At 39.6% G+C, this 144,179-nt stretch overlaps 1 long non-coding RNA gene across 1 annotated transcript; it reads left to right on the forward strand.

Moving 5' to 3' along the window:
- Positions 1-50,476: 50,476 nt before the first annotated feature.
- On the forward strand, positions 50,477-102,547 carry LOC128085884 (uncharacterized). The gene is made up of 3 exons (XR_008209141.1): positions 50,477-50,726; positions 100,948-101,094; positions 101,530-102,547. It is a non-coding gene; the product is annotated as an uncharacterized LOC128085884 (long non-coding RNA).
- Positions 102,548-144,179: the final 41,632 nt, after the last annotated feature.

Raw genomic sequence — 144,179 nt, forward strand, 5'->3', positions numbered from 1 at the left:
GTCATGTGGAGGGTGAAGGTCTACAGAGATCAGCTCCTGGTAGGACAGCAACTTCTTCCTGCAGTGCTGTGAAGGTCACCTTTGAATCTCTGGTTTGTAGTGCAGCAAAGTTTGAGGACAGCTTCCTTGACCTCAGTATAAGGCAGCTTTTCTACCATATGGAGAAAGAATGGCAGCACCTCTGACTTTGTTCTTCACAGTTGCTCCCTTCCCTTCCAATAAGAAAGAAGGGGACAGACTCTTTCTTTAGCAGGATCTGTTGTGATAGGACAAGTGAAAATGGTTTCAAACTAAAAGAGGGGGAGACTTAGACTGGATAGAAGGAAATAGTTGTTTAATGATAAGGGCGGTAAGGCAGTGACACAGGTTGCACAGAGAAATGGTAAATGCCCCATCCCCACCCATGGTCAGGCTGGCTGGGTCTCTGAGCACGTGATGGAGCTGTAGGTGTCCCTGCTTCTTGCTAGGGGGCTGGACCAGATGGCCTTTAAGGGTTCCTTCCAACTCAAATAATTCTTTGATTTTATGATTCCTGCACCAAGCTCCTCTCTGGAAGTGATGGCTCCTGGTTCTGCTCCTTGTCAGCGTATTGCTGCCTGTCTCTGCTTTTGGTTTAGCTAGAGCTTTGCTTATTATTCAATCAAAACTCAGCAGGAGTTTTTGCTGAATTATTGTAAACTCACTGGGGTAAAAGCTGTGCCTTCTTACTCAGCAGTGGGAGACCACGCACATTGATTGTTGCTGGGAGAAAATAAAAATGAATATGTTCTCATTGATTACATGTGTTCTTACTATGAGACTCATTGCACAGCCCCGGTGTATGTCTGTTTTCTCTTTATTACTATTAGCAATAAATCAACTACTTTTTTTTTTTTTTCCTCCTCTTTTCTTTTTCCTTTCCCTTTAAGTAATCTAATGTTCTGCAAAATGAATTTGAATAAGGAGAGTTGACTGTAAAATAACTTGTGGGAACGTATGATAAGCTGCCTTAACTTCCCAGTCATGCTAAAAATCCCCCCTTGACGTCTGAAACCCAGACAGTTCCTCCCAGATGCAATTCAGATGGTCTGGACCCAACAGACACAAGTTTTGTGCAAGTTTTATACACTTCATCTAATGAATATGCAATTTTTTTCCAATGCAATTGTGACAAATGGTACAGCTGGGGACCAGACATTGAGAGCAGTGCTTTTCTTCCAGCCTAGGAAACTACAGATATTTGCTTTGTTCCAGGTATATATTGGACATTTCTGAATTTTAAGCACTAAACCATTACTTATTATTTTATCTTGTGATCCTCTGTTTCATGTCACATATCTGCTACAGACAATGGCATTGAAAAGCTTAAACACACTGTTCTGACTTAAATTCCTGTTCTCTGGAGAGCAAGTTGTTGGTTTATGAGCAGGAATTGAGCAATCCAAGAGCATGATGCTTGTATTGCCATATTAAATTGAAAGCAAAGAGCTGTAACTAGGGCTGACATTTCTGTCTGTCAGCCACACACAACAGATATGAACTGAGAGCAAGCTGGAGGGAGGCAGAAAAGGGTGAAAAGGGCACTCTCCCAAAGCAGAAGGGAGCCAGATGGAGTGACACCACAGATATGGATTCAGTGTTTGGGACTGTGCAATGGCTCTGTAGAAGGAAACAGAAAACGGAAGGATCTGAATATCAATGGAAATGAAAAGAAAAAAAAACATAATGAAGAGTAATGGACAAGACAAAAAGAAAGATTATGCCTGATACTGTGGAAGAGATACCCTGCTGTTGACATCTGCTCGGCTCAGGAGGAGTCTCCCTCAGAAAGATGTTGAAATACTCTCGTTCAACACATTTAAAAATAGACTAAACAAACCTCAGTGAGCCAGACTCTCCTCCTCATACTCACACAGGGCCATAACTCATGCCTGCATGTCCTTTGAAGCCTGGGAACCCTTGTAGAATGAGAAGGGCTGAGCTGGATGCAAGGCAGAAATCTGGTCCTAGGTCCTGCATTGTCACAGACATGGATCAGATGAATGATTGTCTCTTTTCAGGTCAGAAATGCCACACTGGCACATGGCTTCCTGCAAAGACATGAACTCAAGGAAGAGACTTAAAGCAAAGCATGTGTCAAAGGGCTTTGCAGAAGCTGCAAAGCTTCTGGGCTCTGCACAGCAAAACACAGGAGCACCCACTTACATCCAATCTCGGCAGAGCCCTGATAAATGCATAAATGAACTTTTTTCCTTCTTACACAGTTCTGTGTGATGACAGTATCTCTACAATCTTCAAGAGGAAGTAATCATCTGCTGATAAACATCTCCTCTCCAAATGTACATAGTAAAAAGACACATTCTTTTGTATATATTTAATTACAGGAGAACAGATTTTGTCCAAATAATTAGGTAATTTAAACTATGCAGTCTTTCCCAAAGAACTATATTTAACCTTCATTTGAATTTAATTTCCACATCACAGTGCCCCTTAAGCAGTTCTGTAAGTCAAAACAGTGATCAAATAATTTTTAAATGTCAAATGTTGCTTAATTGTGGATAGCGCTGAATTTGTTTTAAGAGATAACAGCTTTTGATCTGCTGCTATTTTTCGTCTGTCCCATTGTCATGTTTCTCTTCATCAAAAGTTTCTGTCAACTGTTTAATCCATACAACACCCGACTTTCCAGACAGCTGAAGATTTCAAAGAAGAAATGTGAGGAACCCTTCAAAAGTTTGATGAAGTATTAAACAGGATGTGGATTAGTGTCTTGCTACTACAGACCCCAGCACTTGCAAGAGGAAGAAAAAATAATTTTTTTAAATTCAATTATTATTAAGGGATTATAATGTTTTTGCCTGAATTAAAGGATAGTGCTGTAAAGAAAAAAATTACAGCATTAATATAAATCAGCATAACTTTATTGGCTTTAATACACCTATTCTGATCTGCACCACTCAGGATCTGGATCCTTACATCTAAATGTATCTTTCGCTGCATGGAAGTAGATCATTTTTCTCCTGCTCTTCCCTATTGTTTTGCCCCAGTAAATTATATATATTAGGTTCATAAGCAGTGCAGTGAAAGTAAACAGGAAGAGAGTCTCACAGTTTGAATGAATTATAACAAAAACTACAGTAGGTCTGACCTACATTAAACTAGTTCAGTAGAACAATCTATACACAAAGTGGCTTGTATTTCAAGGTTGGCTCTAAGGTTGGTTCTCAACTTAGAAAAAAAGGAATGAGTCCAAAGAATCACAATAGTCTCATCGGTCTCTTTGAAACAAACAAAAGCCAATGTACACTCCACAGCTCAGTCATAAAAACAATAGAACAGGAAGACTTTCCTGTAACAGCATCTCCCACTGGGCGATAGCAGTTGAAAGTACTTACCATGATTATGATTAATTTCATTAGTGCTCGGTTCACTTTAATACTTTTCTCCCTCTATCTCTGAATGCAGATAATTTTTCCCTGCAAGTAAATCCAGGGTGACAGTTTAATAGGCTCAGACATGCTTAGATCCGAAATGAGACTGTAATATTAATATACTATTGACCAGTTATAGATTAAGCAAACTGAGGGCACACTTAAGTAAATGACTTCAGAGGGACAAGTTAATGTGCTAAGTGGTTCACAGGCAATGATTAAAAATATTCTTCATTTACTTGGAAATTAATAGGTTTCTTTAATTAATCTAATAAAGCCACCCTGTGGTACATTACATATTTGGTGCATGTTTTAAAATATGATGCTGAGTTGCTGGATCTGGAAATCCCTGTGCTGCTTACTGAAAAAAGGAAACAGTCATATACAAAAGCAGTCTTGCATATGGCTAGAGTTTCCAACAAGCCATCTTCTTTACCACAAGCAGGATTACTTTGCATGAAGGGTGTTAGGAATCTCAACGTTAAGCAATCAACAGCACCAGCAATTCCATGTGTGAATTGCAGAATCATCCAAGTATCTTTGGGGATTATTAATGTATTTCACAACTGCATCCAGTCAAATGAGCATTTTTCTCCAACAGTCTTTCAAATCCAGCCGATCAACCAACTGAAAGAAAACAACTTCAACAGAATCTTTGTAACAAAAGCAACTTATATGCTGAAAAGTGCTAAAGCCTTGCAATGCTAAAGCCTTGCTAAGGATTAAGGGGTAAGGAAATGATGAAATCATCTGCAAGCATTGCGTGAGTTTTATTTAATCAGAAGGTGTGTAGATAGTATGGTTATCTGAAATATAAATAGCCCATTGCCACCGACTTTATAATGGAGAGATTAGTTTAAAAGATAGTGTCTCATTAATAGTCTTTCTGTGGTTTGTTTTGCAAGGGCACTGAGAGGCCTTGCCTCCTGACCATTGTACATGTGTCAGGATGGGATGATACTGGCTCCCAGATCCAGAGATGAGAAGAAATGTTTACCTCGCCCAACTGGAGTTTCTCTAGTGGACAGTGGCACAATTTGCAGAGTAAAGATATGTCTACTCATCCAAGACACTTCATCAAATCTTACTCTGATTATTTCTTCAGCAAATCAAAACAGAGGCCTTGGTTATTGTTTTATCTCTTGACAAGCATCCTATCATGGGATCACTCCCAGTCTAATGATGATCTGAGAGGTCTGCTATTGTGCTATTCTGAAAATCACTTTGATATGACTACTTCAAGGTCCAAAGAAACTACAAAATGGAGACTAAAGTTTCCATCTTCTCCACCTCCCCATTTTCTTTCCTCTTGTCCTAATTACTGCAAATCGGATCCTTTCTCTTTGGTTTTATCAGAAGTTTTCTCATCTGTACAGTCAAACAGGAGACACTACTCTTGCTTCTCTTACCTATTCCTCAGCAAACCACATGAACTAGACAAAGTGACTGTTTTCCCAGAACTCACTGGAGGGAAATCATTAACAAAAATGTCAGACTATCACATTTCTACTTTCCTGGCATAAACTACTCTGTACTTAGTGACCTGGCAGCCATGAGGAGTGTCTGATGGAGTACAGTACACAGTAGCTGTTAAGAGTCAATGAAAAGGAGGAGAAAAGGATGTTTGACTTGGGACTCCATGTTAAAAGCTCTTGCAGAACCAATCCTTAACTGTTGTTTACAGCTGACTGTCTTGCCTCAGGAACATTTGCATTGAAAACCTTTCAAAGTTTTCTTCCCAAGTAAGCTGAGAAAAAACCTTTTTGGATTCATTCCATTTACCATGTATGTGGATGTATGTATGAATGTTTTCATGGTAGGTGGGAAAGGGAGGAGATGGCAATCCTTTCAACTTGCAGACAGATTCTCCAGTGGATGGAAGCGGTGTTTGAAATCTGTGGAGCCAGGTTGGGTTACAACTGCCAAGAGCCTGGCCCAGGCAGCTATAATGTTGTGCAGAGCTGTGGTTTGAAGAAACCTGAACATGGCCATACAGACGGAAAAGATGAAAGAGATATTTGGTAGCCAGTCCTGTTTCTTTCATGTGTGAAGGACAGCTGTGCAGCTGCAAGGAGTGATGCTGGCAAACTCATCGGATATGTACCTTTTCTCTCTCTTTTGTGGGTTGGATCATAACAATTAACTTCTCTGAATGTTTGTGGTGAGTCTAATCTCAGGCATGTCTGCTCCTTTGGATTTGCAGCTGAGGGTGGCAAATAAAGTGGCTAAGTATTGCTGTGGGCTATTTTGTCACCAAGCCTGGAATGAAGCATCATGCGAGATGCCTAGAAAAAACATGCTTCTGAAGTAGACCACAGGTAGATAGGGCTTGCTGCAGGCAAGCTTTGTGAGTTTGTCTTCCCTCTTGGAGAAAGAAAAAGAAAAAAGAGAAAAACAGTGTATGATTTCCTTCATGTCTGAAATAAGCTGAAATGGGGGAACCTTGCATTCCTGTGTTTACAAATGTAGTGGTGAGAGAAGATTTCATTAATGTCAGCTTCATGGTAGTGATTCTTGAAGTCTTTTACCTCAAATGGTCACCTCTTAGATGCGGAGAGACATGGAAGTCCATAAATCAATGACATGCAAAGATACCTGAAGGGGAGAAAAATCTGAATACAAATTCTCTGAAATGGAGCAATTCTGTGTTAGAGTCTTAACAGCAAATTAAAGCTAATATTTAGGGGGTGAGGAAAAAAAATGTTAATGTGAAAACTGCATTGAATACTATCTCTTATTCTTTGTCATTTCATTCACCTCTCTGAAAAGCGATGGTGGTATTGTAGGAAAGAGGTGATGCTTTGGGTTTTATTTGGAGGTTTACTATTAACCTATGCATGGACTTCAACAAATCTCTTTGCCTAGCAGCATATTTCTATAGAGTTATTAGTATCTCTGTGAGGTGGAGACCTCCCTTTTCATTTAGAAATTAATCTTGCATAATTTCAATTATAACTACTCTTAGTTACACTGCACATCTTAGAATAAATATTCTTCTTTAGAGTTATCACACCAGTTGTGATTGTCTTAAAAATGAAGTATGCAGACAGTGAAAGAATTTTCTGCAATTTATTTCAGGTGCTGATTTGGCCCAGACCATAAAAACCATAATTTGGCCAGAAGGATAAGATGTTGCTTCTCTGCTTCCATCTGACACGGGAGGTGACTCAGTTCCTCACTAGCTTGGGAATCCAGGCTTTACTAATGCCTGGGATTTGATTATGCTCACATGGCTAGTTTCTGAGAGGAGCCGGTAAACTTCGTTTTGCTTCAGTTATTAGTTTTTAAGGCTATGAAAGGTCAAGATAAACCATCCATAAATGCGGCAGCGATTAAAACCTCACTTAGCTTATTGCACAGTATGTAATTGTTCATCCTATGTCAAATAATAAGATCTGATGGAGATAACTGCCTGGCATTTCCTTTCATTTAAAGGTACAGGCATGCACTACATGTACTGTTACCACTGTTACCTACATGCACATCAGTGATGTTTCTGTTTAGATGTAGCTATGTATTAAAGAAGGGAATATTCGAACACAAATGCTGTAGTGGGCTAAAACTAACTTTTAAGTTTTAACTGCTAACTTTTCCCATAGAAAAAAAAAAAAAGGTATTCCTCACAAGGAGGAAATAGAAGGATGAATGTAATATCAGTCTGTCTGAGAGTAATGTCCTTATAAGATGGCTGATGCCTTTGTGGCTTATGGGTTCTCCTATTTGTGCCTGAAGTTGAGAAATGTCATCCAAGCATTTAGAGCTCCCATTTTCCTAAGAGCTCAGCTTTCAATTACTGCCAAAAAGTAGAAGCCAATTTTCCAAAAAGCTCCATATACTGAGTGCTTCTGACATAATGTTGGCTTGAAAATGTGCCTATGATAATCATGTTAGGAGCTATGCTGCATGGCTTCAGAAAAGCTCTGTGTGCCCTGAGCATCTCGAGCTGTTAAAAGTCTGTCCCTGCCTTATTCCTGTGATTTTCCCTCCGCAGTAGTGTCACTTCTTTATGGCTCATTGTCTTACTTATAGCTCTTTGTACTTGCAGTATGCTGCACTGTATCTGCTATCCAAATGCCCTCTGGCATTGCCATTGCTGCCCCAGTTGAACAGGAATCTGGCTTCCCCAGGCCTTGTATCACTGTACAGATTATCACAGTCATAATCTCTCTCTGCCTTTTGTGTGTTTTAGCAAGATCGTCTGCAAATGCAGAATCTAAACTGCAGAAAGAAATCTGCCTCTTTTTGTTCCCCAGACTCCTGACTTAGTCTGCCACTCTGCCAAAGCTAGTTACTAGTGTGGCAGCTGATAAATAAAGAACCGGCTGCCTCTCTCTCCACACTGCAAGTACCCTATAGCTGTTAATGTATCCCTTGCTGCTCTCTTTTAATAAGCTGTCTGAATAGCCAGCTGCTAATATGGCTGTGGCAAGGTGCACACCTTTTAGAAGTTCATTCCTACCTCTTGCTTCAAAGCAGCTACTTCTGCTGACAGAAAAACACAGGGCAGGGAAACAGGGAAAGAAGTCGAGAGAGAAACTGCTGCATTTCCAAAGGGGCTCTTGGCTAGAGGACAAACTTCTCATCTTGTTGAGGGCTGGGGCAGAGCAGCGAATGTCAAACCCCACTACATGATCGTAGGAAGACTTGCAGGGCATGGCAGATTTAGGACTAATAAGTGAACTGGTTTGCTTTAAACAAGTATCCTTCTTCCAGGAGGAAGAGTCTTTCCAGAGCCTCTTTCAAATCTAGCAAACCAGAAGATCTCTACCTAAGCAGCTTGGAAACTTACATACCCTAAAAGAGTGTGAATGTCCTTGCAAAATCTTTTATAGTAAATGTGTTTTATAGATGCCTTTACTTCTGCTATACTCCAGGTTAATAGTACTGCTATCCGGGCAGGAGAGGAGAGTATCTACCTCCTACGTGTATGTGTTTGGATTTACAAAAATAGGGACTTCTCAGTTCCAAAATTCCCTTGCCCTGCGGGCCTTAGTTCACTAAATATAATCAAAACACATCTACTACTGCTGGGGAGAGATGACTGTGTTCACAAACACTTTTTGCTCAATATGCTGATATTAAGAGACTTTGCAGCCAAGTAGAAAACAGATAGTTATGGGATTACCTATAGAGCAATGAAAAGCGCACAACTCTGATCAAGTGATGAAGGCTCTTGTTTAGGATGGGAAAGATTTTGCGTTGGTCTTTTTCCTTTACATGAGAAAATCATTGGACATTTATAGACGAGGAGGGTTTACATCACAGAGACATCCCAGCCTCAGCTCTGGGCTAGTGCCTTGCTCACCCCTCTGGGGATCTTGTTAATGCACAGAGTTTATGTGAATCCCTTTAGTTTTTCCAGCTCCCTGTGAGCCAAATACCTAAATTATATGGCTTTAAGTTGTGCCAGGGGAGGTTCAGATTGGATATTCGGAAAAACTGATTCTCAGAAGGAGTAGTGAGGTATTGGAACAGGCTGCCCAGGGAGGTGGTGGAGTCACTGTCGCTGGAGATGTTCAAGAACTGTGTAGATGTGTCACAGAGGAACATGGTCAGTGGGCAATGTTGGTGATAGGTAGACAGTTGAAGTAGATGATCTTTGTGTCCTTTCCCAACCTTAATGATTGTATACAGAAGGAAAGACAGACATGGAGGAAAAATGAAACTTGCAGAAGAGGAAGCACCAAAGAAGCAGAACATGCAAGATCTAACTATCAGTTATCAGGAAGGAGCCTTGGCACACTTGGTCAATTGCAGTGGTAGGATTTAATTTCATACACCACAAAAAACAATGAAGAAAGCAGATGAGAGAGCCTAATGTTCTGGCAGCACCTGCTGTCTTCTGAAGAGGTAGATGCTGTCAGAACGCCAGCCTCTCATCCTCTTTCCTCTGTTCCTTTTGTCTTTCTGATAGACTGAATTAAATTCAGGGCTTAGCATAGGATGCCTGTGCCAGGCTTCTCTGTTGACTATTTCTTGCATCTTGGGTTGATGATTGCATTTTTTACCAAACTCCCTATTGCTTAGTGTGGTGAATGTGATTTTCCTTCCACAGTGGAGCTGATGGAAGTACACAAACAACACTGCTAGGGATAAAGTTCAAAAGAGTGTTGAGGTTCATTCTAGTTTTGGCTGAGGCTCTCCTTCTGTTTCCCTGACTTTAAGATGAAATCTTTAGAACTGCACAGGTGTGCCATGAAGATTTCTAGCTGTGCCTAATGGGAAATGCAAGCATCCCATGGATGAGGGGAAAATGCTACAAAAGTACAGTCTTAGCACTGACCAGTGAATTTATGTAGCAGGGAAAATACCGTCTTACATACCCCTGCAGCTCAGGCTGGCAAATTGTAATTCTCTTTTGCAGTTGCTTCCTATGTAATTTTCTCTCCAAGACTAGACAAACTTCTTGTTTCTAAAACATAGATGACCTGAAATGACCAGACAGATTTGTGACAGAAAAACTTGGAAGCCACCTAATTCCCAGATGGGAAAAGCATCATCATCCCAGAAACCAGGGCTCACCTGAGGTCTCTGTGCCAGTGGGAGTACACATGATCCTCTTTATTTATGGCTGTGGTCTTACATGACTGCCCTAAGGCCACACGGATCCAGGTCAGGGCTGATATTGGACGGAGGTTCCTGAGATCCCCTGAGCTGAACTCATTCTGCTGTGCTTGCTTCCCAGGCTCAAATGGATGCCAAACACATACCAAAGAGTTTTTTTTTCAAGCTAATGTCATTGCTGAAAGCTTAAGTTAGAAATTTCTCAAATCCAAATCTATAAACATTTTATATCGTGTTGCATTTCTATGATGTAGAGCAGAAGAAATTCTTTTTGTTTCTCTTCTGGATGGAGGCGGCTGCACATCTGGAATAGGTGAGCAGACTGTGGTGCAATATGCAACTTAAAATACTTCTTCATGTACAGCTGGGTCAAGCCAGATGACTTTTCACACAATTCAGAAATTTCTTCAACTTTGGATTTTCCCTGAAAGATTCAAGGGGTAAAAATATGTCTGTGTGATTTTTTTTTTTCCTATTGTTCTGCAAACAATAAGAAATTCCTTGTCCTTTTTAGGTACAAAATAAATTCCACAGACTTAGTCTGAGGCACTGAGATATCGTTTGGAACAGTGGACACCAGAACAGATGTAATATTTGCACTAGACTGTGAAATAAATAGGCATTTGAAACTGTGTTAGGATGTGAATTTCCATAGTGCCTTGAGGGACGTAATTTTTGCATTATGTGAACAGTCTGGATGAGAAGACCACGCAGTGAAGCTGAACAGCTGTATCCTGACCACACATTGTGAAGCGAGGGAGAGGCTGGGAGCCCGAGGGAATCCTTGTAAGACACCGTATCCCTGAAGTTTTTCAACAAAGAAGTTGTGCAAAGATGTGCAGTCTAGAAGCAGAGCTGGGCAGACTGCCCCCCTCCCTGCACCACGCAGCATAGCATAAACATCAACTTCTGTCTATCTGCATTTGTTTATTTGTTTTGAATTAAAACACTGCCTGTTGCTTTGAAGTCCTGGGAGTGATGGATTCTGTGCCTGTTTTGTATCCAGCTCTCATTTTATTGCTAAGGGCGTAGCACCAGGGCAGGAGGCAGCAACAGGTTCATGAATCTGTGTGGTGGCACCAGGCTAGGTTCCCTCCTAGAACAAGTTCCCTTCTGAAGCTGGTTGGTCTTTGAGGTCCCTTCCATACCAAGCCATTCTGCCTTGATTCTGTCCTTCCCATTTCTCCCTATGTGCCCTGAGCAGAGTGATGTGCACTCAGCACCTTGAGCCCTGCTCCGTTAAGTCAATGTCTTTGTACTTTCCTCCTGGACTGTGAAGGAAATCTCATGAAAAGTGAGGTAAATTTTTAGTAACCTTGGCACCTCCTAGGGCTAGGGATAGATTGGTCACCCCGTGCATCTAGTGGCTGATTTAAGAATCTGAGTGGGTTATAACACACTCCCTGTGTGATTAATTGTGTAATTGGAGGAGCGTTATTAAACTAGGTGATAGATAACACTTCCTGCCATTCATGAGGGCCATTCTCTGTGAAAGAAACTGCTGCAACAGCCACAACAACAACAAAAGACAAGTTTCTCTGAATTATTTAGAGTTGCCAAAGGTGTTGAGATAGAAGCTAATTAAAAAAAAGCTATCTGCAATGCAACGCTATAAAAGAATAATAAAATTCAAATCTCATTTGTTCCACTTCAGGTTCCTCGTATGCATAAAGCTCTATAAAAGGCAGCATCTGTGTTCACATTGTATGCTGAAGAGATATCACGCAACCGCTAATTCAATTGACATTTTAAACTGTTCATTGTACCATATATTTCCATTTACTAGATTTTTTAAAGTCCCTTTAAGTGCATCATGTATAGAACAGGATAAAATAAGATAAAGCCCTTTACTTCCATAATGAGATTGGCAGCGGTAACTGATGGAGCATTGAGCTGTCAATTTGAACGCCAGCCATACTTGCAGGATTTAAAATAGTATTTTAAGCTTTTATACCAGCCATGATTGTATTTATATTGTGCTAGTTATGTGGATTTGTGTGGCAAGGGAGTGGCATCATGGAGTATTATCTCATTTGAACCAACGATTTAGAGATCACTCATCTGTTATGATTTGAGATGAGATATATTATAACATCAGCAATGCCCACAACCTGTTGTTAAATAATAACATTATTCAGCTTCGGTGACAAAACTGAGGCTTTCTTTTAGTTTTCAGTAGGAGGTAATTTTAAGATGCCAAGATGATTATTTAGAGCACGGGAGAGTTATTGGCTCCTTTTTTCATGGGTTGTGGGGTGTTTGTTTTTTTTGTTTTGCTTTTTGTGCGTAGAGTTACAATTCAACGTTTTCTTCTAAATTCACAGTGAAATTAATAGGAACGATTTGCTTGTAGTTCCATAGCAAGATTGTCTCCAAGCATACAAATGGAGAACAGTCACCTGAGCTCGCTTACAGGGGCGAGACGCAGATGCAGAAGGCTCAGAAGTGGCCTCGCTGTCTCCTTTGCTCTTTTCATGTTGCCCCAAGGCAAAAGCAGGAAAAGCAGAGGCCTGCAGCACTTGCTGCATGGCTGGGGCAGGGGGCACAGACAGGTGCCAGACCTGAACATCGGCTTTTCAAAGCAACCCTTAATATCTCTGGGGAAATGAGGGGGCTGTGTAGTAAATGAAAGATTTGCTGTGGGAAAAAAATGGTGAAACACCATTTGTGATGAAAATAAAAGTTATTTTTTGTTTGTTTGCTTATTTACTTTTTGCCATTGATAAACCAGGGCAAATTTTCCAGCCTCTTCTTTTTTGAAAGACTTTTTTCTCTTCTACCAAAGCAGGGGCAGGTTTATGAAACAAACAAACAGCTCCAAAAGTAAATCTGAAAATAGTACACAGTGCTCCATTTAAACTCAAGGTGAACAGTTTAAGCTTGGTGTGGAAATAAAAATATCCCCAAGGGAGGTGCCAGAGCCCAGGGGAGGGAAGAACTGATGTTTTATCTGTAGCTCCATCTGTGCAGAGGGTAGCAGTGGAGGCAGCTTCCTACACAGATGCCTTTTGAAGAGCTGAACAGGATCCGTGCTTAAGCATGGAGCCACAGGTTGTGGCCAGACCACCCACCACTGCAATCCAACTTGGTTATCTCATGGCTGTGTTTATAGGAACTGTGGGAGAGGCAGCCCGGCTGCTCTACAGCCCCTCACAGCTGCTGGAGGGGTCAACAGGGAGGAAAAATGGCAAGGTCTGCATGGGGCAGTGATTGTGAAGCACTCTGCTTAGTGGTAACTGATCTGGTTGGATATTAGGGAAAACGTCTTTGAAAGAGTGGTTGAACATTGGAACCGACTGCCCAGAGAGGTGGTGGAGTAATTGTCTTTGGAGGTATTTAAGAAACATGGAGATATTGCACTGAGTGGCATGGTTAGTGGTGATAGCTGGACAGTTGGACTAGATGGTTTTAGAGGCTTTTCCAACCTTTCTGATTCCATAAAAACCACATGGGCTGGAGCTGGGTGGAGGAGAAGGGACTCTTACGTGCTGAAAGAGAGATGAGGTTTGAGGAGGTGCTGTGCATCCTTAGCAAAACCTGCCTTTTATTTCCAAGGGGTAAGACAGTCCTGCAGACCTTGCTGCTTTGGGGAAGCTGCTGGAGCTGATAAGATAACTCCATGACTCCAGACGTGCCTGGCGGAACAGGGCTCTGGAACTATTTCTGAATCTGAATTATATTAAACCTAATAGAGGTGATCCTAATAGCCTCTTCTGGCCCTGGAACCCATGAAATATATTAATCTCTGCTAGATAGAATACTTTCTGGAATAATATTATGATGATTATTTCTTTAAATATTTTAATACCTAAAATCGGCAGTCACTGACATTTTTATTCCATTATATCTTTCCCAGAATAAAAGAATATATACCCAGTATACATGGAAAACCACTTCTCTGACTTTTCATCTCTTCTCTCTTTTTCTCCTCCTTGCTGGGGCTTACCAGTTCAGCTGGCCATGCTTTTTGATAGCATTTGATATGCTGGCCTTCACTTCTTTTTTGTGCATAAACTTCTCAGCCAGTGACTTAGCTTTCCATGGTTATTTTGGGAAAAGGTGAATCACTTCTTTCCAAAGCAGCAGCTGTTGGCTAAAGCATACTGTATTAAATTTACTTAGCACAAAGTCATTATTACTGTCCTTGGCAAGGCTCCTTCCTTCTAAATCAATTGGATTTTGTATTGCACGGTGAAACTCTTGAGGAATGAGCATGCACATTTACAGTTCCCACTACAAGTGAAACCACTGCAAGGTAAACACACACAAGTGTACACAAATACACACACATACACAAGTGCTCCATGTGTGTATGCTCCCTTCCAAACAAGGGAATCTGGCTCTGAGTTGAATATAAAATCAGATTCAGAACAGTTTTTGCTTCATTAATTCTCTCCTCTTGCTTATTTGGATTGCTTGAGTTTCTAGCAGACCTGGATTGAAGTTCTAAAGCCACAGGAGAGCCTGAACTCTTTTTTTATACAGTCCAGCAAGAATCTGGAAGTATGGAAATCTTTCTCACATTATTGTGTGAGAACTTGTTTTGTTGTGGTCCCTGCTTAATTTTAGCAATGAGAGCAAACAGATTTTTTGGGCTGTTTTCTGATCTCTCCCACTGTCATAAGTGATGTAGTTTGGCATCCCAGTTTGGAGTGATCAGAGGGCAACCAGCAATTTGTGAGGTTTTAAAACCTGATTTTGTTCTATATTAGAGCAAAGTGAAAACAAGTAGATTGAGTTGGAGGATGGCTTTGAATATAAAGTTGGAGTAACCTGCGGGGGTCAGTTGAAGGAAGGGAATACAGGTGGGAGGGAAGGGAACAGCACCTGGAGCCTATGTCCATATCCTGCCTTGCCAGTTTGGTGGCCAGAGATGTAGGCCTGAAGCAAGGACTCACCCCATGCATGCTGATATCTGTTCTGACTAGCAGACAGTCCCCCGTGACTTGACCATTTTCCGAGGCATGCTTTGGTGACAGCATTTCACCAAATGTGGTTACAATTCATGCAGTGCATGTGATGAATGAGACTATAAAACATTGATAGCTCGCTACTTTTCTTTTTTCTTTCTCCTTGTATATGCCACCCTTCTACAGTCCTGAGTGATACACTGTCATGCAGAGCTCAGCAGTGATTTTTTTTTCAGGAGCCATTACCATGACACACTACTCACTGGAGGATGACAAGCACTTTCATCTCTCTCTTGTTCTTGGAAACATATGTAGACTTTTTTTTTCTTTAAGTCACTCACATAGCTCTGTAGTGCTGTACTCAACTGGAATGGATGCCAGTTCATCTCTTCGTTGCTGCAGCTGCTAACAGTTAACACGCACAGTTATGCATTGTTTATATATGTAATGAATGTTTTTATGTTCCATGAAGAATTGAATTGCTTCAGTTGGGGTGATAAAAAGAATTCTTCCTCCCTTCTTAGAATTCCCCCCGTGGGAATTTTAAGCATGGTGGCCCGTCTGTAACTGGATGCTGCTAGTACTGGTACCTTCAAACACAGAAAGGTTTGAACTCATCTCCTGTGCCCTGTGTTAGCAGAGGGTTTAGCCCATGAGTTGGAGAGCAAGAGGAGAGGAGCATGGGGCTTCTCCTTCTCCGCTAAAAGAATAACCTGGTTGTGTTTGGGAAGTGAGGGACCTACATGCAGGAAGAGTTGAGGCTTAGACATGCACAAATGCAAACCTTCCATTCAGCTCCAAGCAAAAATCCCTCCAAAAGGGTCTTCTTTTTCTGTTCCTGTCCTAGAAATTTACTTCTGGTCCACACAGATGAATCTCTTCCACCCACTGTAGCATGTTGCCTTTTGTAGCCCCTGCTTTGGTGTCTGATTCTCCATGTCCATTTTGTGAAGTGGGTATATGACTGAATGCTTAAACTATGCTTATTTCATAGAATCATTAAGGCTGGAAAAGAACTGATAAGATCATCTAGTCCAATCATCAAGCCCATTTGTCAAGTGTGTTGTCCTTCTCCTGGACTGGGGAGGAGAGGGAGACAAGGGGTCTTTCCCTTTGCCTGGGGCAGCTGCGCTTACCCTTCTTGGGAACTGAAGCCAAGCCAAACAGTTCTACAGGGTTCTGATTGGCATGTCCCTAATTATATCCTGTAAGCAGAACACTCGGGCTGACTGAACTTAAATTAGTTAGAGTACAGTTACACGTCTGCCACCTATCTAGAAGACTGAAGAAGATATTATTTACAACCAGATACAGCAGCGAGCAGATTATCTTTTGACAAACAATGATTTCATGCTATGCTGAAGCAAAAGAGAAGAAGAAAGTGGAAGTGAGAGGGGAAAGAGTAAAAAAATGCTGAGTTAAGATTGAGGAAATGCTATGAATTAACAAAATATTGATCCAAAGCTTTAGTTACTGCCAGACTTGAGGAAGCTAGCACCACTTGTAGGCTATAAAACAATGTTTCAGAGAGCTTCATGTCAGATAAGCTTTTCTGAATGTCAGGGAGTTCCCATGCTTTGTGTGTGCTCCAGGCCCAAGGTGAGGGAAGTGCAGAAACAAATACAGAGCCACAGACTCCCCAGGTGTTAGGTAGGCTACTGATGGGTTTCCTGGAGCTGCCCCATGATCTGGTGTGAGCCTCACATCCCAGGAGGGAAAGGCTCCAGCATCAGCCTGGTGACAGTGTCTTGCAAACCAAGCTTGAATTGGCTCAAAGGACCACAAAGGCTCAAAACATGGCTGAAAGGACCACACCTTGGCACTGACCTTGGGGGAGTTTGGGTCTATCAGCTCACCATGGGCGCTGTTTGTGGAGAAAAACCTAGCCAAAGCCAAAGCTTGGTGGTGAAACTGCTGCTATTCCTGTCTGACTCATGGTTTATGACTGTCTCAGTGTCCACAAAGCCCATTGCAGTCCCACTCAAAATAGCACAGGCAAGTCTACTAATAGTTTTGATAACAGCAATTTTCAAAGCCTCAGCCACAATACAGTGTGAGGTCCTAATCCAGAGATAACTGAAGTGTTTTCTTACTGACAGCACAGCCAATGCCCTGTTGTTATGGGGGGAGATGCAGTCTCACAGCTGTGTCCTTTTTCTGTCAGAGATGACACCAGTGGTGGCTTTGTGCCCCTGTTGCAGTGATGGGATTGAGCAGAAACCCCATGTAAATGGGACTGCCTCCTTCACTTACCTGTGTGCTTAATGGGTTTCTCCCTACCATCAGAAACAATACAACAGAGAACAAATGTTGGGGTTTGTTCATAGGTTATCTCTTTGTTTTTCCTGTCAGGCTTGCAAAGTTGATTAATTTTGGATGGACTAAGGTTGATTCAATGCTGGCAGAAATCTGTAATAAGTCACTAAAATTAATATAAAATTCCATGTACAACAGTGACAAAATGTCCTTTAAGATCTGTAGGTGGGCCCACATCCCACTTTGAGTACGTGGATTAATAAGGAAACAAATTCATTAGCAAATAGAAAATACATTAGAGAGGGTAAAAACTCACCATAGAGATTTTGTAACAATAGAAGGCAGGTGTCATTGTTTTCTGTGTTTTATTTCTACTCCTTACACAGGATATCATCTTGCTTACTTGGCACAAGAAACAATCCCAGAGCATTTTACGACCTGGGGAGTTAAGTTTGCATCTCATCAGCCTGGAAGCACCGAATTCAGCACGCCACAGACGGTATTCAGTGCAGCTGTTATATCTCTGCAGCTGTAATGTGAGGTTGAAACGATCTCTGCCCTGATATGAAATGACTTTTGCAGTACTGAAGATGCACGGCTTGTGAGCAGAATGGTGTGTGTGTACTGGAGGACACCTTTCTCCCATTTGCACTTTACTCAGCAGGTGATGAGTCACATTACATAATTACATAGATAGAAAGTTATTTGATGTTTAATTTCGCCTAGACAAATGTTAGTTGCTTCCTAAGCAATATTTTCTGCCTATCAGTATCTTCCTAATAGCTGTGCATTTTTAATTACTGATAATTAGTATTTACATAGAGCCTTTAGCAAACAATTCCTGAAGCACTTGTAGTAATTACATATGTAAATTGTTATGAAAGAAAAATGTTTGCAGTTTAACAAAAGCGAAGCTGTTGAAGTAGGAGTAAGCAGAGGTCGAGTTTTAACATTTATAAATGAGACAGAGGTAGGACAAAGTCCCATGTTTTTCTGCACTGAAACAGAAACTGAACAATTAGCAATTTCTGTGTCACATATTTTTGCAACAATGGCAGAAGTTTTGTTGGTTCTGATTTATTGATAGTGGCAGACATAGTTGAAAAATATTTATTAGATGCCTTTTCTCAGTTGGGCTTAGCAGTCAAACCAAAGGGCTGGAGGAAATGTCTTGTGGAGACTGGACTCTGTGTGATGCTGTCATGGTGTAGAGGGATTTATGAAACAATATGCAGATGGAACAACTGAAGATTTTCTGCAGATCCTCTTGGTTAAGAGTCCCTGCACAATACTGAGCTTCCAGAGTCCTTTCTCAGATTTAGGACAGAACTGATCATCAGAAATATCCATCATAAACAATTCAGATGGGTAAAGAGAGATAACAGCCTTACAGCATGTGTGGAAAGAAGTACAACACTCTCTATGTACAGACTGGATAATTTCTATTACATCCAACTCTTGTACCAGCTGTGTGTGTGAGAATCAGACCTACAAGAGTGTGTGTGATCCCAAACCCCTGCACACCTCTTGAGGCTGAGATTGTGGCTGATGCTGACCTCCTCTATGCTTACACAAGAAAGTGATTTATTTTATTTTTTTTTTAATGTTGGAAGGGGAAATTAGGATTCACAATTTACTCTGGAGATTAAAGCTTTAGTTTTTTTCCTTGTGCATGTTTTAGACGCCTGCTGAGCTGATCAGCTCTGCCATCTGATGAGTGCTCTGCAGTGACAGGAGGAGCAGATGAATTAGAGGCTTTGTCTGCTGCTTGTTTGATTGTTCTTACTCTTTTCAACATCCTGCAACTCCACCAGGGACAAGCAAATGTGAGTCCAGCTCAGGTATCCCCAGCCACTTCTGCCTTATCAACAATTGCCCAGGAGCAAGCCATACGAGCCACTCTAGACCATGTATTCCATTAGTATAAATTATTAAAATGAAATATTTTACAAGTGGCTACGGACCTATTCTAAATTAATCTTTTTCTTCCATCATGAGGCAATAAACCTTTACATTTCTGAAAGCTCTTGTCAGCCTTGCTGCTTCCCTTGGGAATAAATACATTCAGGGTTGGAAGACTCTTCTTCTGTCCCCCTGCCTTCATGCTAATCAGGATCATCAGCCTGTGAAGAGGTAGACACCAATCAGATTCATCTTCCTGGATAAATTCAGTTTATAACCACAAAGACAGCACAGATTGATTAGGCTCAAGCCCTGATCTTCTCCAAGAAGGCTGGTCCTGAGCTGAACTGCTGCGTAACTTCACAGAAAATAATCTGCAGTTGCCTGATTGGCGACTGTTAGGTCCATACTGAGAACTGGATAAACCAAAAGCCATCCCAAGCTGCGATCAGAGGCAAGCTAATCTCGCTCTGCAAAAGCACAGCAGAGACGAAGGGCTGAGATAATTCTGTCCCTCATGCTTCCTGATGTCACAGAATTATTTTCTTCCTTTGTAAGACTCTGATGACTGGTACTGCTTGCTGCTGGAAAGGGCCAGGAAAGTTACAAACCAGCAGTATTGCATTTTTTACCTATAGTTGAAATGTTTTTTTTCAAACATTTCATGCAAATATTCTTACTTGCTCTTGACACACAAAGAAATAGCATAGAAAATAGAATTACACAAGCAAGATCTTCTGAGAGTTGAAAACTGGAAGAGATGGTTTTAAAAAAACGGAGTCAAGGGATTCTAGATTGAGGCTTTTAAAATACAGGTTTTCTATGAAATCTGCTGTAACTGTGTGTGTGTTTGTCCATTTCAAGTCCTCTTTCTGAGGACCGTTTCTGTCAGTCTGGATATCAAGGGAGGACACAAAGAGTTTGACTGTGGGCTTCTCATTTCAACACACACCTTCGCCTCACATCTGGACAAGGCACCTGAACCTGTTCATCCCACTTTTGGCAAAACAGCACTTTCCTCCTTGCAGTTAATTAGCTCCCATAATGCAAATAGAAGCAGCCTATGCTGGAGGCAAAGGATCAAACCTCCACTGACAATACATGGCAGGCAGTGGATAAAGAAACCAAGGGAACCATCACAAGAATCAAACAAATATGCCTATTTCTAGAAAAGAAGTTTTTTAGCTGCGAGATCAAAGGCTTACACATTTAAGTGAAGATATATCTATCATCCAGTTGTCTGTGCAGCTTTAACCTTATGATCATTGTTGGCCTTTTTTAGACCATACACATTTTCAATAGCACTTTTTTTATTCAGAAGAAAGAAACGTGGATGAGCAGAAGTCTGACATTTCCTCATATTTGAGTATCATCTAAATTACATTACTTTTGTGCTGGATATAAACCACTTTCTGAGTGCATTCCAACTTCTTTAAGCAATCAGAGACTATCACTGCTAACAGTGCGAATACAGTGACATGGATTACATTCTGGATGAGTCTCTTTTTCTCTGTCAAGAATATGGGAATACTGCTGGGCTTAGCTGGGTGTACTCAGATCCTTATTACTTCTGGCAGAACTCTCAATATCTCCTTTTCCTGGACTTTGGCTCCTGTGAAGAGAATAAAAATTATGTATTTCTTTTTTCTCAGCCCATGAAAGGCTGGAATTCCAGAGCTCACTGTTCATCTCTGCTGTGGGGCAGCTCGTCACATTCAGCCCAAATCATTGGCTCGTCTTCTTCCACTGTTTTTCGTTGTTGTTGGTTTTTTTTTGTTTGTTGTTACCATTACCACTACAATGTAGTTTTATCATGCTGCACCAGGGGTCAGTGCCTTGAGCCAAGATTTCCAAAGCTAACTTAGGACAATGAGTGCCATAACCTAAGTGTACAGAAGCTGTAAAGAGGAACTTGTTTCAGATAATGCTTGAGTGGAAGGGTTACACTTAGGAGAAGTGAGAAGCACCATGAATACATCATCAGTGTGCATCATGGCCATTCTGATGTATAATAAATGATTTTATTGATCAAATGGAAAGGATCTATTGGTTTTTTTCACCTTTGTCCCTGCACTTCACCAGCTGCTGGCAAAATAAAAGCATATAAAAATATATAATACTAAATGGCTTCCTGCCAGCTTGCCACCCTAGAATGGCTGCTCATCTCACCTCACTTTACCTTGCAGGGGTTTAAAAGGAAATATTCTTGGACCTTAAACCTTAATCAAACAGTACATTCAAAGCTGCAGAACAAGTTCATTATTCCTACAAGGCATGCCTTGGACTGCCTTAGACTCCCACTGACCTAATATTTAGGTTTGTAATCAAATAGTCATCCAGAATGGAAAAGACCTTCAAGCTCATCAAGTCCAAACAATGTAATGTAGCACATGATGTCAAAAGAGAGTATGTAAAAAGTTGCTTCATTAACCAACACTTAATGCTCTTCCCTTTCAGCAGAGCCCTGCCCTTGGTGCTCTCTTCATCATAAATTTTCTCTATGCAGTATACTCAGCTTCCAAGCAGCAACTCAATTTCTTTTCTCCCGATTAAAGTATTGATAATCAAATCAGCATTTAGATAATAAAGCTCTTAATGTTCTGAGCAGTTTTAGACAGCTGAGGCAAATTTTGCAGTCATGAGCTATGATTCTTTCTGTAGCAAAAAAATTACATCTGGATTTGAATTAAAATCAATCTTTGGTGTGGGGAGGTAATGTTTATGGATGTAGGCAGCTAGCTAATTGAAATCTCTTCCTATGGAAAGAAAGCAAGGTATTCTTTCCCAGAGAGGATGTCATAAAAAAGCAAGAGTGAAAAACTCTTTATGAGAGGATGTAGGTGGTACATTCAGTCATGTTTCATGAATAGCTAGTATCTTGTCATATTTACAGACAAGTGAAACTGAAATACATGTCAGCTATTGAAAAGCAATCAATTGAGTAGTGCAGCGCCCTTTATACTAAGTGCTATAAATCTTATTCTGTTCCATTATTGGTGTAAATGGAACAGATGTATTGATTATTTGCACCTTTGTTCTGACTGGGATATTTACAGCAGTCAGCTGGCTGCTAGTAAAAAAATGTATGTGATAAATTAAAGTTATGGGATTATTCTATCCAGCAGTGATTGTTTCTGTGGAAAACAGAAATAACCATCATAGCTGTAAACAGATTATTATGGATGAGTCAAAATTGCATTTAATTCATTTTTATTATTCTGACAATAAAAGACTTCTTGGATAAGAATTATTCCCAAGTCAGGCTGTTTAATTCCTGATAAGGCAGACTTTTCCAATTAGTTTAGTGAGATATTTTTCCTCCTTAAAAATAAAGCAACCAAAGAAGTTCTGAAGAGGTTTGAAAAAGAGTTAAGGTGTAGGGCACGAGAGGAGCTTAAATAAAACATGCTGAAGTAAATTTACAGTGATTAATTTTGCTAGTCGAAACACAGTGTGGGTATCTATATGTATGTGTGTGAATGAGAAATGAATGTTTTATTCTTTTCACATATGTATAAGCATATCAATTTTCAGGGGGCTCCTTATTTGGTAAACTATTTACATGATAAGTTAGAAGCAGGCTGAGCATGCAGCAGGAGACATCATCTCTTCCCATAAGGGGGAAAATGGGGAAGATAAAGAGTTGGAGTGATGGAGGGTTATGAAGTACCTCTAATGTTGTTAATCTAAGGATATTGATGTTTCTTGTGGGTGCTGAAGGAGCACGGAGAGGAACTGGTGGCGATTACTTCTTGTCTCTTATAGTAGTGGCTGCCCTGTGCAGTTAGGGGCTACTTGTCCCCATGGCTGCTTTGCCACATCTGACATCGAGCTGTCCCCATCCATCTCACCTGGCCTCTTGCTACAGCCAGTCCAGGTGCAGGAAACTGGTTCTCATGCAGGCTGAACATTTAAAACAAATCTACAGTTGCATACATTCTCCTTTTCACAACTCCTCATAAATCTTTAATTTATCTGAAATATTCTGAGTCATACCATAAGGCCTTCCAGGATCAGGGTGAGCAGGTTCCTACTAGAATAACAGAAACTGCTTGTACTTGTGGCCTTGAAAGGATGCAGATATAAAGTGGTCACGGTGAGAACGTCTGGTGTCGTGTGCAAAGAAAGTCTGGCTGTACAGCAGACAAACAGGAGAAGTACCAGATAAACTTCACTAAACAAATGCAGTGGAATAAAAATTACATTCCTGAATGAAGCCATACACTTGCAGTTCATGGGAAGGGAGAGGAAGAGGGGACAGATATTCTTCGTTCCACAAAAGAGAACTGGAGGAGCTCACACAGGAATAAGCAACTGCTTTCTCTGGTTGGATAATGATACTGTAGAAGTGCTAGTGGAACTGAGGAAGGTATCAGTTGCATGTTCATGTGGGAGCTTTGAATAAAATTAACATGGTGAGAAACCACCAAGATAAGGACCTGGCTCCTAGAGAGATGCAACAGATAGGTTTACAATAGAAATATTAGGCTATAGAGAGGTCATTATCAGCGTTCCTCAAGGATAAGTTCTGGCATTGATTCTTCCTATTTTCATTAATGAGCTTGGCAGAACTATTAGGAAATTAACTAATATAAAATGCAATTTACTGATGACAGACTGCTGGGAGGTGCTGTTGATGGAGAGGTCTGGACTTGCACTCAAAGTCCTGTCTGACCTGAGAAGATAAATCAAAGTTGTGCATATGTGAGTAACAGTTCTGCTATGCATTAGAGCTCGTCATTTAGAAAGGAATGGGGGGAAAAAAAGATTTACCTGATCTTGGAATCATTGCAGAATATTGCTATAATGAAATTGTAGAATGATCAGATCTACTCCCAAGATGTAAGGGCAGAAGTGTTTCCAGCAGAGAAATAGAAATGCAAGCAGAGCTGTACAAAGCTCTTGTACTTCGTCCAAATATGCTGTACAGTTCTGGTCACCTGCAGGTTAGATGATTTCTATCTACAATGGGCACAGAGAAGGTTTTCCAGCAGCCCTGGGAAAGCATGGCCCATTTTAGAAAAGGAGACAAAAACACTTTGATTATTTAGCTTAGTGACAGAGGAGCGGAAATGTCTGCTATGTATATGCTCAGCATTAGGAGGGAAAATAGCTTTTTAAACAGAATGACCTTCTTGGTATAAATCATACGAGAACGCAACTTAGGATCAGAATGCAGCATCTCATTAACTCAGCAAACAGATTCTGAAAGAACCTCCTGATTGTAGATGGGAGAGAGAGAAAACCTAAGGTTTTTAAACATTGGTATGGCTTTGAAATGGAGTGCACAATGTGGCACTGATGGGGGATGGGTCACAGTTTGGTGATCCTGTGTTTTCTGTGCTCTGCTCTAGTATAAAAATAAAGTTTTGATTTCCAGGACTTAGCCTTCAGGAATATCATAAACCAAGAAAACTCTTGCCTTGAAAATTATTTTATGCCAAGGGCTGAATTTGCTTTCAAGTTAAACCTTGTACACAGGAAGGATGGTCTCAAAAGACCAATCCCTTCAAGATACATCTCGAAGAGAGCTAAGACAAACCTATGTCAGATGAATGGTTCTTGTTCTCCAAGCCCATCTTCAGATTGTTAGGAGAAGCAATGAAGCTAAATCTTTTCCTTCTTCTCTGTTAATGGAGAAGAATAGACTATAAGCTAAAGCAGCCTTGAAACTCTTTTAACTTCCCTGACTGCTGAGTTAGAGGAAATATCATGCAATACTTAATCTTTCATTGTGGAAAGGTATTGAAATGGGTTCCATGAACTGCAAGAATTATTAGGTTTTGGGGATGTTTGTTTGCAGTTGCAAAAGCGTCAGAAGTCAAATTAAAAGGATTCTATTCACCTCCTCTGTAACTGTAAGCTCTCCTAATTTTGGCACCTTTTTGGTTGTTTCAGAGCAGCAGCTATAGCTCTTAAAAGTATCTCTCTTTGGACATACACCTGATGGGTTAACTTGGCTCAAGAAAAGGTAAAGGGCATATGCCAGATTGTATTTTCTTGGTGTACTGTCCAGGAATAAAAACAGAACAGTGCCAGCCAAGTAAAAAATGCCAGGATGCTGCTAATACTACTTGTCCAAAGGAAACCAACAGCTAAGAACTGAGATAAAACCAAGCAAAAGGAACAGAAATGTTATCTGTTCCTTACCAGCCAGAAATCCCAATGTGCATGAGCTAACAATGTGAAAAATGTAAACCATGTTATCAGTCACATTTAGAAATTATTATGATCCTCTTTCCGTTAGCTGTGTGGGGAGCCAAGTTCTGACAGCTCATCATAATTATACATTACTTACTCAGTAAACAAAGAAGTATGTTATAGGCGAGGCTGGTAGCACTGTCCATTAATGTTGCTTGGCATTTCCTCTTGTTAGATCCTTTTTTTTAGATAATCCCAACTTTGCCAACGTTTAATCTTTTCAGTTTAATTTTCCCAGGCTAGAAGTTTAGCATGCAGGCAGTGTGAATAGAGGAGCAGCATGTGGATGGCAGCCTGCAGAAGTGTGCACAGGAGTGTGACCTGATTGAGCTGTAGGTGTTCCTGTTCTTTTTAGGGTGTAGCTAGCTGGCCTTTAAGGGTCTCTTCCAACTCAAGCTATTCCATTCCATTCCATTCCATTCCATTCCATTCCATTCCATTCCATTGCATTCCATTCTACTCTATTCCATTCCATTCCATTCCATTCCATTCCATTCCATTCCATTCCATTCCATCCCATTCCATTCCATTCTACTCTATTCTATTCCATTCCATTCCATTCCATTCTACTCTATTCCATTCCATTCCATCCCATTCCATTCCATTCCATTCCACTCCATTCCATTCCATTCCATTCCATTCCACTCTATTCCATTCCATTCCATTCCATTCCATTCCATTCCATTCCATTCCATTCTACTCCATTCCATTCCATTCCATTCATTTCTATTCTACATTATTCCCATTTACACTGGAACTCTGAAGGAGGCAGTAGGAGTGGCTAGGTGTTCAGGAATGGCTCTGAGATGCTGAAGTGCAGGACAATTTAGGGAAGTAAGAGAAAACTTGGGGCACTGGGAAAGGTGTGCACATCCTTAGGGGTCTTGGCCAATAGATGTGACAATGAAGAGCTGAGCAAATGAGTGAAAACTTACTGAGACCTGCAGGCAGCTTAAAGTATTCTTTGCAGTCAGTGCTTTCTTCTCCCTTTTATTTATTTATTTTTTTGATCTTGAGCATTGCTGTTCTACAATGATAAATGTTTGAATGATACTATAAATATTGATCTGGAAGGAAGCTGATAAAAATGAAGCATTGTTATGAGGAAGTCACAAGGGTTTCAGAGTGAATGTATTGACTGATGTGCTTCATAGATTCAAATTACTGATATTTGCTGGTTAGTTTTCAGGGATTTGTAATCATATCTTTGAAGCATAACAAATCAATTTGATACATAACAGGCTTCTAAGGGAAAAATCACAAGGATGCATTGGAACGAAATACACAAACCCATGTAACATTTTTCAGATTCTGAGTTACATTTAGGGTGAACAGCAATACAATTTGTCTATTGCTGAGACTACCACTGCCTGTGTGATGGAAAATATCTGTGTTTTAACTTTTTCTGATCAGGTCCTCACAGAGATAACCTCTGGCCAGGGTAAAAAGTGTCTTAGACAGAAAGCAAATAAATAAATTAAAAAAAAAAAAAAAAAGAGAAGCAAGAGCATAAAAAAAATCTGAAAGAAAATAGCAACAGTGATATTGTAATGATGGGAAAGATGAAAATAAGTAAGAGTGGCCAGACCCAAACTCCTAGAGCTCTTTGAGGAATATTTATGGAATCCACACTGAAAGAAAATAATTTTGTCCACTTGTCTTAATCATTTGTGCCTAGAAGCAAGCAGGCATTAATTCACTTTTTCTGTTGCTATCAGATTTCATGCAAAGTATATGAAGATGAAAAATCATGGCTGTAGAAAGCAAGACTGCCCAGCTGAAAAACTCGAACCTTTATGACTTTGCAAAAATGAATTCCTTTTAGTAGGCTTTGTTGCATCTCTTGGTTTAGGAAAATATGTATAGTGCCCAATTTTAATGTACATAACCCTCATTAAGCAAATTCACTTCTCAGACTTCTTGCAGAATGATCTCTGTGTCTTCGGGAAGATGTGAGTCACTGTCAGTCCTTTAGGGTGGTGTGAATAGGAGTAGTGTGAATGGATTACTCAGTCTCCTTCAATCTTGAGGTCTCTGCAGTTATCTTTACTGGAAGAGACTTAGTGATTTCCTTGAAGCTGAGTTTATAGCAGCTTCACTGCTGAATAAAAATACTGTTTTCTAAAGGGGAGAGGCCTCCTGGGCTTCCTGCTTACACCACAACTCTGATAAAACATGAGTACAGCGAAGGCGCAGGATTTTTATTTCGGGTAGATGATGGATGCAGTATGTATTTGTGTTTGTCATTATCCTTTAGCTGTCCAGGGACTCCTGGCTGGGTCAGTATATAAATATAGTAGATCTAAGCTGTATGCGAAGAAGGGCATAAAAGTTTAACAAATAAAATAAATGGGCATAATGTCAGAATTGCCAAATGAGGATAATGTAGGCAGAGATCATTCGGTGGGTTTTACTGCATTATTGTGTTTTGATTCCCATTGCAACAACATCTGGATATGTCTCTTAACTATATTTCTGCACAGCAAAGCTGGCTAGCTGTCCATTAGGTCCTGCAAGCCTTGATTTCTAGCAGCTAACTGTTCTACTAGTTTAAAAGTAAAATTTGTGTTGCTAACACAAGTGGTTGTGGAACCCTCCAGCAGCTGCATGCACTGTGCAACTTTCTCCTCTCTGTGCCTTTCTGTTCCCTGCTGTATTTATTATCAAAACAGCAAAGTTTACCTATCTTTTTCACTTCATGCTAGGATTAAGGAGTCCTTTGTAGGTGAACCCCTGTCCCAGTTTAGAAGCTGATACTTTGCTAGGAATCTTGCCCTATCCTCTGCTCTGCTGTTCTGTCAGTAGGGCACAAAAACAGCTTATAAAGAAGCTGTTTTTATTTTTAAAATATATATTTTTGCATGCTTATTATTATTTTTTAAATTAAATTTTACCTAAGAGTTATAACATTTTCCTCAGAATTATGGGGAGAAGATTGAGGAAGATCTATTCCTATTATTGGAAAGACTCAGTTTTTCCTTCCAGCATTCTTTCCTTTACAGTATTATCTGAAAAGAGAATGCCATTTTACTAATCTGGGGGTGCATATGACTTAGAAAATATGTTGTCAGCATGGGCATAGCTTTATTTTATCCAGGCTTCTCCATAGCAGGTCAGTATAGATCAGTTTGCTACAGAAGCCTAGGGAGATTCAAGTTAATTGGGTCATTCATGCAATTGGTTATTCTCTCTTGACAAAGCTGTCTGCAAATATGTTAATGGCATTCATTGAGAGAAAGCTAAAGAATCTATGAGGTGTGACATATGTTGAGAGATATCTCAGAAATCTCCTATGCAGGCATATGAAAGCATGTTTTCATCCAGCACAGTGTTTGTATTTCACACAGCTTGAAAATATTTATCTTGCATATTTATAATAATAATTGCTTATACTTTTTCCAACAGCAGCAAAAACAAAAAATGGTGAAAAGAAGAAGAGTTTGTGAATATTTTTTGTGAAAGAAATCAGAATAAATTGACAACATTATGAAAGCCACATTATTTATGATTCTTAAAGCTAGATTAACTTAAAAACATAGGAACTATTCCTAGAGGAAACAATTCTGCCCTTGTAGAGGGACGAACTAGTTGACCACAGGATACTTTGAGCTCTACCTTTCATAGTTTTAGAAGAATAGCATGTCAACTCATTCATATGTTTTATATGTTTTTTTAAAATATGTTTTATGTTCATGATGAGTGTATCTGCAGTCACAGGAAGCCCAAATCATCTGGTTTTCCAAACTGTGTAAGTAATTATCATGGAATTTGGAGGCAAACCAACATTAGCAGATATGAAAGCTAGAAACTGTGGTAGGGAGAAGAGGAAGATTAGCTATTTTAAGGACAATAGAGAACGACAAAGAGGGATGCTGACAGGACTAAGACTTGATTAAGATGAAGCTTTTCATTAATTTTCATAGAGCAACTCTAATTGTTACAAAAACTATATTCAGCAGTTTTCCATCATTTTAATTCCATTTCAAGTGAGTTTAATTTAATTTATCCAGTGACTAATTTTTGGCCTTGAACAAATTAATGAGGAGTCCATTTTTTCCAAAGTGAAAAGTGGCTTTAGCCCCTGAGACTTGGACTGACATTCACTGGTATATTTGAAAGCCTCTGCATGTATGTTCCACGTTTAACTTCATGTTTTTCTATACATTTATTTGTGAAAACTCTGGCCGCCTCTTTCTGTCAAGGCTATTGGAAAACATTATATTGACAATTTTGTGTTACAGCTTCCCTTTAGTGTTCATCATCTCCCTAACTGAGCCTTGCAGAAATAACAAAAACCACTAGATTTTCTGCTGTGCTTGAGTAAATCTTCCAGATAATGTCACGTTCCTAAATTCCTTCATGAAGAGCCAATAGAAATCCTGTTATTAAAACCAGAGCAGCTAAGTTAAATTTGTACGTATTCTCTATTTGTAAGTGTTCAGAGTTAATCTGAAAGTAGTAAAACTTTGTGGGAAAGTCTGTCAGAGGGCTAACGGACATTTGTTTCAGTGCTGAAGGCTCCTGAGACTGGTCTCTAATCCAAACCTTATTCCAACAGACAATAGAGGACAACCTCCACAGATTACACTAAGCATCTGAACTTCTGCAGAGGAAGAAGCAGTCTTTCTTACTGCACTATCCTCCCCAAAAGGTATAAATTTAGAGAAAGAAAAAAAAAAAGGTGATTTACACTTTGCAGAAAGCTTACGTTGCTTAGCTGACAAAATGGTTTTCTGATTTCTGACTTCTTTTGCTAACCTGCCCCATCGGCACAGCTGAATGTGAGCAGCTGAAGGAAGTGGAAAACCCTTTCCTCACCACAGCAGTGGGAAACTTCTGAATTTACTCCATGGTCTGCAGAATATCATAGTAAAGTTATTCTAGAAATTGGACCATATTTCTCCAGTGCTTCCTATGAAAAAGACAGTATTAGGAACTCAATATACAATGTATTTGTACCATTGTAGTACCAGTGCATGTGGATTGTCTAATTTCTGCTCACAGTGAAGAAAGTTTCTGCAGTTTTATATCATAAGGTAACGTGAATGTCATGTAAGGAAGTCTGCTAGAAAAAGAAACACGCTGTATATTTTCTGTGAGAAAATGAAAACACCCATAACTTTTTAGTATATTGTTTTACAAGTTTTCTTTTGCAAAGTATTGATTTAAAAATTGGTTGTTGCAAATGTCTGGTAATGAGAGTTTGAACTGTTTGTTCTGATGGGTCACATAATATGTGCTGTATTGATTCAGTTTCTGGATTGGCAGAGCATGTGCAAGGAAAACAACTTTAATGAGCCAATGCTCTGAATCTCCAAGGAAAGAGAGGAAGTGTGGCGGAGCTCGGGAATAGCTGATTTTCACTATTTTTTTGTTTTGGATTTGGATAAGAGGAAATGAAAATTAGGTGATACAAAGAGTTACGGGTTGACTATCATTTACATGGAATTTGATTCCCTTTTATTTGTTCTTGCAGCAAGTAACCACACGTGTGCAGATATGGATATGTATGAGCTTATCTTTGTAAAGATCTGAAGTAGCCTGGGAACATTATTGTGAGCAGATGACAGCCATCGTAGCCCCCTCCACAATATATATATATATTTATATATATCATGAGATAATCACTGCATGCAGTGGGCTGCAGCTGAGACAGATTACTTGCCTCTGTACTGGCTTCATTGTGAGGGAGTCCACTCAACCCTTGTCTGTCTCCTTTCCTCACTCCATTCAGGATAGGAGTAATGTTACAGAACAGTAAATAGAATATAAAAGGGCTGCAAGAAAGGAGCACCTTTGTGTGTATTTTGAAGATCAAATCATCTATGGTAACTCAGGAGTCATTAACAGTAGGCTGGTGTCTCCCACTTCTGAGCCTTCCCAAACTCTTCCTGCTTATGAAAAGAATGGATGAGATTGCTTATGATAAAGAGCAGCTTGCCTAGAGAAGTTGTGGATGCCCCATACCTGGAGGCATGCAAGGCCAGGTTGGATGGGACCCTTTGCAGCGGGGGCTGGAGGGTGGCAACCAGCCCATGGCAATGAGGTTGAGAGACTGTATGATTTAGGACCCTTCCATCCCAAGCCATTCTGTGACTCTATGATTCTAGGATTCTGTGATTCTATGATAAGGACAGTTGAACCATTTGCAAATCTCTCAGGGTTTGCAGCATTTGGATCTGACATCAGAAGCAGCCTGGCATCTTCTGGGTAATATTTCTCATTTGCCACGTTGACTCTTTGTGAGGTTGCCTGCAGGAACAGGGCTTTTGCAATGGCATGTCTACAGAAAGCAACTGAGACAAAGAAAATGTCTATTAAAAGTCAAGCAAATCCACAGTCAAACAGTATGGGCTTGTTTCTAGGGTAATTTCCAGGTGGTTCTTTTCCTTTCTTGGAAATTTTAAAACAGTCCTTTAGGTCAGGAAAAGACTAGAGAAAATAAACAGGTAACACATTTTGCAGTTCTCATCTGGGAAGAGAATAAGCTTTCCATTTTTGGCTGCTCTTTTCTTCACCCTCTTAAAGCTGCAAATTACACTTCATTTTACAGTCTCTGCTGTGATGTGAAAGAGATATTAGACATTGTGCTCAGAAGAGTCTGGGGTTAAAGTGGCCTCTGCATGCACCTCTCTGCCTACAGCATTTTAAGGAGTCTCAGGGCAAACCACGGTAGGTATTATCTAGTCTCATTTTCTCAAGGCCGCTTAAACATTTTGGAGGGGGATGGGGAAAGAAAAATTCATTTTAAGATATCCATTAGCATCCTGGCTTGTTTGCAGCCAGCAATGCCTTATTCCCTGAAAGCTCAGGCATGCTGGGTGTCCCAAGCACCATGCAGTTCCCACCTTGTCTGCTTAGGTACACCCCAAAATGTCCACTGAGCTCTGGGATCTCAGCAGCACATCACAATGCAGAAGGGACAGGATACCTTTTAGAAATTGTAATAAATGGAGGCTCTCAGGCATCAGCAATTTGCATGGTGTGGGTGGGGTGTGGAAAGAGCACCTAGGTGAGTGTGATGCTGATGCATGGTCAGCTGCCTGTTTTTAATATTTTCTGCCATGCTGAAATCACTTTTTCCTAGAAGGGTACTTCCATGAATTGATTTACTTGTATGGAACAAAGCATAATTATGTACTGTGCATAATGTGCACTCAGATAGATAAAACAAGCAATATAACCCAATGGATGTCTTAATGTGATGTCCAAGTCATGCATTTGGACATTCAAATTGGCACTTAGGTGAATAAAATTGACATTTACATGTCTAAGTGGCAATTTGGAGCATCCAGATTGGAGATGGAGTTTCCCATGATTGAAAACTGAAACCTTGTCTTGTAACCCTGTTCATTGTTATCTGCTGGCTACAGAGCTCTGGTAAACACAGCAGAATATTTGGGGATTAAATGAATGAGCACACACAAAGTTGTTCATTATTGCACCAATTGATACAATTCTTGTTTGTGGCCTTGATTGGCTGGATGAGGAAAATACACACATGCTTGTTTTAATGAGATTATTATAAGCACCTCAAATGCAACCTAAATATAGCTAACTGGGGAATGTTATTGCTAAACTAGAAGTGGGAAAAAAATTGTATTTGTGTGGGTGTGTCTCCCTGTGCTGCCTATATTCAACAAGCTAAGAAGCTGCTTCTCTGTTCGAGTAAAGCAATAGGGATACAGCCCCATTCACAGCATGTGTTGCAGCAGTAGTGATACAGCTCCATTCACAGCACCAAAGAATGTGTTTCTTCTGGGGAAGCAAAGGACACTTTCTTTCCATTATGGAGCTGATATGTATATGTTCAGCATTGTTAAACCTTCCTTATTGTACCCAAACAGTAATTTCTCACTTTTCTGGCTGTCATATGAAGATCAGACTCCACATCACCACATGACTCTCCACCACCAGTGTCATCAGCATCAGACCAGGGGGTTATTTACACTGTTTGCATGTAAGCACAAGAAAGCATGATTAAGATTAGGAATACATTTGATAAGCACGAGAAAGCAAGTGAGAGAGTGGCAGGCAGAGGCTCACCCATGGATTAACACCCTTAAATTAAATGATAAAATATGCCTGGAATAAATAGAATTCTCACTGGGAACCTCTCCAAGCTCAAGCCCATATGTTGCTGGCTAATCATTTCACACCTTCATCTGCCGGGGTAATTAGACAAAAGTGAAGCAGAACTCTGCTTATTTTTCTTGCTACTGTTTCATAATACTAGCAAAGAAATGATGTGTTATTTTAAGATCACCTCAAATGTAGGGGTCCACTGGGAATAGCTCTTAGGTACTCCAGCAGTTGGTTTTACTTACTAGGTACAGAACACATTACTTTTTGTTAGGGGTGCTTTGTTTGATCTTCAACCAGAGAGAAAATTTATACAAATATGTACCTGTGATTGAATTCCTTCTGGAAATGGAACAATTGATTTTTGCCTTGCCACACAGGCTCCATGTCAGTGTAAATCCACTGATGGTAAATCGGTGTAAAATTGGAGCAGAAGTGTTTATTGGCAATTGAATAGAAAATGTCATTTACACTCTTGTCGTGAGCACTGCTTTTAACCAGTATGTTTTTACTTATGTTGGATATAGGCATAGATCTAACCAGTCACTACACTCCTATTGCCACCTGAGGTTTCTCAGCAAATCAGAGAAAAAGCAAGCCTGTCATGGACTGGCCTCTTTCAGAGACTGGATAGAACTTAAATTTTCACTCCCAACCAAACAAATCCTTTTCCCTTTAAAAATATATATATATATGAAATAAAGCTGTTTCTAACTTGTATTAGGAATAAAAATGAAGTCCTTGAGAAGTTTGGAAAGAGTGTGAAGGATTTACTCTGGTCAACCCTTAATGGAATTAGAACTTAATGGAATGGGAAAGGAGAAAGCTTTGGGCAAGTTGCCTGATAAATAACTAATGGCAGGTATTCCACTGTAACTGGACAGTGGTCTTCATTCCACTGATGATTTTAAGAAACAATAAACAAATGATCTGATCCAGGTTCTACTTGTTTTCACAGCACCCACTCTGGAAGCCTAAGATGGACTTATATTTCTTACTGGATCCATTTCAGGCTGAATCCTGGGCTCCATCTCACAACAATTAGGGGGTTCACTCACCTTGCAGAGGCCGTTTATAAAATGAATTTCAATGCTTATCACCCTGGACCTCATTTCAGCCCTAAAAGGTTACGGTTAAATAGGTAGCTTCTCTCCCTTAAGACTGTTTCAAGCATAGACATCACATAAACCCAGTCTGCTTTGGGTGCCACTGTTTGACTACTATAGAAACTTCTATACCTCCCTTCTCTTCTTTCTTTTGCCTATATTTACTACCAGCTTCCCTTATCAAGCACCAACATCTGAGTGGATGCATGACAGCTAGTAAGGACATCTGGTGAACCAAAAGACACAGCATTCCAGACAACTTCTCTGGAGAAGGCCAGGAACTTCCCTCCTCAGTATGGGAAGGAGAATGCTCCATAGATGTCAATGGCACACATGGCTTTATCATTGAAGAAGTTAACACTTTGGGCTGAATGTGTGAATGCAAAAAGCAGTTAGCACAGCTGCACCCTCATGGGAATATAAAGGTAGAAAATAAGGAAAAAAGATGAACTGTGAATGAGACATAATAAAGAAGCTCTGGATTGGGAGATTTTGTAGCATAGAGCTGACATAGTTCTCCGGTGATGTCACATGAGGAAGGGTTATGGTGTCTGTGCATATGAACCCATCAAACCATTTGTATTTTAATTGCATACGGGATGAAAAAAAGAAAAGATGTAAAATCTGCCATGTGCTGCATGCTTAATTTGCATTATCTGGAAACCTTAAAAGGACAAATGAACCACTCCCCTGGAAAATGCTGACCATCTGATATTGAATGCTGGGAAGCTCCAATTAACAGAAGCCCACAGCTTCGTGTCTACACTTAAGTGCTTTTCTTGTTTTAGCAAAGTTGGTGCTTTAGATATTAGTCTTATGCTTGGAAGCAAGAGGAGTCTGAGCAAGGTGAATATGTGTCAGTTCTGAATCCTGGAAAGTGTCTTCTAGAATATTGAAACAGAGTGTCTGTTTGTTAACAGAGAATTATTTACAGGAACAATAACAATAATGAAAAACTATAACTTACTGGAAAAAAAAATGCAAAACAAAACATTTTCTGATTATCTCATTTGCAAACAATAAAGGCCAGCAGCATCCTAGACCCTTGTCAAAGGTTCCCTAGAGAATGCAAATGTAGCCTTTATCTTCCTCTGCCCTTTATTAAAACAACTGTATAGACTTTGCTGATAAACAAGACAATTAAATGTAAATGATGTCATCTTTTGGCATTCATTCACTTTAATGAGTCTAGCCAATCACCCAGTGTACATGGTAATAGCTAGAAAACAGTGATATTAAAAATCATATTAGCAGGCAACAAAGAGGACAGTGACCTTTGTTTTTAACTAATAGCACAGCACACTATATAGCAATCCAGTCAACTGTCCTTGTCATTTTAAAAAAAATTCTGATTAAATGTAAGCATTCAGTGTTTATTGCACAAGCGTTAATGATCTGTTTGTAATGGTAGGAGATGGGTTTAGAGGTGAACTAGTATCTGGCTCAGAATGAAGCAACCCAGGAAGTTCTTCCCACTCAGTCAGGTCCCCTCATTTCTGCTCCTATTCACTCTGATGGATTTGATTTCTCGCAGCTGCCATAAAAGGATGCATTCAATCCTGGGCCATTTTCTGCTAAGTAGCTAGTAACTACTTCTGCTGAGTAGTTTGTACCCCTCTTTTTATCCCAGAGATCTCTCTCCTCTTCAAGGCATTGTTACCTCCTTAACACATTTTTTTAAATATGGAAATAAGATACTGACTTCTCACTCTGCTTTTCCTGCGAATGACTTTACTCTATTGAGCAACCTGTTCAAAGTATTCTCAGTATTTCATTTTTATTCTTCATTATCTCAGAAAACAATCTTTACTGTCTAACAGGAATCAGACTTGCATTTTGCCCTACACTTACAAAATGGAAGTAAAAAGAAATGAGACGAATTAAGTGTTACCTTTTAAAAATACATACATTTTTCTCCAAATGTTTAGTCTATGTTCCTCAGTTTGTCCCATATCTGGGGCAGAGCATCTTTCAAAGCAAATATCTGCTAGCTCTATATGATGTTCCATTCAAAATCATTTACAGCTTTTAAGAAACCAGTTCTTCTAGCAAGGACACAGAAAATATATGTCCCTTTGAAGCAATTGCTTTAGAGGATAACACAACAGGAAACAATGGAACAAGAAGGGAAGCATCTTTAATAAATGCTTAACTAAAATGGATGTTCAACATCATCACAGATAAAAATCACAGATCTGGTAAAAACAACAAAGTTAAACTTTGTTGATCTTCTGTCTTTTTGGCCATGGAAAATTTTGATAGAAATCTGCATGGTTCTGCCAAATTTTAACCACATAATGGTGGCACTGAAGATTACTTGGGAATTTAAAGGCAATTTATTCTCACACGCACAGGCACACCAATCCTTGTCACATGTTAGCTGACAGCCCATGACATTAAAGTGCCTTTTCTTAAGATCAGAACTGGGGGATGATTGGGCCAGTTATTTTTAAGGTGACGCATATTCCACTCTATGCTGTGTTCCAGATTTTCAGTGTGGCCATAGACACACTAATTTATCCTTTTTTGTTATTTCTCCCTTTTGTTTTTGTGTGATGATATTAGCATTCATGGTTAGTATCTAGGTAATGGACTGGTACCACAGATACATAGTTACCAGATAGCTTCTATACTTGTCACTTTCCTCTGTGGGAAAAGGGGACCCACACATAAGAGGAGCAGTGATGGAAAGGAATCTATGTGGCTGTGGCTCCTTCAGTACTTAAGAGCAATTTAGGCCCCTCGAGTCAGGCATATGAGTGTCAGGGTGAAGGTGGGGACATTAGGTTATGGCATACGGACTAACAATTAGGAAACACTTTCTTGCTGTTAGATTTTTTGATTTGATTTCTTTTTTGTGCTCACTCCATGTAAGGCAGGTCCTTCACTTAGTTATCCATGCTCAGGGGAGAAAAAGGGGAGTGATTCCTATCACCACTGTCTGCAACTGCTGGAGTTGTCTCCTTCACAGTTCTTACAGTCACCTGATTTAAACATATCACTTTCATACATTATATATGCATATATACATATATAGGTATGCAGATACGTAAATGTAGATGCATTCACGTAAATGAAATGCATATAATATGTACATGTGATTGTAGATTTGCATCTAAAAAATTCTCAGTCTGCATCTCCCATCTTTTCTGCTGTTGCTGCAGACACTTGCCATTGTCAAACACATCCTGGTCTTGTCCCATTTGTGTCACGACTCACAAGCTGATCCATATCCCTGAGGCAGCAACGGATGTTGGTGTGTGCAAGGCTCCATCAGCCTTACTGAGCACACAGTGAGGACCAGGTTTAAGTCTTTCTGAAAGTAAATAGTGAATAAATGTGAAGCCTGGAGCTGTCATTTAAGCCTTTTCATCTCTAGAACCAGGACTCTGGGCTGAGTTTGTAATTATTTCCTTGTAGCTGTCGATCAGTTTCGCTATTTTACAGCAAGTAAATTTTCTTCTCAGTGGGTGACCTGCATGACAAACCATAGGCAAACTTCTGAAAAACTGCAAACACTTACACTTTACTGCAAATGTAACCATAACAATTCAAAGTACTAATTTTCTACCTCATATAATATGTGTAAGTATGCCTTTGCAACACTCATGGGAAACATAATTTACCAGTGCCTCTATCTTCCATACCTCAAGATGGGAAATTTCTGTCACATATTTAACAGAAGGCCGGCTGTCTGAGCTTTCCATGTGCTTATCTGCACTGAGTATTAAGGAACATCTTGAGGGGGTGTTTGCTTTTTTTAACCCTTCACTAGCTGTGTGGCAGCATTGATCTACTGATGAAAATATGATATCTTGGCTCCCAGTCTCTCCCTGGGTAAAAAAGAAAGCAAAGTGTGAGAAAATACAAGCAGGAAGCTGCACAAGCTGCACAGGAGAAAATCTGAAATAGAAGTCTTCGTCTTTAGGAGAGAATAGTTAACTGCTGGGCAGCATATCCTATGTCAGAAACTGCTCAGCACACCACGAAGAATCAGCAGCTGAGTCTATTATTCTTATTTGCATTGTGCCTAGTGCCAGGCTCCCACAAATAGGAGCATATGCAGTCTACTCTGAAGAATGCTCTGCTCAGCTCTCCTCTTTCTTACCTGCCATGATGTTTTAGTTGTCTTTATTAGACAATAGGAAATGAAGAAGAAAGGGATCTGTCTGAAATCCAAAATTTCTTTGGGATTTAGTTGCCTACATCTAGGTGGGAGTGAATTCAATACCTATGAAATGCTGGGTTATCTAATTCAGTCCCATATTCATTTAGGTGCCAAGCTGGTTGCTTTGGGCAATTGGCTGACTCTTCTTTGAAAGGCAGTCAGTGAAAGATGCGGTGATATTTACCACTTTGTTATATCCTGTTGCTATGGGAATTGCCAGAAAGCCCTACTCTAGCCATCTCTCTCGGTGACTCAGAGGCAGGATACAGACCTGGGTGGCCAGCTTTTGTGGTAGCGAGTGGCCGCCAGCTTTCCACAGCTGCAGAGATGTCATATCTGTGATCAGAGCGGGATGTCAAGACATGAAACTTCCTAGCTCTAATCATTTAGCATGTGGGCCATTGGAGTAATATTGCAAACATCACTAGGAAAGGTTTCACAATGCATAAACTAATATATGAAATTCTGTCCCTCATTAATTGTACTTGTAATTCCACCTAACATTCCTCAGTGCATGGCTGCCTGGAACATGGTTTGTCTTCCACATCTCTGCTGCCACTGCTGAAATGTACCACCCACCGCCTCACTGTACTCACATCCACTTTTTGGACTCCATAAACATTCAGCAAGTGTCAATGAATGTCAATGGGTACCATTTTTTCTGCCTGGAAGAATTCACACAGAATCACAGAATCTCAGAATTGTAGGGGTTGGAAGGGACCTCCAGAGATCATCGAGACCAACCTCCCTGCCAAAGCAGGTTCCCTACACCAGGTCGCACAGGTAGGCATCCAGGCGAGACTTGAACATCTCCAGAGGAGACTCCACAACCCCCCGGGCAGCTTGTTCCAGTGCTCCGTCACCCTCATTGTAAAGAAGTTCTTACGCACATTCGTGCAAAAATTCCTATGCTGCAGCTTATGTCCATTTCCCCTTGTCCTGTCTCCACGTACCACTGAAAAGAGACTGGCCTCACCACTATGGCCCCCACACCTCAGATATTTATAAACCTGGATTAGATCCCCACTCAGTTGTCTTTTCTCAAGGCTAAATAGACCCAGTTCACTCAGCCTTTTTTCATAGGGAAGATGCTTCAGGCCCTTCACCATTTTTGTGGCCCTCCGCTGGACTCTTCCCAAGAGATCCCTGTCTTTTTTGTACTGGGGAGACCAGAACTGGACGCAGTACTCCAGATGAGGTCTTACCAGGGCAGAGTAGAGGGAGATCACCTCCCTCGACCTGCTGGCCACGCTCTTTTTAATGCACCCCAGAATGTCATTGGCCTTTTTGACCACAAGGGCACACTGCTGGCTCATGGCCAACCTGTCATCCACCAGGACACCCAGGTCCCTCTCTGCAGAGCTCCTCTCCATCAGCTCTTCCCCCAACCTGTACCGGTGCATGCAATTATTCCTCCTCAAATGTAAGACTCTACACTTGCTTTTGTTGAACCTCATCCGGTTTCTTACTGCCCAGCTCTCCAGCCTGTCCAGGTCTTGCTGAATAGCAGCACGGCCTTCAAGCGTGTCAGCCAATCCTCCCAACTTCGTATCATCAGCAAACTTGCTGAGGGTGGCCACTATCCCCTCATTAAGGTCATTGATGAAGATGTTGAACAAGACTGACCCAGCACAGAACCCTGGGGGACACCACTGGTTGCAGGTCTCCAGCCAGACTCTGCACCGCCAACGATGACCCTCTGCACTCTGCCAGTCAGCCAGTTTTCAACCCACCTCACTGTCCACTCGTCTATCCCACATTTCCTCAGCTTTGTTATAAGGATGTTGTGGGAGACAGTATCAAATGCCTTTCTAAAATCAAGGTAGACTACATCTACTGCTCTTCCCCCACCCACCTAGCATGTGAAAACATCATAGAAGGCCACCAGGTTGGTTGAGCACGACCTCGCCTTGGTGAACCTATGCTGACTACTCCTGATAACCTCCTTTTCTCCCAGTTGTCTGGAGATGACATCCAGCACAAGCTGTTCCATCACCTTTCCAGGGACAGAGGTGAGGCTGACAGGCCTATAATTACCCGGGTCTTCCTTCTTGCCCTTTCTGAAGACCGGAGTGACATTCAATTCCACACCTTTGCTTTATATGCACTTCCATGTGAGATGCCATTTTGTCAGACTGCCCCTCTGCTGCCATCTATCAACAAAATGGAACGGAGTATTGGTGGGAAGGTTCAACCTCTACTGCCAATACACCAACATCCGCCTCTGATGTTGTGGGCCAACATAATAAAACAGTAGGCTTTACTTCTGGAGCAGCTCTTGTATTTAACTTGAAATTGTGCCCTCATTCATGTGAATGGCCTAGATGTGATTCGTCAAAACATTTCATGTGAATGGCTTTGAGATGCCAAACCTGAATTTCTAAGTGATCTTTTCAACAGTGAGAATTTTAAAGAAAATGGAGCCTTTGTCTTCCCAATTCCTAATGGGCAATTTCTTTCCCTCTTCTCCTCATCCCCCATGATTCTCTCTACTCCGGTAATTAGAAACAGAAATTTCATCATAATGTTCCCATTTTAAAATATTATCTGTCCTGAGTGGTCGAGTTGGATGATGTTTTTTGCTGTGTCTGCTGCTGCCCTCAAGGAAATGTATTTGCTCAGACATTCAGTTGGAGCCAAGAACATTTCTGACACCCACAAGGAGCCTGCCAAGTGACTGCGAGCATTGTGTATTAGTGTCACTCCAGCCATAGGAAAACCTAAACCACATAAGTGACTTGAAGCACAATTTTCTCCTAAGGAAAAAAAAAAAAATCATGTGTATATCATAGCATTTCAGTTTCACCTGAGCTGTCTATAAAATACCAAAAGTCAGGAAGATGAGGAAAGGAGCTTATTCATTTCTGAGCAATGTTAAGTGAATATTCTCTGCAACATCTGATGCATGATAAGCTTTAAACCTCTTGTGCCTTAGTGAACCTGAGGAACCGTTCATTTGAATGAGACACAACTCAGGCATTAGTCAGACAGGAGATGAGATGCAGTCCTATAAAATAACCACATTAGTATGAAGAATGAGACATAAACCAAACTGTCCCCATATGTTGCTATCCATATCTCAGAAAGATTTTTCTTGAAGTTTTACTGTATAATGATCATCAGGGGAATTTATATGCCCTGGTCTGGAATTGATATTAAACTAAAGGGGAGGAAAGGGAGACAAACACAGACAAAGAGATATCCAGAAATATGGACAGATGGGAGATAGCTGAAACAAAAAGTTTTGGCAAGGGAGACAGGGAATGCTCTACCCTGAACTGCATTTGGGTTCTGAGTGTGGTGTTCTCGTAAACACAGGGACAACTGCTCAGGGTTCTGCCACCAAACCCTGCTTACACACTACGCAGTTGTCTGTCCCACTGCATTACTTATTACTTACAACTGCTTTTTAATGTAGTTTGGGGGATACAGTATATGCATCATTTCTTTATTACAGCCTTTCAATCATCATTGTGATACAAAGGAAAAACATTTTTTGGAGCAGATGCACTCTTTTATTTGCTAGTATGTTCTTGGTTGACACTAATTTGCCACAGCAAAATGCAGCATCCGTCTTCAAAATGCTGCTCACTAATGCCATTCCAAAAACCAATGGGTATGCAATAAACTGCATCAAATAACCCATAATAAAGCAGTTTTACTACAGATGTTCATTATGCACATGAGTCTCCGTAGCAGCCTGTGCATTTTGGAGAAATGTTCAAAATTAGTTTGTAAAAGCAGTAATTAAAATTAAAGTAATTTTTCTTATAAAATTCAGTCAGATCAGAACCACAGACATGTCACAGCGCTTAGTTACCATGAGTGACTTCTTCCTTATCCCCTGGCCTTCAAAGCCCATTTGTTAATTTTACTGTAGACATATCCAAAGCTTCTCTGGATTCCAGCAGACATTACATTCATTAAGAGCAACTATTTGAACTTTGGAAATTTGATGATTTTCTTATTACTACTTCTGAACATGCTCCTGATTGATGTTTTCCTTAAGAACTTCTTGGGTACATGTAGTGAATGTACCAAATGCTGGATTCATTGTCCTGAGAGCTTCAGGCTTGCCTTTTGTCCCCCAGTTTCCTTACAGTGCTATGGAAAGCATTTGTCATACTCTGGTTCTTCCCATTGTATTAAGGGAAAATCAAAATGATCGGTCAGATATTGTTTTTCAAGATTTTTTCTTTAATTTTAGGTTAAACCTTATGTTAGATAAACTAGTTGTTTCTTTGCTTTTTCTCCCCAGTATTCACGTGAAAATGGTAAAAGTTTTGCACAAGCTCCACTCCAGCAGTATGTCTGGTGGTTTAACACACGTGGCCTTTTGTTCTTCGTTGGTCTTTGTTGAATGCTCTGCAGACAAAGCAAGCAGAGCATTAATCACCTCCTGTGGTATGTGGAGCCCAACAGGCTCTTAGGCACCCTGAGCAAAGAGAGTGAAAAATTTCTGAGGAAAAATTTCTTAGCCAACTCTGCTGAATTTGGTGATGATTTAGATCTTAAATATCTATATAGTTATTTATTTACTTACTTACTGGCTTGGACCCAACTTTGAAGGAATTCAAAAGAAAAAGTGAGAATCCCCAACTTTTAGCAAGAGCAGCATGTCAGGGATCAGTTCCTTCCCAGGGCATAGGGGGCTACAGAAGGAAGCAGTGAGAATATGTTATCAATCAGACTTGAAGGTAACCAGCAAATAGCCGTGGAGCAAGTTCCTGACATTGCCTATGAGCTTTACATGCAGATGTGGCCTTTGTCAATTCCTAGTGACATCAGTCTGTGTGTTGCAATATCAGGACATGAGGCATGACTGGTTAATTTGCAGCTTTGACTCAATTTCGTGACCTACTAATTCCCTGCTCTCTGCTATTAAATAAGAAGGCTCAAATAAAAGAAAGAAAAAAAAAGGAAAAATGAGATCCTCTTACTTCATTTTTTGAATAGAACATAAATGAGCTCCCTATCGAATAAGTCAGAGATTTGCTGAAAAGTGCTAACTATATTTGAGAGTATAGTGTGAATTTATTTCTGTGAGAAAAGACCTCTGAGTCATTAATATGTGGCAAGAGACACATTAAGTACAATTAAAGAACATGTTAAAAGGTGGTTTTGGAGCTTCTCTGTCCTCTCACGGAGCAGCCTGGCTTCTGAAATGAGTGTTTCTGAAACCTGTGTCTGCACCCTCAACCTCACCCTCAATAAATGCAACTTAATAAACCTTCCAGACCTGAAATGAACGTTTTGATGACACTGTGAATACAGTATATGCTAAAGATCTTCTATTCCATTTTCTATAACCATAAACAGATATGCTTTAATGGTCTGTTGCCTTTACCTTAAAAATTCCAATTTAGCTCCCTAGAGCTATAATAATAAAAACTGCTGACATTCTGTTTTTATTTTTCAGAATAAGAAGAACCTGTCTTATAAAGCCTTTTCTGTATTTGTGGATGGCTGAGATCAAGCTTGGTCTTAGAATCAGGCGTCTTTCTTAAGAAGAAAGGGATGTGACACAGACTTTTAAGTTTGACACAAGTGACAGCAAGTCTTTCAACACATGAAGCCCATTCATTTTTGTCTTGAAAACAGCTTTGTAAATGTCAGAGTTCAAAACTCATTTGACTCATCTTCGCCTTTTTTTTCAGCAGCACTTATCTCACCCCAAGTTTGAAGGGATATCTATCCATTTCTGCCAGAAAAATCATTCAGTCAACAGCGACTTCTCTTTTACCAGACCTGCTGTGCCTGCTTCTGGCCATGTTGGGTTATAGGAGCTCAGACTGGTGTTTGAAAACCTCTACATGGCAAGCAGAGAGAATGAGGCTTTAAAATTTACTGTTTTCTTTGACTTTTGGGCAACTGGTTGTATTCTATCTAAAGGCAAAAATACTTCATGCTGTAAAACTATGTCCCTCTCCTGTGGTATGTCATAAGATGTCTTACATATTTTAACTCAAATATGAAATGGCAATACAAATCTACACGTGGATGCAGCATTTTGCTGCCTATTACTTTAAGTGTTGACATTCTATTGAAAGAACAGCTGCACCGTAGAAAAAGCATTTCTTATATTGATCTGACAGAATTCAATCTTTAGGTATCTCAGGGAAACCAGCATGAGGTTGTTCAGTATATGCACAAACCATATTCTAGTAGTTTTCACCACGAATGATCATGGCACTCTTTCATAGTCCTGCATTTTTCTATTTTTGCTGATTCTTCTTTTTTTTCTTAAGTATTTCCTTAAGAATCTGTGTTCAAACTACATTCAGAAAGCTTCTGCAGATTTCAGTCTCTTACAGAAGATACAATCACATTCTTTTTTTTTTATTATTTTTTCCTCTTTAGCTTACCACAGACACTTCTATCCTACTGACATTGCAGTTTCCTTTTTTTTCCCCATGTACAGAGGTTTTGTGGACAACTCAGCTCGATAATCTGTCTTTCACAACAGCCAAAAGCAGCACCGATCAGTGACTTATGGCTTGTCCTGAATATTAGTGACAGCAGTTACGAGGTCAAAGCACTGGAAATAATTGCATTGTGCTGATGATCTCCAGGGCCAGAGGTTTATACAGCCAAGGCAAAGGGAAAGAGAGCAGAAGGAACCAGCAAACCTCTGAAGTCCAGGAGCTATAATGAAGATGGTCATGGGAGCACAGGTTCAATCTTTGAGGTCGCTGCATCTTGCTGCCTAGCACTAGAGGCAGCCACATATTGCAGCTCCTGCACAAAGTGATGCGAATGTCAAGTAGCCAGGGCTAGGTTCATAAGGACAGGTATTATCTCGCTGGGAAAAAAAAGAACACAAGCAGTCTTTCAAGCACATGCACCTTATTTTGAGTCTGAAGGGAATGAAGCAGAGGCTGAGAATTTTATATTCTTGGACCATCAGGATTACAACATTACCACCGTTGCAGTTCTGTCAGTTAATTAATTTTTACCACTAAGAGCCCCTAAGGAATATGCCAATTTAAATTATAAAGCACCAAGAGGAGATTCATAAAAATGAATGTCTGTGTATAAACCTTGATTTCATGCAAAGTCCTAGGAAAAATTCTTAACCCAAACCAGTTATTTTTGCTTCCTAAATCAAAGTAAACTTCAGCATACAGTATTGGAGTGGAAGTTAGAGTTAGGAAGTCTGAAGGAAAACTCTGCTTATGCTTTTGATCTCAGAGTTCAAAACATTCCTGGTCAACAAGTTTCTAAGACCTGGTAAACATCAGAACTACACTGGCATCCTAAAGAGAGACAGCTCTCAAGATGCTTATTCTCATTCTGCAGAAATTTGTGCTGATGGGCTGAGGCCTTCATCTGATAAAATCTCTGCCAGCTGAGTGGCTGTTCTGTAGTTCCTTGTTAATACTGTCCTTTAAAGCAATCAATCTTCCCCTCCAGAACTACAGTGGGCTCTCAGCTCTGGGCAAAGGAAGCATTTTTCCCTAGTTCTTTTTCTCGTGCTCCTGGCCTTCCCAGAAGTTCTGAATATTTATTTTTTCAGAAAAAAAGGTGTAACAGAGGAGAAACCACTTCCCCTTGGATTAAACATTGCTGCTCTGGCACACAACTCCATGGCTGCTGTACTGAAAGGTCAGACACTGTAGACCAGGGAATAAAACCCATTATGGAATGTGGAAATAGGAAAGCTGACGGTTCTGCAGATAGGGAAGTGAGACTGAGCTGGAAGTTAGAGACAAATTAAAGGGGATGAGCATGGACTGAATGTTACATCTCCAACCCTAGGCTTGGACCTTGTCCAAGATGAAATTCACGGTCATTTTAAAGTGAATATCATGCTTTGCTCATTTAATAAACTTGCCTGCTGGGAAGGACTGCTAGATGTGGATTTCTCTGTACATCTGTTGAGTTAACATTATAGAAGATTGATATTTAAGTGATGGAGAGGCTTTACAATGCTGATTAGGTAAATATTTGCTTTTAAATATTTGTATGCCAATACTTAGATTTATGAATGTGAATTCCCAAGATCACTGTTTTTATGATCCCATTTCAACAAGGGCAATTACTTCCTTTCTGCTAATCAGGAAAAGACACAACCTATATTAAGAGACCATGGGAATTGTGTAGGATCAAAGGTGCAGATTATCAACTGGAACGTATTTCTTTCTCATGTTCATTACTCAATGCTATTTGCATTAATTATCTTTTTTTTTTTTTAAATTTGAGAACATTTTCTTGCTGCTGATTCTCTCTTGGCTTCTTATGATATCACAGCCGATTGCTAGAGAAAATATTATCACGTGATCAGAGGTGATTCTGGTGAGGGAATGAGTAGCTCTTAAGGAGAAATTCCTGTTTTCGTGTTCATATCTCATGGATTAAAATATTAACGCTGGATGGAAACAATCCTTTTCATGCAGTACTTTTCCATCACTTGACAACAGTTTACTAGGTGATTGGCATTATAGAGACAGTCACCACTATATGTCCTTCATGATGCTCTTAGGGCAGCGCTGTGAGGTTCACGAGAAGAGATCTGATAACTAAACCAAAAATAAAGTCCAGTAATACAAGACTTCATCTGGATTTCCCTGCATATGACATCTCTGTGCTTTTCTATATACATTTGAAGTCAAGGAACGCTTGGATACTAATGTACCATATTTTTGGTGTCAAATAAATACTAAATGCCTGTGCACAACAGTGGCTTTTTAAAAAAATGGCTGTTTACAAGTAAAATATCCTCTGGAACATATTTCATTGTCTTGTATGACTTGTTATCCACCTGTATCAGCATCTTGTCAGCCACCTGACAACAGAAAACTGATGCTATGCAGCTAATGAATTCTGCTCCATTGCTTAACAGGTAAATGCAAATGTGGTCTATATGCAAAATATATCTAATAAAAGATTAGTCCAAGTTGAACTGAAGGAAAACTTTGAAACTGTTTTATCCAGATTAGGATTTGTGTCTGAGTTTGATCCTCTTTCTACAGTGTGAGAACTGATGTCTGCTTCCAAATCGCTGCCCACACGTATGTGAACTTTGTAGCTGGTATCTTCTATTCATAGCATATGGGGTAAAACAATCTAGAGATGGATGTTCAATTGCTTATATGATTTATTCAACTTTACTTTTTATAACTGAAATAATACTGTTCTTTTTGCTTCAAATAATAAGGACAACAGAAGTGGCCTCTACAATGACTGCTTTCAGCCAGTCTTTTGATTTATATTTTACCCTGGAACTGGCAGTTCTTTACCCCACTCTTTTCTTTGCAGAGGGATGAACACTTATGTAAGACGTAGGACTGGAAATCAGAGGGTGCTCACGCCTTCGTAGCAGCAATGAAGTTCAATGAATTAGTTATTCATTTTCTTTTTGTCATCTGGGAATTCCTCATAACAGAGTGATTCTTTTCTGCCATATGCTACGGCTCCATAAAACAAATAATTTATTCACAAATTACAAAGATCACAAAGAAGCGGGAGAACAGAAGAATTGTAACATCAGCTTCATGCACAATCAGCACAAAGGAGGAAACAAATCCTCTGTGGAAACACCTTTATTTGAAGTCCCTGCAGGATTCATGTTTCTGATGGCACAGGTTAGCCTTGCTGCTGGAGAAAGGGGATTCCTCTGAACTGTGGAAATGCTGCAGGATGTGAGGCTGATGGGTCGCTGACTCTGGCCTGGTTATGGCTCCAGTTCAGCACTTACGTCTCATTGACTCTGCAGTGAAACATGTCTGTGTTATGCAGAGTCCCTGTTGCTGAATTGCACCTGGAACTGAATACAATTGTAGTTTTGATCTTTCAGGGGATGTTGTCTGTTTTAAACATATATTAAAAAACAAAACAGGCCCATAACATTGGGTTTATTTGCCAGTGATATAGATAATGAGTTATTCAGTTGCAAGCCAGATGTACTTTCCATTTCCATTATTTTCCATTCGCTCTGCCAGATTACCACTGTTTTGGAAATGAAAATAGATTAGTCTATCTCACTTCTGTTTACATCCTGATCCTAAAAAAAAATCACAGAATCATGGAATGGCCTAGGTTGGATGGGACCTCAAAGATCATCTAGTTCCACTCCTACTGCCATGGGCAGGGTTGCCAGCCAGTAAATCAGACATCACATCAGACTGCCCAGGGCTCCACCCAACCTGGCCTTGAATACCTCCAAGGATGAGGTATTCACATTTCACAATGTTCCACAGCAAAGAAACAATGATAAGGATTATTGTCATTGGGAGTTAAATAAATTAATAGATTGGTTATTTTAATACTGAATTTTTGGTTGTTAGGGAAAGAAAAAAAAAAAAAAAAAAAAACCTTTGGTCAAGCCTGACCTTCAATTATTTAAAAAGATACTGTACTAACATTTAGCAAGATTCACAATTCTGTCCTCTGAATCTGTTTACTTTAAAGCTGCCTTCAGTGCATTCCTTGCTTATAGAACCTTCAGCTATTGCAACTGGGCAGACGCCTGGGGCTGGATTGCAGAGGGGTGAGCAAACACATGAGAAGGCCCAATCTAATCTGGCACAATGCTTAGAGCAGAAATGGAAGATGCTCTGTGACTAATTACGGTTCATTTTTCCATCTATGAAGAAAATACACCTTTTTTGCTTACTCTATCAGGAAGCATAAGCTGGTTTCCTTTCAGACCTGTGTTACTGTATTTCAGTGTATTAGTTCATTCTTCTATTGCTGACAAAAATCTGCAATATAGGTTGCATTTATAGCTATAGCATATAATCCCTTTTATCCACTGCACATGCCAGATTCCGTTTTGAAATAGGCAACACTCTCATTGTATCACTGACATTATCATTTTAATAAAGCCTTTTCACAGAATAGTTCTTACTCATCTGTGCAGAAATTGGATATTTCTTAATTTGCCATCTAAGGAACTATAGGACTGCCTGTCTTCATCTTCTTTAACTCTTCTCTGACAGAAATTAGGCTTACATTTCCATTTTTCTATTTGCAAAATAAATAAATAAAAATAAAAATAAAATACTCTTGAAAAACTAAATATCCACAGCCACAAATAATTTAACTGCTTTGAAATTTTAGCTGTCTTCTAGCATGACATTTATCAATTATTTGGTAATCTATTTGTGTCTCCCATAATGCATTGCTTTTCTTCCTTCAGAGAATAAACCTGGATATATCATAAGCTGTCTCGTCCAAAAATAAAGAAGGACAGTGGAGGAAAACATCCATATGAGATAGCCACGTCAGTCTGGTGCTCTTATCTAGATCACATCTGTTTCTGTACAACTTCATTGCCTCCTTTCTCCTAGAGACTGTGCCATATGAAATATAGGGAAAGTCACACTTAAACAAAAAGGCTGGAGCAAATGATAGGGGACCAGTTTTCCAGAAGGACAAATGTTCAGTGCTTGCATTAAAGTCTGAGGTTGGGGGATAAGTTACGGGAGAAAGATTTTGGAATTTCTTCAAAACCCCATTTTTTAACCAGCTTTAAACCATGTTTATAAATTGAACCTTAATGCTAGGTATTGACATACTTCTCCAACAGGACATTGATCCAGCAGAAGTCATAGATTTACAACTAAATTACTTAGTACAGTTAGAACAGACAGGCTGTCTCAGAAACAGGGCAGGAACACAGCCCAGGCACTTCAATTGCCACCTGATGTTCTGTGCACTCCTTGATCAAGAGCTACGGGGTTTGGTTTCCTGTATGCCTAAGGCACAAGTGTCAAAATGTTGCTGGTAAATCATCTCAGGTGGACTTTAATCTGCAGATAGACACCACAGGTGGAACAGGGCAGCTCCTGCCTCTAGAGCAGGAAGCCCTTCTGTTGTTCGTGTAATGCAGCTGTGAGCTCTAATAAGCTCAGAGTAAAACCTGCCTCCCCAGGTTCAGGTTTATCAGTGGTGGAAGTGGCTTCCTAGCTGCTTCCTATCTCTTTGCAGTTCTGTGTAGTAGAGCTGAACTGGAGCTGCCCAGGCTGTTATGGAATCCATAGGCATTTGAGGCAAAGTGGAATCCTTGTGGCTTAGGCACATCATTTTCTATAATTAAGTCACAATGGACTTTTGGAGAGCTCTGCTGAACGACTGAGAGCCTGTGCACAGCTGGGCCTGCTAACAAACTCTGTGCTACTCTAAGGTAAGGGTTGAATTCAATATTCTAACTTTGTTGTGAAGGATTTTAACTCTTCTGTTTCCATGCTCCTGCACTAGCTTTCTCAGTGTTAAAACTGCATCCAAGCCTTGCCTAGTAGTAGGGCAACAGCATAGGGTCCATCTGGTGTATCCTCATTTCTCTGCTGGAGTGGCATCCTTGCGATCAAAGCTATGCTGTTCCAGCCAGTGCCCCTGAGCTGCTGCAGGATAAGCACATCCAGAGACCCATCAGCTAACATTGTGCTTCATTCCCTATCCAGTGGACTCTGGCACTTCTATAATGTTTATGCCCTCAAATTCTCACAGTGTTGCCTTTTTTTTTTTTCCTCCACTTCCTCCACCACCCTCTGTTTTCCTCCCATGTCTCTCCCTGCCCACACCCTTACCAAATGCATGTCAAGCTGTGCTTATTTGAATGGCAGAAAGCGTTTCAACAAAATCTCTTCAACACAAGGGTTGTATGAGGTCTGTGGGAGGAGAGGCCTGTGGATAAGGGGCTGGGCAGGAAATCTGCTGTTTGGCTTTTGTACTGACCTGCTGTCTGATTCGAGCCCTGCTTAAACTGCTGGCTCCCAGTGACATCTGTGGGGATGATACAGGAAGTGAGTGCTTAGTGCCTACCTATGAAGCAGTGTTGGGCAGAGGCAGCAAAGACAGTGCCTGGCTGCCAGCAGCATCCAGGCTGGGCTGGTGCTGCTCTGCTAGAGGCTGCTTTTCCCCTTTTTTTTCTTGGGTTTATTCAGCCCAGGGGAGAGGGAGCGGAGGGGTTGGCTTGTGGTGGCCTACAGCTCCTCATAGGGAGCAGAGGGGCAGTGCTGAGCCCTGATTACCCATCAGTTGCAAGACGTGTGGATAGAGAGAAATGCGGAACAAGCCCTGGATCATCTCTGAGTTTGCCAAATCTCTGTGAGCATGTAGAGCAATTAAAAATAAAATGCTCACCCGTGTTACTGATGAGTAGCACTTTACAGTTACTAGAACTGAAAGGACTTTAAGTGGCTGATTTGTTTTCCATTAGCTGGGTTCCTTTGTATTCTTTGCAGTTCTGCCAGCCTGGGCTGTAGAAATAAAGCAGTCAGGTTCAGTTTTCCTCAGAGCTGTTTGCTAGTCAGGTTTCTTTGGGCTCAAACCAGTGACTGAAGGAACTGGGGTTGTTTAGTCTGCAGAAAAGGAGGCTGAGGGGAGACCTTATTGCTCTCTTCCAATATTTGAAAGGTGCTTACAGTGAGAGAAGGGCTGGTCTCTTCTCACTGATGACAGGATGAGAGAAAATTGCCTTAAGTTGTGCAGGGGTAAGTTTAGGTTGGATTTCAGGAAGAACTTCTTTACTGAATGGGTTGTTAAGCACTGCAATAGGCTCCTCAGGGAGGTGGTTGGGTCATCATCTCTGTCTGTGTTTAAAAACAGTTTATATGTGGTGCTCAGGGACATGGTTTAGTAGAGGGTTATTAATTAGGTTAGGATAGTTAGGTTGTGGTTGGACTCGATGATCGTTAAGATCTTTTCCTACCTGAGTGATTCTATGAAGGAAAAAACAGAGTGGGGATGTCAGAAGTTCCCTAATTATTCCTGTTTCTCTTGTTTTCCAAAGGCTTGCTAGTAACCAGATTTTGGACAAAATTGGTTTCTAGAGGCGCAGTTTTATTTCCTTTTTTTTCCACGTGGCAGAGGAAAATCAAAGATGTCAGACTTGGCACTGGTAAACTGTTGATGGTGACAGAACTGTTTCTCCTCAGGCAAGCTGATATGCAATCAAGTATGTTAAGAGCTTGGCAGATGTACTCTTCCACTGTACAAAACAAAAAAAGTTGTGATCTCCTGCACCTCCCTTTTTGTCTAACATGAGAAAAACTTTGGTCCCGGAGTCCTGGCCTTAAAGATTCTCCGACTAATGTAAGATTGGTAACTGTGCAGTTAGAAGTGGTATTTACCTGATCGGGTATACTGGAGGCTTCTTCTACATTTTAAGGAAATATTTTGAGAGTTTTGCATCAGGCTGGCAGTTACTGTGCTCCCTGGTTTCTGAGGCAAAACGAAGAGGAATGCTCTGAAACCTTTTGTCACACACTTATCTGCGTTCCTGGAGAATGTCAGTGTCTGGTGTGTGACTCATTCATGGCCTCTGCAAAGCTCTGTGAGTCCGTTACAGCCTATGCTCATTCTGCTTTATTTCTCAAAATTAGAGCTTCAGTTTTTAGAGCGAGACGTGTTATAAATATGAGGATGGCATATTGTGGAGCAGATATGTTCACGTTCTCCTCATCAGTATGTAATTTCTAAAGGGAAATCTAAGCCTACTACCAAAAAAATGAAACTTAAATAGGGAAGAAGTTGTTATTTGATAGAAACTGTGAGATTTTCTATGTTCTATGGCTAGAGAGATGCTCTGAAAGTACGTGGGTACATGTTGTGCTCACATCAAGCAGTAATTCAGAAGAAGTAAAATACAAATCCTATCTTGTCTGCTAAGATCCCTCTGATTAGAGAGTCAAAGTAATGTTGTTCATATGAAACAGTTTAACTGGTGAGGAGAAGTCTGAGAGGGGATTTTATCAACACCTTAGGAATATCTAGAGGATAAGTGCTATGAGGATGGGCCCAGGCTGTCTTTGGTGGTGCCCAGCGGCAGGACAAGGAGCACAAACTGGAACACAGGAAGTTCCATGTGCACTTTACTGTGAAGGTGACAGAGCACTGGAATGGGCTGCTCAGAAAAGTTGTCGAGTCTCCTTCTCTGGAGATATTCAAAACTCGCCTGAGCACTTTAATCTGCAGCCTCCTGTAGAAATTGTGCTTTAGCAGAGCATTGGACTGGATGTTCTCCAAAGGTCCTTCCAACCCCTACAGTTCTGTGATTCTGTATTCTGAAGAAGATAAATATTCACCAGGCTTATTTCTATGCTATTTCTTTCTTACACATCAAATTGTGAGATAAGGACTGCAATATATGAGTGTGCACAACATAGATAGGAAATGGGTTGTCTGTGTAAGAGAACTGAAGGGTAAAACCAAAACAGCTTAAGGTAGTAGCTAGGTCTGTGTATGTATAGCAAAGAATGAGCATATTTGCTGATAAGTACATTTAGTGGCTTTGCTTGTGTTTTGTCTGAGCTTTCACTGCTTTGTGATTTCAGAATGATTTTGAAAATGATTTTGAAGCTCTGGTGCACATAGGTGGGTGAACCTCAAAAGAAATTTTAGTTTTAGTTAAGTTGTACTAATAATCACCTGGTCCCTACCAGCATGGCTGGACTAGTAATCGAAAGAAATTTGTCCTGGGACTTGCTTGTACTGGCAACCTTTTGGCTATTTCCCCCCCCCTTCCCCCCCCTCCCCCATTTGGCAAATTTCCTCTGCTTGTTATACCATAATGAGCAACTTTCTATCTTGGTACACTATAACTCAAAACGGTTTATATGAAACTCAAGAACAAATTCTTGTACCTGGTTATGCAAAGGTAAGTCTTTGTGACTTCAGTGCTTCACTGAAGCAAAGCTTGTTCAGAAAAACAAGACTCACATAGCAAGCAAAGCTAAATTGGAGAATTTTACAACTAACACACACTGATTCCTTTCTCTTAAACTAATGTATTGGTCTTTAAACTAATAAATTGATCCCTATCGGTAAACCAGCACATATAAGTATCCTCTAGGGATACCAGAAGATCACACTTGAGAGTATTAATTTTCTCTTTCATTTAGGTACTACGGAACCAACTGACAGCACAGAGAGAAGTTCAGTGCAGTTTGAGATACAAAAGAAATGTCCACTTCATGCTTGCTTTACACATCTCTGTTGATTGCAATTGGGTGTTAAACATAGAGTAACGACCATTGGATCAAGTGTAACCAGTTTTGTGAGATAATGAGCAATGAAGGACATTAAACAAAACTAAGACAATAATGCTAGTTTTCAGTAACAGCTATAATGGGCCAGATGAAAATGTGATGTATCTAGTAAATACTTCAAAGGAGATATTTGTGAAAAAGGAGTGCATGGGGTCAGGAAAAGGTAATTCATGGTAAAGATAGCAGAATCTGAGACAGTTTTTCATTGTAGGGAGCACTGTGGATATAAGGGAAATGTTCAAACTGCATAGGAGCAGAGACTGATAAGACTTGAACTGCAGAGATTAAGGTATCTGTTTCCAGGCAAGGGGATCTGGGGATTGGATCATTACTGTGCTATTAGCTGTTGGTTGGAGATAAACAAAATGATTGTTTATTCCCAGGAGAAAGAGCTCTTAGAGGTTAACTGACATTGCTAATTTGAAATTCCCTTGAGCAAGATGGCAGTCTCTCACTGGAGCCAGGATCTTCACAAGCTAATTTGAAAAACCAAGGGAAGTATTTCTTTTGCAATGCACAATATGTGGTGAGTGTTTCTTATCTTCTGCAGAGTTATTTTCTGTATTAACTACCTTGAATTGCTGAGTCCAAAAGATATTTATATACAATGTTCCTCAGTATTTAAGGAAAACTTGTGTGAGAGTGTAAACTTGCAGCCCTGGTTGATGTCGGCACAAGTTCTTGTCCTGTCTCCAGTGCCAACTGAATATATATACTATATACATATTTTTTCCCCCAGATGTCTGTCTGTCACCTTTCACGAAGGTTATCTTTGGAAAGCAACAAGAAAAAAGAAACAAACAGGAAGTAGGAACAGTGTAATAGCATGTGTCATTTCTCATTCAGACTGCAGAATTTGTGTTAGGAGAGAACATCTGAACTTCAGAGCTTTGTGCTGGTCTCTGTTAGGTGGCAGGGCAATACTAGGGGATATTCTAGCAATGAGAAACTGTTTTGTTTTATCTTTTTGCATCAGGAAGATGTTTGAATGTAGGATACTGATAGATGATCTCTGACATTATAGATGTTTCCTCAGGACTGTTCTACCACTTGTCTCCCATGAGGAGGAGTCAGATTGCACAGTGAGACACTGGTAGAACTGAGCAAGCTAGGATTAGGCAATCACTTCTAGGAAATTAAACATGAATAATAGTAAAAAATATATATATTTTAAACTCCTTTATTTGGAATGGATAATGCCATGATTCACATATCAGATTGCATGTGGACTCTAAGCACAAGACATGAAAGGCTTTCCACGTAGGTTTTCTCCTGCTCTGTCTTACTAGTGTGTATGGTGCCCTGAGGACATAACAGGCAGAACTGTAGAGTGTCTTATGAGCAGTTCAGAATGTGTAGCTATAGGTTTGCTCTAGACCAATGGCAAATGAGAGAGGCTGTTGTTTCAAACAGGAGCAATTCTCAGGAGAACTGCAGCCCTTATTTTAGGATATCCTTAAATAACGCAACCCAACCAAAAGTACAGCAGTGGAAATAATCACAGAGGCAACAGTGACTTTTTTTTAATTGTTTCCAAAATTCTTCCTGGAATGTATGATGTTTTAGGCTGACTCTGCATGCACTCTGAGTGTGAATTCAGTGAGGTTCTTGCACTAGCAAGCTCAGAGCTTTCCAGATCGAAATATTGAAGTGCTTTGGCAGTATTATCAGTTTAGCAGCTTTCCTATGCATTCAAAGCATAGCAAACCCCTCACACAGGGTTGAGCCTGTGCCTATATTCTCTCTTTATTTAAAATTTACTTTTCTGATCATTTCCAGTGTTCTGGTTTTGCTTTTTGTGTGTGTGTGCTTATTCATACCATCTTTACTAGACACTAAAAGAAATTCAACCTTGCTGCATTTGTGGCAGTGGCATTTTGCCTTCTACCTTTTATTGTACCTATTTGTCTCTAGCAGCAGTCAGCATGTGGGTGGTTTGGAGAAAGATTTACACGCTGATATTGTAAGCGAGGTTCCTTTTTATTCTGTAATTTAACTGGGAAGATTGAAACGTTTTACATTATTTTGCCTGTGGTAAAATAGACTTATTTCAGCTTCTGTTTTTCCTTTCTTCTACTTGTTCATTAATATTCAGAGTTTATCTTATCTTTTCCCCTCTTCATTTGGTTTGTAAATGATTCCTTTGCTTGCTCCTTTATTTTTAAGCCTGTTTTCAACTTTTGTTTAATCTTCTTGTTGTCTTTTTTTTTTCTTGTTTGTTATTAAATTTTGAGTTAGCTATTTAAGTTTATCCCTTTTCATATTCCTTAAAATGCCAGCTGCTCTTTTTCTCTGTCTTCTATTCAGCTTGTGTGAGTACGCAGAGATGGAGTTACTCCTTCAGCACACCCCAGATTGCCAATTTTCTTCTAGTTTGCTGAGGTGCCAGAGGCTGGGAGAACTTTAGCCTGCCATTCTCCCCACCACAGCAATACTAATGTACACATTCAAGTGCATGGGTGCATCTGAGCTTTGTCCTTGTTATCTATACCATGCAATACCACATATAGCAAAGGAGCTCCAAAAATAATATGTAATAATCATGTGATAGATGAGTGGGACACAATGGAATTGACATTTAAAGGAAAATAGGAAAAACTTGACACAGGAATATTATGTTATTTAGCAGTGGAAGACATGAATGCCAGGACAGATATATACAATTCTTCTGAAATGTCATGCAAATCTGTTGGGAGCAATGACAATATTGGTATCTTTCAGGGGCATTTGTCATTGTCAGAGGCAGATCAGTAGACTATTTGGAGCCAATTGTGACTATTATGACAATTAACTAATTCCTTAAGGATGAAAGCACTCTTCAGGTTGCTCTGTATACAATTAGACCAGTACATGTGTAAGTTCTATATAGAAGATCTGCTAAAAAATGAAGGGTATTTTTTGTATTGGTAATTTGCTTTAACTCTTCGTATTGCTACTTTGCTGTCCTGATTTTAAATTGTTTGAAAGGTTGTATGCTGATAGATGCAGGACATCAAGTGTGACTAAAAAAAACTAATGCATAATTTTAATTCTTTATTTCCTCTCACTAACGTGACTTTTTTGGGGGGTGGTGGGGAGCAGTTTGGTTCATGTAATTAGGATTTAAGACTGCAAAATGGAAAATTGGCTTATCCTAATAGCGGCGCTCAGGACCCTTCCCAGATATCTTCTTTAAGAGTATCTTAATCCATCAGATTCCATCATGATACAGTCTATATTATTTATGTGAGTTAGCTTGAAGGCAAGAAAATGGAGCTTGCACAAGTACGGATGCAGAGTTGATGCTTCCATTTTGATATTGCTTCTGGCAGCCTTGGTTGTGTTTCTCAAACCTGAGTTTAGATGCTATTTCTGAGATACAACCTTATCTAATGGCGAAAGAGAGAGGTAAAGAGTTGCTTTCACTTATTGCCCTGGTTTCTGAGTGATCACAGTTGCTATAGACAGCTGTAATTGAAGTGTTTAGTGTTTGTTAAATATGGTTATTACCTGAGGGTTCTTGAAATACTGTTTGCATTTTTTTATGGTCATTGGATTCTCCTGATTACCAGATGTAATAGACTTTTTATGCTACAATGCAACTGTTGAACATTTTAATTGGAATGCCATGTCAAATTTTTAAATTAAAAATCAAATACTCAAAGCACCAGTGCTTTTTTGATTGCTAAAATTAAAACCTAATTGAATTCTCCCACCAAAAAATATCCTGTGGAAATTTAATTAGAAAAGTGTAAGAGCTGATTTTTAAAACGTATTAATTTTTAATTAGGAGAAATCAGGCAAATTAATAAGTTTTAAATTTTCCAAAATACAAATATGGAGATGCCATGTAGTACAGTAAAGCAAAGACCCAAATCCAGTTTCCCAAATGACTATATACACAGGGCTTGAGTCTTACCTGACTAAAACAAGGAGTGATGGATACCTGTTTCTTTGAATTGTCTTTAAAACCACCCACATCTGTCATATCAGCACATGGAAGGAGTACAGTGAAAAGTTAAACTAGCTTTGAATGAATATTTGGAGCAGAATGCAAAAAGAGGAAAGCTAACTGGTTATTTTGCACTGGTGTATGAAGTACACCCTTGTATTCAGTGTTCACCTGTTGACTGGGAAAGCTGTCAATGTGTGGGTTGATGTAGGTTCTATTTGCAAGCCCTTAGCTCCTCTGACATGTTGCAAGGTATGTTACTCCAGGGCTCTGCTCCAGTGGCTAGGCAGTTTGAGTTGGATGTTGCATTGCTCTGTATTGCTCTGCCTATGTTTCGTTTACCACTCCGTATCCAGGAGGAGTCGCAGAGCATAAATAAGTGTGGAAAAAATCACCGACAACCTGGGTTGGCTCAATTTGGCCTTGTCAGGACGTTTCCATTTCCTATAGATTTTATTGGTCTGTAGTTGCATATGAAGTGTCAGTCAGTGAATTAGAATAGAGGCAATGGCCCTTGGGAAAGGACGATGCCATCATGAGGCAGCCAGACTGGCAGTAATCACAACTGTACTTATTACTAATTTTTCTCTCTTAAAGATGTGCATCTCACAAAGTAGTTCTGTATTTTGTGGTGCTGTGTAACTTAATGATATTGCAGTTAGGAAACAATGGAAAGAAAGAAAAATAAAAAGATTAACTCCAGCTCTCTGGAGACCCATTGCTTAATGATATGCGCTTAAATGCAGATGGAATAACAAAACGAAGAATGATGCCTGTAGGGTACGTTCAGAACTGTGGTATCTCAATCTCTCACTGCTGGAACCAGGGCAGCGTGGAGCGTTTGCTCACAACCTGCACTTGGAGGGCCAGGGGGGACCTACCATGGAGTTCAGGCTCTGAATCATTTTCCTGGTGCATGTCTTAAAGTGTGGCACCAATCCCTTCAGATGTTCAACTATCATTATTTTGAAGAGCCTTTTCTTGCTTAAAGAACAAAGAAAAAGGAGCCTGATCGTGGAAAGGGAAATTGAAATGTGAACCCCAAACCTTTCTCTACTTTTTTTCTTAAGCACTAAAGTACTGCTGGACGCTTTCCCTATTGTTCAACTTGACTTGGAAAAATTGCACTTTTGCCAATGACAAGTCTGGTACCAGTGGTATTTTTTTCTGGGAAGTTGAGATGGAAGGGTTGAAACCTTACATCTACCACATCCTGGACCATAATGCTAGTATGAAAAGATTATACACTTGCTCTTTTCCTGCGAATTTGAAAGGAGCTAAGGCAGGTATATCTATGGGCTTCTCTGAGAAAGTTATTGTGTTTCTGCCTGGTGTACCTCACTCCTTCGGGAGACAAGGTGCTGATAAGACAGGCAATTCATCTGACCCCTTCATTGCAAATCTTGTGTTACCAGCCCTGAATGCATGTGAATGTTAATACAGAAAAAAGAAAGGAGAAAAAAACCCAAAAATATACATTAAAAAAAGAAGTTTGGAAAAGTGTCTGTAAACTATGCACAAGGAAAAATTCTACTGTAAGAAAGAAGATTAAATGACATGTGAAGCACGAAGGGAAGTATGTGAACCTGAAAGCTGCCTGAATGTGACAGGCTTTTGGCAGTCTTGATCCCAGACATTCAGAGTCCCATACTCATACTCTGTCCTAATGTGTACTATCCTGATCTTCCTCTCCCCTACAGCACTGTCATCGGGCATCTGCCAATGCCAGATTAACTTTTATGCCATCCTCATCCCTCCCTGTGTGGTGGGAGCTAGCTTGCAGATGATTGCTTTGAAATAAAATGAGTAGATAATCTGAGTTTGGTAGAAGGCTTATGTTTGTGTACAATGGAGCAATTTGAGATCTTTGCAAAGGTTTGGGAATTTAAACTAGAGATAGCTAAGCAGGCTGGTTTCTTTCACATTAGTTTAATTACTTGTTCTTGTAACGAAGCCTTATTTGTAGCAGAGTAATAGAAAGACAGCATTGTGAATAAAAATTTCCAGCTGAAATAGAGCAAGGTAATTACAGCTTGTCCACTGGGTTGATGCAATAATCTTTCATTTCAGAACAGCTGAGTTCTTTAACCCAAATGTAACCCTCTAGCAGATGTTTCTGTCAGTGATGAGGGGCATGTTTCAGTCTACCTTGAACAGAAACGCTGGGAAAACAGAGGGTTTATGCACAAAAGAAATAGTCTTCTCAGAGAAAATAAATTTCCCAAAATAGGGTAAACCAGGAATTGTTTTCTTCCTGCTTGCTGCATCTAAGCATAAAATTCCCTGGCTACCTTCTCTACTGTCAGGAACCAAATGTTTGAATTTATTTAGAAAAGAAGAAACCAAAGAAACTAACTCTAAAACTTCCCAAAATTGGGATATATGCTCAACTTTGTGCTGTAGGGTATCTGAATTCTATTAATGTTAGCTGGCTACTTCTGTCTATACAGAGTTAAATCTATGATAGCTTTGGATAAACCTCAGCTTGGAGCATGTGGGTCTGCTGACATTTTAAAAGCTTAGAATATCCAGAAGTGCCTGGCTACACTGGAAAATGGAAGAGGCAAAAGATAAGCAATCCCTGATCTAGACCTGAAATCTTGAAATATATATACCTCAGTGAATGCTGAAAAAGTATACAACTTAAGTATCTTATAATAAATAAACTGAGACTCAAGCACTGAGGAGCAGTGAACTTTAAGGAGTTACAACACTGTAGTTTGCAACTTGATACTCCTATTAAGTGTATTATTTGTTCCATAAATTAAACTGCTCTTTTTCAAGTCTCAGCTATTTCAGAGGGTGCATTCTGGTTGTTTAGTATTGGTCCATTGGGTACTTTCATCACTTTAATATTAGAAATGCAAAGCATTTTATTTTTAAATAGATTGTAATGAATTTTGTAATTAAAAGGTTTTTAGTTTATTTTAGTCACAGGAATTACTTCATGCTTGATAGCAAGAGGCCATGGCACACATTTAATGTTTATTTACCGAAGTGGCAAATCACTGACAATTTATGCTGGGTCTAGCTTTACACAATGGGGTTACTGTGGCTGTTACAAACTTTAATTACACAGGGCTAAGTTAGAGGTCCAGACTGTGTTGTGGTATCATAGAATGGCTTATGTTGGAAGGGAGCTAACCAGTGATTCATTGTACTCCTGTCAGTTCCCATGTTGTGTGGTTGCTTAATACTGAATGCAGAGGGCTGAGTGGATCTCGTGACTAATCAAAGACAGAAGTTAGGTCTGGTGCCAGCAGGGTCATGTTGTAACTTTCCACACTGTTTCTACAGCAGAACTTTAAACATTTTCCCTTAAGAAATGGTAGAGATGAAATCTTCTGTGCTCTGCCCTGGGCTGCAACCCGTGTTGTCGTGCTTGGTAGCTACTTGTGACTGCAGTGAAGTCACACTAAAGGGCTAGAGCAACCTGATCTGGTGAAAGATCTCCCATCACCATGGTAGGGGAATTGGAACTAGATGGCCTTTAAAAGTTTCTTCCTACCCATTTTATGAATTCATGATTGATACTTGGCAACTACATGACAAATAGGGATTGTGGATACTGGGCCAGATTCTGTGGCATTAAGTGGGTAAAATAGGATAATGATGGAAGATGATGAATCACTGACACAGCTGTAGGCTGTGTGGGTAGGAAGGCCAGATTCTAGCTTGTGATGAATGAAATAATAGTTAAGTGCCTTTATGGGGGAGGGGCAGAAAATGGGGGACAAGGGGGTTTGTACCAGTTTTGAAGCTTATACTGTGGATTCAGTGAGTTTATTTTCTAAAGTGACTTGCACTACTGTGCATGGACTACCGCAAAACTCCTGACATGCAACTACTGAAGTTGCGTCTGAAAGCGGGAGTAAGGCTCATGGGGAGTTTTACAGATGAGTACTGAAGAAGATAAGCCCAGTCTGCCCATTTCCAGTACAGAAACTGTGTTGCTGCATCAATTTGGTTCTCAGTTCTAGTATAGCCTGCCTGTGGGAAGGATGTATCTAATGCAATCTGGGTCTGGGTCTGTGTCCTCAAATACCAGCCTGCATGAAAATGTGGCATGGAATAGTAGGAACTGAAATTAAAAAAACTGTTAAGTGTATTGCCTGGATGAATGGCTACTATAATAATGCTGACATATAGCACTAGAAAAAGAGGAAGACAGCTAGGTAAGTGCTTCAAGCTGTGCTCATCACAGTGTGACTGTATTTAACAGCATAGCTCCTAGACACAAAGTGCCAACTCCACAAACTTTGAAAGCTGACTTTTCACACACAGCTCACACTTGTTTCTAGTTCCACAAGAAGCCCTGTCAAGTTGCTATTCATGCAGATATATGCATGAAATGGTTTGTTGCATTTGCTACCCAGGGGGTTTTCAGATTTGGTCCTGACATCGAGCCCTATAATGATCTTGCTATCTTGTAAGGGATCTTGCTATTGCCTCCTGTGGACTGGATCAGGTGTTCAACATGTTGGCCTCAGAGAGAGTTCGTGGTGGAAACTGAAAGGGCAAAAGTCAGCCCTTCACCTTTGGCTGTACTCAGTTAGTAAGTGCAATTCTACCCAGCTGCTGAGTGTGGTTATAAGCTGAAGGCTCAGCTCTATGCAGCCCTGATCTCTCATTGCCCTGCCAGACTATGTTTGCAGCAGCTTTCACGAGGCGTTCAGCTTCAGCTTGCTTCCTCCTTCTCCCTCCCAAGTGCCAAAAATGTGCCAGTTACAGAACAAAGGAAATATCACAGAGTCAGTTTGGTGGGAGAGCTACAGAGACCAGCAATTACCTGCTGTTATCACTGTGGCTGTGCTTTCTGTCATGTTATATTTCACATTTGCATAGCTCTGTGTATTTGCTCTTTCATCGCTGTTGTATGCAAGCTGTAATCAGTTCATTTTATGGCTGTCTTCAGCTAAATTCTTTGTTGATTTTAACATGACAGAAGTTGAAAAGATTACATATTATAAATAGATAATTAATATATCAGCACAGCTTGTTGCTCTCTGTCTCTCCATCTCTTTATGAGAATCAGTTTTAATGTTTCCTTTCCCTTTCTCTCCTCAATGTAGACAGCCTGAGAATTAAAATGAAGCCTGACAGCTTGATTAAAATTTCACCTGATATGTTTCTGTTTTAAAGGAGGATTCCTCTGTCTTGAATAAATGGATCATTTGTAAAGAATGAAATCACAGGTCTGTTCCAGGTAGGGTAATTTTTTTTAAATTTCGACCACAGCTTAGGATATGTTTATATACTAGGATTTTCATTAAATGAATAAATGTTGTAACACTGGTGGAATTGGCTTCAGAGCATCAAGAGTTGTATAATTTTTATTTTTGAATGGCAAGATGAAACACTAAGTTGCACCAGTTGCAGATAAGGTTAGAATTAAACTCATGCATCCTGAAAACTTCTGTTGTCACCTGAACATCTTTTTACTCAAATCACAAGTAATATCCATAATTCATGAGCTAGAAAGTGTCAATTTTACTTCAGTTTGTAGAAATATAAGAATTTTTCAGTTGATACAAGAATTTCTGCAGATTTAAGCCCCTTAAGTCTGCTGTTCTTAGCTATCTTCCATAAATCCTTTAAGAGTATTTTATGGATCCAGAGGTCTTGTGGCTCTGCTACGGAAAACCAATGCAGCACAAGCTCATTTCTGGGGCTTATGAAGACCTTCCTTTAGCTTTAAATAGAAAGCTTAATGCCAACATCTGAGAAGGATAGTGGATAATAGGACAGATATCTCTATGATCTCTTTAAAATTCACAAGTCCGGTCCCTTTGCAAATAGTAAGCTTACTGAAAGGAAACTTTTGTTCTTTTCCCATCTCTCATGACACCATCCTCAACCTTCCCCACTGGGCAACGCTGTAAAGTACCAAACTTTGTTGCACAGGGTTCAGGAAAGCCTGACAAGAACTCAAATGCTGTGCTTACTTTGATCCCTGGCTAGCTTTTCCTCCTGATACAAACCTTGCTAAAGCCAGCTGAGGTACAGCTGAAATAGGGCTGTTTCCATCAGTGTGTATATATGCATATCTGCTTGCAGAATACAGCATGTCAATAGTCAAAGGTAGAAAAAATATCTAATAAGGACCTCAAGAGAAGGACATAATGCAGAGTTACACAAAAAAGAGATTTAAACACGGGGAAGATTTAATATCTGAAGAAATGCAGCAGAGGAACTAGAAGCCCCTGGATCCCCAAACCAAAGCTCACACCACCTTGAGCAGAGTTTATATAGATTAACATCTTTTAAATGGTCAGAATTTAGTTTCAATTGATTAGTCTTTTCCTTCTGGGAGACAAATTCTGTCCATAATTACAACCTGTCTACATTTTTTTTCATTTCAATTATGTAGTAGAATTGATGAAGATACACTGACATAAGAGACAGGCATTGCTGCATACTTTGAATATAATGCAATTAATATTAGTGCTCGACCTCAGTGACTTCAGCATTTCTAACAGTCCAGACTGGGAGTTCACAACAGTTGAGATAAGTACAAATGTGATTTACCTCTGCTGATATATCTGCCATATATTGAATTTAAAAAATCGTCTGTAGTGTAGAATTGTGATGAGGTATTATAGATTTTAATGATAATTCACAATTTTTCAAGGATTCCTCTCTAATGAGAAATCTTCGAGAATCCAAATGCAACAGTTCAGAGGATAAAAGTGTATTGTATGAATTTTTTGTTTTGAAAAATCCTGAAATGCTGCTGCTTGAAGTCACTCAAAAAACACTTTAGAGACTTTCCTTTCTCTTTAATGAATAAAGCATTTCAAAAGAATCTCCTGAAAGGAGCTTGCATTTGTTACTAATCCTTTTGACCTCTGTTAACTATTCTGCAAATCTCTGATGTGCTGTAGTTCAGTAACTGGGCAGCCTTCTCAGTGTTGTGTTTTGATTCTTCTGCCTTTTAATGTAAGATAAAACAGCATGCTGGTAGGAAATGATTTCCTGAAGATTCCTAGAAAAATGGAGAAAATTTGAATGCACAGCAGTCATATTAAAATGTTGGCATGAAGGCCTTTTGGTGGTACCCAAATATGTGTAAAATATGCTTTGAAAAAAGAAACAAATTGTCTGGATGGATTTCAAAAGTTCAGAAATGTCCTTGTTACACCTTGAATAACAATGATGATGCAAGCAAAACAGTGCGGTGTTTTTCTTTAAAGTTCCATTCAAAATCTCAGTGCCATTTACCCCTTGTATACTTAAAATGGAGCTGAGGTTAGTCTAATTAATAGAGCTGGTCAAAATTTGGAATAATTTCTGCAGGTGAAATAGCAATATCTTGACAGTTTGTCCAGGATTATGTGGCAGAGTCTAGAGTATTAAAATGAAGCTGTCTTTATCTCCTTCCATGCATAGCTGAATCTGAAAAAAATAGTTAGATCTTACTGTGGTAAGACTGGTAGCTGGTAAATAAAGTGGTAACTGTACATTAGTACCCATGGCAGTGATGAGCAACAGCAGCCAGAACCATGAGGTTACATGCAGAGAACTCCAAACTCAGCAGGAGCAGAGCTCTGTACTCACTAATGCAGTCTTGGTAGCAGGCAACCATCAAGCTGATAGTGCGTTATGTAAGAGATAATTTAGCCTTGTAATTAAGGGAATATTAAGTGCATAATCACATTTATTCATTTAATTAAGTTTGGCAAGTTTGTCCTATGACGTTAGATATCAATTGCTAAAGATACCCATTTACATTTAATAAGTGTAATTTGTGACTTGCCTTATTTTGTTATTTGCCAAGTGAACACCTAGAGAGCCCTTTTAAATGGATTAAGCAGGAATACAAGCTTAATGCATTGCAAGAGCATAATTGTACTTTTATTGCTCATTAAATTTTGAGTTAATTATGTAGCAACCAGGTTTATGTTTTATTATATCAAACCTTAATCTGAGGGCAGTTAGAACTAATCTGAGGGAAGGAAAACAACTTCCAAATGTACTGTACGAATCCTATTTCAAGAATGTTTGTTCAAGTTCTGTTTTTTTAAGAGAAGGCAGTTATCCACTGCTGTGGTCATCTATCCAGATGTGAGCAGCAGCACTCAAATGAAGGCTCCTGTTCATGACATTTAAGAACCCCCTCGAGTGATACATGGGTATCTTATTGCAGATTCTCCTCTCTTAGAGAGGTGGCCATGTTTTCTCCCCTTTCCATCCAAGTTTTGTCGTGTTTTGATTCAGTGTTTTGCTCTCATTTACTGTCAGCTAAAATAGTCTATTTTCTTTCCTTTGGCGAATAGTCTATCCTGGGTAAATTCCTGTTGTCTAAATAGATGTTGGGAAGTTTAGTGTTTAGTGCAAAGAAGTTATCAAAAATCCCTGAAAAGAGATGTATACATCCAGAAAGGTGTTTTTTTTTTTTTTTGTTTTTTGTTTTTTTTTTAATTTCCTTGATGTTCTCTGGCATGTCTCAGTGTAGTATCTCCTTCTCTATTTTTATAAAGACAACACAGCAGACGAGTTGAGGTACTCTTGTTTATGTGAAGACATTTGAAGTCAATGGAGAACAATCTCATTTGCAGAGTGTTGGCAGTGAGATACGAGGGTGGAAGAGAGGTGGAGAGAAATTCTCACCACAGTGATCTCAAGGAAAATAGAATCAGATCTGAAAATCTACCCAGGAGCTCCTTGATTATTATTATTTTTTTCCCATTGATTTCAGACTGGTTTAGGTCAGACCATTGCAAACCTGTTTCACTTGCTCTGGTTTGCCCCAAACCATGTGTCCTGGCTATGGACTATGGACTATGTAACAGTTTCTGTCCTGTGTTCTTAATGACTGTGGGCTTGGAAATGCTGTAAGGTGCATGAGAGAACTGAGTGGCTCTAGAAGTTTACAGAACTAACAGCTGTGGTAATACGCAAGGAATATTTTCAGAGAAAAAGCAGGCTTCTGATTTCCACAGATAAACATTAGTGGCTTTTTTTGCACAGCTGGAAAAGAAAGTAACCACTTTTAGAAATTTCTTTCCATGTGAGTAATCAAAGCAAATATTCAGATGTGAACAATTCTATGACATTTCATAGGGACTTACTTATGGGATGAGTACCTGAAATTATTTGTTTTTTCCAGTTTAGAGGGCTAAACATACATGATTTACATAAATTAGTTTTGTGGTACTTAGTGAATCCAGATGTGACCTACTGTCCTTCTGAAACCTACTCATTTTACACAGGCGTCTTTTTGGTGGATCTCTTTGATTTTGGTAATAACCACAGTGACCTGAACTTCAGCGTTTCAAAAAGCACTTTGCCAGATGCTGTATGTACCTGGCATTCCTGAGGGAGACTATTAAAAAAGATTGTGGAACCTCTACACATAAGCTTTTGTTGGATAGACCTCCAATCCAGAATTTAATGTTATCTGTGTAGGTGTGAACAGAGTTGTCAATGAAGCAGAAAACAGGACACAGCTGATAGAACAGTGAAGTTAAATAAAGATAAGGCAACTTTGTTGCAAAGCCAAAAAAATTCCATGTGAATGATTCCAGTATAGTAATTTTAATCCTGCTAAAATTAATCTTTTGGAAGTGTAACCAGGATGAATTTGCTTCCAACTAATGTGGGTTTTGTTTTGTAGAACATGTAGGATTTTATTAGGTTCCACGGAAATAATCTGTTTAAAGTGATTTAAACTGCATATTTGTGCCTAGAATTTGTAGAGTTTGGTATTCAAAATGTTGGTTGCAAATCGGTGTATTAAAGGCAGTTGCTTAGATCTCAATCCTGTCAAGAACTTTCATCAAAGCCAGCACTAAGCTTTGCCTCAGATTCCAGGATCACACTTAAGTACTACTCCACAAATGCAACTTAAATAACCTTTTGTTATGTTTGATTTTGATGGAGTCACAGATTCATTTGCAAACAGCTCTATAAAAGATTTGTGCTATCAAATACATGGGAACCCTGGGGCAAGGTCATGGCTGATATAAATTTCTGCAGCAGCATATATTATGTCAATTTGTATCAACTGAGCTCTTTCCTTAGAAAGACAAGTTTATGCCTTCCAGTATAGAAAAGAGATTGCATAAGTACTTTGTTTGTTGTATTTGGGTTTTTTTTTTTTTTTTTTTTTTTTTTTTTTTTTTTTTTTTTTTTTTTTTTTTTTTGAGTTAGCTCCATCCTGCACCTGATGATGTAAAATTGAAAGCTACGTGGCACTGGCTTGGCAATTGGACTTCTACCTAAGGAAGTTCCCAGAATCTCCTGCGATTGTATGTGTCTGTGTGCTTTCACTCTTGGCAGAGGTGAATTAGGCTAGTAAATTCCCATCTCTTTTAATGCCTAAAGCTTTGATATTTTTCTCGTGGAGAAAGCAGAAATGAATGAGTTTTTTTTCTTTTTTTTGAGTCATCCTTTGTGAAACCCTCAGGATTGGTCTAATAGTTGTTACTGCTATCAATGCCCAGTGCCCAGAGAAGCTGGGAAAGTAAAGAATATTTCAGTCTGTAATCTCTTCAACTATACTTGAGCATCCATATTTAGCAGGTCTTGCAAGGGAAGTATAAGGGCTTCAGGTGGATGGCTGGAGAGTGACTGAACTGAAACTCAACTAACTGAATAGGATGTGGAAAACTACTGGACGTGACATGAGAAATTACTGATTGTCAGCTTCTGATGTCGTCACCTATCACAAAAAATACAGCCATCTCTGTGGGGTGACTGTATTGCATGGGTGTTTGAGGAGAAGCTATGGGAGAAAGGTGAACCTCATAAAAAATTGAAGAGGAGTGCCAGAGATTTCAGGGACAGTCAAATCTTGTCAGTCCACCGGTATCAGAAAAAACATATTGGTAACAGCATGTAAGAGGTACCAAATTCGGGTATGATTATAGCAAAACCAGGTCCAATGCACAGCAAACACTCACAGATGGATTATTTATTTGGTATGTAACTGATGTGGATAAGACATGTTTTTGGTGTTCCAAACCTTGTGATTAGCTACTGGAAGAAAACACAAAAAAGCTCAAAATCTTAATTTGAGGTTTAACAGTAATGCTAGAACAGTATCACAACTCTTAATCAGGCTGTACTCTGTGAAAGCAGTTTAAACATTTCTGGCGTGCTTCAGGAACTGAATTACAGGTTGGGTGAGCATACTGCAACTTGATTTGAAATAGGACTCCTGAAAGGAAAAGGAATGGTGAGTAAGAGAACAAAAGGAAGTATGAACATGTGAGATTGTAGAAATAAACTCCGTGAGAGGAAATGAGGCTAAGCTAGAGATTTTAATTTAAGTACCTCGTTTAATTGTACAGGACAAAGTCCAGGAAAATATTCAAGCAATTTCAGTAACACAAAGTCATACTTTCAATAATCTCCTAGCAATCTTGCTTTCAGTTTCTTCCAGCTTCTGTAAGAAAAAGGTTCAGCCCAAATGTCAGATCTCCCCTTCTGAGTGTTTTATTTTTCTGGACAGATTCTGAAGTTGCAGATTGCATGTGGTCAAACACACCTTTCCAAAATACAGATTACCAGAGTAAAAGTTATGTTAAAGGACAGGAAGTAAAGTGTTGTTAAGATGACCTGTAGCTTGTCATGAATTTTCTTTTTAGGAAACTATAAAAGCTTAATTGCAGAGGTAAAATGTCACAACATAACACTGCTTTTGATGAAAATGAAAAATGTCTTTTTTGTGTGTTCAGGCAACTCATGAGCAAAAAAAATATGTAAGAAATTTTTATTTCTATTAAAACAAGCAGTAAGGACAGTTGAATATATTAGATTAATGGTCAGATTCCATCTTACTATAAGGAGCAGCTCCTTTACATTAAGCTCTCATCATGTCATATTTAGTAACTTAAAACTCAGGATCCATAAGACTTCTAAATTGCTAGGAGAAATAATAAAGCTAATTCAGTAGGCATTACTCTTTTTCCCTTAAAAGTAAAATTAGCCATTCTCTCTATCATGGTGCTAACTTCTTTGACTTTTTGGGATTGCCATCAGCAAAGATGAAAAATTCAAGTCTCAGCAACTGGTGTTCACAAAGCATTAAACTGTACTTTTCATGAGCATAATGATAGAAATTCTCTATGCATTGCATATTGAATGATTACTGCCTATTTGACTGCCTTACGCTTTCCATTAGGTGAGTTAGTCCTCTTCTGATGCAAAGCTTTCAGGCGAAGTTGCGGTGTGCTGTTAAGCAATCATGTTCCTCTAAGTGGTGCATGAAATGATCCCTGTTCTTGCTTTATTAAGTGTTGCACACAGCTGAGGTAGCACTGCGATTAGTGCCTTTGGTTCTGTGTTCATCTTTGTCATGGTTCAAAGCTGGTAGCTGTACTGTGCAGGCAGCAGGGCCAATTGGTGCTGCTGCTGTTTCACTGCTGCTCAGGAGGCGAAGCACATGAAGCAAAGCATATCATGAGTATGACATGAAGTGCTGCGTTTCCTACTACTGAAGTGCTGACACATCAAAAACTATCTGCTTGTGCTATATCTCTGCGTAGGCTCTAAGAGTAGAATAGTTGATCTAACTAGTAATTGTATGAATTGACAAGTAAAACAAACATGCTCACCTGGGAAAAAGCTATGCCTTGATTTGAACTCTTTCAAGTCATCTTTTATTCAGATACTATGGTCTAAACTTCTGCCTTTTCATATTGTCTGGAATCACCTATTTGTACTTCTTTGTTAAAGCATGTCTGCATGGGTTGATCATTACCTCTTCTATTTGTTTACAGTCTCTTTATACATTTGAATGTAATGACTCGTTTGTACTACAAAAAGCAAAGCAGATTCTTGTGATTTATCAATCTATGTTTCATTAAATAAGTGGCACGCAAATATCTGAGGCAACTCCATTTCTTATCCATATATTGAGACCTTTTGCCTGCAGTATTTCATCGACAGGATCTAGTTATGGTGAGAATTTGTCTTGGCTGCTCACGTGGTATGAGAGCTGAGTACAGAAAAGCCACTTTGGTTATTAAGTACAAGGAAACCAGATTTCAGTCTTACTTTATTACTAACATAGCCTTCTCCAAAGCTACCACACTGTAGACAGCTGTTTGAAAGGCCGCATGCAATATTGCTGATAAAATAATGACACTAGGTGATAAGTGGGGGAAAAAATAATGTTGCCCAGACATGATTAAACATCCATGACAGGTAACACAGCACTATCTCATTTATGTTTCAGTTGTTTCCCATTGTTGTGTGACTCTGAAGAGCTAATAATTAAAGAATGAGTCTTGCCATCTGTTTTGCCTTATCCAAGTGATTATTGCCTTCTTTATTTTATCAGAGATGGCCAAATTCTCCCTCAGGTTCTCTTTCATTCAGTATGCAGATTGTCTTCTGGAACGTATTTGCAAATAATTGTGTAGGTTCAACTCTTTCTATGTAAGGTTGGGTGATGTAGTGTAAGCTGCAATAGTTACATTTGTGGTCTTATTCATTTTGCGCTTTAATATATTCACCGTGCTTCTGTATGTTAAACTGAAGGGCACCTTGCCTTAGAAACAACCTTCCTACTTTCAGATGAAAACTATCCAAGTAAACATAAAGCTGAAGAGACAGCATCAGACTTTGCAGCTTCAAGAGCTTTTAAATAAAGGAAGGACTGAAACAACCATGTTGCTATAAACCCCAGATCATCTGCTAATTGCTATTCATCCTTTGGACTTCCACAATGCCCACCAAGAGGTCTTTCTCCTGTAAGCCTTGTCATGTTTGTTCACTCAATAGTTCTTTTCATTTTGCTGAAGGACCGTTTACAGAAACAATAGATTTACCTGACTCCTTCAGCAGAGTTCAGCAAAACATAGGCAGTAATCAAAGTGCTTCCGTGTCTTGAAGGATTCTGCACTAGAAGCAGTGCAGCTGATGACAGAATTTACTTCGTCACTAGAAATATTACCAGTTTTCCCATTAATATGTTGGAAAATAACGCGTCATAGAATAGACTGATTTAACAAATAAACGTATCTTGATTTATTTGTGGACTTCTACAGACATTGCATATCCAAGTGACTTGCATGAAAACAGCTAGGGGAAAAAACTTCATTTGTACAGTGATCATTTCTTCTATAGTAGTAGATAACTTGAATGCCTCTCTTTCGTTAAAGAGAAACTGTAAAACCAGTGGACGTCCAGGAAAGCCATTCTGTGCACAGCTCTCTTTTCCCTCCTGAAGCTGATGGGGTACATGATGCTACCCAGGTACCTCCCCAGCAGATGATGTGGCAGTGCACAACAAAAACTTCACACCACTGTGTGGAAATGGGACTCTTGCAATATGATCTGAAATATGCAATATGATCTGAAAATCCATATATGGAAAAGTCCTGGCCAGGCTGAATGGGGCTCTGAGCACCTTGTTGTAGCTGTAGGTGTCTGCATTCATTGCAGGGGACTTGAACTAAATAGTCTTCTAAGATCTCTTCTAACTCAAACGATTCTATGAATAGAAGTGAGATTTGGCCCTAATTTTCAAAGGTCGCATTCCTATCTTGCATTGTAAAGAACAATTCCACGTTGTCCCTTACTACCTGAAGTCTTCAACGAGAAATTCTATAATGCATATTTTAAAATTAATCTCCTGGCCATCCTTCAGATTGACATCTTTATATTTGTGTTGTAGGATGGTTTGAAATAGAGTTATTTCCTTTTGCACTCTGGAATCAATTAAGGGAAGAAAAAAAAAAAAAAAAAAACATACACACAAAACAAAACTGATTAATATTCCAGGCCATCCATTCTTACAGTTTCAAAAATCCTCTGCTCACAAATTCATGCTTGGTGTGTCCCAGGAAGCATTTTGTTCAGCTTGCTGGAGGCCTTATATGTGGATCATATTTCTCTCCCAAAGCAAAGTATGATTTTATTTTTCTTAGACAATGTTAAGGAGTATTTATTGTTCTCCTGGAGAAAAGGGAGAATTTAAAGAGAATATTCTGGAAAAAACTCTATCGTTAAACTAAAGCTGTTGTGCATTACAATGAAATGCTGTACCTGTGAAAGTATGTGACATTCAATACCCAGCAAATTCATTGTTATTACTGTACATTGAATGTCAAATGAATTCGTAATGGTGGTATATTGAAGGTAAGATATTATCCCAGATTCAAACAATGTGGTTCTACTGACAACTCACACTAGCCTTCAGGGCATTGGATGGCACTTTCAGAGCTCTTCTGACAGGATTTTTTAGCGCTCCTGTTACCTCACTTATTAAAACAAATGGCTTAGGAATGGAAGGGTGATCCAAAGCCGCATGAGGTCAGTGTGGGTTTTTCCTTTGACATCAATGGGCTGAGGATCGAGTCTGCAGGGTGGAGAGGGGAGGAAGGAAGGAAACAATGTTGAAAGAGAAATCAGTGAAGAAAAACTCTCCGTTACACTTCCCTTGGGTATTTTTTCGTAACAGCTTTCCGGCTGGATTTAGCACTCTGCCGAGTGGAGAGAAAAACACAACAGCAGCTTGCTACTGCAGGAAAAGGGCAGAATGAAGTTAAAAACAATTCCTTAGCACTATTAGATGGGTTTAATGCAATCTCTGTTTCCTTTAATTTGCTTATGCCCGTGAAGATGGAAATGGTCTTGGGAAGGCCACTGGAAAGGGGATAATATGTGGTGGTGTGTATGGGCTGGAGCAGCTACACCCATGGGAAGGACCATATCTGCAGCACCTCCACAGTGACAAGAAAGGAATGTAGTATGTACAGAGTACATAGCAGGGGCTGTACGAGGCATTAGCTCTGAGAATGAAGCAGTTTAGAATAAAGTCTATTTCTTTTTTTCACTGAAAAGTGAGTCTGGTAGGTTATTCTGGATGATTTAGAGCTTTTTGCTCTTAGTGCATTATATCATCAACTGGAGTGGGAAATTATCTAGATTGCAGTGGAATGATTTTCTTTTTTGCTTAAGAATATAGATTGCCTCATATACTTGCTATTGAAAAAAAAATGTTCAGCGAGCTAAATAGGCCTAAATAGAGTTTTCCTTTCTTTTGATTTTCTTTCATCGCTCTCTTTATTTGCTTTTGAGGGCTTTTTCTCACCCTTTTCAGCTCTCTCTACTTTTCTAGCGCCGTTTCCCTTTTTTTACACTTTTCCTAGAGCAAGCATGGATGCAGACTTCTTGTTTTCTCCCTCCTTTCCACCCATGGTTTTAAACTACCCTCAATTTGTGTCCTCTGCTGGCATCCTTTATGGTCTTTTATTGTGGTTGTTGTCTACCAGCACTTCTTAGTATCAGTAAGAAATCAGGTCACAAATAGGGGAGGTCTTAGCTAGTCTGTTCAGGCTGAAGCCTTTTGATTTAGGAGGGAGCTACTTAGCATCACATCATTGATTCACTTTATATAATTCTCACACAGTTTCCCTCTATTTGCTGTATCAGTAGGAGGCCAAGCGTTTAAAAACGAATAGGTCCAGTTTTCTGTTCAGTGATGAACATACTCTCAACAGCCTCAGTTGTCTCAACTGTAGGACCAGAATGCGCTCTCTGGGACATGCCAGTACACTACCAAGTGGTAACTTTCTCTTTGATTTAGTCAGTGCATGCTAGGGATTAAGGATATTTTACCTTTGGAGTATAGGACTAACTTGAATCTAGCAAACTGAGGCTTGCTCACTGAAAGTAGAAAGCTCCTTCAGCACTTTAAGAGACTTGTGAACTAATAAATATTCCTGGAATATCTGTGGTGAGGAAATTCTTCGTACATTTGCTCCAGGTTGAAGAGTACCTATTACTCTACTGATGCTTTTATTTTTATCACAGGCATGTTATTCATGTCCCGTTCAAGAAGAGTCATAACATACACTCTGCTGAAATAACAAAGAGAGATCCAGAAAGATCAGGTGACAAAATGTTGGTATGAGAATGGAAAAATCATTTCATTGTTCATGAAAATACAAAAGCTTTCAGATTTCTGGCTGTTCCAGGGTGAAGGCAAGTAGAACATGAAAGAGAACTCTTCCAATTACTGTAAACTGTAAACCAAGACATTTAGCAATCCACACAGCCTGAAATGTTGAGTTTATAACAGCATTTCTTGAGATATGTCATAGAAACAAAGCACCACAAGCTATATTTTTGTCAAGCAGTGAGTAAGGTCGGAATGCAGTTGGATTCTAAACCCTCAAGGGAAATCCAGTTTCTGTAGGAAAGGCTTGACTCTTTCACTCTAGTGGAAGAACATGCACTGTAAATCACTGTTCTGACAAAATGAGCAAATACAAGCTTTGGGGTCAGTTTCTGAATAACATTGTAAGCTACTGCTGAACAGTAACAGTGTGTTGCTGCAAACTGTACTACAGGAAGACCAGAAACTACTACTAACTTCTTGTCTAAGTCTCTGTCTTACTGAGGTTCTTTGTTAGCTGTTTTCAAGTGATATTTTTATGTCACATATGTATATGAAAAGGACAGTCATCTAATTGCGTAAATTGCAAAATCAAAATGTGAGAAAGTACAGGGATTTACCAAGGGAGATCTTGAGAAGAACCTTAAATCTTCTGAGCTCCACTTGAATGTCCTTGTAACTGGAACAGACATCTACTTTTCGCTGCAATGTTTGTGTACTGTTACAAAGTGGTTAGAAAGCATTGCTCTAATGACCCAGATTATGGTCTCACCCCATGATCATTTGCATCTGGACAACCTGAAACGACAATAAACAGAAGTTTTCTGTATTTCATAAGAGAAATTCAATTCAAAAACCAAGAATGTTCTATACTGGCTCAGAGATTTCAAGGATGCTTCATCAAAAACGTGTATGATACTCCAAATCCAAAATTTTGATATGGAGCCAATTTTCAATGAGTGTACTTAAGTTTTGGATTCCCCCCATGTAGTACGTTTAAATTAGATTGAAGGAGACTCTGTCCTTGGCAGACTTTCCAGAGTCTGAGCTGATGTAATAGTAGCTCTCTGGCAAGTAAATTCATGTGAGAATGGCCAACCATTTACTATTATATTCTTTGCCAGCCTTCTAAAACATCAGATACACAATCTCAAATTCCCTGTCAGCATTGTAGAGTGCTGGTAGAGATCTCCAACACAATCACAGGGGGCCTAAGGTGGTCTACATTGGAGCAACAGGAAGTCTTGCTAAAGTCTGTGATATGCTTTTCACTTCTGAATTGGGCTTGTTCTGGGTATGATTTGTAACCTAGCATTTCTGGCCTTCTGGGTGCCTTTGTCGTGTTATAAATGCATGTTGCAGTTGCTAGTTATGTTTGCTGAATTTGCTGCCAAACACTGGTATTGTAGATGGCACACACATGGGAATGGTGTAGAAACTTTAGTTAGAATTTCCTGGCACCAAACCATGCCTTATTCTTTTTACTTTCTTTGGCTTTGTAAAATTATTTTTCATTTCAGTAGTAAGAACCAGTATTCTGAATGTTGCATGGTTGTTTTCCTTTAATGTTATGTTTTGACTGTTTTAAGATTTACCTCTGTAACCCCCCCCAACCATGTGTATACATACTACATTATCCTGCAGGGAGGAGAGAGGTTTTGAATGTTGAGGACCAGCTGCTGTAGACAGACTTCCCTAAAGATCTGAAGTGAGTCTCAGACTTTCCCTTTGACTTATTAATGATGCTAGTGGGAAATCAGCCATTCCTAACATACCAGCTTTTCTCTCATTTGTATATCACTTCACTTATCAACAAGAATACAAGAAAGGCTACAGAAAGTCAACTAAAGCTCCACTGAGCCCAGCATCTGGACAGTGTCCACCACCTCCCTGGACATGTTCAAGGATGGAGGGAGATATTAAGGTCACTCTGATATGTGTCTCCAGCTGGCTTCCTTTCTTTCAGATTTGTGACCATAAATCTTTTCTCACTTCTTTTTTCTCTCCCCTCTCCTGACATCATTTGGCTTCTTTCTGTTTCCCCATGCTAGCTCTTGCTTTTCTAGAGAGGCCTGATATTTTTTTCTTAGGGCTTAGTGTCAACCTGATAATATATGTAATAATGGGAGGAGATGTTATTTAGGGAGAATATGAGAAGCAGTCTGCTGTTTGTAGCACTCACATCTGTGCAATAGCAGAGGGGAAGGTTTGGGTCAGATCCTTATTTTCATTTAATAACCCCATATGAATTTTCCCACCAATGACTGATTGTTATGTAGCACTGCTTATCCAGCCTCTAAGACCCAAATGTGGTCAGGCAGATTGTTCAAGAAACTCACAGCCCATCTGAAATAACACAAAGTTAAGTTACTGAGATATCTGAACACTCCAGATCTCCTTGTTTGCCTCCGGCTGTTGAAAACTTGCTGAACTGCAGTAGGTCCAGGATGTCTTAAAACAGCTTTACCACAAACGCTGTGTCTTATTTGCAGTCATCCTTCACCTTCCTGGAATTCAATGCAGTACTGAAGCTGGGAGTAACTTTGGTGAAAAAACTCCAATCAGTCCAATGTGGGTCTGCCAGTCTTCATACAGATCCAGATAGAGCATGGGCTTCACTTCATCCTCCACTAACCCAATTCCCAATTTCCAGATACTAACACAAACCTCAGAAACATTCCTTGATTGTAGTCTAAACCTCGTGAATGACTTTTCTGTTATTATGCTCAGCTGGGAAAACTGAAGACACTGAGACACTGAAAAACATTTTCTCCCGGCATCAGCATTAGACTAGGTTTCAAGTTGATCAACATCATTTATGTGCTTTATAGTACTGCTCAAAAAACAAACAAAACAAAACAACCCACAGCAAGAAGAATGCCAAACTGAACATGCAGGGTGGCAGGGGAATGTAAAAATCTGTTTCATCACCTTTGGTGCTAGGGATGATAGAGGATGAAGGAGACTATTACTCTGTATGCTTTTGTGTATACATGTCAACAATGTGTTGTTCCTGTTAAAAGCAGTTCCTAACCCTTGTTGCATTTCTATTTTAGCTGTGATTCAAATGTGGCTTGTTTACCAGATAGTCCTTCCTTATCAATACAGGCCTGTTTAGAAAGCCCTGTGGCTCACCATTATAAATGAGATCACTCCAGTAGTCCAGGCTGTATTACAAGGAGACAACACCGAAACAACTATTCCTGATTAGGAATAGTGCAGTGTATTTGCAAGGATAGAAATATCATCTCTGCTCTGAGATGTAGTATGCTAAAGGACACTTAGGAATAAAGGACTAATTTGAAAATAAAGCTCTACTGTACGCTTTATATTAACCCATGCTGGTGGAAGTGTGTTCCTGCCAATTCTCTTTCTGAAATGCAAACTGCAGGAGGGTCTTTAGTGTTAATGCATTCTCCCCTTTCTGATAGCCTCCGAGGATGGGCTTGGGGATGTTTAGAGTAGCTTTTGAGACACCGACGCTCAGTGAAATACAAGCATGAGTTTTCTGTGGTAACAGAGACCATGGAGAAACTTTGTCTTCGCTTTTGTTCTGTGAAATAGGGGTCATCGTGATTATCTTTACCACAGGAGGGACTGCAGAGTTAATAATACATAACCAGCAGCAGTAAGCTCAGTTTTTTGAAAATCTATCTGAAATTCTTAGCTAGCACAGTACTTCCACCGCCTCTGGTGGATTGTCAGCTGAGTAAGGGTGCAGTCAGACCTCTGGTATTTATACCTCATGTGCCACAATCAGTGAGAAAACAAACAAACAAAAACCTACCATCATAAAACTTTGCTATTTGTCTCTGACAATGAACTAATTGCTGCAATGGGTTCTTTGTATGATATTAGAAGTATTTACCATGTGCATCACCTCTGTAACCTTCCTGAATATCAAACACATTCACATCTGAAGAGGAATCTGGCATTCTGGCTTCTGGGTACAAATGCTGGTAGATTTTTTTGCAGATGACAAATATTTGGAAGTCAGCTGCTTTGTCCTTTCTGCATCCTTTTTGCAGCTTGACACTGCAACTATTACGATGATCTTTCAGAGACAGTTACAATAACTGTCAGCTGCAAGCAGATACTAAGAAATGTGCAATTAGTTTAAACCAGATGGACTGTCTGTAGGAATGAGATAGATCTGGTCACACCTGAGTTAATGACTCTGCACTCACTCTGTTGCTAGACTCTGAAAACAATTGTACAAAGATGATCTCCTTCCACAACTGGATTTGATCAACATGCAGTGTACAAACAGAACTGCTCAGAGTTAATTGTCGTGCTGGCTTATACGAGGATGATGGTTGTTAGATAGTCCTTTGACATGGAATTCAACCTAAGTAGGTGTCTTCCTTGCTCCAGTTGGTAGTCCCAGTGCTAAGGTTTTTTTGTGGTGGGGGTAAAACTGGGTTTGGCCATGTGGATGAGGTGGAGCAAGAACGGTGAGAAATGTTTTACACAGACAGTGACAGAACAAGAGGGAATCTCCAAGAGTGGAGATTTATGTTAGATGTCAGGAGAAATTCTTCCCTCAGGGGGTGGTGAGGTTCTGGGACAGTTTGCTTGGAGAAATTATGGATGCCGCATCCACGGAGGTGCTCAAGACCAGGTTGGATGGGGCTTTGGGTAACCTGGTCTGATGGGATGTTCCCTGCCTGTGACAGGAATGTTGGTCCCCTCCAACATAAGCCATTTTATGATCCTCCAATTCCATGGAGTGGCTAGGCATCCCTAACCGCACCAGGTCCCCCCTCTCGGCAACCAGGAGCAACCAGCGTTGTTAGGAAGGCATTGGCTACCCTGGGTCTGTCTCAATCTCCCTGAGCTATGCTCCTCAGCAATAGTTAGGCTCTGCATCAGTCTAGAAACCCATGGATGGCCTAAACAGGGGAATGTGAACTTCAGTAAGATTCAAAATATAGGAACATAGAAGAAAAAAATTGAAAAATTTAAGTGAAATAGCAAAGTTTTTGAGTTAATGCTAGCTTGGCTGCCACCCAGAGGAGCTACTCCGTGCTTGATTGGTGCTGATGAAAAGTCTTGGTATTGAAAATACCCCATAATAAGGCCAAAATTAGCTCTAGCCCCCAGAATGTGAGCTATCACCCCTTTAGAACCCAGCTTTGGTATGAGGACAGGTGTGCCAGGGGGCCAATTCTTTTGCACTGTCAGAAAGAGAGAACACAAAGCTGTGGTTTGAGACGTGTATTGTGTGTAGATGTTTGGTGTATGATGATTACCATGAAGCCCAAAAGGCTTGTCACAGAGAAAATCAACTATAGCCAATGGGCATGCAATTGCTGAGGTGCACCCTTCAGCATACTGAATACATGGCAGAGCATTTTTCAATGTACAGTGCTGCAAGACATTCTGCCAGTTGTAAATGGACTTTGTGGAAAGCAGACTTCCTCAATTGGCTGCTTCCAGCAGAGAGGCAGCAAGGGGAAAATTCACTAGAGGCTTTTTCACCGGGTCAGGCAGGAAGAGAAAATCATCTTTCTGTGGCTCTGCAATAATTCACAGATTCAGAATCTCTTCTGGTTCCCTTGACAAAGGTGACGATCATGAGGAGTAAATGTAAAGCACCTTTACTTGCTCCCAATAGGATTGTCCTGATGTGCAAGAGCTGCACAAGCTGATTTTTGTAAAGTTTCTCTTTCCAAATTTTTTTTAACATGACTTTTTTATTTTTAAAGGCCAGATTATAAGCACAGGACCAGGGGATTGGGGATTTCAAAACTTCATTGCTCAGGTCTTAGCCTCTGCAGCTTAGAGAGGTTATATTATGATTTAATCTGAAAAATGCTCTGATGCCTTGAGCTTGTGTTTTTGTTCTCGTTTGTTTTCCCTAAAAGATGTAAAATAAATAAAAAACCTCTTTTTCATGTGGCGTTGAAACAGCAAATTAAACAGATGTGGCCAAGTGAAGAGAGTTCCACTGAAGGACGTTTCCAGTTAAAATTTTAAAAGGATGTGAGGAGAATGAAGGGAATATTAAGCAAGCAAAAGGAGGAGCAGGTTTGAGCAATCAAGGTGAGAGAAAAGCTCCTGCCTGGGGGTGTTTTATGGGATGGTCATAAAGGAAAAGCTAAATGTTTTGTGAGATGAAATCTTAAGTGAGTGACTCCAGCAGAGTCAGTGAGAGTTCATATGCCCCAGTTGTCACAGTTTTTATAACTTGCTGTTATCGGGCTGTAAAATCAAATAGAAGTTACCTCTTACTTTCAGCCAGGTAACAAGTTAGTGTGCTTGTTGAGAGCAACATCTCTCACAGAGTACTTAGTGTCACACCAGAATTGACCCCATCTGTTCACTTGTCCTGGGGTATAGGACTACCGAAAGGACTCTTTGCCTGTCCTCCTGTGACAGAGACATCCCATTCCTCCCATCCATCAAAAATAAGTGAACAGCAATATCCTGAGTCCCAGTTAAAGCACAGCTCTGTAGACTCTTACATTAATCAAACTGCAGGCTGTATTTGGAAGTTTTAGCTGAGTTTATTGAATGAACGGATATTTCTGATGGTAAATCATTTTTGTTCCTGCAAGCTTTTCACGTAGAGTTTTATTTTAAATCTGGTTGGCCAGCTCAAGCCAGTGCTGAATAAACAAGCTGTTTGCCTCTGTAAACAATACCTACAATTTCCCTCGTCTGCAATAATAGCAATAATAGAACACACGTACTGCAGGTGGAATATTCCATGTCCCATGAAAATGATTATTTAATGTAATTTTCCACCAGAAAATGGAAAATATAATGCAAAACAAGGATTTGCCTCCTATTTCTGAACATCTGGGAACTTATTAGTTGTCAGTGCTGGAATCATACCATTTATTGGAACTAGATGATCTTTAAGGTCCCTTCCAACCTAAGCCATTTTGTTTTTCTATGATTCTGTTGCCCCTCATTCTGCACAGCACATTTTCTTAGGTTGAATAATAATGGCAAGTAAAAGTATAGTAGATCACAGATATGTGGATGTGAGAACTCAAGGCCTCTGTAGCTCAGACTTTACAATGGGACAGAAGAATAAATGTGAATGAGAATCTATGTAAAATTTTGGTAAGCGTGTACCCCATGCTGTGTGTCAATCAGTATAGTGTGCTGAGATCTCTGAACTCCCTTTAGGGGATTGCAGTCACATGTCTTTCCCCTCCTCTACTGCCAAAATACAACAATATTCAGGCAGGTATATACAGAAGAACTGCCATATGGCTTCTTGTTCCACTACAAGGAACAGACCCATGTCCTGCTCTGTGCAGCAGCCATTGGAAAGGCTCTAACTTTTTAGTTGGGTTTGGGGGAGAGGAGATGGAGTTGTTAGAACAGGAGATCTGCAAACTGATCTACAACACATTTACATAAGTCATTCAAGCTGTACCAGGCAATACCAGCTATACATTTGGTCTGAATTGGTCATATTTTTTAACCTGCAGCTAAAAAATAGTGGTGAACTATAATTTTTATTTGACATTGAGTGGCTGTAAGCACTTTTACAGACAGGCTTGGTATCATCTGTGTGTCATCTGGAACTACTGAATATACCATCTTAAATCCCTGCATGAAGCATGGAGCTCTGGTTACCTCTCTTCTGCCAGAAACATTAGTGGAGCCACTGATGTAGCCACTAGGATATGTTTCAGTGCTTCCTAATGAAAGAGAGAAAACTAAACTCTCAAGACAACTTACTGCTGGGCTAACTTGCTGTAGACACATGATTTTCACATTTTCTGCAGAATGAATTAAATGATCCACATCGAACATCAACAACGGGAGTAACTCAATCTACACTTTAAAGAGCTGGTTGAAGCCCTCACTTCCTCTAGCTTTAGGCACTGATGACTGATAGCAGGACTTGTAAACAAACCAGGAGAGATAGCACAGTCCTGTTCGTTTTTAGTCCCCTGCTGTCACAACAGTTACTCTTTCCTGAGCAGTATAATCTTTATTCTAACCTAGGAACCTCACCTTGTTTATAGCTAGAGAAAAACATTATTCTGTATTTCAGATGAAATGAATTACTTTAGGATATTATGGATTGATTACAGATGAGTTGGAGTCTAAGCACTGACTTTGGCTCTAGATGTGAATTACAAATGCCAATAGAATTATGTTTTTTTTTTTTAATTTCTAGGTTCTTGTGTAAGGATGGCTTTGTTCTTTGTTATAAGGAGGAGAAGAATCACACGTTTTCATACATTTTGATTCAGGAAAGTTGAGTAAATGTGAGCTCAAGTGTTGCCATTATTGGGACATTTTTTGTGATCAGCAACCAGTTCCTGCTCCCTCTACCTCTCCAACCACAGTTCATGAGTTCAGAAGGAAAGCAGTGCTTCCTCCTTGCATTTGGTGCTGCATGGCACCAAAGCAAAGTTAGTATGAGCAATTTCATGTTTCACTGACCTGATTCAGAGACATCATCCACATCCCTGGTTTTGACTGTGATTCATCAGTGGATGGCACGGAACAGGTGACCAGAAGCATCAGGCTCTTGGTTCTGCAACAGAACCAAAAAACCCAGGCTACCAGAACACTTGTGCTAGAAGTTCAACAAACCCAGCAACTTTTGCTAATCTATACATTGTCTCAAAAGATGCGTGTTTTCCAGCAAAACTTGGATTTTATCTAAAAACTTCTGAATCTATTTGTGGTTGTCTGTGCTAGGTTCCTGGGTCAGAAGAAGCTTCTGCAATGATAGATTTACTTCCTAACTCAGAAACACATCTCTAAAGAAAGTTTAGAACAACAATGCAGTTTTCAGCTCCCCACTTGAGTTACAGGCACAGATTTTCCAAAGCTGTGACCTTCTGTTACTTCGCTGAAGTGAAAGGCCACATGGTAGTTATCCCACAGGCACTGTTGTAATATGCATGGTTACATTATCCTCCTAACTAGTAACAGATATACAAGGCTTTGAAGTTTTGCTTTCTTTGCTGGCTGGGGAGAACAATAGTAAGCAATTATATGGGCCTGGGGGTTTCTTCAACTCCTTTTTAGCAGAGAATTGAAATAAAAAGCCAAGTTAGTGGAGAAATTGTCAGCTGTGAGAGAAGACAGCCCACAGTCGCTTGAATCCAATGATCCTTATCCAGACCTGTCTTGGTTTTGAACAAAAATTTAAGCCAGCTGACCTTTCCACAGTCTAAAATTAATTTGTATTCTTGAAATCTGAGGAAAAAATTATCTCTGTAGAATAGCATCTTACATTGACATTTGGTTGGAGTTAATACTAAGAATATATAAGATGTGATTTGTTTGTATTGAATGATTTTCTACAAGCAAGTAGAGGAAGCCCTAAATTTGTTCTGTTGTACTTGTACCCTTGAAACCATAACAAAGGGGTATTTTAGATTTTGAAAGCATTTATAAATCAAATGTATGTATAGTTGCCCTGCAGGTTTTTTTTTTTTGTTTGTTTTTTGTTTTTTGTTTTTGTTTATTTTTTTTTTTAAGAGTATTTTTTTTTTACTTAGAATGGAAGAAGGTTGCTTGGTTGCTCTGTATTTATTTGAGCCTGTTAAGAGCCTTCTGATAAAAATACAGAGTGACTGAAGCTTCCTTGCACAGGCACATTGGGCTTTTATGAAATTTTCCTTCTGAAAGCTTTTCAGGAGCGCATGGACTTGCTGGTCAAAAGAAGTGAGATGCTGAACTCAATCTTTGTTTAAAAGCAAGTTGTGAATAAGAAAGAACAAAGCACCATGCCAGGATCTATTTTCACTCTTTTGTTTCCCACGGAAAATTTCCAAATGTCTTGGTTAACTAAGGGGAAAAATAATAAAAATCTCAAGCAGTTCTGAGACTTGTAACAGTGAACAAGCCAAGCTGCCACAACACGTAGGGGCTGGAAGCAGAGAATGCCACAGGGAGAAATTCACCCTGGCACGAACATGGAGTTGCTAGCACTTGTGAAGTACATGGAGTTAACTATTGCCTCTCCTGGGAATATCCTGGGATTTGATGCAAATGTAAATGTCTGTACAAGTTGTCAAGTCTCCTCGGTGATAAATACATACTCCCAAAATGTAACATTAACAGCAAAATGGTTCTGCTGCTATGCTTAGCTGGCACTCTGAGTCAGTGGCAAACGCTGCAGGAGGAATAGTGCACATCATGGCTTTTTATATGTGGTGATAGGCAACCTCTGAGCTCTGGATGGCTGCAGTCTAATGGTTTTGTATGAAGGAATATGTGCTTGAGCACAAACCTGCCTGACAATGTTAATCTTAGGAGATTCAGTAGCAACTTTTAATTGTTATTTTTGGAATTGGATGAATCTTGCAAAGCAATGTGTGTCAGTATCATAAGGGGTGGGACAGCCTGAAGTAGGTGGCTGTTTCTTTTTTTTTTATCAGAGGGTGTAACCCTGATGGTGCTCTGTGGATCACTTTTCCATTTATAAAACCTTATCTGTGGCTTTAGTCATGGAAAAGTCATTTGCAGTACTTTGTTTCCTCTCAAATTGAGGTCAAAATGTGCTAATGTCTGGTGGGAAGGGCTACAGAGTCTACAGTATAATGGACTGGAAGAGCCATTAAAATGCAGGTAAGGAAGGAATAGCCCTGCAGGGTTAGATTCCTGAGCTGAATGGCAATGAATTCCTAAGGTGATTTCGTAGGATTTAACCAATGGTAAGTCACTGCAGTAAGCAAAGATGATACTAGACATAACTATGTAAACAAGAAAGATAGGTGATTGGCATCTGGATTAATTTGTTAACAGGACTTGTATCAACTGCTATAAGTCATGGAGTTGAAAGGAAAGCCAGATCAAAGAGGTGAGAAAAAGAGATAGATCACAAGGACAAAAGGGATCTACACGGACCTTCTCCAAACTCATAGCTTCTTTTGTGTGTTCACAGTTATTTACCAATTTGTTTAGCCCTCCTACTCTGTAAATCATCCTGGATGAGCCTGAATTACTGAAGTACTGGGTGTTGCTCCCCAAAAAGTATCTTACAAAGCAGTGAGCAATCTGAGAGAAAAAAGTAATTTGAGACTTCAGATATCCATTTTGCAGCTGTTTTCTGCTTCCTCTCTGATCACCATCCAGGATATGCAATTTAGGAGAGCAGAGAATAGGCGTATTCAGAGCAGCTATAGGAAGAAGAGTTTCCACTCTTCTCTCCACAGCCCATTTTCATATTGGGGCAAGATTACTCCTTATTTGTACACTGAACAAACTATTGTCTAATTTTAAACGTCCCACCAACAGGGTTCTTACCACCATCCCCTGGAGAAAGTGCCTCAGACAAAACAGGATTTTCCCCAACCATCAGCAGAAAATTTTACTTGTGAAAATGTCAGCCCACTATCATGACCAGGCTAATGAGTTCAAAGACCAGATTTGTGGTCAGTGCTGAGGGGAGAAAGGAAGCAATAGTATCAGCAGCATCACTGGCGGGAACTCCTCTCAGGAACCTCACAAAGTGCTGTACGGGTTGTAGGACTGGTGTCTTTGGGTTTCTGTCCACTGTTTGGAGGGTTGTGTGGCGTTTGAACAAGCAGACAGGAGGCGCTCTTACAATGGCAGCGGGTGAGGAGGATGGGGGCAGCTTGGCAGGAGGTCAGGTAGTCACTGCTGATGATTTTGGGATGCATGGAAATCTCACCTCCTCCTGTGGCCTAGTTGGGTTCAGTAGATGTATTGAGGAGTCTTGAGAAGCAGAGTCTCTTAATTTAGACTGGCAGTTTTCAATGATTAACACGATTTTATGAGAAATTACAGTTACAGTTGGTATCATGAGATCTGAAGGAAAACACCGACTGGAATTGTTCGTTTTCCCAGAGAATCAGGTTCACAAAGGGGACTGCAGGGCAGCTGTGTGAGCTGGATGCCTGTCTGGAACGCATCTCTTGGCCTTCTGAGCTCTGCTCTCTGAGTGACAGGCTTCCCACTATTAAGGGCTCTGTTTTGGCTAGATGATGTAGGTTTTGGGAGTCAGCATGTGTAACACACTTTTTCAGCTAAAAATAATATTTTGCAATGGCAAATCCTAAGCAAATTGAATCTACCAAGGTACAGATCATTCCTGACGAGCTGTGGGAGTGTGTATAATTTCTAAGGAAACTAATTAGGAAAGGAGATGGTTGTACTGCGCTTCTTTATAAGCTGATTACTACGAGTGCAATTGACATCACATTTAAACTACTTCCTCTGATATTCCTCTCTCTTTTTGTTTTTATTTTTCCTTTTTAAAGCACAAAAGTAAACAACGACATCAGCAAAAACACCTTCAGGAGAATACAGTTAATTTCATGAAATCAATTCATTATGGATAACAACTTGGCAATCCGTGGGAGTGCTGTGCTAAGTATCACCAAAATAGGTTCAAAGAATCAACTGCAAATCATTTTAAGCTAATATAGCAGTGAACAGGAATTATCAGGAGGATAAATTTGATTTACTTTGTGAAGATTTTTTCTTTTGGATTGCCATTAGTATGAAAGGTAGTGATAGTAAAGTATGTATGAAGGAGTGAGAATTGAAGGCACTTTAGGTCAGATATTAATAGAGTTTGGGATACAGGAGTTAGGGGACTGGCAGAATTTGCAAGCAGAATCCGAAGACTGCAAACAAGGCTGAAAATACAAAAAACACAGACTTCAGAAAAGACGTAGAGTGAAACTTTAGAGTGAATACATACTCAATAGAGGTTCAGCAGTTTGCAAACAAATTCTCTATGTGGGAAATTACTAACCAACCACAAATTCGCAGAGCACATCTGCATGTCATCTATCTACTCAGTGCATTTTTTTTCTTCCAACACACTGTACCACTGCTTTGGTACTGACAATGAGGATGGGATGTTACAGAGTTGATATAAATCTGTCATCTCATAGACTTTCCAAGAGGAAAGATATTTCGCTATGAGGTATGCCCATTGTCTACTTTGACTCTGTTTGAGTTTCTACTTCTCCCCATTTATGTCTTTTTTGTCAGCAGACAAAGAACCATCAGCCAACCAACCAAGAAACCAATAACCCCAAACATATCCTCAAACTTTGCAATTTAAGATGCAGCCCACCATGAACAATGATGAGACTGAGGTGGAAAAACAGCCCTTCACATGTCTTGCAACATTTTTCTGGAAAACAAACAATAGTCCTTCCTCATTGTATCCTTTTCATGCATTACAAAATATTGTAACAGAGAGGAGATTTAAAAGGAAGTCTTGAAAGAATATAGACTTGATAAAATTCAGCGGTTTTCAAACACAATTTTTATGTAGGGAATTACTGACCAAAATGTATTTCAAAACTAATGCATACATTGCCTTCTCTTCTGCTTAGCACTAGCTCCATGTCTGTATATAAGGCATTCTGTCATGGAGATGAGACGTGGCCCCGAGTCCTGTTCTCCCAACAACAGAAATCCAGCTATTGACCTAATTATGGGACTCTCCTTGCTGAAGGCAAAGGAATGACCTTTTCTAAATAGGAGTAGATTGCATATCTCTGCATACCCCTTCTAGCAGGTTATCTAAGGGTTATCTGTCAGCCTTCCTAATTCCACATTTGGAAGTAATCTTCTCTGACCTGTACAATGCTGGGTAACTCAGGTACAACGTTGCCCAGTGGTTCTTGATGGGAAGAAAGCTAAGCATTTAAGCGCAAAACTCTGCTTTCAGTTAGAGCCCTGGAAACTCTAAAAGAGGTGAATAAGAATATGGATCTAGAGTGTGCGTGACTCTGTCCCAGCCCTGAAGCTGGCAGCTTTGTCTCCACCCAATACCCTTAACTCATGAGACTAATATGTCACTGTCCACGCTCTAGCTGATGGTTCTTTCTCATCTCATTGTTTATACTTTCATGACCTTTTGTTGTTCGGGTGTCAAGAGCCTTCATTATCATTTTAGACATGAGGTCGTGCTTCTAATCAACCCTCCCCCCTTATTCAATTAACATTTCCAATGCTTTTAAATTAAGTGCACTGGTCCACAGGCCAGGGAATTTCCTTCCAATTAGTACCAGTAGTGAAAGGCATATATCAAAGTTTATTTGCTCATATCAGTGGTCTCTTTTGATCTTCTGAAAGGATCTGGTGAACATACAATTAAGAAGTTCCTCCTAGGTATATTTCCCCAAAAGACCAACAACACCTGCTGGGGTCTATTAGCATTTCAATATGTTTCCCACCTCAGGAAATGTCTCTGCTTCCTTGCCTGACTGGTTAATGTGGCTGCATATTTTGCATGCATACCACTTAAAATCACTGCCTGCCAATGAGTTGCTGAGGCTCGTTATTGTACACATTGCTCAACTAGGGATTAGACTCTGTTCAACCTTCTTCACCTCTCACGGGAGGGTCAAATGTGTTCAACCATTTGAAAAGGGTCAAACATTCAAAGCTGTCAGAGTGGAACCAGCAGCATCCATGCCAGACAACAAGAGAGTGACGGGGCTTTGTAGGAAATGCTTATTTTAGGCTCGTGATGGGAACATTTCCTGATGACTGCACATGCTTATCTCTAGACCATGCATGATTACCAGGCCTTGTCTTTTTAGTTGTTGGTCATGAGGACCAAACAGAAGGGTGCTCAGACAACATGAACACATCCTGATCTCAGTCTCAGATTACATCACTTGGAAGGAGAGCAGAATAGCTTGTAAGGAGGATATTCCACCATGTTATTACTTTCAAAGTACAGAACATTTAGTGCAAACCAGAACATGTCAGAAATAACCTTTTTAATGAGACTTAGGAATAGATCAGCTCTGCCAGAAGTTAGATGGGAGTGTAATTGCCTCAGCATTTGCCTGTAGCAATGCACAGTATGTCTACATTTTGACCTGGTTTAAGCATGTCAAAAGGATTCTTTATCCAGATGTTCACTCTCACAATTACAAGTTAGTTGCACCAAGCTCCCATTTGAACTTAAGAAGATTCCTGTCTGCATTTTGCCAAAGCCAACCTGTGCAAACGGAGCCCATAATTGAGAGCATGATTGTAAACAGAGATAGTCCTAGAGCACTGAAATTCAAGGCCTGGTTCTGATTTCATATACAGGTGGTTTATGCAGTTTTTCTTTGCTTGAGAGCTCACTGCAAATGCATGATATATGGATGATGGTTGAGCTACAGGAATTTTTCTTCTCTCTTCCCCTTACGTCTGTCTCTGTGACTGACAGCAATGCCATGATTACCCTGTTACTGATGTGCATTAGCACATAGTGGAGTTTGGACTCATGCTGTATATCCTCCTCTGGGTCCAGCGCATTCAATACTGTACCCTGAAGTCAATCATCTTGTAAACACAACCTTTATTTAATCAAACAGAATGATGAAATGATGAAACAAGAATTATGATGATCTTTTCTAATCTGGTGTTTATTAAAATTTAGGTAATATGTAGGGGTAAAAAGTTCACAAATGGTCCTGAGTTTGCTTCTTGTGTAGTGAAGAACCATCTTGTGGTCTGTGGTTTCTGGGGATGGGTTGTTCTGCAGACCAATCTGGACTAAGCATCTATTATACGATTTGCTGAGATTACAAGGGACAAGATTCAATGACCCAGATTGTTCTGTCTAATTCAATTCCCTGTATATAGTTCAGAGACAAAAGTTTTTTTCCAAAGTGCATTCAAGTTCACTGCAGACTGAGATCAGTTTGGGAATTCTGTAAAGGAAAGGACTTTCAGTTATCTTGATGGCTTAAAAGGTGGGGAAAAAGCACTTACAGCAGCAAAAGAAACACAGAAATACCAGTGACAACATTAATGGGGCCAGGAGGAATCTAATCTGAGACTTTTAGGTGGAGAGCACTGAGTCCTTTCTTGCATTTATCAGTGAAAATCAGAAGTAACTCCCCCAAAGTCAGTAGATTTATGCCAGCACAGCCTAAGGAAGCAGACTGCCTGGAACCATTGCTAATTTGAACACAGACCAATATAAGTCTGTGGGAATAAATCTTACATAGTGGGTATTAACGTGAAATGTTTGTGTCAGCCTAACCTGTTCCACATGTCAAAGTCTAAGGGATACTACAAACTGGGAAGATTGTGAGAGTGAGAATTAAAAATATCTCTCTATATGTATGTGTCTGAGAGTATTACAGAAATTAGTAGCGTTTTTGGCGCTAGTTTCAAGGCGCATAGGATTCAGAGCATAGGAGACTAGAAAAGTATGATAACAGGAATTTTAGACAGGAAATTTTAATAACCCATCAAAGATGGAATATACTGGGATCTGAGTCTCAACATGCTCACCCTAAGATCATAAACATGATTGGACAAATATTGAATGAGAGAATTGAAATAGCTGGAAAAGGTTGTGCGCAGTTTAGTGTGAAGGCAGACATCCCAGTTGTGGGATTGCTGATGTTTCTTCTGTGCTTGCAGCACTTTGCAGCACAGAGCTGAAAGCTGAGGCTGGGTGTTGTGAGTGTACAGACATCAGGAGTGAAGTCATCTCTACAAAGCTGCTTTGTGCACTTGGGGATCCAATCCATCAGCCAGCAAAAACAGAGAGAAACTTGCTATGTGACAGCAATGGCGAATAAATGGATTTTGTGGGAAGACCATCTTGTGAATGTGAGGGTCCCCTGAGCTAAGACCCTTGGTGTTGGCACCTCTTATTAAATCCAGTACCATCCCTCTTTTTGCTGCAGAAACCTAAATTCCTCTGTGCACTCATCAGGGTTGGTAACTTTGCAACCCCAATAGGCCTGGGAAAAACTAAGAAGATTTGATTCATTTATCACTGTAGCCTTGGATTTAAATGCCATGGTCGCCAGCTTTCTCCCAAGAGGAGCTAAAAATCTTTAGATACTGGTATCAACATATTGTCTGCATGACTCTTCTTTATAAAGAAATCTTGTTGTCACACACCGATCAATGAAAAGCAGGTATGCCTTGAGTTTCTAATCATTATGAATTCATTTAGAATTCAATGCAATGGCAGCAATCATGTTGAATTCATTAGGGAGTTTGCAAGGATGGCTTATGTAGTTCCACAGCAATTCCTTTGTAATTCAGCACTAATTAAGCATTATTTCATGCAGGAAATAATGAGCTGTGGAAACACTGTTAGTGCCAAATAATGGAATGAAGGTGTGTTTACATATTATAAAGACTCTATGAATGTTCCAGGAGGTTAGAGCAGGTCTTGACTTTTTTACCCCAGGGAAGAGAGAAGGATCCTAAAAGAGTTATCCTGCTTAACTCAGTTGAGCGTAGGCTAAAATAATATTGAGTTAGAGAGGCACACTGTGGAAACTGGACTCTCTCTCTGTCTTTGCACATCTGAAATGTCAGTGGTTTAATTATTAGATTGCTTCCAAGTCAGTGCCATTCCTAAGAAGAGTTTACATGTTAGCCAAGGCTCAGAATAATTGAATTGGTGCAAGCAGACCTTGGTGTTATTTATAGCAGAGTGTAAGATTTGAAAAATTTCATTTGAAGAGTTTTTGACACCAGACACTATTTTTCAATATTATTCAGAGCCAGACTTCTATGTACTGAACAACTGTATGTTTCCAAGAGCCCAACACACTGGGGATTCTCATATTCGAGCTGAGGCTCAGATCTAAGATCTAAGCAGTTCCCTGTTTTGTAAGAACATTGCCATGATCATTGCAACTCTAACACTATTTACTGTTTCTGAGAAAGGATGGGACCATGTTCAAAGCCACATGGGTCTGCTTTCTTCAAAGATGATGGCAGGAGAGCCCTGAGTGTGGCTCTGTAACCCATCACTGTGATTGTGCAGGACAGGATGGTACTAGAACAAGGACACAACCTCATAGATCTTACCCCATTAACACAATGGGTGGGATTTTAAGAGGAGTTGCAGTGTTCACACCCTAGGAATTTTGTCTTTGTATCACAAAACAGACCTCTAGAAGACAGCTGTATGTGAACAATTTAGCTGGAAATAAGTTCATCAGATGCATGAATCTTTTGGCTAGCACTGTGACTTGCAAATACTTGTTAAATACATTTGTCTCCTTACCCACAAAAAGCTAACATTAACTTAAGTTATTGAGAATAGTGGGATTGTTTGTTTGTTCGTTTGTTTTTGCTTTGAAAGCTCAGCAGAATGCCAAAAATAGCAACTATTTTGAAAAACATTTGGCAGTAAGGGGAAGAAAATCAGATGTACAGAAGTTTTTTTTTGTGATAAATCCCACAGTATGATTTCTGAAGGAGGTTTTTAAGTAACCTCATAATTACTTCAGACATAGCTATTACAATTCCTAAAAATATTATTTTTGTTGCTTTTATTGTAAAGGAAGAAATAATACCTAAAGGGAAAAACTAAGATTTTAAATAGCTTCAGTGTGACTCAGTGCCTGGATACATTCTGAGGCTCACCTACAAGGAAAGATGTGCTGGGAGAGAGACACCAGTATTACCAAGTTGTATGAAACTGTCCTTTATGGCATTCCATTGAAAAGTATCTGGAAAAGGATCTTGTGAATTTTTCCCATGAAGTATAGAATAAATAGCATTATCAGGGCTTGTAACTCATTTCCTTGTGATCACCATGACTGTGCAAGGGAGCCAGAGGGAGAGATGGGTTGAAAACTTACATTGGAGCTGGCTGAAAGCTCCTTTGTATTGAACTGGATTTTAGTGCCCAGGAACAAAAGAGAAATAACTACACGATGCCTATTCCCCTCAAAGTGCTGCTCACTGGAAGTGGCACTGAGGGGCAGCAGTGCCCAATAAGGGAAGCCACAAAACCTTTTTGTTCCTGAGTTGTTCATGATGACAATACTTGGAGGAACAGCTCTTTGGATGCTTTTTTTCTGCCTACTGCTCTTGTTAGTAATGTCACTCAGTGGCAACATTGGCATCATTTTCCAGCAGCCACTGGAGGATGAAGGCCGAGAAACATTTCTTCTGCACTGGATCTTTCTCCACTGCGTGGATTTCTGGGACAGATATTAAATATTATATCACTACAAGAGGTAAAGTGGATGGCAAGGTCAGGGGGAACTCATTGTACCTTATGTTGTTTTCTTTATATCACTATTTTTGCAAGTCCCATCTTTACCATTAGGTAGGCAGGCACTGTGTCAGTCCTTCAATCAGGTTGGCATTTGCCCTAACCTGTATTGACTTGGGAGACCTCTTCATTTCCTCCTGTGACTCTCCTCAGTCTTTCAGCTCTGAAATTCAATATACCAGAGAGTGGAATGCAAGAAAGCTTGGAAACCTAAACTAATCAGTTGTTGTCAGGTGAGAGCTTTGTGACACAAGCATAAGCAATCATTTTATTTCTCTCAGTTTCCTGGAAATGCTGTTTTGTTTGAATTCAAAATGCAAGTCAAACAGGAAGAACGTACTATTGAAACCTGTCTTTTAGAAATATCCCATTTGCTTGCAAGGGAAACCATTTTCTCCCCAGATGTTTCAAAGACCAAACTGAAACTCCTGCTAATCGAAGCCCCTGATAGCTCTGCACAAAGCTTATTTCTTGTGTATGGTGTTCCATTTCTGTTGTAGCTGTGGTTGCTTCATGTAGATTTTTTAACCCCTTTCTCTTCAAAACAGTAACTTTCCTCAATAGACCTGCCTTCAAACAAAAGGAGATGCTGCAGCTTTAATGAAAATTTAAAAGTCAATGAGGCACACACAAAAAAGAGACATGACCCAGGATGAGCTCAGTCCAATGAATAAATTCAAACCATTTAGTGGATGCTTGGAAAGATCAGAAGGGCACCTTTGCTTGCAGCATTTTAACAAGCTTCCATGAATTAGCGAGAGGCCTGAAAAATGAGTGGCAGTGGTGGGAAGTAATTCAGTTGTGATCACTTGAGGGTGATGAATGAGGAAGTGACATAGTCTGTGCAGAGACGAGTCATCTTTTCTGAAACAATTGTACTTAGCTCTCATGGCTGGAGATTTATACTGCAATGATGGTGATGCTGGTAATTAATGAAACAATCCTGGATTTTGGGGGGAATGTGAGAAGTGAGGCTCAAGAAGGAGCAGAGTGAAGACCCACAGAGATTTTCTCAAAAGGCTGAAATATTCCAAGATGCTGAATGTTGCTGTATGAATTTGATAAATTTGTCTTTAGCCTGGGAGATAGAGTGTGGTTTAAAAGGGCTGGGAAAAAATGACTTCAAGGCATGTTTTAAGGTAGATGGAGGATGAATTAAGATTAATGAGAGTCTTACAAGTGGGCTGAAACTAGCAGTCTTGATATGAGAACAGTGATAAAAGCCAGCAAGACCAGCCTTAGAATGTGAATTACTTGCTTTATTCAGTACCCATTGTGGTTATGTCTAAGCCATTTGTGCGTGCATGTGTGTGAATGCACATATGTATGACTGACATCCATTTTAAATTAACTATCCACAAAATCTTAGTGACCATTAAGACAAAAGGAAGAATGCATCCTTAAAGTCCAAAATGCAAAATAACATTTTTCTTTCTCCCCTAACAGTAAATCAAAATGCTGATTATGTCCTGTTAATAGTTAAATATGCTGCAAGTTAAATAGACCTAACAAGGCAGTTTTCAAATAGGAGACCTGGTAGGAGTTTAATGACATCTTATAGGATACTCATCCTGGCAATATAATCATTAGATTTTGTCAAGTGTAAAAAAGAATGACAAAACATTACCCCAGAGCAATTTACTGTATAGCTGCAACAGTGCAGCTGCTAAATGTACTCCCTGAATATTTACTTCCAGTTCTGATCGTATAGATTTGGCTTCATCTTCGAAAGGCATGGCTTCATAGTTTTCTGGAGAATGCAAGATAGAAAGATTCACCTTACAGGAAAGGTTTCCAAGTTTGCTCTGCAAATTGATGTAGAAATGTTAAAATAGAGCCAGACATAATTGAAACTGTCTTGGAAACACGGAGGGTTGTGAGTTTCTTTGTTTGTTTGTTTTGTTTTAATGTTTTTTAAAATATTTGGGTTTTGTTTGTTTGTTTTTCAAAATACACTTTTCATAGAAGGAAGTAGATTCTGCAGTGGGCACACATACACCCATGCACCGTCCCCAAAATCACGTGGATCCAGGCAGAACTAATGCTGCTTAGAGGAACTTCATGGGAGGAGAAATCTCGTTGCTGAAAGATCTGTAATGCAAAAGCCATTCATCATGAAGATGAAAGTGAAAAAAAGCCCACACAATGATATGTAAATATATTCAGATATTTGTGAACACTAAATCATAAACTCCAAGGGGGTGTCAGTATATGACATTGCCATTGTGTTCTGTCTGAGGTTGGAAGCTGGATAACCCTGTGGACTGTAACGCTCAGTGAGGATAGATTACACCAGTAGAGAAATGCCACTTGCTGAAGGGCTTGGTAATGCAGCATCTGTATGTTCCTCCTCTACAATCTTTTTAAATTGTGTAGAGATTGTCTAGAGAACCTGTGTGGTGTAAACACTTGTACTGTCACTAAGAAGGATGCTTGCAAGTATATTCTTAAAAAATATGTGTATAATCATTATACCATTTTCACCATATCTTGTAGTAGGGGTTGACTGAAATCCATAGCTCCTGGAAAAGGAGACACCTGCCTTCTGCATCACTGAATGACAGCTACTCTACATAATTTCTGGGCAAGTGAATAGCCTTTGAAGGCAAGAGATCTTACTTTGGTAAGATCTCCAGATAATTGCAGGTGGCAGGACTGGAACCGGACACGATTCAAAGTATGAAGGACTTTTGTATTATACCACACTCCTTTTTATGCCTCTTTTATACTGTAAAAACCTGTAACCATAATATATATATATTGATATGGTGTTACACCAACAGCATAATGTAAAGAGACTTTAGTGAAACTCAGACAAAATTTGTTGAGTAGCAACTGGACCTACATAGATTTTCTCATTTGTGAAAAAGTTGTTCAATATTGGACATCGTGAGGCTAACTATTATCTTTTTTTGCTCAGTGTTTGAATGTGAAGTCCTCAGGAAACAACCGTATGATTTTGGATTTCATATTTTTAGACAAAATATGTCTTTGAAGAAAAGTAGTCTTCATGAAATTTTTCCTAGTCTCTTCAAAGCACTGGGAAATAAATTTATAGAGGAGGAGAGAATGTCTTTCGTACATAAATATAAGCAAATCCTGAATTAAGAAATGGATAACATCCTTGCTTCATTTTTAAAATAACAAGTACCACCTTGCTGAGATTTGTGGGTTTCCTGCAGTTACCTACACACTTATATACTTCATAAGCACAGTCTTCCCTGTATATGGGAGCTGGGCAGATTTTTGTTTCTATTGCTGCATAGTGTTTCAGTAATTTTGAAGTGCTGCAATGCAATACTTCTTCACTGATTAGATTTTGCATTTCACAGTGTGATTTCTATACAGTTTAGAAGAGAAACCCAAATCTCTTCATCCCAGCATGTTTATTCTGCCAAATACGTTATTGGGTGAGAAAAGTAGGAGAAAAAGATTAACGAGTGGCCCGTAGAGAATCCTAAATACAGGCAAGAGTTATGCTAAAGCATCTCGTTGTCAAACCTTGGTGAGTAACTACTGTACAGCCTGCCCTGAGCCAGTACCACATAGTAGCTTTTTCCATCCAGGATCAAGAGGATCAAGAGGATCAAGCCAGAGAATGCTTTTTTGCAAGCACTTTTTTTTTTTTTTTTTTTTTTTTTTTCCAAATAATGAGTTGTATCATGCAGCTATTTAATAAGGTGAGTCTTTAATTCTCTTATGAAACATGGACCAGCTCCCTGCCTGCCTTCCTGTTTTACCTGATTAGTGTGGTATTTTGGAGATGGAGAGATTGAATCCCTTAAGAAAATATTTGAAATGAAAGCATCTGAAAGAGGGTAACCTTGGCCTGGCCTGAAGTAGAGGCATTCATGTGCTCACCTGCAGAGAAGGTATCTAAGGTATCAGCCCTGGGGAGAAGAAAAATAGCTTTTAGTACATCTGGGAGAGGTGGCAGAAGGCTGGGAGAAGCTGAGATATAGAATTGTCTCGTTGAGCTCTAAGTCCCTGGCATGGGCAGGGTTGCCAAACACTAGACCAGGCTGCCCAGGGTCCCATCCAACCTGGCATTCTTGGTGATAAATTGGGTGTTGTTGACCCTCTGGGGCTCACCAGCTTGAGTTTCATCTGCATCATAAATTTTCATGTATCATGTAGTAGCCACACATCTCCCCTGGAGCAGAACAACAGACCTAAATAGTTGCTGCTTGCTGCCTACCCTTTTGTCCTTAGTCTCTGGGTCTTGGTCCTTCTGTAGCTCACCTAACATAGCTGCAGGTGGTGGCTGCCTCCTGTTCTGCACTAACCAACTTTGTTAAGCCAAGCAAGAGAATAAGAAGGAAGGGATTAACTTCATTAAGTAAAGCCTCTGATAATTTAACTCCTGTAATTAAATACTAATTATGTGATATTCATCTACGACTGGATGTTGAGTTCTGTAAGCAGTCTAGAGAACTGTGTGTGTTCTTTTGGCATTCTTCTTTCTCATGATGCTGCTGAAAGGAAGGCACACTATTCTTGGAGGGATGCACAGAGATGCTCTATTCTGTGGCTGTGTAGCATGTACAGAAGTGCTGCTTCAATGTTGTGGTCCAGTTCTCTGCAAATAGAAGGCTATGCAGAAAGCTGCTTAGAATGCATCTTTCATTCAAAACCATCTCACAAATCAGAGTAGTAAAAACCGTGTGTCTTTTTTTCTGTGTCTCTCAGTACAATTGAACAGATGAGCAAGATCCTACCTAGAAGAAATGTCACTGTGCTGGAACCTTACTCTCTGCTCGTATCCTGTTCTTACAAATAGGTATTAAAGTTCAGTAACAGGCAAGTGAATAAAGATAAACTCTTCAGCTGTGCAAGACAGCATTTTAGTCACCAGATAATTTGGAAAGACCCCACATGTTAAGTTTTTAGAGTTATTCTGCTAATATAAATTTTTAAACCTTCTTGCCTTTAAAAATGAGAACTGTGTCTGAGACATGCTTTTGTTCATTTTGATATAGATTCTTCTCTAATTTATGAAATTATGCTGTTGTATGTAGAGCCCAACTCAATTAGCTCCCTCAAATGGCTATTTTCCACTTGATCTAAGCTACATTCTGAGGTTACAGGCACAGAGCTCTCTAGCACTGTAATAATAGACTTTTTTTTGGCATCCTTCCTTTTCGATTTGATTAGTTTTTCCTTCAGCCATTAGCAAATATTTTTTCCTAGCTAAATCCTATTTCATGTTCTCCAGCTTTTTAAAATTCCTTTTCTTTGGTGTTTCTGACACATCCAAGTGAAGCGTCAATTGCAAGTTTAATTAACATATCCTCTGCTTTCTTATTTCATGTGAGTAATAACAGTGCTGAGCAAACATAAATCCAAAATCAGTCCCTTTGGTGTATCCTAAGCTCCTTTCACTGACCAGGTTTGACTTCATGGATTATTGTGACTATGGTGCTTTGTTTAAATCCCTTAGACACTCCTTTGACCTTGTAACAGAGTATGCATCTAGGCTGATTTTTTTTTTTCCAGGTGAAATCACTGTAGTCTCTGGCATTGGTTTTTAGCTCAAATCTGCCACTTGAATATGTGGACTGGAATGAACTTCATCCACAAACACTGAGTAGACAATCCCTTGAGAACAAGGAAATTTCCAGCTAACATAAACCTGAAAGGATCAGGCATTGCCTCAGCTGCATGCACTTTTGTGTGTCTTAAGGAGGGAGAGAGCAGAGAGAAACTCACAATACATAGCAGATCTTTGTTTTACTTCCTCAGCTAGTACAGAATAGGGATAAATGCAATAACCACATATTGTACTTTATCTGGCTATAGCAGCGAGTCTTTTCATCTCTCCTTTTAGATTCTCTTGAAAATGTCTTTTTTTTCCTGTTACCTCTGCTTAACTTTTTCAAGCTTTTTTCACTAAGAATACAATAGAAGTATTTTAATATATCATAATTACCTATTCACTCAGTAGAACATACAACTACCATGAATTTAATGTGCCTGGCCTAGTAGCCAATGGCTGCATAATTCTGCAGGCAAATTCTGTTTCCTGGAACTCGTTCAGTTATTCTATGAACTAAACTGGCAACTGGAAGTTAATAGCAGATATTAAGGCAGCATTGAGTATTTTGTACGCTGTTAACAACACATGCACATAAATTAGAATAATGGAATCACCAAGGTTGGACAAGACCTCCGAAATCATCCAGTCCAACTATCCATATATCACCAATATTTCCCACTAAACCATGTCCATCAGTACAACATCTAAACTCTTCTTGTACACCTCACCACCAGTGATCCCACTACCTTCCTCGGCAGCCCATTCCAGCACCTGAACACTCTTTTGGGGAAGAAATATTTTCTAATCTCCAATCTGAATCTCCCCTGGTGCAATTAGAAGACATTCTCTCTAGTTTTATTGCTAGTTACATGGGAAAAGAGGTCGACCCCCACCTAACCATAACTTCTCTTCAGGTAGTTGTCAAAAGCAACAAGGTCACTCTGAGCCTTCACTTCTCTAGTTTAAACAATCTCAGCTCTCTCGGCTGAATCTCATAAGGCTTGTGCTCCAGACCCCTCACCTGCTTGTAATTACATGTATTCAAAGACTGCCATTGGATCTTGCATTCTGGGCAGGACTTGTCTCACTGGGGTTGAGTTTCTCCAAGAAGTTGGTGTCTTCCTGAGCAACCTGCATTCAGATGGGAGGAAATACCACCCTGAGGTGCCATTCTCCCTCCATTGCCCTGAAGTCTCATTGTTGAGCAAGCTGATACTGTGGAGGTGAGGAGTAATCCCCATTTGTGATGGCTGTGGTAGTTGTTTCTGGATGAACAATTTCACAATAACTTCAGATTACTCACTTCCTAGGTTGTAAATGCCCAATAGTGGCTCTTTCCTAAGGCTGCCTATTCTCTTTGTTTACCACTGAATGTGTAAGACAATTCTAACAAAAAGCTGGAGGTTTAAATTCAAACCCTGGTTTAGAGATTTGCTTTACAAATGCTTAAACCTTCAAACCAAGGAATTGAAAGGTAAGACAGAGCCTTAAAGAAGCCCTGTGAAATAACTGTAAATAAGTTATTTTGCCACTTCTCTTGAAAACTCACATATGCATAACAGTGGTTCAAGCACAAATCCCAGGTAATAATATGAATTTCAACATCTGCATGAAAAAGGGGTATTATAATCCTTCTTTTTGCTGTTTTTTCTTCCCAGGCCCTCAGCACACAAAGCTCTCTGCCTCAGAAGCTGGGATGAAGAGATGAAGCCCTGAATCCCCTGTGGTCCTCGTTTTGCACACTACCGTACATCTCCTACATTTCTGTGATTTGCATTCCCCTGTGAAGCAGCCAAATGAATAAACATTAAACATGGAGACCGAAAGGGCAATATTCTTGCTAAAGAAGCTCTCTCTTTCAAAAATCAATGAGATAATATCCTTTTAAAGCTATTTCCAACTGTCGTCTCTCCTGATTTGGCTCTCTGGGAGTTGAAAATATTGAGGAGATTACTGACAGATTTAGCAATGGAGAGGTTCACCTTATTTCGATCTGATACTTTTAATGTCCTCTAATGCTTTGTCTATGCTGTGAAGCCAGACAAGAGGCCATCTCACTGCTTTTATTTGGTCAGGTGAAGCACTGGGTAACTGTGACTTTCTGGATTATTTTAGGGAGGACAGCCATGAAGCTGGCAGAAAGTCAGTGGTATCATGGAAAAGCATCTCATCTCCTGCAGGTTTGCCACCACTTTCTACTATCCAGCAGGGAGCAGCCTGAGCTTACCTCAGCAGAGCCCTGCTCCTGCTTAGCCCTTTTGGAAGAGCTGGAACATGCTCATATCCTTCCAGCTGCACAGAGGCACATCAGTGGCTGCTTAGAGCTCCAGCTTCACAGACCGTTATAGAAATAATAGTCCTCACAGGATCATTTCTAAATGACTTGTGAAAATAGATTGGGTACATTGAGTTCAGGCAAAAAACATCTTTTTTATAGGTTCTGTGCAAACAATCTGTTCCTTTGATACATCTTGCTACTGAGTTTCAAAGAAATCAAATTGATGAAGCTGTGAAGAAAGCAATTTGTTAAAAATTAAGCTTTCTTCTTGGGAGATTCAAGTTGAAAGAACATCTCTGTGGACTGTGCCTAATCAGAACCTTTGAACACTATCAGGCATGCCCCATTAGGGTTGCCAGCTTTCCAAAACAAATTACTTACTCTAATCCCTTGCCTGATGTATGCTGTAAAAGACAATAGTTCAGCTTGACAACACTGTCATTGCATGAGATTTATAGTGTGCAGCTGAGCAAACCTCAATTTATACTTTATATCACAAAGTGGCCATGAACCCCACTTCAAGACAAAGAGTATTATAACTATCAAACTTATTTAACATAACTTGCCAGGTTTTCAATGTCTCTGGTTCAGCTCTGTTAGCTTGAGCAGAATTGTACTGATTTATACCTGATGACAGTCTGGCCATAATAAATACTCCCTTCCTCCCCAGGGTCCAGAACTTGTAACAAGATCACTTGTTATCACTAGGAACTGTGAATGGACTAGGCAGCAGTGAAGAGAATAAATTCATTCACATGCACTGCAGTTGATTACATTTATTAAGTTGTAGTTGTGAGAGTTTTTAGCAGGAGTAAAACAGCATAGTCCCATGAAAGTAATGCAGTATTTCCATCCGTTCACTCCAGTTTTTGGAGTGCATCACTGTGTACTTAAGCTCGTTCCTTACACAATTATTTTCTTTATGTAATGAGCTTGGTCTTGTTTAATTCATTCTGTGACCTGTCACTTGTATCGTCACAAAGGCTTCATAATGTCATTAAAACATTCAATTGGATCATAAAATAATTCAGAATTAAATGAAGCACAGTAGCTTAAATTATTCTGTAACTTTCAGCTGTGCAAATGTAGTGAAGGAACTGTGTATTTGATAGTAATTGGAATAGAGTAAGTCATCTTCTAACAAAAAAAAAAAAAGCAGTTGGTATAATCATATTTTGTGCTAGATAAAGTGTCAGTGATACCATATGTCTTACAGAGACATATGAGAAAGGAATAATTCCTGTGGTATTAATTTTGATGAGCACAGATCAAGGTAGGTAACCATGTCCTGCACCAAGCTGAGTTGAAGGAGACAAATATCCAAAGAAACCAGGGATTCAGCTCTACCAAAATACAGATACCTCGCAAAAGTGGCCTGGCAGCTCTGGTGGTACCAATGGACGTGGAGGTCTTGGGATGCTTCTCAGCCTCTTGGGCCTTTGTTCTCTGAGAGGTTTGAACAGAACTGAGTTTAAGGTCCAGAGTTATCCCAAGTATTGGGGTGAGATTTCTCCCATGCTTCAAGCACAGTTCCTGCTCATGGATCAGAGTCTTTTCTAGAGCTTGAACTGTGAATTTGAACTGCATGCATCCCACCTCTGAGACAGTGCTTTGTTTGGACAGAACAAAAACTTCTTTTCTCTCTTTGAAGTGGGATTTAAGTGGCCTTGGACTACAGTTCTCTATGCCACTCTCAGAAGAGAACTCTCAGAAAACTATTTGCTGGTTACTGTACACTTGAGGCAATTTAAGATTTCTTGGTTTAGGTGCCAACAGTGCTACCAAGCATTTTTACCTCTAGTTCTTCTTTCTGTGTTTCCTTTTCCTTCTCTCTCCAACAGAAAAATCATCTTTAAGGAAGAAGGAGTCTTCATTTGCAACATCAAAGACAAAAATATAAACAGTCCACACGTATCATGTCATGTTTTCTTCCCAAACTTCATTTTGCAGCCAAATATGGTTATAGAAATGAATTTGAATGTTAGAAAAGGTAATAGTGAAAGCTTTTTAAAGGTTTATGTAGGAATGTTGCTAGGATGGAAAACAGAGACAGTGCTTCTTCTTCCAGAAAACTATTAGATGTGAACAAAATGCTGTTGGTCCTGGAGAGCTTTAGGCTTAGTAGGAACAGCAAAATTTCTGAAACATTAGCATTCTGAACATTACCCTTACAGCTGTGTCATGTTTTTGTTCCTGTTCACTTATTAATCACTGCAGTTTTCAATACTTTGTCTACTAAACATACAAGGATCTGATCAGCTCTCTATCTTGTATGTCAGTATTTCTAGTGCAAACTCTCTAGCTTTATAATTTTTGCTTGACATCATGGTAAATGTGTGGTTCATTTCCCTTGAAGTGAGATGCCCTCTGCAATGCTTCCATACACTCTGAAATCTAGAAAACAGAAAATTTCTTCAGGTTAAGTTTTGCAAAAACCTTACTTTTGGCCTCATTTGACTACAGTTAAAATGGTAATGAGAAGACAGTTGGACTAGATGATCTTACACATCGTTTCCAACCTTGTGATTCTGTGGTTCTATGATTCTATGAAAATCAAAGAAACTTTGCTACCAATATCATACAAACAAAATAACCAAAATCTTACACTTCTAAAAATGGCAGTCTCTTAAATATATCTTTGTTTTGCACTAAATGTTTTTGAATTAAATATTCTTATGTCTCTTTAAGGAAGAAAATCTTTTCCCTCTCTTTCCTTGGAAGGAATAACATTGTACTTATAATAAAGTTTGCTGTCATGATAACTTAATTGAGGCAATAAGTCTTTGCAATCTTTGTGCTGGTTTATAAAGCAGTGACATTTTCCTTTCCTTTAAAAATTAAAATGTAGAGCTAGTCTGGATATTGAAATGACAGTTCTGTTCTTTGCATATGCACCTATGTATTTTCCACCTATGATGCTTGCACTGTGGAGGGAAAAGAAATGGATAGATTATAATTATGACAAATTGTGCTAGTACACTTTTCCTATTGTCTTCTCTTTACAATAAAGAAACCGTTCTTTCCATGGAAAAGTTTTTGGAATTCAGACAAATCACTGTTGCAAGTGAGCAGATGCTGATGTGGACAATAAGATAGGCTGAGGTCAAAGCCCAAATGAAGGGCTAGTGTCCTGTCATCCTGCTGAGCTAAAATGAAAGCTCAGCAATATACATAGTATGTTGGAGGAAGATCTCAAGAGTTTCCAGGTTTAAGTATATATGTTGAAAGCAGTTCTCTCACTTTCATGTATTTTTGAACCTTCCTGCACCTCTTTCCTTCAGGTGTTAGACCTTTCATTCCTTTTGGTACTTCTGTAGACATTAAAATTGGCTCTGATGTCACCGTTCACATTGTTGAGGACCAGAATTTTAAAGGGTTGAATGGAAAACATTAATGGTAAGATGCAAACCTTGAGAAAGTAAGGCTAGAGTACTGAACAAATTATCCCAATTTAGGCTGCATTTTCTCATGAGTTTCTTTGACTTTCTGGTGACAATAGATATAAGTTTTAGGATTTGACTTTTGATTGTAACTGAGTGAAAAGGAGCAGGAAATTTTCAACACAAGTGACAAGAGGCAAAAATCTCATGCTCTAAACAGATAAATTTCACAAATTGTATTCACTTTAATTCATGATGTAATAAATATCAACAATAAATTATTCTACCCTCCCCCCAAAAAAAACCACCCAGAACACTGGGATGGCTATCAGTGTTTATCCATGCTCCATAGACACACAAAACTCTTGCATATTGGAAAAGCCAATAGTACCTAAATTGATGGCTGCCTATTCAAGACATCTCATTTATTATAGTAGATGTGATACAGACAAATAAAAGAATGACCCTAAGGAGACTGCTATGTGAAGAAGAATAGGAGGATAATGAGGTCAGATAAAACGTCTGGATCTCATTAATCCCAAAGAGCTAAGAGAGCTTTCAGTGACAGTACAGCAAAGATGGTGAAGCGTGATGAAGGAGCCCATACTGACATCACTGTTACCTGGTAACCCAAACCTAAAGAAATCTCCATCTCTTCTTTGTAAATGGCCAAAAAAAGCACAAGGATGCTTGGTAGTACACCTGCAGGCAAACGCTCTATTTACTGCATAAATACGGGTTTGAGTCAATGAGGTGTTAGTCTCTTTCACTTTCTCTTAGCAAGTTGCTTGCCTAACATCTCACCTATGTATCCATTCTTGCAAACATAGCCCCTTTCAATATGGAAAACAGCTGATTTCTATCTTTCAGAATAACCTTTTGTATTATGATAGCTTGTTACCTCCATGTAGGCCCCATACATCACTTCTTGATTAAACAAACCTAGGTCTTATTATTTTCCTATAGGGCTTATGCTTTTTTTTTTTTTTTTTTATCAGGATCTCTATTTTGCTGCTCTTTTCACACGTGGTGACCCATTAAAACATTTAGATTCTTTACAGCCATGCTATGATCTAGCTGGCTATTCTCCATTTTTTAATTTTCCATCCTAAATACAGCATCTGTATTGTATTTAATCTTATTGATTTCAGGTCATTTATCCAATTTATTGTGATCATTTTGAAGTCTAATCCCGTCTTCAAAAATTCTCATGAGCTTTCCAGTAGGATGTCATCCACAAATTTTATATGTGTAATCTCCATTTCATGATCCAAGTCATTTATAAAAATATTGAATAACAATAGGCATAGGACAGGCTCCTGTGGGGCCCACATGATGTGACCTTCCAGCTTGACAGCAGGCTATTGATAACTACTCTTTGCATAAGCTTTTTCAGGCATTTGTGTATCAGCTTTGTAGTGATTTTGTCTAGATGATAATCCTTCATATGTCTGACTCCAACCCTCTACAGAAGCTCATTGTATTGTATCTACTTCACTGCAACAAATCTCTCTCTAATTACCTGATCTATTGAGACTGCCCTTTCTTGTCAATGCCTCTTTCTAAGCAGGAAAATATGTCTTTTCTTTATTTACACTTTCTTATACTCTGTTTTCAGACTTGGGCACTGCTGATTTTCATTTTTCTTCTTCAGCATCAGCAGCAGGGGGAGATCTGGCTTTCTGTTTTGCCTCTGGAGATCTACATGGTCTTTTCTCTTTATTTTTTCAACAATCATGTCCCCTTAAGTATCTTCCTCCTGTTTCCAATGCCAGATATAAACCTTTCAAGAAATGGTGTAATTCCCAGGTTTAATTAATAAATTGGCAGAACACTAAAGCTTTTTTCATTGGTGATAAGCCACTGTATGGTGGAACAAAACAAAAACTAAAATAATACCCAACATACATTCAGGTATAAAATAGTGCCACTGATTTGCTTGATCTTCATGTTATTAGTAACCTATATATTCAAGCAGCCTTCAGCCTCATTAGCAGAGTTGGTTTGAAGTATGAGATGATACAGTTTTCCACGGTAGAGGGTTTCTTGGAGTCAAATGCTGAAGGCTGTGCACATCTGCTTTCACCCAACCCCTCTCCCAGAAGCATGAGCTATTCTTCTCAGTGAAATGGTCTGGGACATCCTCCATGAAACACTCAGAAGTGTCCATTCACATTTCTTTCATCTTACTAGACTGCCTTTCCAAAAACGTGTTGCATGGATTTTGTAAAATCCAGGATGCCATCTGCCGGGAATGACTGTTGAGTGCCCCAATGGGCAGAGCAGAGAGATATAAGCAACAGAAGAACTGCACTGATTCACAGCAGCTGGGGATCTATCCTTGAATCCTAAATGAACCCTTTAGTGATAACCCGAGGTCTGGCTCACATTTAGTTGCAGCAGTGGGCAACATACGTGCGTGACACAAGGATTTGTACTGCTGTGCAGCTACAACTCCATCCCCAGCTGCAGGTCACAGTGAGAAGCCTTCTGGTTGCCAAATGTCCCCAGTCATTGCCTCTTGTTACTAGCATCTGTGATTTGCAGTGTTAGACAGAGGTGCTATATGCTAAAACAGATTCCGTGACACATTCGTGCTCACAAAATGCAAACACTTGTAAAATGCAAGCACAATTTAATGTGTGTGTGTCTGTGTGCTCTGAGAGAGGCTGGGAACAGTCATTGGTTCTGGTCTGAATTGGCTTCCTGGTTCAGGGCACACTTATGAAAGGGATTTCAGCTACCCATTCAGTGCCAAATGTAGCAGATGGTGATAGGATAGTAAATTATGTTAAGGAATACTTGAACAGTTTCTTTCCCACTTCTGTAGTTGAAAAACAAACAATTGAGTCACTTAGGGTAATGGCAGATGCAGTTTCATGCGTGTCTACCACCCTGATAGTTTTATAGAACATCTCAGAGAATAAAGAAGCAGGTTTAATAACCATGAAAATGATTTGAATAATCCTGGAGCAATCATCATTTCTAATTTAGAAGTTTATATTCCTCTGTTGCTGAGATTTGAATTTGTGTTTCCAGTCCAAGTATTTATTTACTCATATTCTGCATTTTTTTCCTCACAAATTTCCTCTTATTTACAAAAAACATTTCTATAAAACTTTCTAGCCAACTGGATGCGATAAGTTACATCCCTGGTGTTTAAACTATCTTCTACATAGTTTGTTTTCCAGCTCTGCCTCCTTTGTTTGCTAGTTTCCACATCTGTGAAAGACCTTTTCACAACCTGGCATTGTAGGACCACAGAAGTTTGTGTTGGAAGGGACTCCAGTCCCACCTCCTACTTGCAGCAGAGTCACATTGCTCGGGGCTTTGTGCAACTGGGTCTTGAAAACACCCAGAGACTGAGGTAGCCCAACTCTATTGTGATCATAGTATCAAGTAGAAATCTCTGGTTTGAATTCAACTCTGTATTTAATATAAATCTATACTGTCTGACCAGTCTGATGGTCTTCTCTACTGTTCTTTTCTTTCTCTAATTTTTATTGTGCATGAAAAAGTGTATGAGTGAATAGATGTGCATATACACAAATATACTTCAAGTGTTTCTTTGCTCAGAAGAATGCCTACAGATTAGGAATTTATTTTCTGTTCTGCCAAGGTAAGATACAAACTAGTCTCCATTTCAGTGGGACAGGACATCTCATTTCATTAACCAAAAAATTAATGGCTCTGCTGGCAATTTGAGGAAAGTAACTTGCCGAAGAAGAGCCTTAAGTGTGAAAATGATAGAAGGCAAGAACAGCTTTGTACAATGAAGTGCACGAGAAAACATGTAAATGAAAAAGATAAAACTGTAAAAGCATACATTATTCATATCATGGTCTAGCTAAATAAGAATAATTAATCCCCTTTGTTTGCTCATTTGCTTTGATCTTATTCACAGAAAGGTACACAAACTGTCTGAACTTTTGAATTCCAACTTCTAACCTTATACTCTCATTCATGTTACATTTGGGACTATAAAAAACAAGATGGTACATAACCAAAGCATCACCTCTTTTTTTGTACACCCTAGGATCTAAGTCTAAGGGTTAGGTATCTATCATTTGACCTGTGTGTATGTTACTCTGTTATAAGAGAGGGGCTGGTTCCTTCTGCAACCATAAATCTCTGATGTGTGGCAGAATGATCATCCATATCATCTAGGTGTGCGCTGTTGGTGTCCTTGATATAAATGGATCATCTTGCAGCCAGTAATAATTCAAACCAAGCGTTTTTCAGGATTTCAGCAAATGGCTATAAAAAGCTCTATGTTCAGGATTGGATCATCCCTGTTGGGAAATCTTGTCCTCCTTTGGCACTCTGTCTTCAGAAAAAAGAAGTAAACAGATTTTTATAGGGTAGATTTTAATGTATTAGGAATTTTTCAGAGATTTTAAATGGATGCTTTGGTTTTAAGCAAGAACAGGGTCATCAAATGTGGCTTGAGAGAAAGGTCACTACACTGGTATTTGGGAAACTCTTACAGCAGCCTACAAATGATCCTTCCCCTGGACAGTGAATAATTTAGACTGGTACAGAGCTTATCACCTGAAGAACAGAAGGGGGATGAGGGAGAGATTTATCTCTTGGGGTCTGGTGATGACAACTGGAGTAGCTGCTTGGCTGAAAAAGGATCACTGGAAAAATGACAGATAAGGGTGGGTTAAGTGTTGCAAAATAGCAAGAAAAGAAGTGAGGAAAAAGAAAGGAAGGACATTTCCCTGATATTTCTAGTTCTGCTTTAATGCTCAGCCTGGAATTTGAGTCCTGTCTGGAGATTATGTGGTTAATCACAATCAAGGCTGTCCAACACCCACTGCTTTCTCCTTTCCTCATAATGATGCCTAATACATCCCTAGAAGCCTAGAGCTTCTCCAAACCAGTTCACCTTTTGTTTTCTAAGTGGATGGCTGAAATGCTTAGTTTTGAAGCTGAGAGAGGCCCAGTTTAGAAAGATGGCAGTGGTGGCTGGGAGGCAGCGTAAGTGAGGCTCACCTCATCAGCAGAGATGCCTTGTTGCTGCTGCACACAAAGCTACTGCTTTGTGATCCCAACCTGAAGCTTCTTGTGATGCATGAAAGACAGTAGTTTGAGTGGAAAGCCAAAATATTTTCCTTTTGTTTTCTGTTATGGAAAATATGTTTTTTTCCCCTGAAAGAACATGCCTTTTCCTATGACTGGTTTACTGGCATACCATTGAAAGAGGTAAAACAAAGGTGAAAAGATGTTGAGGGAGTTGGCCACAAGTATTAGAAAGCCTCAGGTGTGTTATAATTGGTGCCAGACTCAGCTGGTTGCCAGAGATTATAATTGCCAGCCCAAAGTTTGATGATTTGGCATCTCATGATTCCCTCTTCCCAGAGGGGGACAGGTGTGGGAAGAATGAGGCTGATTTCATCTTTTTGCCACCTGATGAGTCCCTGATGCAACAGGAATTTCCATGTGACCTGTGCTTGGTTTCACAAAGCAAAGGGCATTGGACAATGGCAGTGAATGCTCTACTGAGTCAAATTATTTCCAGGAATAATCCTTTTCTGTACAGGTAAGAGTTACTCTTACAACTTGCTTCTTATTTTCATCTATGATAATCTACTTAGTGCTCAAAAGTATGTTTTCTTAATATATACTTATTTCCTTTAAGTTATTTTCATTTAGATGAATGTTAACATCTGCTAGGAAGATTCCAACTTACTGCTGTGAATTATGAGCACCCCTAATTATATTTAATTCCTTCTCCTATAACAAGGAATAGTATCTATACTACATTCCTTCTCCTTAAGATCTTGACCTGCCCCAAGAGCTTTCTGTTTTTTTCAGAATAGTGTATTAATACTCTCAGGAGAAAATAAACCTAAAAGTACCTAAACTAGGCTAATATGGGTTTTATATTTTTTTAATCTATTTTTGGATTTTCTGCAATGACCAGTATATGTAATAAATAAAGCTGACGGCCAGTGCTTTGTCTGGAAGGGAATATTGACAATTCTGACCTTACAGTAAGTCTGAGAATATTAAAATACCATTTTCTGGTAAACCAGTCATTTAGCTGCTCAGGGAAAGGTAGGGCATTGCTTTCTGAGCAGCTGTTTCTGCTCTTAAGGCATCTAGTGGAAAACCATGAAAATGCATCAAGATTTCACTGTGCATGAGAAACCATTAAAGCTTTCAGTTACTAAACCTACAGAAGAAGAAAAGCATAGGAAGGTCTCATAGGTTGTGGCAGAGTTTAGAACTGAGTCATTGCTTAATCTCTATTGAGTTTCCTTCAAAAAAGAATCCCCCAAAACCAACAAAATCCCCCACAGCAGCACACTTTCATTCACTCAGTTGAAAAGGTAATATAATAACATTGGAGAAATACTAGATGTTAACATTTTTATAGCATAGTATTAATGTGTCCTCCAAGATGATTTGTATGGGGGTGAGGGGATGTCAAGAGGCCTTCCTTGTGAGCTCCTTCCAATTCGGGATATGCTGTGCTTCAAGGACTCCACAGCAGTTCACCAAATGTGCTGCAGGCCATCAGTGATCAGTCCCTGTGTTAGAGGGAAGCCCTGGCCCATCCTGCTCAGCCACAGCTCCAACTCGCTCTATGGTTTGGTGTTCAGGGCAGTGACAGTGAAGCTGCCAGTTTTGGGACAATCTGTAGAGTTTGTGCTTGCTTTGTGTTTGCTCAAGTTCTTTTCCCCTTCCATGTCACGAGTTAACACTTTGTCTGTTTCTTCTAATGCATATTTTATGACCTGGCTACTGTCTTCTAATTGTCTGAGCAACTCAAGCAGGTGGCCTGGTGGCTTTATAAATGCCACTGTGGTGACTAAAAGACACATTGCACTTGGCACCATTCTTCACAGTGTCTTCAGGGGTCTGGGATTGACTTGCTCTGGTGACAGAGCCAACATTTGCAATAGCCCTGTCCACTTTCTGCTAGCTTGGCAGCCTCTTGTTCTCTGCAAATCTACATGGGGACAAACTCGATATGAGATTTTAAATTAAAAACAGTAAAATCTACCCAATCTACCTAAGCCCGAAATGTGTTCCAGATTGGATTGACAAGGACTGCATAATAAAGCAGGGATGCAAACTGGAAATAAACTGAAAACTTAGCTCAGGATGGATGATTTTATGCTAAATACGATTTGTGGACTATACGGCGTGTGTTAAACTGAGATTCACTCAAGCTATTTCTGTCACTGGAATGGAAAAATAAATCATACTGTCTGGAACTGTTGCTTCAGAATAATACACAGGTTTTAGTGATGCTGTACTCCTCTTTCAGTATCTTGTTATTGCTACATTATTTAGAGCTTGCAGATATCCATCACATTACTCCATTTGCCGATTCAGTAGTCTATACAGAGCGTACATAAAATTAAGCATGTTTACATCCCACTAAGGTAACATAATTAGTTTCATGATTATTTCAATGTTTGTGTTCTCTATATGGATTTATTTCTCTTTCATATCAAGATACACAGATGAGGTCTTCAGTGTGTGCTCAGTGTGAGCAGTCCTGGTATTAGCTTCATTTCCAAGTTCTTAAGTTTCTTCTCTTTTTGGAGGAAACAAAAAATAATTCTGTAGACCAACCAAGATATGTTTTGAAATTGAACTTAATTTTATTGCAGAAAATCAGAAATTTCCGAAATAAATTAATCCAAATTTCAAATTTATCTAATGAAACTACACTTTTTATCAAATACGTGCATCCAGACCTAGACATTGTAAGAGGCCGTATGGGAAATTGTTTTTGTCCATAAGCATAGAGGACAAGATTTAGCTTCTGTGAAATCTGGCATTTTATTGGATTCAAGGAAGATATGACATTTTAAACAGTCAAAGAACTAAAATCTTTTTTCAATTCTTTTGGGGAACTGTGGTGGTAACTGAATGCTCTCACACAAAACCTATGACAGTCATAGCATTTTATCTCACTGTAAACTGATGTAAGCACTACTTTTGCCATCTTTAACCAGATACTCCACATGTAAAAGCCCTAAAAGACAAAGATTTTAAACAAATGGGTGTAGGAAGAAACAGAAGCAGGGGCAAGGGGAAGCCCTGACATGAAAAAAAGGTGAAAACCTGAGGAATCCTAGCAGATTGTATCAGCGTGGAAGAGGCACAAATCATCAATGTCTGTGAGATACATGTGTCATGCAGCCGACATGCATCACAATAGAGTTTGAACACTTTATTTGCATCACAATGCAATATTTTTTTCCTCCTGGACTGCCACATACTGCTGCACAGACATGAATGGGTTATTGGTCACATGCAGATCTGGCAGAATCCAACAGAAGTGGGTCACATAAGAGTTTCCAGGAGTGAAGTATTAAGAAAAAACATGCATAGCATAATGCTATTTCTATAGCCAAGGCTGCTTTTCAGTACTACCCCTTCTGAACTGCCTTGTTTAACTGGCGACTCAAGCTCTGATGAAATAAGCAACCTTCTTATACAAGTCAGTCCAAGGGGCAAGACTAACCGTAAGCAAAATGGCTCAACAGTGTCTGTAGTTTCACCACCTGTGAGAACGGAGAGAAAAGCTTGCAATACAGCACTAACTACTCCAGAGACAAGTGGTGATAATACAATGATGCTACTCCAAAACCTTCTTCAGCTGATGCTTTCACATCTGGCTTTCATGTAGGGATTTGTTTAATCTTTTGTTGATAACACGACAACAAACAAAGCTATTATTATAATAACATGATTACACATCTATTCAGTCTTTAGACTTATTGTCTAACTAACCTTTCCGACTAGGCAAGTGAGAATTTGTGAACGTTAACTTACAATAATCTTGCTTGCTTTGCACTAATATTTCATTGCTAATTAGCAGCATTTCCCCCCTGCAGAAACCCATTTAATAAAACATTGAATTTTTAATGTTTTTACTGGGGTAGGTGTAAGCCTTGTGCAAGCCTATGGATTAATACTTGTCTTTATTTTGCCCTTGCTGAAGCACATTACTGGTGTTATGGTCACCCTTGTCCTCTCAGACCATTCAGAATCTAATAAAAGCACTTCCATTGCTCTCTGAGACCTTGTTTTTACACTTAGCCTGCTATTTTAGAGCCAAGATGTATAAATTTAATAAAGAGATGCTCTTCTCAGTGATTCATTTATGATAGCAGAGGTGCCAACTTCCGTAAATCTGTCTAAAATAATGTTTGGAATTATTACTGAATTGTAGAGGTTTCATACACAGACATAAGCGAACTTACAAAGTTCCTTATTTGTACTCTGCAAAAATTTGAAGCCTTAATGAGTGTGATTTGTGGGCTGAGCTCATAGTTTGGAAGGTCTTTTTGTGGCTTGACTGGTGACGTGCTGATACAAATTATACAACTTTGACAGGATAAGGCAGGAGTAATTTTAATGTAGGATGGAGAATGCTTCACTACTCATAACTTTCGTTGCTCATTCCTGAGTTCAAGTCTTGGCCAGACTGGTAGCAACATAAGATGAAAATAGGACAGTTGTACCCCAAAGGCTTCTGCATTCCTTCAGTCTGTAAGGCCTTGTACTTGCATGTGTAGACAAAGATGCATTCAGATGCCAGTAGGCACATATGCATGCAATGACCTATTCTGTGCCTCTCTTGTGGGTTTTTATACATAAGCCAATCTTCCCTTCTTAGAAATACCCAGCTAAGAGGTCAGTGGTCTGCAGCCTGTACAAGTTGAAGGCCTCAAATTAGATGCAGAAGAGAACTAGCACAAGAACCTTGATAGAACGGAAAATTTGTTTTTCCACATGTGGAGATATAAAAAAAGAAATGAAATATCAAACTAGGTCAAAGTATAGCCAAGAAACTGTTGTGTCCTGAGGAAGAGCACTCCTAAAACTCTTAAAGTTTTCATTAGAGTGAACTTCATAAAACAGCCAATAGACTGTAACCCATCCTCTCCTTACAAAGACTTTGTTACAAAAGCAAACAAAAAATTTAGAACAACTACGACAAAAGCTGGGAAACAGACCATGCCAGACAAAGTAGAAGGTTCTTTTGTTGCCCTTGCATTTTGTTTCCATTGGATTTTGTACATTGGCCTGTCAGCCTCACTTCCATCCCAGGAAAGGTGATGGAACAGCTCATACCAGGGGCCGTCTCTAAGCATTTGGAGGACAAGAAGAAGATTGGGGCGGTCAACAGGGTTTCACCAAGGGGAAATAACACTTAGCCAAACTGATAGACTTGTATGACAGAATGACTGGCTGGGGAGATGAGGTAAGAGCAGTGGTTATTGTCTACTTGGACTTCAAGAAGGCTTCCAACGTTTCTAGTAACATTCTCATAGGTAAGATCAGAAAATGTGAGTTAAGTGAGTGGGCAGAGAGGTGAGTTAAGAACAGGCTGAATGGTAGAGCTCTTTTGTTATCGATGGCACTGAGCCTGGCTGGGAGCCCCTAGCTAGCAGTGTCCCAAAGCAGTCTGTACTGGGTCCAATCTTGTTTGACTTATTCATCTGTGACCTGGATGAAAGCACAGAGTGCACCCTCAGCAAATTTTATGATACCAAATTAGCTGGAGTGGCAGATACAACAGTGAGACCAGTGAGATGTGTAGGGAAGAAGTTCAACAAGGGCAAGTGCAGTGTCCTGCATCCGTGGAGGAATAACCAACCCTGTGCAACAGTACAGGTTGGAGGATGACCTGCTGGGAAGGAGATCTGCAGAGAAGGACGTGGGAGTCCAAGTGGATGGCTGATCATGAACCAGCAGTGTGTCCTTGAGACCAAGGCCAGTGGTATCCTGGGCTGCATTAGGAAGAGTGTGGCCAGCAGTTTGAGGAAGATGACGCCCCCCTCCACATGTGGAGCCACATCTTGAGTACTGCAGGTACTTATGGGCTCCCTGGTATAGGACACGGAGCTTTCACGAAGATGTATATGATTCTTCCAACTCACAGTCTTGGCATTCTGGTCAAGGCCCAGATTTGAAGCCAAAGCTTAAAGGTTGAGAGGATCTGCAGTTCTGCTTGAGCTATTCCAGACATGAGAGATTCATTGCAAAATATGAAGATGAGCTGTGTCCCAAACCTTCTGGATCCATGATTTCATGTCAGAGTTCACTAATTAGTGCCAGGAAGTGTGAAAAGTAGGAGGTGCAAGAAGACATTTCATGTTATGTTGACTTGTTACATAGTATGATACAAAGCACTGGGAAAAAAAGCTAGGGATGAAATACTCTCTCAAACTTAGTACATGAAGAGATACAGGACTTCACTAAATCACACTGCCTCTATCTTGAGCTTAAAGATGAGCTTGCATAGAGAGAGCAACCACAAGTATCCATGTTTTTCCAGGCTGAGGACAGGCTTTTTGGTGCCTAAATTACTTCTCCTGATGCCTTGGAATGTACACAGTATATTGTGAGTATAGGAATGCAGGCAGAGTATTCTGATATATTACTGCCCACTGCCATTAGGAGCAATGAGTGGAATTCTTAATTGTCACAGTCCTGCATTTTCAGAGTTCCTGACATACTAGAGTAAAGCTTTGATGACTCTCTCTCTGATTCATACTAGAAAATGTTCGTAGTTGCTTGATCTTCTAAACTATCTTGATAAATGAAGAATATGTTGAGAGAAATACAAATGAATGGGTCTAGGAAGTCATTGTGAGGAAATAGAAAATAGAGGATGCACAGAATTTCATGGTTTGTTTCCTTCCACGTGGAAATGGAAATTCCTGGACTTCAGACATTTTCCCCTCTCTCCCGTACATTCTTGGCCTTCATAGAAACAAAAAACTTGATTCAAGCTGAAATTCTACCTAAACCAGATATCTTTATACATGTTCCCTTCTGCTTTCTTTCCCTGGCCCCTGGCCCATCCCTGTGCTGGCTCTGGCTCCTGTGACAATACAGCAAGTCAGTTCTGCTCATCCAGCTGACAGAAAAATCACCGTAGCCAATAGATGAACCACTGCTTAATTTTTTTCCCTGGAAGCAATTTGAATCCTTTCTGTATTAGTGGGTGTGGAGAGTTGTTCATCTTCTTAAAACGACTTGGACATGAATCTGGATCCGTTTCTTGTGAGGAAGCTTAGGGACTCAGCCTGCTGACCTTCCTAAAAGGAGAGCATTTAAAAATACTCTCAACGATTTTATGGAAGTGTGAATATCTTCTATAGTATTATCAACTGTAGTAAAACGTCTCTACAGTGTCTGAAGAGGTAATTTTCTATTATCTGCTAGAAGCCTTTTAAGTAGGAGAAAAAGAGTGCTTCACAATTATGCTACTGGCTAAGGTTCATCCTGCAAACATAGAGAAGTACCACCTAGGGCTCTGACAAACACACATCTTTGAAGCACTCTGGTATTGAAGCAGCCCCTGTGGTAGCTCTGTACAACTTCTTATTGTGTTTGTTTTACATCATGCTTCAGAAGGAGATTCAATACGTTTCTCTCTCTTTTCTTTCTCTATTTTTTATTGGAAATAATGATGGACTCAGATTATTTGGATGCATTCTGTAATGAAGCACTCAAAATGTTATCTGCATTCAGTCCTGCCTGCCTCCTTCCATACTTTTTCTGTGAAGGAATTAAGCAATTACTGTACAGTGGGTGCCTCCAAGTGTTAGCGCAAATGCTTCCAGATGTAAATCAGCAGGGTGCGTAAGTATAAAAGACAGCAATAAGGAAGGAAAGGAAGATAGTATTCTGCCAACAGAGGCCATGTTTCAAAGTGGTATAAATATGTAAAAATATACCCTTATCTGAAAATGTAACGTATTTCAGAGCAAGGCTTGAGGATTGTTCTATTGCTGGAAGTGACGTTCATGTCAGGGCTGCTGGGATTTCTTTTGTACTGTTTTGGTGTCATGTTTTATCCATGGTCATTTCAGTTTTGTCCCATACAGACCCTGGAATTGAGCAATCTATACTTTGGAAGCTTCCTGTTTCTCTAACAGAGATCTTTAACCCTTGTTTGCTCAACAGCCCCTGAACTAGAGGGAGACAGTATCCAAAATGCATGCAACTCTGCCAGTAGAAATAGCTGCCCATGGACCACAGGTTGAAATCAACAGAATATGGCAATAAATAGCCATGGTTTCTGGTCCTTACTGTACCCCATCTGCAATGTCCTGGCGATGTCAAATGGCTCCTGATGGAAACTCTCTAGAGAGAAAAAGTACTCGGCGGTCTCTGGTGCTCCCCACTGTATAAGACAATTTCTAGCACTTATGCTTGTTTGGGCTCAGTGCTCCTGAAGGCTCTTGAAATTTGACCTCCACAACTGCAACAAGATGGCTGGAATCAGCCTCCTGCTTTCATGTTATCCTGGAGCAGCTTTTGGTGAATGAACAAAGGTGTCAGAAGGTTTCACCTCACATTCCCTCTACTTGCAAATCTCACACGATATCCCCTCTTTTTTGAGAAGAGTTGCAAGACTGATTTCATGGCCAAAGTTTCCTACCTTAAGGCTCTTTTTGTACATTTCTTCATCCCTTTTTCTTTCCTCTTCTGCCATCCTCTTTTTTGGGAAGCATGTACAGATTTCTCTGGTGGATTTTTTCAACATTAGTATAATAATTGCCTACACAGCTAACTATACCAAAAGCAATATTATGGAGGTCATTTATTAATTTTTTATGCATGTTAACTGTATAAATAACGATTTGCAAAATTAGGCAGAAGTTATATTAAATTGAGCAGTGGTTAATCTTGACACTGTTTATATTTCTCCTCTAAAATAATTAAACCTTCCTTTCATTTAGAAGACTCTGTCCAGACAGTTGTAATATGTTTAATATTTTTTTATTGGAAGTAATTTAACTTGGAATTTCACTAAATTAACTGCAAAGTGTAAACTTTATTTAAGATTCTCTACGTGAACATACAGTTATGTTAGTAAAGAATTAATGCTGTATGTCTTTGGAAGGGCATTACCTTGAGATTGTCAGCCAATTTCTCGTAGTATTAAGTGGTGAATCATTATTTAAATGTTAGGTCATCCTCCAACACACTTGTCCACATGCCAGGAGCTGAAAGACTGTGAATTGCTTTCATGTCAAATAGCCTGATGGATTAGTGTCTTTGGCTTCCAGAGCCTGCAAAGCCTAGGGATGAGGATGAAGGGAACAAAGGAGAAGGAAAGACATGGAACTGAGTACTAGAAAAGATTTTCAGAAGCATGTAGTGCTGGCCCTGAAATCCATCATGAAGCAGGACTTAAGATAAAACAAAAAGTTGATATGTTTCTAGTGAAACACTGAAAACATAATTAACTGTGAAACCAAGAGGGCTGGAGGGAGATTCAGAGCCACAGGTGGAGTTTGGTTTCCTCATTTTGGAAAATTGGCATCATTCTATGTTGAGATGAGCCAAACGTGAGCTCCAGGTAGAGCCCAGTCTGGGCAACTGTGTCTCACTGAGCTGCACCAATCCTTCATCTCAGCCCCTGCATAGTGGCTTCTGGAACACAGAAAACACCCTCAGGTTTACTGAAATTACCTTTGGGTTTCTGAGACTGATGGGGACAGAGAAATAGGGAGATAAGGTAACACAGATAGCATCCAGAATTCATATGTGTTCGCTGTTAGACATCCTGGGCGGTGCTTGCAGAAATGTGGCTGGGCAACTTTACATGCTCTGCTTACGTGCTCTGCTTACGTGCTCAGCTGTGCTCTAACAAGTGAAACGAAACGGTTTTGTTCCATTGTAACCTGTGCCCTCAGATCAACTGTTCTCGGTGTTATATTTTAGATGCCAGATCAAACACCTGTGTTCAGATGCATGCAATTCAACCTAAACTCTGATAATAACTCCAGCTTAAGTCTTAAAATGACTTAGAGAATTCTTCTTGAGTTTTCCTTTCATTCTGTCATAATCCTATTGTCACGGAGTTGACCAGATCAATCTATGTCCGTGACAGGGGCGACAGGCCTCTGGCCTCCCCCCCCACCCCAGTCCCACAAAAATGGGAAGGAAGGAAGGGAGGAAAAGAGCAGCGGCAACAATCTATGGAGGAAAACTTATTTTACTATAATATTGGAATACAAGATAACACAATATATACAATTTAATTGAAATTGAGATTAATAAATCAGACAAGATGAGAGAGAGAGAGAGTTCCCGGAACCGAGTCAAACCTGAAAAGCTTGGAACGGCTAGGAAAGCACCCTGCAGCACCCACTGCAAGGCAGCAAGAGAGCGCCCCCCCCACCCGGAAGGGCCAGATCCAGTGACTTCTGTAATGTACAGGGATAGGTACTTGGAACTGGGGCAGTGACACTTTAATGCCCCGTACACTACATGATGTTTTGATGTGGAATACTGAAACCCAAAAATAAAAAAACAAAAACAAAAACATAGAACTATGACACCTATTCAACTGTGACAAATGTGAGAAATCATTTTTGTCTCAGAAGTGGCTGCAGCAGACAGTGGCTTGAAATTCTCTTTGCTTATGAGTTTCAGCACCTAAAAGTTCCTCGGATAGAGAAGTACTCCCTGAAAGCAGATGTTTTTCAGTAGGAGACCTTCCTGCCTGGAGTTTACTTTTCATCCTTTCCTCAGTCTTTTATGTACAGATGAGAGTCTCTGCTGCTTTTCCATGGAAGTCTGGACATGCTTAAAACAGGGGAGGGCTTTTCTGCTCATATGTCTTTGAAGGTAGAAAACAATAAAAATGTCAAGTTATTGAATAAGTAAGTCCATTTATCAATGTATTCCCCGCAACAAAGGAATGGCCATTGTGAATGACCTGGGGTTGAGGCATAAGAACTCAGTGGATTGGAGTGGATCCACTGATTACAAATCCATAATTAAAATTTCTTAAGAATACATACACATACTTTGAAGACCAGTAATGCTTGTGATCTCATTTTAAATTTAAGTGAATTTCAAACATTTTAAAATTAGATAGAAAAACCAGGCATTATTTAAAAGGCAAAGGACTACATAATGTCCTCCTTTTTTTTGTGAAGAAATATAATTCGAGCTATAAAATCATTTGGCCACACTTGGACTTTTATTCACCTTAAATTCAGTAATGAAATGTTTGTAGCTGTTGAATAAAATACTTAATAGAAAAAAAAGTACTGAAATTCCTTCTTCCTAATATTCGGTTCCTGCAACTGGTTGATGACAAACTGCAAATGGGGAGTGAACATCTCCTTCCTCATGTTCTGGCATTGCACACAAGAATGGAAACTTTCCTTTTCTCCCCTGTGGTTAGCATGGAGGGAAAAACATCATAATTCACAACAGGTGCAAGCAATGGTTTAGCAAATTCCTTCCATTTTCAACTCTCAACAATTGGCCCAGTTTCATATGTGCATAAACTCTCAAATTGTAGGCTTATCAGCTAGTGACGTCGATTATATTTATGTACCTGAATACTCAAGAACATCTGCTGTATTGAAATTCATCATTCAAAAGACTTAATTAAAATAACATTGAATTGGAGACTCAGCATGCATTACCAAAGTGCGTATTTGTTTTGCTACAATCAATTAAAGCTGTATTCATGAAAACAACTCCTGGAACAAAATCTGTATGTTTAGTCCTTATGTTAATCTCCTCAGAATTTGTTTTCCTGTTTCAGAGGAAGTCAATTGAAGACTTTATTTTCTTTAATAAAACTGCAGAAGATGTTTTCATTAACTCAACGAGTGGTAAATCAGGATTGATGCCTGGTATAAACACTAAGAGAGAAAACTAGATTGAGGCATCTTAGTAAAAAAAAGTAACCTGTACTTCAAGTTGGCTGAGCATCTTTCCAGTTAAGATATTAGTGAGCATTAAAAAATGCTCATTGCAAACTAAGTATCAAAAAATGCTTTATCCTTTAAGCACATGTTCTCTCAGTTATCTACAATTCTTTCATTCATTTAAGAGATTAAGAAATCTAAGTACAATCAATAGCCTACTCACACATAATCTGATTTGTCTTCATCACCAATGGGGTGTCATTTATAATGTTACAGCTCACCACAGCTGCTTGTATTACATGCTGTTCTTGAGTTAGAATAGCAACTGTGTGCTGCATTTGGGTGTTATTACTTTTTTCTTTCTTTGATGAGAAAAGCTATATACACATGCACTTTCTTGAAATCACAGAATTGCAGGGGTTGGAAGGAACCTTGAGAGATCATCAAGACCAAGCCCTTCTGCTAAAGCTCTATTAAAGCTATAATAAGCTGCACAGGAAGACATCCAGACAGATCCTCAATATCTCCATAGAGGGAAACTGCACAACCTCTCTGAACAGACTTTTCCAGTGCTTCATTACCCTTACCTTCCACATGTTTGTATGGAACTCCGTATGTTCAACTTTTGGCCATTGCTCTTTGTCCTCTCACTGCACATCACTGAGAAGAGCCTGGCCTCATCCCTTTGCCTCCCACCTCCCTTTAGATATTTACAAATATTAACCAGACCCAACCCCCACACTCTTCCTCAGACTGAACAGACCCAAGCTACTCCGTCTTTCCTCATAAGAGATACTCCACACCCTTTATCATCTTTGTGCCTCTCAGTTGACCTCTTTCTAGATCTCCATCTTTTTTGAACTGCAGAGTCCAGAACTGGACACAGTACCCTAAATGTGGCCTCACCAGACAGAGTAGAGGGGATCATTCCCCTCAACCTGCTTTCTATGCTGCTTTTAATGCACCTAGATGAATAATCAAACATTTGGAAACCAACAATCATGTTTTCCATTTAGCAATGAAAATGTTCTACTTTCTTGCAAAATAAATGCTGAGAGATAGGCTGTGAAGTTTAGTGAAGGGTGAGAATGATGAATGGAGTTCATGGAGACAGGAACTAGAAAGCAATGGGATTTCATAGAATCATTATAACTGGGAAAAAAACACTGTGGGGAAGTTAGGTCACAGCTTGAACTGGTGATTGAGCACCTGGTGAAAGGTCATGGATGGCCTAGGGAGCACAGGAAAATTGTTTGCACCTGAGCTCTCAAAGTGATCAAAAGGTGTGGGCCCAGGATGGAGCCACCTTGAGCTCATATAAGGACCAGCCACTGAAGGGAGACTATCTCTTGGACCTTGGCTGCTTCTTGAGAAGGAGTGCTGCATAACCAGAGGGCCTCTTCACTATCTGGGTGAGTTCTATTCTTCTTTTTGTATATGACTGTTGGTCTACCTGTGAATATGTTGCCTGGTATTATCGGGAACCTGTTAGAAGAAATTTCACTTCTTCATAAACTGAACAAGCACTAAGATCATCTAGTCCAACCGTTGTCCTAACAATTTGTTATAAGGAAAAGGAGAGTTGGATAAATGAGGGTCACTAATCCTCTCAGTTGTTACCTCAGATCCCTCAGATGTAGGGCCTTGAACACGTCTTACCCTAAATGTACTACCACTTTTATTTTTTTTTTTTCTGAAGTGCTGCTGAAAATAACTGTTGAAGTGTGTGCTTGCAGTCAGACCTCTGAGAATGACTCTCATAGCAAACAAACTTCTGTAGTGAGCGAACTTGGTTGTTTTGGTTAGCTTGGATGACTTACTTAACTTGCAGTCAGTGATACAGACCCTGAGTACAAACAACTTCTTATGAAGATAAGAAGGAGGGAGAGGTGGGAAAGTCTTGGCTGAACCAAGAATTCCTTCTAGAGGAAATCTCAGGGAGGAAGGAGGAGCAGTAAGGAGAAGTGCAGCATCTCTCATTTTAATGGCTTTTTTGCCAGAGTCTACTTGTATGCAGGTCATGGCTGAGGTTTATAGTCAGAGCAGTGGAGATCTGCTTCACTGCCCGCAAGGAAGTATTGCTCTTGATGGGAAGTGTCAGAGAAGAACTGGGAAGATGGGAATAGGAATGATAAAATTGAATTGCTGGTGTTGTAGGGAGAGAAGTAATGGCTGTCTCACAGCAGTGGAAATGAATGTAATGAACAACTCATAAAAGGCTGTACTTGCCAGCAGTTGTCCAGGGAACCATTGGCCACACAGTTTCCATGGGATGCTTATTCCTGTCAGTGAAGTCTTCATATTAAGGACTAAGCAGAGGGCTATTTACTGGCCTTCACCTTTGAGACCCCAGGGGCCAACAGGATTTGGTTCAAGGACTGTATCACTTCATTCTTGCCCTCCATAGATCACTGGTTCAGCACCAGTGACTTGCAGGAAAAACTTTGCCATTTGGCAAATAAAATTGGATTTATTTTCATCCTTTTCCACAGTTTTGCACCCAAACTAAAGAACCCCTTTGCCTGCTGTGACTATTAGAAGCACAGATATGTTGCAGTTGGCTTTGTAAGGATTTAACATGTGCATGAGCACACGTATTGCATACCTGCACATAGATGTGCTGCCCTGGGAAGGGGAGGAGGAAAGAGCCGGAGTGGGCAGACCAAAGAAGATAAATGCTTTAAGTCTCTGGATGTAGTGTACATTTTGGAGAAAGTCAGGAGGCTAAGCAGAAATCACAAAAATTTTTTCCACTTAAATGATGAATTCTAATGATGAAGAGCTTTCTTGGTTGGTTTGAATAGTTCTAATTTTCAACAGACTCATCTCTGGTGGCTCATAAGATGCTTTTTCTTGGACCTCAGCTTCTTATATTCTGAAAACATAGGGCTATCAGACTATGCCAAAACTTGACTCCATCCTAATATGTGAGAAATTAGTACTCAAAAAATTACAAGAACACTAAGGTTTTTGCACCTTTGATATTAAACTTTCATGATGACAAAAGCTTATCAATAATTCCTCAGTAGTTGGAGATACCAGTTCCATTTTGAAGTTATATATTCACTTATAGGTATTATCATGGCACTTATTTGCACTGTAGTTATTCAATGCTTCAACCAAACCTCCCTCAGCAACAAATTCCATAGGCAAAGTTGTCCAGATGAAATGCTACTCTTTTTATGTTACAGATTTATGTACTTCTCCTTGCTCTTATATTAACCAGAAGGTACAAAGACTAAGAAAAAATAATGCAGGGAATAAGATTAATAGAAGCCAATATCACTTCAAACTGGCTGTTCTATAATTGCTGTGGCAAGAAAATGGCTGGATAAATGAAAACTTGTTCCAAGCCACTAAAGTGACAAGACGTATTATTCCTGGGGACAAGTGTTTACTCTGACAGATCTGTTACTTGCAACTTCAGTGCTTGATTGGAGCCCCTGATAATTTGTGTTCTGCTAAAATAAGTAGCCTGAAGTTAGTAATTTTTCTTCTTAATCTTTCTATTCAAAAGAATACCAGACACCTGGTGTTTCTCATCACAACTTGCAATATCAGATTGGAAAAGGATTATGTCTGTATGGTGATACTATGAAAATACAGTAAAGACAACCTTAAGCAGAAATGAAATAAAAATGTCTTGGGAAATTCAAAAATAGGTTTCAGCAAGATAAACAATAACAGTATTTTGGAGGATGAGTGGTTTCCCGAGTATAACATTAACCTTTCACCTTCAGAATATCAATATACAGTGGGATCCTATGACAAAGATTGATTTAAACAACTTTGCTCCCTTCTCTTCCAGTCCAAATGGTTCTACACTACTGATCCCTGAAACAGGAGAGGTCCTCAGATGTAGTGCCCTGCAGATGCAGCATCTCCTTCTGGCAAAATAAATACCGGGCACTTCAGAGCAGGGTTGAAGGTGACTCATGTTATTATTGGCTTTAATTAGCACTTCCACAAGCTGCAGAGTTCTTTACCTGCAGCTGAATTGCACTTGGAAAGGTGTGAAAAACCTATTGCCTTTGTAAACATCAAAGACATTCATTTCTAATCTGTGTGTTTTTTTTTTTTTTGTTTTTTTTTTTTTTTTTAAACCAAGCCCTCCTGTTGATCAGAAAAAGTGAGGGCAAACATCTGGGGGGGGCAGGGGGAAATAAGGCAACTTCGGAATATGAAATTTATAATTTATTATTCTAGAATGATATGCATTTATTATTTAGTTTGTTAGTTCTGTGAGACTTATGCCTATCCTCTTGCACCTAGCTTACAGTCAGTCTTTATAAATAAGTCATCACTGTTAATATTTGATAAGGGTAGTAGTAAGATCACTGAGCTATGATCAATGAGACTTTTTGATTCCTGATTTTTATTTTTTTTCCTCTGGCTTCCACTATTTTTACACTACTGGAATTCCACATGCTTTTTGGGGTCACTCCTCCCTCACAACACAAAGCAATGTAAAGATCACAATATTTGTATCTAAATGGTCTGGAGAATGAGGATAAATGCAGATTTCTGTGAACTCCTGTGCATGTGCTTTGTGAGAATGACTCATTCAGTCTTTGGATCTACTACACATGAAAATAGAAGTCATTACTTTGGTGTCACTGTGGAAAATGCTGCTTACACCAGCTTAAGATATTTCTGAAGATTACTGGTGGTCTCAGCTCAATAAGAATCACTTCCTGGGACCCTCCTTTCCTAAGCTGCTTTGTGCCCAATGTGCAGTAAAGACAGGTCAGTAAAGACAGGCCAGTGGCCAGTGTAAGGAGTGCCAGAAGGCTTTATTGTCCAAGCTATGGATAGGATGAACAGTTGTAGAGATTGGGCCACCAAGAGCTGCTGCGACCTTTGCAAAACCCTGGAGCTCAGGAGCCTGGGTACTGTCCAACAGTGCAGTGTGGCTTGTTTGGAAAAGTGAGGGGGAATTTTATAGCTGATGTTCAGCTCAGACATAGCTTTCTGGCTGGCAGCGTCATCTCAGAGCTACTAAAAGATAAAGGTTAGCCAGACCCAGTACTGTTTGTCAGGTCTTTCCTCTGTGTCTTCCTGCACATCTTTACTTGATTACCTCCCTGCTCCTTCTAGCCGTGCTATTTCTAATTCAGACCAGGATGGCACTGGCCTCTTGGCCACCTGGGCACACTTTTGCCTCAAGTTCAGCTTCAACCAATACCCCCAGGTCCTTTTCTTCACAGTTATCCAGGCACTCAGCCTCAAGCCTATGGTGCTGCATGGAGATGTTGTGGCTTAAATGCAGGACCCAGCACTTCAGCTTATTTAGATCCCTCCGAAGGGCCTCCCTACCCTCAGGCAGATCAACACCACCTCCCAACTCGGTGTCATCTGCAAACTTACTGAGGGTACACTCTATCCCTTCATCTAGGTCATCAATAAAGATATTAAATAAGATGGGCCCCAGTACCAACCCCTGGGGGACACCACTTATAACAGGTTGCCAGCTGGACTTAATTCCATTCACCGCAACCAATTGGGAATGGCCCTCTAGCCAGTTCCTTACCCAAAGAAGTGTACACCTGTCTGGGCCATGGCAGCCAATTTCCCTAGGAGAATACTGTGAGAGACTGTGCTGAAGGCTTTGCTGAAGTCTAGACAGACTGCATCAACAGACTTTCCCTTGTCTACCAGTCTGGTCACCCAGCCATAGAAGGAGATGAGGTTGGTCAAGCATGACCTCTCATGAACCTGCGCTGGCTGGGCCTGATCCTCTGAACGCCACACATGTCATGTTATTGCACTGAAGATGATTTGCTCTGTAACTTTCCCTGGTACTGAGGTCAGACTGACAGACCTGCAGTTCCCTGGGTCCTCCTTATGGCCCTTCTTGTAGATGGGAGTTGCATTGTCAAACTTCCAATCTTCTGGGACCTCTCCAGATAACCAGGCGTGCTGGTAGATGGCAGAGAGCAGCAATCACACCTGCCAGCTCCCTCAGCACCCTATGTTAGAGTATGTTTGGTCCCACTGACTTATGACAGTCCTGCTTTTTCAAAGGGATGCATTTTCTAGGATAAGAAGTCATGTGTCTTCATGCATGCCTTTCTGTCTCATATTTCTATGTATGAATTGGAGGGAGGTCTGGATTTTCCACTAAGCTAAGGAGTAGGAGGCATCTAAGGGTTTGTTCAGATCCAAGCTTAGGAGACCACGACAAATGAAACACTGTACTGTGTCCTAATCCTTCTGTGCATTAGTGCTTTGAGCCTCATCTGCTTTCTGAACAAAGCCCATATTTTTCATTTTTCTTCTATATTTCAGTAGATGATCTCAAGGCCTTTTCAGTTTGTAGCATATCCAGAGAGACTGGAGTGTACCAGAAAAGAACCTCTGTGTTCTTCTACTGCCCTTAGCATGGCTTGTATTTAATTGGAGTTAGAGAAATTGCATAAGCATCTAACAAAACATGGGCAAAGACTGAAAATACTGCTTTTCTGACAAGTTCCTCTCAAAATGTATTCTGAAAAGCAAATATACCTGACCTTTGAGATCTATCAGGACCCTTCCTGGGCATTTTTTGGAGGCCTTCTGCCAAGATTATTTTGAACAATAAGTGTGAGGTGAATAGCAAAGTAGAAGCAAACAAAAGGAAAGAAGCTGTTTCCATGTCTGTTCCCTCTGATTGTTCTATGGCTGAAGACATTTTGATCAGGGTTTCATTCACTTCTGTTGCCTCGCTTAGGAAGTTGTCCAACACCAGCCCATAGTGTTTACATTCACTGTTGTGACGCACCAGACAGGTGAGGGGAGACGAGTTGTCAGTGGATTAGTGAAATTCTTTCTACTTAGAGGAGAAAAGATGCTCTGGGGAGCTTAATTCTCTAAGCTATTCACCTGGTTTGCCTGAAGCAATTCCCCAGATCTAGCAAAAAAAAAAAAATTTTTTTTCCTTTCCTCCCTCACCTCCTTGCTTTTGTAGATACACTGAGCTTGGGAATACTCTGGGTTTTGTTCTCCTGTGCAGACATAAAATACATCAGTAATATCACTTTCTACTACCTTAATGATGGTTTAAAATGAGAAGAGTGTATTTATGACTGTGAAAAATATTATTTCTTATTCTTTCCTCTTTTTTTTTTTTTTAAATTCTTTTTTTTTTTTTAAATTTTTCCTATTATTTTACTTTTATAGTTTTGAATGATTTTTGCATTTGATTGAATTCCCTGACCTTGCAGAATTTGCTAGGAGAAATTTTCACCACCTTCTGTGTCATCAAAGACTTCATAGATACCGCTAATTACTCAAAGAAAGAATACTACATATATGTTTTAGTGCCTAGCTCTGCTCAGAACAGACCCTATCATCATTTCATTGAATGTAATTCCAGGGAAGGCAGTAAGAGTTTTGCACAGATGCATGTCCCTGTTGAATGGATAAATACCAGCTATTTGTTCATAAGCTATTGAATGGAAGAGAGAAAAAACTCATTTTAGGAGGAAACAATGACATGACACATCCTGCTTTTGCTAATCAGGCCATTGTACACATTTTACACGATAAGGAGAGGCCCTGTAAACCAGCAGGTCAAGGAAAGATGCCCTATGTATAATAACACCATTCAAAGTGAATGATCTGTGATGGGTGCTTTTGCATTTAAAACTTACATTCAGAGAGATCCATTATGCTGTGTATGAGGTATGCTATGTTAAACAGCACGTGTAAGTGTTAAGCAGGGATCTGCAGAATGCTTCAGCAAAGAATGTGCGTGGTGAGCCTTTGCTTTCTTTGTCGTGGCTGACAGCTGTGGCTCAAGGAGTGGTGCCCAGAGCTGTGCGCCTGAAACAGACAGCGCTAGGATGTGAACCTGAGTTGCAGAAGTAGGATGCGGTGACTGATAACTCCAAAGAGGGGCCCATATGGCAGCATGGCTGTACTTATAAATATTTCACATGTCAATTCACAAGGCTACAATCATCCCAAGCTGTTTGCGTTATTCTGAATAATTGCTAGCAAACTATAACAAAATATTTGTCATACTAGAGAAACACATAAATTTAACTGCTGAATATCCTGAGCTTTTCTCTAGATAATATATTTTTATTAGATTAATAAAAAAAACTAAAGGCAGCATGGTTGTAGGGAATTTGTAAATAATTACCTAGGAATAAACCCTTTGTATATTTTGTTGCAGAAGAGATTGTAGAACTTGGTGTCTTTTCCCTAGTGAGGAGAGGCTGATGTGACAGTAAAACAACATCAAGGCAGTCAAAGCCTGCTAAAACACTTGGTTTTATTTTCATCCATTAACGTTTGTACACGTGCTTATTTGATTTTTATTGGCTGTCATTGGTAATTAATAATGCACAGCCATGTTGATGCAGTTGACAGAATGGAGGGAATATGGTGCTTTCTACTTCACTGTCCTTACAAAATATTCAACATACTTCACAGGTCAAAATCCTGGGATGAAATTAGCTGCACTAAGAGAAGAAGAATTAGCAAACAGTAGTTTTCACTGTGCCAGTGAGAGGGTGAGGAGAATGAATTAGAACTTCCCAAATGGGTTTGCAGTTCTGTTGCTGATAATGGGCTTATTTCATCCTCCTAGTTATGGTGGACTCAGAAAAAAAGGTTAAGCAACTTGTGGCTGTTATGCATAATTTAATTTCCTCTTCCCCAGTTTGGAAATTTAAAATAGAAGAGAGTTTTGGGGGTCATATGAGATCCGTGGCATTTTGAAATAGGCTGTAATCAATTCTTATCTTTCAATTGCTTTTTACAATCTCTAAACTGCTGATGCTTGTATTTAAAAAAAAAAAAAAATCTCTATTAGTCAAGGATCAGAAATGACAGAACTGCACATACAGTGAGCAAAATTTAGACCCATTCATGCAATAATCCTTCTGTACAAACCTGCACATAATCTTTGTAATTCTGGGCAAAAAAGATATTTATAGCTTGTCAAATTTCCAAGGCTATTTCCTTGTCTTCTAACAATTGAAGGGTCAAACAGTCTCTGTCTCATAAACACCATCTTATATTGAGAAGAACTGGTTCTTCACTGTACCTCATAGGAAAGCACAGAGGAATCTGGTGTGGGCTGCTTAGTGAAGAGTAGTGAGGGAGTAATTTCAGTTTGCTAAGTTTTTAGTTGCTCAAAGCTTGTTTATACAATGTTTGGTGGTGACTGGAGTCTCTGCTAATAGTCTTCTGTTGCTCTTTCTGTGATGCATGCTGGAGCTCACAGATTCAACACCATATGCTCTGCTTTACTGAGGGACAGTGGAACGTCACTTAGAGAACCTAGAATATTAGGGAATTAACTTTTCAGGGTGAGCCTTTCAATTTTAGCCCATATCCTACACTAAAGATACAGACTGGAAGAAACCAACACCTGTGAAATAAATGCCTGGCAGATAATATCATGCTTTCAGTGGCAAGGACAGCAAAGCACAGCAATGGATTGCCTGGAAAGATTGTTCAGTCTCCAGCACTAGATGTCTTTAAGTATAGATGAGACAAACAGCTATAAGGAATTACTTGAGTTCAGTTTCCCCTTCCTTGAAGCAGGGAGATGCCCTTGGATAAGTTTTTCAATCCCTATTCTTCTCTACATCTATGATAAGAATTTGCAGAACTGGGGTTCAAGCCCATGGCTGTTATTTCCAGCAACCTTCAGGAATATCATCCAGGATTTCAAATGTCATACAGACTACTTCCAGGCTGCTCACTACTCCAATGCCGTGAAAATGCTCACCCCATCCTCACTGTCCCTTAATCCTGGTATGACCATGGAGGCGAAAGATAGAGTTACTCAGAAAATGTGTATGAGTTATAACTACACCATGTGAGCATTACAGATAGAGTGTAGATCATAATGGTGTGACAAGCTGTTGTACAAATGCTTTTTGCAGGCTGCTGCAAGATCACATCAGCTCTAGCAATGCAACTTGAATGACTGCTCACACTAGCACTAAGTTATGAAATTTCTCTCTCTACTTCTCTTTCCCTTGGGATTAATTAGGTTTTGCACCTCTTCTGTTCTTAAAATCTTGCATTCCATCTGGGATGCAATACCATGAAATTGTTAAGGATAGTAATGGCCAACTTATTGGATGGTCCTGTGTGGAGCCAGGAATTAGACTTAATGATCCTTATGTGTCCCTTCCAACTCGAGATATTCCATAATTTCTCTCAGAGTGGGATACATCTTTTAGACGTATTTGGAAAGCTCAGAATATCCTGACCATGTTTTAAAACAAAATTTAAATAATGGGTATAATAAAGCAACCTGAGGGTAGGAACAAGCTTTTTGTAGCAGTAGGCTTGTGATTGGCACTGTGTGCAAATGCCAGATAAGTGAAACATCAATTTCTCTTTAAATAGGAGCTGCTTTGAATTGAACCTATAATGTATAATTTGAAGGGGTTGGGAAGGTTCTCCCGACCACGATAAACAGTGGTGTGCTTCACTGTAACAAATCATATATTCTTTCTACCAGGAAAGGATTATTCTTGCTCTCAAATAGAGAAAGTTAAAATCTACAGCCACTTAACTACTAAAATGTGGTTAATATTAATTCTTAGAGGTGAATGTATTATTAATACCATAGGATACAGATCTTAACATATTTATGGAGAGTTCTCTTGCATTTGTGCTAGAACATACAGGAAAGAAATATTTAGCTGAAAGCATATAAACACTATCCAGGTTCTTAATCAGTACTGATGATCTCTACAGCCCTAAACAACGGACCAAACCTTAATTTCTCTGACTTCCAGCTTTTAATCTGGACCACTGAAGTATTCATAAATCTGTTTCACCTCCTAAATCCAGTAAAAAATGAAGTCACAACCTGCATGACATCTGAGATTTATTCTTTTGGTCTTCCAAGGATGAGATCAGAGCCATTAAAATCTAAGGCAAGGTGGATGGCTAATAAATCTGTTACTGATTTCTACGTAGATTGTGGTGTTGCAGTGATAATTTGCCAACAACACAAGCTGCAATTGAATGCAAAATGGTGATCTGTGGATAGCAAATGTATTGTTAAGGCTAAAAGGTGATGCTGCATGGCCAGAAGCCAGGCAAATGCAGAAGAGCCAGTTAGTTTGCTCCCTCCCTTGTAGGAAGGGAACTTGTGGGGAGCAATGAAAAAGAGAGGGACCAGAGACCTCAGCCCATCTAGGAGAACCAAGTATACCAATGGAGATAAATAACTTGTCTGTGAGAAGGGCAGAAAAGCAGCACCTAGTTTAAAGAGGGGGAGGTGGAATAGCTAAGAGCCTCTACATGAGATAAGGAACAACGTGGCAGGTAACCTCAACAGGTAATGGTTATGTTAAGAACAAAGAATTACTGGTTTTCAGGAGTAGCTCTTACACACTTGTGGAAATAATGGGGTAAATAAAGTTAAATCCACTCATTACCATGCTCTAATTTGAGTTAACTAAAATGAAATCTTACACTTCCTTCAGACTGGACAAGCTCTAAATAGGTGATCTGCACCTGTAGATATGAAACTATATGTACATCTAGCTTGCTCATGGAGGCTTTCTACCCAAAATGATTGTATGGAATGTACCTGATACAGCCATTCCTTCCCTTAAAAATGCTGCCAAAACTCACTTGGCTCATGTATTTCACTTGATTCTTTCTCAGAGAGGACAGTTAAGACAGTAACAATTTAATGAGTACGGATTTCTAGGGTCAAGAAAAACCTCAAATTGCAGGACCTCTCAAGGATTTTGAGGTTCATCAGGGTCTGATCTTCAGGAAGAGGCATGCAACTGAGGAAATAGAAATTCCCTGGTATCTCTGGCAGAATGATCTGAAACTTCATGTGTTCCAGATTGTCAGGCTTGTCAGCAACATTGTCATTCATGTCTGCTTGCAATGCATTGCCTCATGCAAACCAGCTATGTGCCAGCAGCCTCTTAGGAGAGAAATGTCAATTTGCACATGCCTGTGTGTAGGAACAGAAGTGTTATGTCATCAAGAGTCATGGGTGATTATCTTTGGGTTATCTCCTCCCAGCTTTCTATTCACAACTTATTGTGAAATAGCCCCTTATAAAATATGTGCACACAATTGAGCTTTTTGTTTTAGGTATATTTCTTCAGCTGTATACTCTCACGGCACATGTTGTTTTGGTTTATAGACTCACTCCACAACCCCAGAATCCCTGAAGCCTCATCTGAAGCAGTTATCTCTGTGTATTTCTATAGGATTTTTTGTGTAGGGTTTGTTTTCCAGCATCATTAAGAATATGCTCTCACCTTGAATATGCATTAAAAATATTCTGAGGCTGGAGTGTTTCTTTCAGGGAAATTGTGCCTTCTCCTGGGACACTAACCTTGTAGATACAGCCTCCTGCCATTGCATGTGGGGCTGCTCAGAAATGGCAGGAGGTTCCTCAGGCAGCTGCACTGTGCCTTCTGCACTGTGGAAGTCCTCCTCCTCAGGCAAGGTCAGATAGTCTGCAGAGCTACTGTGTGTTCAGGGGCTTGCAAACTGTGTGTACCACTGTGAGAAAGCAATGGAGAGAGGCTGACCTTGAAAATATTCTTTTAAATAAACAAAATGTGTCATCACTTTCAAGAGTGCTCTCAACATTAGTCATCTTGCTGCCTTCCTTCAAACTGCAGAATTGGTTGAAGTATGACATGGAATTACAGTCACTGGTGGATTCCTTTTCTTTTACTCACTTCTTCATTTCATTTGAGTCATTATTGAGCTTTTAAGGTATGTGTGAAGTCTTGCCTTATCTGGACCTCTCCCACTGCCTACATGTGAGTAAAACCATAATGGCTTTGAGGTATGCTTAAAAGGAGGGAGAATTTCCAGGGCTACAGGAAGGCAGGGACGCTGTTTGTCACTGAATGTAATAAGGTCATGTTCCCCCTTGTTCCCATTACTGCCAAAATCTGTTTCCTAACAACTTGCTAGGAATGTTTCTCCCTCCATGTAATGAAGGGTCCTTGCATTACAGAAAATGCAGAGTCACTCCTACTGGAAGCTGTGGGAATCTGAGGAAAGATGAGTGGTTTATTGCTAGGCAAGTAATGGAGGCAGCAGTTTTCAATACAGAGAATTGTTAATGTCATTAAAGAAGTCAGTGCCGGAGCTCGGTCACAGTACCATTACATTGCAGGCCCTACAATGCAAAGACTTATTTTAACTTTAGCACAGACTCAGATCTTAATGGATATGGGACTTCCTACAGTGTGCTTATCACAATGCACTTCAGTGAATTCAGCAGACATGATATCATACTTTGCCCAATGTTTAAAGTTCATGAGACGATTTTCTTGAACTGCTCCTACATTACATAATGAGGAGGAAGCACTCAATCAGCAAGTTTCTAATAATCTCTTCTGGAAGGTAAAACAAACATAGGCTAATAGACAAATCCTATCTCCAGCAAACAACCAGAGCAGCTGATTTATATGCTGGGAGATTTCTTAGGCGCAGGGAATTTGCTGAAAAGTATTCTCCTCCCTTTAAGTCACAGCACCACAAATATATTGGCACAGTAACACCCAAAACATCAGAAATGTCTGAAACCCTCCCAAACCTGATACACTTTCTTATGACTCTTGAGAATAGGATATACAGTTCTAAGCTGTGGTGCACTTTACAGCATTCACTCCTCTCTTGTCTTTAAGAGCTCTTTCACTGTCCACAAGTGTGATTCCCTACACATCAAAAAACAGTGAAGATCTCCCCTTGGCATACCCAAGGGGATTTTCTCCAAAGGAGAGCAGTACCAAAGCAGATTGGTACATAGTGGAGGATGGGCACTGGTGCTGTGCACTGCTTTATTTCTTTCAAAGCACGATGAGTGAGTTGTGCTAAGGATGTCTGCTATGTAAAACCACACCAGCATGCCAAGTACATTTCTGAGAGTCTCAAACTTAAGAAAAAAAAAAAACAACATCTAGGATATGTTCTAGTTGTGTCTCACTGTTGATTAAAAATACAAATAAAAAATCGCAACAGAAAGCACTTATGCAAATGTCTATGTAGATTAGGGGCAGCCCTGAGGCTCTTGGTAGATTGCCAAAGCAGAGCCCACAGCACTCTGAAGTTTGGGTCCCTTGATTAAAAAGCAAAGCAAAACACTTCCCCTCCTCAGGCAGCCTTTGCACAGAGCAGACTGCTCTCTTGCATGGCCTATCAGGCTGTCCAGAGCCTGGAAGAAAGGGCTCCAGAAGTACATTACATCTCATTGGAAACGTACACTTTGCTCTTGCCTGTAGGACTGATACAAAAAAAGTACACGTAATTAAAACCTGATCATGTGATTTAACAGCCATTACTGTCATTTTATTAGCAACCTGCCTTGCTCTGAAAATAGGGGGATTTTCTATCACAGCCCTTATTTGTTTTTGTCTTTGTGGTAAATATTACTGTAAACAATTAATAATTCCAATTAGTGAGAGGTTTTCAGTAATTCCAGCAGCTGTCTTTTCACAGGTTTTCTAGGATGCTGCAGGGGCCGATCAGATCATATAAATGTGCATATTAACAAAGGTTCATTAAGTAACTCTGTCTTTCTGAGCCTCTGGAAAAGAAGCAAAGCAGAGATGAGCCTTAGAAGTAAGCACACTGTTCTTTACTAAATTTGACAACGTACTGAAATCAGCAGCTTTTTAATAATCTACATTTAAGATGCAAATGTATCTTTTTAGATAGGAAAATCTAATGTATGAATAAAGATTTTAAATTGTTTTATTACTTCTTGATCGCTGTTGGCAAGGAAGGAATTAACATGCTAACAGCCTAATTGAGGGAAAGCCATATGCCTGAAATGTAGGCAAGGCTGAAGTTAAAAAGTTTAGTGAGATTAAGTTACATGGAAGAGGGTTCATTTAAAATAGACTAATTAATGACCTCAGAGGTAACTCTACCAGGTATCATATTGGCAGGAGAGGTGAACCATATTATCAACCTCTTTAGTGTAGTTTCCAATTATTGGTCTTTTCAACATCTTTATGGTGTAAAGGAAATGACTTAAGGCCACTGCTCCCATCTCAGGGTCATTTTGTTTCACTTTCTGTAGTCTGTGTTATAAAATGATAGTCCTACAGACAGCCTCTGACAGCCAAGAGGCTATTTCAATATTGTCAAAAGTGCAGGAAGTTATTTTTGTTTGAAATGCAAAAAAATGTAGAGTAGTAGTTCAGCTCTCCTTCTCCGATCATATAAGTCACTAAAACTGTAGAATAATTACTCTTTCCTCATGGATTGAACAGGGAGACAATGGCCTCAGACTGTCCTAGACCTGACATAAAGGAGGAGAGTTTGTAGAGAGAGAACAAATGTTTTATTCAGGTACCAGACGTAGCTGGAAAAAAAGGACAAGATGTTGGGCGCACAAATCTTTGGGAAAGATTAAAGAGATGGAAAGATTGATCAATTCTTGCAGTGATATGAACTGGCTAATAAAAGGAACTTCATGCCTTTATGAAATTTGCCTCTTTAGACCATCGTGGCTGCTGTTGCACAGCTATTTGAATCCGCTATTATGAAATGAGATGCTACAGGACGGATAGGCAGACAGAAATGGGCTGCAGCCATGTGGCTGCTTGGTAATCTGAGACTATGCCGTGTCTCACTAATTAGTGTGTAATAGCTGTGTACACTGGCTCATTTTGGGATGTCTTATCAAAGGGGGAGAAAGAACTGGGTTTAATTTAGCCATACAGAGGGACTGCATCTGTTTTCTCAGCCACTGTAGGATTATAATTGTTTCTAGATGACAGCAGTTCACATGCATAGAGGCTTTTTAATTATAACTGAAATGTCTTTTCAACCTAGGGAAATAATTTAATTTCAACACTATTATTATTATTTTTTGGCTTCATTTGAACTTCCTCAACTCTTTTTTCTGTCTTGTTCACAACTTAAATCTTTCCCCTTTCTACATAACTGACAGATTTTCTTTGTTCATTTCTGTCACTGATTTTTCTTTTGATTCACACAACAATTGCATAGTTCAGGTTTAAAGGTTATGAAAACCATGTTTTGGCACTGAACCAGTCTCATCTTTGGAAACGTTAGTCAAATACTCATTTAAAATTCCTTCTTTAGAAGGAGACATTGCTACCTAGGCCTCTGATTGTATTTTAAATTTTCTATCTCTGTGCTCATCTGATCTGAACTTGCTTTGCCCATTTCAAAATGTTCAAATTCTGTGATAATGCAAGGCTTACAGTGTTATGAGAGGATGAAATTCTCTTCTTTGTTCAGGACTTCATCCATAATTTACCTGTTTTGTATAACACTGCATGTTTCGGTACATCAAATGATGTCAGAAGAAGTCACCCATTGGAAAGAGGGCACCACTGAGAAGGAGTACAGGGAAACCCAGAATAACACAAAGCAGAAGGATCAGGAAAATGAATGTTCTTTACACTTGGGCACCAGGATAGGCAGACATAAAGCTGGTGGTTCAGCACCATTCAACAACTTTCAACATCTACTTGATCCTGTGGTGATAGGTCTCTTCTCCTTCCAGCAAGAATAAGTAGTCCAACCAGCACAAAGTGAAACCCTGGTTGTTCTGTGGCTGCAGAGAGAATATTCCTATGGATCCAATAGCTTTTGTATCAAACAGATGAAAACCAATAATTCTTTTTTTTTTTTTTAGAAAAAAAAAAAAAAAAAAGTGGTTGGAAAAATTTTATACTGCTGGCATTTGGATATTCTCTCTAGCCCTGCTAAGTGACTCCTGAGTATCAGTGAGACTCAGCCTCAGTACAGAAGGTTCTGCTTACAGACTGTATGATCTGGAAATGTAGGCCAGGAAGTACTGAGGATTTCACATCAAGAATTTACTAATACATAACTGTGAAGGCTGAAACCTGGGCACAGGAGGCTGAACATCCCACAGATAAACCAGAAAATTAGTTAGGCAGGGGATGAATCCGTGGATGAGACTTGAAACTAGACACAACTTCTAAGCTAAGCTCTTGGCTGGAGAGGATTGGATGAACTGTTAAACCTGCAAATAAGGAACGTGTTCCCTCTGTCAAAGGTCCCATATGTTCTAGACTGCTCTCATCTCCTTGGATGACAGCAACTGAAATGAAGCCAAAGGACAGATCTATCACCATTGTGCACAACAGCCTTTTGTACACAAGCAGAAGGATTACAGGCCTGGGAGTGACTGTACTTGCCAACTTTTCCACCTCTCTGTGGTATTTCCTCACCTTAGAGGTAGAATGATCCATCAGATTCTTTGTTCCCCTTTCCAGAGCAGAGCATGACAAGTTATGACTAGAACTAGAGACAAGGAGAGGAAAGGTGCTGCCATTGGTACAAGCCAATCTCAATTCCGTTGTGTACCAGCCAGAAGAAGTTGAGAAAGATGCTCTCAAAGAGCAGAAATGTCTTGTTCTCAAAAGAGACTGATCTATGCAATTGGAGGAAGTACAAACTCCACAAATGGGTGAGAGCTTAAGGGCTAGAAGGTAACAATGAGTGTCTCATTTCCATGCTCAATTTATGAAGGGTAATCTATTATAAGGAAAGGTAACCATTGGGACTTTGTCTAAACTTCTAGGAGAAAACAATAAACTAAGGGACTGATCCTTTGTTGTGTTTGGTCAACATCATTAGTATTCTCTGGGCTTAAAAATGTATAGGAACTGGCAGGAGCATGAGGATGGTGGTACGTACAAGCTAGTTTTTCAGATACATCTCATAGTGTTAAAATGGACAAATATGGTGTTTATAAGTAGGACAAAGAAGCAAGGATGTTGAGGTAGAGATATTCGGTGAATATGAAGTCACAGATTTTCTACATCTGGTTGGTTCCATAAGACAGGATTCAGGGAAGCTGGATGAGGGCTTTGAATTTTAAAGCAGTGCTCCATCTAGATTGGAGCATCTGGTTTATACGTGACCACATAACTTGGGAGACTATCTACTTTTGCAAGATAACTTATTGGATATTTCAGAAAGCTGCATACATATGTCTAATGTGAATGTTCCAAATGGGTCTTTGAAAGCATGTATATAAATTTTAAAACACTGGAAAAAGGAAAAGAGAATTAAAAAATCTTGCTATTCCACTATGTTTTGCATCCTATGGGAAGTGTTCGTGTAGCTTTTGTATATGAAGGTGGGACATACTGGAACATGACCTTCCAGTCTGACCACTGAAAAGATGTGGTGTAAACTGCAATTTTAAACACATAGAATAACAAGAAGCAACTGAAAGATAGTTCATAAAATGTTTCCTCCAGGGTCATCCGCAATGCTGACAGCAGTAAAGGAAAAAAATTTGTTTTGGAAATCTAGACAGGTAACATGAATCAAGTAGTATAAACAATGTGTGTAAGAGCACATCTCACTGGCTGACATATCGGTATCACGTGGAGGAGTGTGTGCCCAAAATAACAAAACTGCCAAGCGTTGTATCTTTGTTATTTTGTGTGGGAGAGCCTGTTAATCAGGTAATAGATAGTCTTCATTGTCTTGGATATGGTATTACTTCCAAACAGTAGACGTATACTTTTATCTCATCAACATGCTTTACTTCTGCATGTGAATGAGCTTCTCTGATCATGTGAAATCATCTTTACAATGTATTTTGTACTGATTTTGCAGTGAAAATTTATTTGTGAATGTAGAACTGAAAGGCAAAATGACAACGTCTATAATGAATTTTATTACACAATTTCTTCAGTAAGTTAAATAGTAGCAGAAAAATTTAAATCATTCTTCTGGAAAACAAAAATGGGTGCTTTCACTGAGCATTCATTTCAAGGGGAGGATAGTGTCTTGAAAAGGAGAAATTGCAGTAGTGCGTTATCTCTTTATGAGAAAGAATTCTGAAGTAAAATCTGAGATTTTAAAGAAAAGTGGGATAGAAAATGGTCAGTTTCTGGGGGCAGAAATATCTACAGGCACCAGTAACAAGCATCACCATTGCCTAGTAAAAAGTTTGCTGGAGAGATTCCTCTACTGTCTCTTGCGAAGATAAAGGAAAGAGCTATATTCAGGTCATATAAATTCTTCAAACACTTCAGCTTCCAAACTCTAGTAAGTCTTTCATGACCATGCATTAACTGAATTAAAAAATCATCAATTACCAGGTAAATAAAAGGTATGCTCTTCACAACGAAGGACCCAGCTTCAAGTTTGTCTTCCCACCTGTAGTGGTATGGCAGTTTTTCAGTGGAGCAGATGTAATTATTTTTTGACTGTGTTAAAACAAAAAATACTTTTCTCTTTCTCTTTGTTCCCACAGATGTGGGGACAATTTTTAGCTAAAGTTTCCTCAGAAAGATTCAGCCTAAGGGTAATTTGGGCAAGAGAAACCACATTCTAAATTTGTTTACTCTAAGAAGGAGATAAAAATTGCAACCTAGTAGAATTTGTCAGGCCTTCTTAAATATAGGTAGTGGTAATCCAAGCATGTGGCAAGAACCTGAAGTTCTTCACTTATAATCTATTACACACATTATGCACTGTTTTGATGTCCTGTAATTCAGAAAAAGTAATTGTTTAAATATCAAAGCACAATTAATGCAGTAATTAAGGTACAGAGTTAGATTTTGTTTCAATCCTACTTATAAAAGTAGCTCTCCTGCTCGCCTCTATGAACTTGGAGATGTCACTTCATGCAAAATTTAGTGTTCCCATAGGGATTTGCAGAAAATCCTACCTTTCCTCCTCTTCAGAGTATAAATTCTCTGGAAAAAAAAATTGCCATGTGTTGTGACTTTATAATACAAAGAACAGCAAAATCAGCAGCCATTAAAGGAATGTTAATAAACAAAACTACCTTACCTGTTTTCAGAAATCAATAATTCACTAATTTTATGAGCAGTAGCATTTATCCAGCTCAGCTCTTCAACTTAAATTGTAAATAGATTTTGACTATTAGCTTCATACATCATTATCACCCTGTTGCAACAGAACACAAAAATGAGGTATATTGCATCGCTATTTCTTTTTGATAGGGAAGTAGTCATGCATTTACTGACTGCAGTGGCATTGTTATTAGTGTTAATGGGATAAATGTACACAGCAGTGACACCATATACCCATAAAAATGGAAATATCCTATGCAACTATGCAAGATTTTAATGAGCCATCATTAACTGTAACGCTGCTTTCTGTTATTCAGATAACAGGATGCAACAATATCTCCACCATATTGGTCATGTCATCTCAGTCAAGCAGCAGGGGTGTAAGAACTGGAGGCTTCTCTGTGAGCTATTTCCAAAGTGCTTTTCAGGCCAAAGTCAACTTGTGAAGAACAGGCAGTAGCTATAAGCTGATGATAGTCATTTCTTGGGACAAAAACATGCCTGCTGTATTATTAGAGCCTGTCCACCTAGAATTGTACAGAAGACTAATATTTGGAAGACTGAAAAATGCTCTTCAAGTTAAGCAAAATCTAGGAACTGACCTCTGGGCAGAATTTTGCTTAATTTATGTTTGAGGTATTCTAAAGAGTTCTTCTTTAGTATCTCTAAAGTTCAGATAGGAAAAAAAAAACAACATCTTCAAAGGCAAACTGAAGCAATAAGAGGATGAGCACAGAATGAGAAAACTCTTATTTCCTCCTCATGCTTGTTGTAAATGGAGGTTTTGTTATCCAGTGGGAAATTTCTGCTCATGCCTTCATTCAAAACAAAAACTAAACCGAAACACAAAATCAGAAAAGTTGAAATTCAGGATTCTTGCACTTTTATCAAATTTATTATCTTCCTCTTTTTATGTAACTATCACCTGTGATACACGAGACAATTTGAACTGAAAGAAAAAAGAGCTTTCTGCTGATAAATAGAATGTTACAGTCTATTATCAGAATGCCTTTGCTACTTGATAGACAAATTTTGTTCAGTTCTTCCACAAGAATCAACACTCTCAAAAACCGTCCGTATTATGCTGATAAAGCAGGCCCTCAGAGTACTGTTTACTGACACTACCTTTTATATAAAGATATGCAGGGGTAATTAATCTGAAGGAAACTTTTACTATTGTCTTGTTTGGACAATTAAAAATGCCTTTTAGCAAAACAAAATGAATCAGGTTTTCCTTCTCAAGAAATTGAATGCTGTTGATTACTTCTGAACTGCTTTTGTCTGTTTTTCTTATATTCCTTTATTCTATTAAATAAAGGAATTGTTTCCTTCACTATCAAGTTTTAGCTAGAGAAGCCAGTCTTGCATATAAATACCAGTGTTGATTTATTTGGAAGGGAAAGTGATATGTAGAGAGGCTTTTATTTATTTATTCAGTCTAGAAAAGAGAAGGCTCTGGAGAGACCTCATTGCAGCCTTGAAGTATCTAAGGAGACATATAGGAAAAACTGGATGGGGACTCTTTACCAGGGAGTGTAAAGACAGAAAAAAGGGTAATGAATTGAAAGTAAAAGGAGGTATATTTAAATTAGACATCAGGAAGAAATTCTTTGCTCAGAGGGTGGTGAGGCAGTGGCACAGGCTGCCCAGAGATGTTGTGGGTGCCACATCCTTGGCGGTGTTCATGGCCAGGTTGGATGGGGCTTTAGGCAGCCAATGTAGTGGGTGTTGTCCCTATCCATGGCAATGTTTTGGAGCTCAGTGACCTTTAAGAGGCCTTCCAAGCTAAACCATTCCAAAATTCTATGATACTATGATATGTTCTGAACCCTGTGAGAGAAAATCTTTTATATTACAGGTCTGTTGTGGATAGTGGGCCAAGATAGAATGGAAAACCACTGGTATCATTGTTAGTTAGGGCTAAAGCCCTGTTTGTCTGAAGGAGCATTGTGTCATCCCCAGAAGAAGCCTGTTATGGAGGTTGAAGGTGGCATGCTGGCATTCATCTCCTCAGACTACTACCACAGCCTACATGCATGAATAAGAAAAGATTCTGCAGAGGTTTTATTTTTCTTCTAAATGGGCAGTAGGTGTTTACATGCTGTAAAAGCCCAGCTGTCTTTTATCTCTTCTTGGTCTCATTTCCCCTATAAAATGGGGAAAGTTCTTCCTCATCTCCCTGTACTTGCT

Source organism: Tympanuchus pallidicinctus, unplaced genomic scaffold (genome assembly GCF_026119805.1).
Source record: "Tympanuchus pallidicinctus isolate F22 unplaced genomic scaffold, pur_lepc_1.0 scaffold3, whole genome shotgun sequence".
Classification (NCBI taxonomy): Eukaryota; Metazoa; Chordata; class Aves; order Galliformes; family Phasianidae; genus Tympanuchus; species Tympanuchus pallidicinctus.